General features: G+C 43.5%; 2 long non-coding RNA genes and 1 pseudogene across 3 annotated transcripts; 2 read left to right on the top strand and 1 right to left on the bottom strand.

Annotated features, from left to right (window-relative positions):
• The first annotated feature begins 24,713 nt into the window (after nucleotides 1–24,713).
• Nucleotides 24,714–48,315, top strand: LOC131402502 (tubby-related protein 4-like; annotated as a pseudogene).
• A 14,536-nt stretch (nucleotides 48,316–62,851) lies between these two features.
• LOC131402509 (uncharacterized) lies at nucleotides 62,852–90,222 on the bottom strand. Its single transcript, XR_009218726.1, has 3 exons — nucleotides 90,156–90,222; nucleotides 63,768–63,855; nucleotides 62,852–62,995 (listed from the first exon to the last, which is right to left on the bottom strand). It is a non-coding gene; the product is annotated as an uncharacterized LOC131402509 (long non-coding RNA).
• Nucleotides 90,223–121,401: 31,179 nt separating this feature from the next.
• Nucleotides 121,402–134,748, top strand: LOC131402508 (uncharacterized). Of its 2 annotated transcripts, none has more exons than XR_009218724.1 (3): nucleotides 121,402–121,730; nucleotides 131,520–131,624; nucleotides 134,577–134,748. It is a non-coding gene; the product is annotated as an uncharacterized LOC131402508 (long non-coding RNA). The 2 variants fall into 2 exon arrangements; XR_009218725.1 differs by lacking the exon at nucleotides 121,402–121,730 and adding an exon at nucleotides 131,371–131,399.
• Nucleotides 134,749–144,179: the final 9,431 nt, after the last annotated feature.

Genomic DNA, 144,179 nt, shown 5'->3' with positions numbered 1-144,179 from the left:
TAAAACGGGGATAGTACCCACCTAAAAGTGTTGTTTAGAAGATGAAATAAATAATGTATGAAAACTGCTTAGAAGAGGGCCTGGTACTTAAGACATCCCCCAAAGTATTAGTTTCTTTCCTCCCAAAGGATTTTATTTGGAAATATTAGGAGATATGGATAATATTTGAGCAGGAAGATACATCATTAACTGTTCTATCCTTTAAAGTGTTTAATAAACTAAAGGTAAGTCTGAGACTGAAGTGTTGGAGTTGCAATCCCCTAGTTTTCTGCTGGCGGGTATATTTTATGCCTGGCACAGAATGGGAGTGAGTGCATTTTGAGCTTCATTCTCAAGATATTGTTCTACGGAATGCACAGACCTGCCCATAGATCTACAGGGCTTTGAAGAGTAGAAATAACTTATTGTCATCACATAGCAAAAGCATTTTGGCGTTCTTCTTTCTGTAGCATCTGCCCCAGAGGATGAAGCCCTAAAAGGTAAAGAGGAGAGACCAAGATGCAAATAATCGGTCTTTGTCTCAGCTGTAAAGAGGTGACCATTGCTGTCATAGCCAAAGAAAGGCAAGGCCAAAGGAGCTGAAGTCCCAAAGTCTTAGGACCTAATAGCATGAGCAGTGACGTCAGATATAAGGAGAAGGTAAGGAACAGCATCAGATGAACCTGACTGGAACAAAGGGAGGTGGCCTGGAGATGCTGGTGTTTTGTCTGGATGTAAGGGAGGAGGGAGCAGAGTGGAGGGCACCTCCTGCTTTCCCAGTGGACACAGGCTGAGTAAAGACTTGTCTTCTTCAGTCTCATCATAAATGTGTCAGCCTGTGATTTAGTTATCTGTGGTCTCTTCCAATTAAACAAGATATGTGCAGCCATGACCATCCTGGAGATGCTCATCCAGAAACTGTTGTTGGAGGATAACTGTTCACAAAGCTTATGTAAAAAAAATGAGAGCTCCCTATAGGGAGGCTGAGTGGATTAGTGACAGCTTCCTCTCATCCTTCAGTCTCACACCATGCCAGAATAATCTTCCTAAAGTACCACATTGATCATGGGAAGCCCTACATCGAATGCTTAAGTGGCTCTCATTGCCTATAAAATCAGTCAGACTTCTCACCCTGGCATTCGTGGTCCTCGCTGAGCTGACCTCATTCTGTTGTGAGCCTTCTTTCTGACGACTCAGTAAACCATACTTTCTTCTTTAGCAAAACTAGTTTACTTGAGCTTTTATGACTTTTTAATTCTTTGTGCTTTTATAAATCCTCCTCATTCTTCAGGGGCCAATTCAAATTTATTTTCTGTCTTCCCTGAAGTTTTTTCTTTCCAGTCCAGCTTCCAGTATTTTCCTTCCTGTGAATTTCTGTAGCAAATAATTTGTTCATATTTAATTTGGCAACTAATCTTGTGCCATCTTGTGATGATATTTTATGGTGGACTGTTGTTTACACCTTTTTCTCTTTGCTTACATTTTCATTGTTTTATTTTTTTCTCCAACCAATTCATGAGCTCCTTAAGCCAGAGTCCCTGTTATCAAGTTACTTTTTAAAAGAATGAGGTTACTTTTTATGTCTCACTATATCAAGCTAATGATTTACAAGTAATAGGCCCTTAATGAGAGTTTCTGTGTGTGTGTGATTATATGTGTCTTTTGACAGTAAAAATGAAGATAAATAAAACTATATGCCAGAAAACATCAAGGATATCTTACAAAACCAAAGATTTTCATAAGAAAAGCAGACCTGAATTTTCCTGGAGCCAGACATGATGAGATGTTGCACAGAACTGAGGATGCCACGTCTACTGTGCAGAGACTGGATTGTTGGAGGCAAGTGTGGAAGCAGAGAGATGAGTGAAGAGGCTGTTTCACTCATCCAGGGGAGAGAGAATTGTAGCATATGCCACTGTGTTAGCAGCGGAACTGCAGAGAAGTGGATACACTTGATGTGTAATTTTTGACCATACAATTGATAGAACTTGGTGATAGATTAAATGTTTGGGGAGAGGTAAAATCAAGGAGATGAGAGAAAAATCAGGGATGACTTTTGGAGGTGGTCAACGTTGTAGAAAGAAAAGTAGGAAAGTGTCGGGTCATGAAAGTTGAATATAGCCAGGAAATCAGCTAAGATGAAGAGAAGAGCATCTATTGGATTTAGCAACGTGGAGCCCAGTGGCGATCTTAGCAGAAGATTTTGGGTGTGTTGTAGGAACAGAATACACATCACTGTGTGTTGAATAGTGAATGAAGACTGGGAGGGGAAGAAGTGTAGACATGGTGATGAGAGTCTTTGGAGAAGCTTGTCAGTGAAGGAGAGCAGAGAGAGAGCCATCACTGAAGGAAGCCAGAAGGTCAAGGAAGCAGGAGATAAGACAGGCTTACTAAGCAAGTCGGTATTCTGTGTCAAGGACCCCTTGTGGGCAGTGTCAGCAGAAACATGTGGACTGATGATGAGTAACGATGGTTTCTCCACCTTTGTCCTCCATGCAGATACATACCATGGCTCCACAGAAGCCCCCAGTTGAGGACACGGTCCCAGGGCCAGGGTGGACTCAGCCTCTGAATTGAAGGAGATTATTTCTGACACCTAGAGAATGGGGGATCCTAATGGACTTTAAGGTCCCAAAGAAAAAAGGCAATGGCATGGTTTGCCACCTGAGCGTGTGCACTGAAATTTGAAACCATTACACTTCTGTGGTGTTCCCAGTGGTATTCTTCTGTTATTTCTGCTGCCTGGACTCCTCCCCAACTTACATCGCCCCATCTCCACTTTCTGTCATTCAAGAGTCAGCTCAGTGGCCCCAACTTCTGGGGTGAGAGTACCCCTCCATGCTCCGGTGGCACCTGGGTGCCCACTTCCATCCGACTTACTGTGTTGGGTTGGGATGGCACCCACCTGTCTCCCGGTGTGCATTCTCTTTCTCTCTATGCCCCATCACGAGCCTGAAACCTGGAAGCAGAGCAGCTGAAACACAGTTGACATCTGGCAGTTAGGAAGGAGCCCAAACTCCCGAGTCATATTTGAGCGCCACCATTTCTTGACTGTGTGGCCTCAAGCACATTATTTAACTTCTCTGTGTTTTGTTCTTCATCTGTAAAATGGGGGATACTAAAAGCACTTACCTCATAACACTGTTGTGAGGATTAAATGAAATAATACCTATAAAGCAGTAACAGTACCAGGCATATAGTAAGCGCTCAATAAATGTTGCTATCATTATTAAGGCATGGTAGATATTGATACATTTTTTATTGAAAGAATAAGTGAGTAAAGGGAAGAATAAAATCTGATGTGAAAGGAACCAGAACATGTGTCAGCCTGTTTTTCAATGCCTCTTCTGCCAGGCCAACTTGAGTCTATCTCTGGTGAATTGCATAAGTTCTCTGAGCCAATTTTCAGGCCATGTACAAGGAGGAGTGAGGACAGACAAGCAGTGGTTTCCTGGGGGTGCCTGGAACCTGACAGAGCCGTCTGGCCAGTCTGATCAATGAGGATCAAAGGAAGGCTACCTCTCCATGAGAAGGACAGTATTACTCATGACCTCTCCCTGCTCTCTCACTCCTGGTACCTCCCAAATTAAGTATCTATGTACAAGACCTTGTCTCCAGCTCTGCCTTTATTGGTAAAGCTGAGACACAGATTGATAAAGGAGAAGTATGTAAATATGATTGTGTTAATCAGCGTTCTCCAGAGAAACAGAACCACTAGGAGACATAGGAGTGCCATGATCTTCCGTCTGCAAGCTGGAGACTCAGGAAGGCTGGCGGTGTAGTTCCAGTCTGAGTCCACAGGCCTGAGAATCAGGAACAACAATGGTATAAGTTCCAGTTCAAGGGCGGGAGAAGACTGATGTCCCAGCTCAAACCTTCAGGCAGAGAGAGAGAGAGAGAGAGACAGAGAATTCAACTTTCCTCGGCATTTTTGTTCTATTCAGGCCCTCAGTGGGTTGGATGAGGCCCACACACAACAGGGAGGGCAATCTGCTTTACTCAGCCCACTAGTTCAACTGCTCATCTCTTCCAGAAACACTTTTACAGACACCCTCAGAAATAACGTTTAGCCAGCGATCTGGGCACCTCATGACCTGGTCAAGTTGACCTATTTAACAGCCTAACTAATGATCACAATTATTAATATAGTTATGGGATATTTACGTATTTATGAAATGTGTATACCACTTTCAACTGTTCTTTGATAAGCAGGACTGTCTTCTGATATGAGTTTATGGCCTTTCTGATTTCTTGGTTTTAAATAGCTGTTCTTTTACAAACTGGCAATGATGATAGATAGTAGTCTCTTAAAAAATCTTGACTTGTCAAAATTAAAAAATCCATAACCCTACTTGGGTCTCTTGTATTTCTAAAACATTTAACTTTGAAGGGATATCCAAAAGACAGAACTCTTGGTTTGAGATTTGGGGGCCGAAGGGTATGGTGATGGACCCTGTGATGAGAAGCAGAGCCATGAGGTGGTGATGCTGGCCCGTCAATTTTGTGGCTCTTGTTCGTGGAGAACCAGGCTAAAACAGCTTCAAAGCTGGTTTTGGCCAATGAAGAGGTAGATTTAGAGTGACAACTGGGCTTTTCCGTTTTATTTTCAAGACCTGGTTGGTTTTATATCTTGGCTGTATCCTGGCAAATACTTGCACTTTTGTCCCAAGGTTTGCATGGCAAAGATGGTCCTACAGCAAAATATCAGCTCCCCTAATGTATGAAAAATGTCTGCTCATGTTAGCCAAGCTCAATTGTCCCCCACCTATGCTGACATTTTCCTGTGGACGTTCTGATTTCTTAGTTACTTTGGGGTAGCTGAAATTCTCTAGTAGGAAAGAATGAACTTAATTAGTCTTATGTATTTTAATTTTTCATTATACAAATAATATATGAAGCAGTACCTTTGTAAAACATTAATTAATTAAAAGTTATATATGGATCAAGCTAAAGGCTCCTTTAACCACAGCCCCACATATATCTGTCGCTGTAGAAAAAATATTCTTTTCTTTTTGTTTTGTGTGTTTAAAGAAAATGGTATAATACGCACCTCATTCTGCAGCCTCCTCTTTTCACCCAAAACTGTATGGGAGATACTTCTGTAACAATTTGCTTGGATCTACTCCATTCTTTGTCACTCTGACATGTTACTATGAATAAACTACGTCTTGTTGAACCATTCTTCTTTTGGTGCACGTTTGGGTTGTCCCCATGTTTTGCTATTACAATATTATGAAGAATATTCTTATACATGTTTCTTTTTGCATCTGTGTGAAGGTCTCTCCTGGGCAGATACTAATAAACAGAACTGCTGAGTCATAGAAAATGCTCATTTGAGAAATTCAACAGGTATTTTCAATTTGTTCTCCAAAAGTTGTGCTTCAGTACTGTATGAGTGGATTCATTTTTCCATGTAACCAACACCTGAAACAAACTTTGTAAATGTTTGTCAATCTGATATCTAAGGCATGTCTCTTTGTTGATTTATTTTGTATTTCTGTCATCTCTGGGAAGGTTGAACACTTCTTGGTTACTGGCATTTCATATTTCCTCCACTGAGAATTGTTTGGCTGTTCGTGTCCTTTGCCACACTTCCACTGAATGGTTTGTCTCTCATTAGTTTACAGAAGTTCTTCATATAGTCTGCAGAGAAACCCTTGATTACATGTTGGAGTGTTTTCTTCTGTTTTTTTACTTAATTTACGGTGCCTTTGGTCTTACAAAGTTGTATTTTGCTGTAGTTAGTTTTATGAATCTTGTCGACTAGAGTTCTGCTTTCTGAGTCTCGTTTAGCAAGACTGTCTATTATCCAAGATATAAAGATGTTCTATAATCTTTTTAAAACAATCTAATACTTTTAATATTCATTCAACTTTTATTGTTTATTATATTTAGATTTGGAGTTGATTTTTAAGGAGTGATGTGAGACCAAATAGAATATTTATTAATATTTTGTCAAATGAATATCTGATTGTCCCAAAATAATTTATTGGCTATTACCAGACTTTATTAACATACATAGTGAATAGTTATGTCAAGTGCTGGTAGATCAAGTAAATCACAGACTGACAAATGACTGTAGGATTTAGCAATGTGGTGGTCACTTGTGACCGTGGAAAAAAGAGTTGTAGTGGGGTGTTGGGGGTTCATTGGAATGGGTTCAAGAGAGAATGAGAGAAATCAGAGATGGTGAGTACACACAGCCATTCCTGAGGTCAATCAGTTGTTCTTTTAAACCAATCAGAAGATGTTTTTGACATTTTTAACAAATGGCTCAAAACCATGAAACTCTTCATGTAGATTTTAAAGCAGATGAGAAAGCCTTCCATGTTGAAGTTCTGAAGTATGAGTTTCACACACTCATTGTTTTTGGCAACAGAACAGAGTCAATCCTCCTTATTCAGTAATTTGATATTCGTGAATTCACCTAGTCACTAACATTTACAGGTGAATCCAAACCCAACACACACTGTGTTTTCCCTGGTAATTCCTGGACGGGTGCAGAGTGGCAGAAAGTGGGAGTTGCCTGAGGCGCACGTTCTCAGCTGAGGTAGAACAAGGTGACACTCTTGTTTCAGCTCTCAGGGCAACAAGTGTCCTTTTCCTGGTCTATGAAATGGTACGTTTTTCACCTTTTTTGCTTCTTGCTGCTGTTTTTCCTCTTTGTAATGATCCTCAAACATAGTGCTGAAGTGTTGTGTAGTGTTCCTAAGCACAGGAAGCCTGTGCTGGGCCATATGTAGAAAACACTTGCGTTAGATGAGCTTCCTCCAGGCATGGGTTATGGATAGTGATATTGGCTGGGAGTTCAAATAATGTGTCTACAGTCTATACTAAATAAGGTCTTTTCAAAAGCGACAAACATAAAACAAGGCTATGCGTTGATAGGTTCCCAAACATGTCACGACCAAAGACTGCAGAAACCTAACCTTGTCCTTCCCCTAGGAGCCCTGGTTCAGTCTGCCTCATGCAGTGTTTGCTAAAAATTAATAGAATGTAACTCTTCCAAATAGGGAGGATCAATGGTAACATGATGGAGATATTTTCAAACCTCTCTTTTAAAAATGATGTCTAAAAAGCAGGTAGTTTCTCAACTAATGGTTGACTTGTCATCTTTACTTTGAAAGGACAGAGTTTTTAACAGCATCTGCTCAGAAGCCTATCTTTGATAGACACATAAAAAAATCTCAGCAAATTGGGGACAACTGTTTTTTGCAAGAGAAAATGTGTATAGAATACATATATTAACTTCAAGACAGTAGTTACCTTTGGGGAGGAAAGAGAGAGGAAGGAGAAGGGTGTCTTCCACTGTGTAATATTTCTTAAAAAACGACATCAATAAGGTGTGCTCTGTTAAATCTCAGCAAAGAGTAAATGGTTTCTGTTATCCTATTCTCCTTCTAAGTATATTTAAAATAAATATGTAACTGGAACTGAGATGAAATAACACTAATGTAATAGATGCTATTTGCTGGAGTGCTCCCATCATCTGATGGACAGCTCATGACGGGTTGGTGATGTCACTGACACCATCTAAAGGTCAGGACACGTTGTTTACCAGCTGTGGAGCTAGAGAAGGCTCGGTCACCAGCAGCAGAGCCAGAGTTACCTCAACCTACAAAGTTAGAGCCACATAGAAGCAGATCCTGCTCCAGCTGTGGACTAGTGAGAGCTCTGGCAGCAGCTCCAGAGCTCAGTTGCAGCCAGCTCCAGAACGAGAGCTCCTCCAGCTCCCACACTTGACCAGCTCCAGAGCCGCAGCCATTCCCATCACTAGCTCCCGCACCAAATCTGTCAATAAGGCAGAGCTAGAGTCAGTCTCAGGACCGGAGCCAATTCTAGAAGCAGGTCAGGCACCATCGCCTGAGACAGACCCAGCTCTAGCCCCAGCTCAGGTCCAGCTCCTGAGCCAGTTGCACAGCCAGAGCTGGTGGGATCTCCAGCATCAGCCACAGCAGTGGCTCCAGCACTAGGGCAGCTGCAGCACCACCCACATCGCCAGCAACTAAGGCCCGGCCGGCTCCAGCCCCCACCCAGAGATGTCTTTCCCTTTTCTATGTTTTATGATTTCTTATGTTTTATGTGTTCCAATTTAGATTCAATAAAGTTTAATGTTTTCATCACTTCAAGTTGTACAATTCAGGGCCGGCCATTAACTACATCCTCTATGCTGTGTACCGTCACCGTTATCTAGTTCCAGATCATTGCTTCACCCCACCAGAACCCCTGTACCCATGAAGCAGCCATGCCCCCATATCCACTCCCCCATCCCCTGACAAGCACTGATCTGCTTCCTGTCTCTGTGCATTTCCCTGTCCCTGGTGTGGCTGTCCTGAGCACAGCCAACCCTCCTTTGGCCCCTCCCCCCCATGCTGAAGACCCCTGAGGATGCCAATGTGTTCAGTGCCATGAACCCGATGCCTAGTATGACTTTGACCTGAGGAAGCCCACCGTCACCAAGGGGGTGAGGTCAGGCATGGAGCCAGCTCAACCCTGCTTCACATGAAGAAGAGGGACTCGATATTGCCAAGGGCACCTTCTCCTCAGTCCCTAGTGCTGTTTAGCCACAGGGCCACCCTCCCCAGGGTCTGGCTAGCTGGGGAGATGAGCACGTACAGACTAGAGTGACAAAAACCAGGTGGCCATCTTTTCTGTCCAACCAGCTGGCCCAGGCTACCCAGGAGCAGTTTCACCCTGAACCTCTCGTGCTGCAGGCCTGATGCCTGCCAGTCAGCTGGCTGTCCTGGCCTCCCGTGGACCACTGGGACCCTTAGGTGCCTTCTGCCCTCTAGGGTCCAAAGGACTAGCTGACCTTTGCCAAGGAGTGCTGCCCATGGGCATGAAGCCCTGCCTGCCACTGAGGCACTGCCCTCTGTGCACCTCCCTCACACCTTCCCAGGTGCGGGTCACTTGCATCTGTGACTTCAGGTGTCCCAGAGTCCCCACTCACCCAGGGGGCGTGACCTCTGCAAATGCAGCCCTTCCGTCCAGCCTCCAAGCCAACAGGCCCCAACACAGGCTTCAGGACCAGGCACAGCTCCCACTCCCAGTGCTGGGACACCTCAGGTGGGGCCAGGACCTCAGTGGCAGGGACATTGTCCAATGCTCAGCGAGCACTTGGCTGGTTCCTCCAGCTCCAAGGTAGAGGAGAGCAACATGAGTTTTGACCCAGAGTCCCCTGACGGCAAGGAAAAGAAGGTGGCTGCCCTCCCCATTCTCCCTGACAGCCCACTCCCAGTCCCTTCTTGCCCGGGACCAGTGTTCCCCAGCGACACCTACAAAGGGGCCAAGAAGCCCAGGAGCTGGATGCCGGCCTGGGGTGTCCTGCCGGGTCCAGAGACTCTGCTGATCATGCCACCCCCCAACAGTTATGGAAATCAACCGCCCCCTGGTCCCCGATGGTCTCTGGTTTCATCTTGGCCTCCAGCAGCACTTCCTCCTCCTCAGCCTCCACCACACCCACGGCAGCTTTGGTCACACACAAGCGTCGTGTCTCAGGCTCTTCAACCATAGCTCCTCGCTGGCCCTCTCCATCCACACGGTGGGCGATGCTGCATCATCCCTGTCCACCTGGAGTAAACAACAGCAACGTGGACAGGAGCGTCTTGTTTAGCCCACTGGTGGGACGTGCCCTTGGTCCCGTCACTCAGAGCTCTCTGAGCACAGACCTGTCCTCAATGGCTACTTTGACAAGAAGCCCTCTCTGGGCCCTCCAGGCAGCAGGCCCAGCCCAGGCAGGAGGTAGGCGACCGCCACAGTGCCCACTGTACACGGGAGGAAATGGAGGCAGCCTTCTCATCCTGTTGGTTCTTGGGGATCTGGGCTTGAGTGGAGGTGGATAAGGTGCCCACCGAGCTCCCTCCAAATCTAGGATCTAACCGCCTGAGGCTCTGATGAGACTGCTCGTTCAAGTCCAACCAACCTGTAGTGAAGCCCGACTCTTTGCCTGAGTCACGGCCCTGTGTGATCTGGTCCAGACACCGTCCCCAGAGTGCACCCCTCAGCGCACCCCACCCTCCCTAAAGCCTTCCTCCCCAAGGACCCTGCCAAGCCCCTGCCCCCTTCAGAGCTCCTAGCCTGCAGTGCCCCTCCCCCGAGCCCCCATCCAGGATGGACTCACCTCTGTGCTGGGCTCACAGGCCACCTCCTCAGGCTCCTGTGCTAGCAGAGCCTTTAGGGTCAGATTGACCTGGGGTCAAACCCACAGCTGGGTCACCTCACAGCCCTGTGACAGGCAAGGTCATGTGGTGTCTTCTCGGAGCCTCAGTTTCCTCCATGAAAAATGCGGTCAGTGACTCTGACCTCAGGAGGGTGTGTTGGGATTCAAGCAGGGAGACGAAGCTGCCCAAAGTGCTTGGACTCAGGAGGTCGCCTGGCTGGGGGAGCCCCAACGCAGGGCAAGGCCTCGATGGTCAATGCTGGGCTCAATGCTGGTGAAAATCAAGGATTTCTAGTCCCCTGTTCACGTCTGGACTTGGTCACTTAGAGCAGAGTGACCTTGAATGCTGGGACCACTGGTCATCTGTAAAATGGGGTGCAATCACTCAGCACCCAGTGGGCTCCCTAATAACAGTAACTCCCTCCAATAGTTGCCCAGCTGGGCTCCCTTCAGCTCCTCCTACACCCGCCAGGGCTGCAGGCAGGGACTGGCTGGACCTCATGTGGTAGGGAGGGGGTGTAGAGGAGGAGGGAAAAGGGCAGCTTGGCCTTCTCCCTGCCCAGGGTCTGTGTCCACCACTGTCTTCGTGTCCGCAGGACCAGCCATGCATGGAGCTGGACCCTGGGATGGAGTCTGTGGACCAGGACAGTGAGGTTGGTGTATATTCAGTGACCCTCACGTCCCCAGATGTCCAACCTACCCAACTGTGCACCGTGTGGCCCACCTGGCTTCTGTGGCGTGTTCCTGTGACGTAGGGGATGTGAGGGTCACCGAGCAGTTGGCTGGGGAGGGGACAGACGAAAGCAGCCATGTCAAGGGACCGTTGTGTTACACGTGTGTGCTGCGAGCTGTGTCACCCAGAAGTGCTGTCTGCAGGGCCCCTCTGTGTGCCTGACCATGGACAGGAGGCCTGGTTGCCGCACAGGAGAGAGGCCTGTGAGACCGTGAGGGTATCCCTGCCACACTCATGTGGGCAGAGATCCCGGGCCATGTCCATGCTCATCGGGGCTGATGTTGCTCCGTGTCCAACCCTCACAGGACAGTTGGGAAACTGAGGCCAGGAGAAGCAGGGACAGGCCTTGGGGCCACAAGGTGGGCAGAGTCCAGAGGGGAAGAGAGCATTCCAAGCTCTTAGGCCAGCCTCAGCACTTCCAAGGGGTTTGCTTTGGGAATGAGAGCCCCTAATACCCTGGGGGACCCCTGCCAACGCCCTCCCATGTAGGGCCCTTTGCTATACGCATCCCCACGTGGACACACTCACACACACAAGCATACACACACACTCTGAATGCCCAGCCCGGTCTCAGAAGGGAAGTGCTCACTGGGGAGGTGACAGGAGGAAGGAAGAAAGAGGTTGGAGGCAGCTCTGCCATGGGGCATGGGCATCCGGTCCCCTAACAACATGCCCAGGCCCATAGCATGAAGGGGAGAGATGCCAGACTGGTGGGCAGGGGGTCCCCAAGGTACACAGGGGGATGCAGGGGTTGGGGCCATCCCTAGAGCAGCCTGTAGAGAACCAGGTCTGGCGTCCTGTGGCCACCACTCTGGGCACTGGGAACTAGGATGTGACCCCCTAGGGGGGAGGGGATACAGCAGAGAAGGCTAGATCTTACGCCTCTGTAAATTGGGGTTCATAGATGGGGTGACTCTAAGGGTCCCACAGGCTTGTAGAAGAGTCTATTGACCTTCGTTCTCCATCCATGACCCACTGTTCTCTGAGTCCTTGTAAAATGCATTCCATTCCCTCGAGGTCTTGCTGAGCAGAAGGCAGCCTGAGAGCTTGGGGACTGGGGGCCCGGGCAGTGAAGAACATGGCAGAGCACTGGTCGACTTGTCTGGGGACCAGGGACAAGGCCATCCTTGTCGGAGCCTTGGGGGCCTCCTTTGGAAGTGAGGTGGAGTCATTGCCCTGGCTGGGGCGAGGAGGCCTTGTGAGTCAACGGGACACGCCACGGCCAGTGGAGGGAAAGCAGGGAGCAAGAGAGGCTTCTGAGGTCCCTCACGTTCCTCCTGGAGCCCACAGGTCCTGCTCCTTTGCGTCCTCGGCCCTGGTGGAACCACTGCCTTGAGGACCCCAAACAAAGAAATGTGTGTGTTTTGCTTTCTGCTTTCCTGCCTGGGGCTGCAAGGCTGGGGCTGACCACCAGGGGTGTCCTGTGTCCACTCATGCTCAATGCAGCAAGTGGAGCAGGGAAGGGACGCCCAGGGCTCGTTCTGGGTGTTCCCCTGTCCAAAGCAACAGGCACCTTTGATTACTGGCATCCACGTCCACAATGGGAGCTGCTCAGAGGCGGGAGGGGACCCTGAGATCCTTTCATGATTCTTTCAGCTACTGTGGCCCCAGCACTCACCCTGAGCAGGGCCCATGTTAGTCCTGAGGGCAGTGCTGAAAGCACCCACATGGTCTCTGTCCTCCAGGAGCTCACAGCCTGGAGGTGGAAAGGACAAAATCATGAACAAATCCATGTGAAAAAGAAGAGAAGGTGCTACAGAGCAACGAAGCAGGGTGCTGGAGGAGGGAGGGCCTGGAGCCCCTAGGTGGGGGTAAAGGGCCTCCCTGGGGACATTTGTGCCCTGAGCAGAAGGACAAGAGGAGCCAGCCCTGCATCTGTCTGCAAACAGCGTGCTGGGGGGAAGCTCAAAGGCACAGAGACTTGGAGGCAGAAGAGGATTTGACGAGAGAGGAGGTGAGAAAAGAGCCAGTGTGGCTAGAGTGAGCTGGGGAGGAGAGAAGTGAGGGAGAGAGGATGGCAGGGCCAGACCCAGGCCTGGAAGGAGGGACTAGCTGTCTATGCTGGGTGACAGCATTAGCCTCACTTAGCACTTACGAGACCTATCATTGAGCATCTGACAGTGTCTCTACCAGGGTCCAGGCTCAGGTCAGCTGGGAGGCTCCCCGTCAAGGTCTAGCAGGAGGCTGGGGCTGTGTTCTCAACTGAAGCTCGATAGAGGCAGGAGCCATCTCGGAGATCATTCGCAAGTATCGGGGCAGTGGTAGGATTCAGTTTGGATGGGGGGTTTCAGGCCTTTTCTGTCTGTGGGCCGGGACCCTCTGCCAGTTCTTTGCACTAGGGGGTGTCATAGGGAAGGAAGCTCATAATATCTGATATGGCTTCTCCTGAATAGTGGATCAGAGAGACAGAAAGAGGGAGAGAAAGAGAGACAGTGACACACAGAGATAGAAAGATGGGGAGGAGAGACAAAGAGAGTAGACACAGACAGAGACAGGGAGACAAAGAGAGAGACAGAGAGACAGGGAGAGACCAAGAGAGATACAGACAGCCAGAGACACAGAGACAGAGAGAGACAAAGACAGAGAGAGAGAGACAGAGACAGAGAGATAGAATGAACACAGGAGAGACAGAACCACACAGAAGTCACAGACTTTTCATTAAGCTGACCGTGGAAGTGACATCCCATCACTCAGCCCTATTCTATTGGTTAGAAGCCAGCCGCAAAGTCCATTCTCATAGAGGAGCGGGGATTACATAGGATGTGTGCCTAGGAAGTGGGAACGCTGGGAGCCGTTGTGGGGGCTGCCCACCACATAGGCTGAGATGACCACCACTCAGGCACTTGGACCTGAGTCTAAACATAACAGGAGGCCCTGGAGGGTTGCGAGCCAGAAGGAGATGATGTCTGAACGTCATTTCATTTCAACCCTCCCTAGGAACACTGGGAAACAGGCAAGAGGGGAAGTGCCTCTCCCAGACGCCCAGCAGACCCAAGCCTCTTTGCGTTGTATTCTCTGCCACAGCCAGCCCTTTCTGTAATCCTTGCACTGCCAAGTCTGTGCAGGAGCTACGTGTGGGAGCAGCCCACGGGATTCACAGACTCTGAAGGGATCTCTAGGTCTATACACCTGATGATATCCCTAGGAAGTAGATGCTAGAATGACCCCCACTACAGAGAGGGACATGAACACAGGAGAGACCCTGAGAGGGGAGGCCCTGAGAGGTGCAGGGTTGTCCAGGGTGACATCACTGGCAAGAAGCAGGAGCGGGACTGAATTCAACTCTGTGTCCTCAAAGCTGGGGCCCTGGTTGCGTCCAGACCTCCCCAGAGGCTGTGGGGTGGACTGTGTCGGTGTGACTGTGTCTGGACAGGGTATGGAGATGGAGAGTGAGCAGTCAGCAGCCCGGGGGGCCCTTAGGAAGGTCTTGTGTGAGGAGGAAGCTTAGGTAAGGAGATCCCAGGAAGTGACCTCACAGAGCCCAATAGAACTTGGAACCCTGGTAACTAGGCACCCACATCCTAAACACAGCCCCCAAGCGAGCTCACTTCTCTAGCACTTGTCTAGAAGGAGCAATATGTTCAGTTGCTGCTTCCCAATGACCAGGGGCCGGAGCCCCAGGAAAGCCCCCAAAGACCGATGCAGATGCTGGTGCCCCTCTCACGGCCGACGGCTCTGGTCGTTTACCCGGAGGGACGGAAAGGTAACACCGGGAGGCCCAGGGAAGGCCATTCCAAACCAGGCTACCACTGTGGTCCCATCTGGGCAGCCCCACATCCCCTCCCCATGTGTGCCTGGAAGGGCGGGTTCATGTGGGTAGACCACCATGAGCAGGAGCAGTCGGTGAGGTGTTAGAAGCCTTGGGGGGTCGGTCAGGTTCAAAGCCCAGGTCAAGACCGGCTGGGTGGGAAGTGGAGTGCGGGGTGGTGCCCTTCTGCCTGAGGTTTATCCCAAGCCCCTGAGGTGTAGGTCTTTCCTCAGGGGTGGAATAATGTGCAGGCACAGGTGTGTGCCTGATCTGGGAGAATTAGGACCAGAGGGCAGAAGCAGCAGCAAGGACAGCTGGGCAGGGCTCTGATGCCTCTGGGACGGAGCCAGTCACTGTCTTTGCAGAGCTCCACGAAGAAGATCAGCGTGGAGCTGGCGGAAGGGGATATTCCATCCATCTCCCCGATGGAGGCGCCGGTGTCCCACAGGCCTGGACCAGCAGCTACCGGGAGACGGTCTGCAGTGACAGTGATAAAACCCTCAGAGCCACCAGAAGACCCAGCTTCAATCCCGGGAGAACCATCATACCCACCATGTCCTGCAGCAGCGCAGGAGGCAGCTGAGGCCCCAGCCTCCGTGCAGGGAGCGCCATCCCCTGCACAGTCTCCTGTAGGAGACCAGGAGGCAGAAGAGGCCCAAACCTCTGTGCAGGGAGGGCCATCCCCTGCACAGCCTCCTGCAGGAGACGAGGAGGCAGCTGAGATCCCTGCCTCCGTGCTGGGACAGACATCTCCTGCACAGACTCCCGCAGGACTCCAAGAGGCAGCTGAGGCCTCAGCCTCTGTGCAGGGAGAGCCATCCCCTGCACAGTCTCCTGCAGGAGAACAGGAGGCAGCTGAGGCCCCAGCCTCTGTGCAGGGAGAGCCATCCCCTGCACAGTCTCCTGCAGGAGACAGGGAGGCAGCTGAGGCCCCAGCCTCTGTGCAGGGAGAGCCATCCCCTGCACAGCCTCCAGCAGGAGAACAGGAGGCAGCTGAGGGCCCAGCCTCTGTGCAGGGAGAGCCATCCCCTGCACAGGCTCCTGCAGGAGATCAGGAGGCAGCTGAGGGCCCAGCCTCCGTGCAGGGAGAGCCATCCCCTGCACTCTCTCCAGCAGGAGAACAGGAGGCAGCTGAGGGCCCAGCCTCTGTGCAGGGAGAGCCATCCCCTGCACAGTCTCCTGCAGGAGACAGGGAGGCAGCTGAGGCCCCAGCCTCTGTGCAGGGAGAGCCATCCCCTGCACAGCCTCCAGCAGGAGAACAGGAGGCAGCTGAGGCCCCAGCCTCTGTGCAGGGAGAGCCATCCCCTGCACAGGCTCCTGTAGGAGAACAGGAGGCAGCTGAGGGCCCAGCCTCCGTGCAGGGAGAGCCATCCCCTGCACTGTCTCCGGCAGGAGACCAGGAGGCAGCTGAGGCCCCAGCCTCTGTGCAGGGAGAGCCATCCCCTGCACAGTCTCCTGCAGGAAACAGGGAGGCAGCTGAGGCCCCAGCCTCTGTGCAGGGAGAGCCATCCCCTGCACAGCCTCCAGCAGGAGAACAGGAGGCAGCTGAGGGCCCAGCCTCCGTGCAGGGAGAGCCATCCCCTGCACAGTCTCCTGCAGGAGAACAGGAGGCAGCTGAGGTCCCAGCCTCTGTGCAGGGAGAGCCATCCCCTGCACAGCCTCCAGCAGGAGAACAGGAGGCAGCTGAGGGCCCAGCCTCTGTGCAGGGAGAGCCATCCCCTGCACAGCCTCCAGCAGGAGAACAGGAGGCAGCTGAGGGCCCAGCCTCTGTGCAGGGAGAGCCATCCCCTGCACAGCCTCCTGCAGGAGAACAGGAGGCAGCTGAGGTCCCAGCCTCTGTGCAGGGAGAGCCATCACCTGCACAGTCTCCTGCAGGAGAACAGGAGGCAGCTGAGGGCCCAGCCTCCGTGCAGGGAGAGCCATCCCCTGCACAGTCTCCTGCAGGAGACAGGGAGGCAGCTGAGGTCCCAGCCTCCGTGCAGGGAGAGCCATCCCCTGCACAGCCTCCAGCAGGAGAACAGGAGGCAGCTGAGGGCCCAGCCTCTGTGCAGGGAGAGCCATCCCCTGCACAGCCTCCAGCAGGAGAACAGGAGGCAGCTGAGGGCCCAGCCTCCGTGCAGGGAGAGCCATCCCCTGCACAGTCTCCTGCAGGAGAACAGGAGGCAGCTGAGGGCCCAGCCTCCGTGCAGGGAGAGCCATCCCCTGCACAGTCTCCTGCAGGAGACAGGGAGGCAGCTGAGGTCCCAGCCTCTGTGCAGGGAGAGCCATCCCCTGCACAGCCTCCAGCAGGAGAACAGGAGGCAGCTGAGGGCCCAGCCTCTGTGCAGGGAGAGCCATCCCCTGCACAGCCTCCAGCAGGAGAACAGGAGGCAGCTGAGGGCCCAGCCTCCGTGCAGGGAGAGCCATCCCCTGCACAGTCTCCTGCAGGAGAACAGGAGGCAGCTGAGGGCCCAGCCTCCGTGCAGGGAGAGCCATCCCCTGCACAGTCTCCTGCAGGAGACAGGGAGGCAGCTGAGGTCCCAGCCTCTGTGCAGGGAGAGCCATCCCCTGCACAGCCTCCAGCAGGAGAAAAGGAGGCAGCTGAGGGCCCAGCCTCTGTGCAGGGAGAGCCATCCCCTGCACAGCCTCCAGCAGGAGAACAGGAGGCAGCTGAGGGCCCAGCCTCCGTGCAGGGAGAGCCATCCCCTGCACAGTCTCCTGCAGGAGAACAGGAGGCAGCTGAGGGCCCAGCCTCCGTGCAGGGAGAGCCATCCCCTGCACAGTCTCCTGCAGGAGACAGGGAGGCAGCTGAGGTCCCAGCCTCTGTGCAGGGAGAGCCATCCCCTGCACAGCCTCCAGCAGGAGAACAGGAGGCAGCTGAGGGCCCAGCCTCCGTGCAGGGAGAGCCATCCCCTGCACAGTCTCCTGCAGGAGAACAGGAGGCAGCTGAGGGCCCAGCCTCCGTGCAGGGAGAGCCATCCCCTGCACAGTCTCCTGCAGGAGACAGGGAGGCAGCTGAGGGCCCAGCTTCTGTGCAGGGAGAGCCATCCCCTGCACAGCCTCCAGCAGGAGAACAGGAGGCAGCTGAGGGCCCAGCCTCTGTGCAGGGAGAGCCATCCCCTGCACAGCCTCCAGCAGGAGAACAGGAGGCAGCTGAGGGCCCAGCCTCTGTGCAGGGAGAGCCATCCCCTGCACAGCCTCCAGCAGGAGAACAGGAGGCAGCTGAGGGCCCAGCCTCTGTGCAGGGAGAGCCATCCCCTGCACAGCCTCCAGCAGGAGAACAGGAGGCAGCTGAGGGCCCAGCCTCTGTGCAGGGAGAGCCATCCCTTGCACAGGCGCCTGAAGGAGACAGGGAGGCAGCTGAGGCTAATTTCTGCGGCCTGGGAGAGCTGGCTCAGGACCCTCCCTCATTAGCACCTCCAGTCCCACCTGTTCCACCTACTCCCTTACCACAAATTTCCCTCCCCATCCTCCTAATTGTGTTTCTCTATTTCTTGGTTTCTTTCATTGATTTTTTTTTATTGTTTATATCTTGATTATTTAAAATAAATTTCACTTTCATCTTTTAACAGTTTACTGTTTTTCATTTTAAATTGTACACTTCATGAGCATTAAGTACATGCACAATGCTGTGCAGCCATCACCGCTGTATGTGTTTAGAATATTTCATTCTCCAAAAGAACACCGTGTTCTAAAAGCACTCACTCCCACTTTCTCCCTCAGGCCCTGGCAACCCCTAATCTGTTTTCTGTCACTGTTTCCTTTTTTTTTAAAATCAGTTCAGGATGTTTCCTATAAGTGAAATCATGCCATAGGTGGCCATGTGTTTTCTGCCCATTTCTTTTCGCACGGCCTGATAGGTTTTCCTTTTCTGTTTTTATTTGAAATAGAATTTCTCTAATTTGATAGGAAAATCCCAGATGGAGTCTAGATTTGATGTATCAAAGAAAGCCCTTTCGGTAAATATGTGCATAATCTTGGGGTACAGACTGCTGTTCTAAGTGGGACACCAGAGCCAGAAGCCACACACGAAACGCGTTGCTCTTCCTGCGGCCTAAACAAAAGCAAGAAAGGGTAGAAAGCTGGAAAGACAAACCAAGAGGCAGCTGAGGCCTCAGCCTCCAAGCAGGGAGAGCCATCCCCTGCACTGGCTCCTGCAGGAGACAGGGAGGCAGCTGAGGCTACAGCCTCTGTGCAGGGAGAGCCATCCCCTGCACAGGCTCCTGCAGGAGATCAGGAGGCAGCTGAGGGCCCAGCCTCTGTGCAGGGAGAGTCAAGCCCTGCACAGGCACCTGCATGAGACAGAGAGGCAGCTGAGGCCAAATTCTGAGTCCTGGGAGAGCTGGCTCGGGAACCTCCCTCATTAGCACCTCCAGTCCCACCTGTTCCACCTGCTCCCTTACCACAAATTTCCTTCCCCATCCTCCTAATTGTGTTTCTCTATTTCATGGTTCCTTTCATTGCTTTATTTTATTGTTTATATCTTGATTATTTAAAATAAATTTCACTTTCATCTTTGAACACTTTACTGTTTTACATTTTAAATTGTACAGTTCCTGAGCATTAAGTACATTCACAATGCTGTGCAGCCATCACCGCTGTATGCGTTTACAATATTTCATTCTCCAAAAGAACACCCTGTTATAAAAGCACTCACTCCCACTTTCTCCCTCAGGCCCTGGCAACCCCTAATCTGTTTTCTGTCACTGTTCCTTTTTTTTTTAAAATCTGTTCAGGATGTTTCCTATAAGTGAAATCATGCCATAGGTGGCCATGTGTTTTCTGCCCATTTCTTTTCGCACGGCCTGATAGGTTTTCCTTTTCTGTTTTTATTTGAAATAGAATTTCTCTAATTTGATAGGAAAATCCCAGATGGAGTCTAGATTTGATGTATCAAAGAAAGCCCTTTCGGTAAATATGTGCATAATCTTGGGGTACAGACTGCTGTTCTAAGTGGGACACCAGAGCCAGAAGCCACACACGAAACGCGTTGCTCTTCCTGCGGCCTAAACAAAAACAAGAAAGGGTAGAAAGCTGGAAAGACAAACCAAGAGGCAGCTGAGGCCTCAGCCTCCAAGCAGGGAGAGCCATCCCCTGCACTGGCTCCTGCAGGAGAACAGGAGGCAGCTGAGGCCCCAGCCTCTGTGCAGGGAGAGCCATGCCCTGCACAGGCTCCTGCAGGAGAACGAGAGTCAGCAGAGGGCCCAGCCTCCGTGCAGGGAGAGCCATCCCTTGCACAGTCTCCTGCAGGAGACAGGGAGGCAGCTGAGGGCCCAGCCTCTGTGCAGGGAGAGCCATCCCCTGCACAGCCTCCAGCAGGAGAACAGGAGGCAGCTGAGGGCCCAGCCTCTGTGCAGGGAGAGCCATCCCCTGCACAGGCTCCTGCAGGAGAACAGGAGGCAGCTGAGGGCCCACCCTCTGTGCAGGGAGAGCCATCCCCTGCACAGTCTCCTGCAGGAGACAGGGAGGCAGCTGAGGTCCCAGCATGACCCTTTGAAGGAATGGAAAGAAAGTCAAAAGGGCTAAGGGTCAAAACAGTGTAGACAACACTATTGGTCACCTCTCCAGTAACTATTCCATCTCCTCTTCCTCACTCCTAACAGAATCACACTTGGGTTCCAGCAGCCACCCTCCTCCACACATAGTCATGTGCTTTAGAGGAAGACGACTCCATTCTTGATTTTAGGAAGTGGATACGTTGAGACTTAAGTCAGTCATGGCCACCTCTTTTCTCCCTGCCAGTGATTAGTTAAAGAATGGCATGAGTGAAAGCAGGAAAAGAAGTTATTGCATGCTCTAAACAAGAGATGGTAGTTTGGACCAGGGAGTTGTCAATGGAGATAGAGATTTGCACGGAGAAATAAGGTAGAGCAACGTGTACAGGATGTCTCCTAGGTCTTAGGCAAATAACGACCAATCTTTTCCATATAGTCAAAGCCAGAGAAATATTTTTTAAAAATTAAGAGTCTTATGTTATTCTTAATATATTTCACTTAAATAAATCTAATTAGAACTATTCAAGGATCATACCTAAAACATATCTCATCCTCATGCAGGATACTGGCTTCAGAAGTTCATGCAAACTTATCAAGAATGAATGAGGCTAACTAGATTTTGTCTTACAATACAAATCAATGTTTTCTAAAATTCTAACTTATAATTAACAATCCTGCCTACAAATAACATCAATTTCTGAATATCATTTATTTTGCCTTGCCTGCTTCAAAAAATGATTTAAGCTAGCAAAATGTCCAAATCAATTAAAAGCCAAGCCAAGAATAAAGTAGTCCAAGGATTTCTGACCACTCTTGTGTTATCTAAAAATAATTCCAGAGAAATTACATGGAGGTACCTAATGAATTATGCTCATCAAATTTATCAAATTAGGTCTCATAACAACAGTAAGGAAGGTTCCTATTACACATACCAACAGACCCAGGCAAAAATATAACCTACCTTGACAAGTTGATGAAGTGCCATTTCTTTCAGAAGGTGGTGTACTTGGACTGTTGAAATGACGTGAAGCTCCTCAGTCCTCGCCATCGTTTGTAACACTCTTTGAGCGGCACGTACGACGACGTGACAACGGCACTTCAGCTTTTTCGCTTAAGCTTTCATCCGCTGGCTTCCCTCAAAGTGAAAGAACCTCTATTCATAATATTTCTAATTAAACAAACATTCATCATCCTCTGCAGCTAGAGTGAGCAACCACTCGAATTTGCCCAGGATTGGGAGGTCCCCCAGGCTGTAAGATTTTCAGGGCTAAACCTGGGAAAGTACCTGGCAAATCTGGACAAGTTGGTCACCCTATCTGTAGCATCAAATTAGGACAGGAGAGAAACACTTATGCTGTCAGAGACATTTATAGAGAAATTATCATCAACTTACATAACTTACAAAAAGATAATAGTCAAAGATTAATAATGTAATAAAGGCACAACCACTTGAGTATTCGTTTATATTGAGATTCATTAAAATATCAAGCAGGGAGGATTAAAAGAAAGACCAAAAGTATATTCTTAGTTACTGCTATTTCCTTAAATGAATCATTCTGGATAAAAAGTACTTTATTATATTTTTTTCAAGTCCCAATAATCAAGCTGAATATATCAACCACATACTTACACGAAGAAGAGACTGTCGCCACGCTAAAGCAGCACAAAGTAAGACTAAGCTTTTCCCACTTCCTGTAGGGCTCTCCAACAAACAATGCTGCTTACTTTTTAATCCTCGGACAATCTATTGACACAAAAACAATAAAAACAAAATCAGTAAACAATTTACTTCATTAGGGTCTGTCTGCATCACAAGTACAAACACAACAAGCAGTTGTGTTTTCTCGTTGATGCAAGGCCCAGCATGAAGTAGCACGGCCCTTCCTCACCTCGGAGACAGGCTGTCCCACTGCTGCTTCGTGCTCCTCTACCAGGACTCCTTGGCTACTTTATCCCTGCTTGTGGGCCCACGTGACCTCTGGATCCTTTTCTGCCGTGAGGAATCATTCCGGTCCTTGTCCCTTGGCTGGCTGTTTATGCGGCTTGTTTCTCCTCTTGTCTGTGTGTCTCTTCTACAGACATGTGGTTCGGTTTGTTTCTGGGTAAAATGGCCTTGAGCAAATGAACTAAGAGGAGACCAGAGGGGAGAATTTGGGCTCGTTATTATCTGTGATGGGCAGATAGTTAAGTTTGGTAGTGGGCCATTACGCGTTCTCAGGTGGTTGTATCGCTATACTGACACTTAAGAGAGGCGGCACTGGGCCGGCCCCGTGGCTTAGCGGTTAAGTGCGCGCGCTCCGCTACTGGCGGCCTGGGGTTCGGATCCAGGCGCGCACCAACTCACTGCTTCTCCGGCCATGCTGAGGCCGCGTGCCACATACAGCAACTAGAAGGCTGTGCAACTATGACATACAAGTATCTACTGGGGCTTTGGGGAAGAAAACAAAAAGGAGGAGGATTGGCAATAGATGTTAGCTCAGAGCGGGTCTTCCTCAGCAAAAAGAGGAGGATTAGCATGGATGTTAGCTCAGGGCTGATCGCCCTCACAAAAAAAAAAAACAAAAAGAGTGGTGGCACCTTGTAGTAAGATGAGCATAAGCTGTGGGGTTGAGAGGGAAACGGGTGAGAATTGCAGCTCTCCTGTTTATTGGCTGTAACCAAGTTACTTAGCTTCTCTTAGCTCAGTTTCCTCATATGTTAAATAGGAATAGTGATGCCTACGTGGTAGAGTTAAGATTAAATGAGATAATATATGTGCTTATCAAGATAACTCAATGTGCTATTGGAACGTAGGTAAGTTTTTAAGACATAATTGTTATTTTTGTTATGATGCTTAGTGATTGTACATGTAAATGTAACAGAGAGGATTTTTATCCAGTTTGAAACTCTAAGTGGTTTAAGTTCTTTTGTACAAAGACGTAAGAGATATATAAAACTGTCATTATGATAAGTATGTAAGATCCTCCCCAAAATTGTAATCAACTGTTACATAGAGATAGTTACTATGAAAAACAGAACCAGAAGGAGGGAGGACACAGGAGGATAAAAATATATATATATGTGATTCGTACATCATAACCCTTGGCATGTCAGATAAATGGGCTCAAAAGTAATGGGAAATTGGGAGAAAGCAGTGTCTGAGATTTCTGCAGCCAGTTCCAACCAGTCCGATTGTGCTAAGTGAAAACTGTCCTTCATGACTTGAGCTCTAAGTTGTACATATTATCTTAGGAGGCTCAGGGGTGGCGGGTGGCGTGTATCTTTAAGATTAAGCATGACTTTGGTAGGAATAGAACTTTAGTCCTAACCTGCACGTAAGGGGGTTGATGATACCAAATACATTTGGTGTGTATTTTTAATGTGCTGTCTGCCCTGTCTTCAGCAGAGATTCTGCCTTGCTCTAAATTAACAGGCGTCTCTCTGGGGTCCACCCTCCGCGTGGGATCCTCTTAGAAGGAGGCCCATCTTGGAAGTACGCCGGAAGCCCCCAGACTTGAGTTCTAGGCTCCGTGGTCCTCGTCCACGAGGCTGTGACTGCCTGGCCTCACTGTGATGGAAATGGAAGATGAATTATCTTCAGCCCCGCATTGTGTTTTGAAGTTCAAACCAGGATTAGCCGACCCTGGAGGCGATTTTAAGCAAGCGTCTTCATGTGTTCCTTTTATCTTAATGTTTGTCACTAAAGTGTTGGGAAAACTCTGTTCCTATCTGTCATTCATATAAAAGATCTGATAGCCCCACTTCTGATCATTGAAGCCCCTCAAGACCTCATTAAATTAGAACTCCATCTGTCCAGATCGGAGTGAAGAAATTCCCTCGCTGCTTCTCCATCACTCCCTCCACCTCCCTCTTTCTTCCTTGGCTCATCTTACATAGATGGCACCCCTAAAGCTTTGGATTTTTTTCAGTACAACTAGTTTCTAACTTGCACATTTGGATTTCAGCCTGCCTTTTCAAAGCAAATGATGGCCACAGACCCCTCGAGCAGCTGCCACAGGGGCTGTGTTCCCCTCTCTCCCCTTTCCAGATAGCTTTCTACTTTCTTTCTGCCCCATCAGCTCGAGGATGGCTGAGAATAACAGTGACTTAATATCTATGGGTTATAACTGGTGATAGGTCCCAGAGCACTTGACGTCTTTCATCTCCTTTAGTCCTCACAGCTCCCATTTTGCTCATGAGAAAGTAGGAGACTTCCAAGGGTTACATCATAGTTCCCAGGTCACATAGCTCATGACCCCAAATCCAGTGATGGTTTGACTCTAAAATGCTCCCTGTCGGGACAAAAGGGAAGAGCCGTCTGGTCTGCCTCCTCACCACCTCCCCAAGCCATGGGAATACCTACCACCAGTTACTTGGGGTTCCAGATAGCAGAGCTTCAGTAAGGAATATGCAGTACAGTCCCCCAGGCTGATTGCATCTCCTGGGAGAAACGTCATAAGAGCTAAGTTAGGTTTTATGGCACCAAATTAAATGAGATAATACGTGTAAAAGAACTTTGTAAAACTTTTCCAGTGCTTTGTGCTGTGGCCTGGGGATCTAACTGCTTTTCAATGGAAATACTGAATTTTTGTAATATGGTATGTAACATCCTCTCTTGTGCTTTTTAAAACCAATATCCTCATGAACTATCAGGTCACTTGAATTGGCTTGACACAAGCGTGCATGATCTTTGCTTACAAGAGCGACAGCTTAAGCGTAGTCTCCCTTCACTTCTTGGCAGCGCCCCATCATCTCCATCTGCTGGGGACACCGGGACTCGTGGCTGCTGATGGCATCAGGACCAGCCCTGTACGTGGTCCGTGTGGAGCACCGCGTGTCCGGCCTGCAGCTGCTGTGCCAGCAGGCCATTGCCAGCGCCCTGCGAGAGGACAAGGATGTCAGCAAGCTGACCCCGCCCCCCCGCCTCTGCTCCCACCTCCCCACTGCCTTCATCCCCACCATCAAGGTGAAGCCCTTCCACTCACCTTCTCCTCCTTCCTCACTCGTGCTGGCTGCCTGTTCCCGAAGGCTCGCCAAGAGGAGGGCCGAGACAAGGAACACAGGCGAGAGTCCCAGAGCAGGAGCACAGAAGTCACGTCTGCTCCTCTGCAAGATGAAGGTGTGCGGCTCCGCAAAGTCCCACCTCGGTCTCCCACGCGCGCAGTCTGTCCCTAGCATCACCCTTAGTGTCCACAAGAGAGTCACCTTGTGTGATAGGCATTAGCTTTCTCATGGCAGAGGCAGTATCCCGAGCGTGGCTGCCGTTGTCGTCCTGATGATCAGTCTGCCTTGTTCAGTCCTGACTCCCTGGCAGATGCTGCCGTTATCCCCTCTTGAGAAAGCAGGAAACGCGTTCTTAGAAGTGAGGGACTTGCTCTGTGGCTCGTTAGGGGAACGGTCAGGATGGGACCCTGTCAATCCTGGGGCCTGCTCTCCTCATCACTGTGCGGAGGGGCGGCCCTCACCCAGCCCTCGCTGTCAGCGTCCTCTATGCTGACTGGAGCTTGAGAACTGGTCTGTCGCTATGGTGGTATGTGGACTGGACCTGCCTGTGGCTGTTCCAGTGTGGGTTCCCCGTTCCCTCTGGCCCTCCGCATGTAGGTTGCTTCCTGTGTTCTCTTTTTTGTTTTCTGTCTCTGCTTCTAAGTATCAGATTGACTTCTTGGTTAATTTTTTCCTAAAACATCCGAGTTTTAGAATCTGTTGTGATATTTTCTTCAAGTTGCTTTACACTCTTGGTTCCACACCAGTGATTCTGGACCCTGGCTGCTCGTTAAAATCGCCTGGGGAGTTTTTAGAACATACACGTGCCCAGGCTCACCCCCACAAGATTCCAGTTCCATCGTCTGTGGTGGGATCCGGGCTGAGGTCTCTGAAAGCTGCCAGGAGGTTGTGACGTGCGCCCAGAGTTGGGAGTCATTGTTCCGCACCGCAGAGTTAACCCTCCCCGAGCCGCCAGCCAGTGCTCCGCCAGGGTAATCAGTGATGTGCACGCTCTTTTCTCTCCACGTCCTGCCTCCAGCCCCCGATTCCGGACCCCGACAACACGCGCGACTTTGTCAGCTGCCCCTCGGCCGGCAACGAGCGTCTGCGCCGCACCGTGAAGCGCACAGAGCGCGGCCCGGAGGTGGGCGGCCCGTGCCACACGCTCTGCCTGGAGCACCCGGGCGGGCTCGTGCGCGTCCTCGAGGGGCGGCGCGTCAGCCAGCTGCGCCGGAGCTCGTCATCACGGACCCGCGCTCAGACAGCAACGCAGGGGGGCGCCTCGCCAGGCACTGCAGACCCCTCTCGGGGGGTGCGGACTGGTATTCCTGACTGCCCACGCACAGGTAACGCCTATCTGTGAACGTTTGGCTAGCGTGGAACATCCCTGAAGCTACCCCGCTTCCAAAATCCTACTGAAGTTAGATTCCCTAAGTGGACGGGTTTTTAAGAGCGCTCCTGAGGCTCCGTGTGGCTGGGGCTGTGGGGGGAGGAGACATCGGCTGTCATCAAGGGGAGGCTGGCGCGGGCCTTTTGGGAATGGCAGCCTCCTCTTTCAGTTATTTGTCAGGTATCCACTGAGGGCCTGAATGTGCTGTTGAGACCGTCAAAACAGTAGTGAGATGCCGTCGCTGCCCCCCAGAGCGAGTGACAGGATTAAACGCTTCAGACCTTCAGCCTGCTCCTCAGCCTCCTGCGGGGATCCTGCTTCTGCGCTCGCTAAGCCACCCTTAGCTGCTTTTTAGCTGATGACCAAGGAGACTTTCTTGCTGGCCCGTAAAGATTTCGCATGACAGTCACTCCCTCCTTCTAAAGACTCTCTTATACCAATCTTCATGACTCCGTTGCCGTATTCAGGGGGCTCACTGCGCACCTCTCTCTGGGACCCTAGAGTGTGAGCCTCCAGGGAAGGGACTTTTCTCTTTTTGTTTGTAGTCACTGTGGAAGCTTGTGGCCTCTGTCAGCAGTTACCTGCCGGCTCAAACGTTCCCCCGCCTCCCTGTGAAATCTTGCCCATCACCTAGAGCAGAGTGAGCAGCTGTCCCCTCTGTGCCCATCGCCCGTCAGTCAGTTGAGCTGCTGGTATCCCTCGGGGCACACAGTCCCTGAATCCTGAGGGCCCGGAGGGAGGGAACTGAGTCATCTTTGTACCCCCAGTGCCTGGCAAGCGCCTGACCGTGGGACAACGTGGGTTGAATTAGATTTGTTTTCATCAGTTCATACTTGTTCTCTCCACTTCCCATCTCCTGTTCCCTCTCCCGCCCATTAGACTGGCCTCTCCCCCGGTCCCTGAAGCCGCTGCACCGTGTAGCATCACCAGTTAGCCGAGTGTCACGTGCAATGGGCTTTTTCAACCTTGGCCTCAATTGCCCACCTCAGTATTTTACAGTCGATCCACTTGCTGTCTGCTTTTCTTTATTGGAATGCTCCGCATCTGTAGCAACATTCTGCTGTCAGTGTTACCGTGTAAAATTGAAAGCAGTGAAACTATACTTTAAAAATTGGATATTAGTCAGTTATTTCGTCTTTTGAGTCATGTGATGACCTGGGACCAAGAGCAGGGAGAGCGAGAAGAATTGGAGGCTGGTAGGGAGGCAGGTGGAAAGGAGGGAGAGGGAAGATTCAGAAGGAAGGAAGGCAAAGTGAGAGAAGCCAGAGAGCAGTGCACGTGAACTTAGAAGGAAGTTGCAGTTTCAGGGGAAGAGAGAAGACAGGAGCCATGGCGGTTAGAGATGACTGATGGGGGGACTTGGGAAAGGTCCTGAACCTGAGGGCGCATCGCCGGTTCTCAGCAGGGTCGTTGTCTCTAAGGTTCCTCCCGTGTATGCAGTTTTATAAAACCTATGCTCGGATTCAGTGTTGACGGGAACTTATGTGAAGAGCTTGCTTCTGTTCCCCCGCTCCGGTGCGTCAATTTCCCACTGAAGAACTGGACAGAAGCAGCGGGGGCTGTGCTGTAGGGACAAGGCTGCAGCCTCCTAAGACCTTGCTTGCGTGGACCTGACCTGAACGTCCCAGGGCCTGCTTCTCCGTAGTGGTCACATTTGTCAGCTCCTCCCAACACAGGCTGGCCCGGTTGCTAACAGGCCTGTGGGGAAGGAGGTGTTGTGTTTTTATAATGAAAAAGTTGTAAAGCAAAGCAGATAGGCGGGACGTATTGAGTGCCTGCCTTGTACACGGTCCTCGAGTCTCCTGTGGTTGTGAAGCAGTGCCGGGGCATCTCTGCTTTCAGGGAGTTCATGATCCCTTTTGGGTGAAAGACAACTTAACACTTGAAAAGTTCAATAAAAAAGTCAAGATTTAAATACCTCGAGACGAAAATAGACGATGTGTCACAAGGCAGAACATGACTAATTGCCAACCGAGTGGTAGATGTAACCTGGTTCAGAGAGGAGAGGGTTCCTGACTTTGAGAAGCCAGGACTTGCTCATCGTGAGAAGCTGATGAACTCTCTCAGTCCTCCATGTCGTCGTTTCTCAGATGTGGTCCATGGGCCACCTTCCCGCAGATCTCCTGGGAGACTTACTTGAATCCAGGTTCCTAGGCCTGCCCCTTAGATTGGTTCAGCACGTTGGGGACGATGCCTAGAAATCTGCAACTTAGTGGGGGCCCCAGGGGATTGCTATGCTCTGAAGTTTTTGATCCCCTGTTGTAAATGTCCCCCAAGTAACTTAACAAATGTGTTTCTCAGAATTACCAGTGTGTGTTTTTATAATAGATAGCATGAATCCCAATAATTTTTGTTTAGCAAAAGTTCACAAATTTTCCAAAGGAAATCTTTAGTCAGAGCTTGCTATGGACTGAATTGTGTCCCCCCCAAAATTCACATGTTAAAACGCCAATCCGCAATGTGACTGTATTTGGAGATAGAGCTTTTAAGGAAGGTGGGGTCCCAATTGGATAGGATTGATGGCCTTATAAGAAAAGGAAGAGGGAGAGCTGTCTCTCGACACGCACGCGTACACTGAGGAAAGGCCACGTGAGCACACAGCAAGGTGTGCATCCACAAGCCGAGACCCCAGCCAGGCTGGCACTCTGACCTTGGGGCCTGTCAGCCTCTATTATCGCGTGAGCCAACTCCTTATGATCTCTCTCTCTTTTTCTGTATGTGTGTGTATATGTATTTGCCTCCTATTGGTTCTGTTTCTCTGGAGAACCCTGACTAACACAGATTTTAGTACTAAGAAGTGGGGAACTGCTGTAACAAATACCTATAATGTGGAAGCAGCTTTGAAACTGGGTCATGGGTTGAGGCTGGAAGGGTTGTGAGGTACACATTAGAAATATGGATATTAGGGCCATGTCTGGTGAGGTCTCAGACAGAAATGAGGAACATGTTATTGGAAACTGGAGGAAGGCGATCCTTGTTGTAAAGTGGCACAGAACTTGGCTGAACTGTGTTCTAGTGTTTTGTGGAAGATAAAACTTGCAAGCAAATGAAATTGGATATTTGAGAGATTTCTAAGTAGTTTTGGAGGATTGGCTTGGTTCCTCCTAACTGCTTATAGTAAAATGAGAGAGGAGAGAGACAGACTGAAGAAGGAATTGTTAAGCAAAAAGGAACCAGAACTTGGAGATTTGGAAAGTTCTCAGCCTGTCCATACTGGCCAAGATGAAGGACGGCTGTTGACTTCCTGGATTTGACAGGACGGGATGATGGAGCTGGTCGGCTAGGAACATGCACTATTCTTCAAGAGGGAAAAATGACCCCAAAAGCGATTCAGAGGTCATCAGGGCCACTGCCTCAATTTTAGCAGGCCAGACAGCCTCCACCCGGAGACTTGAGGACAAGACCCCAGCCCCGCAGAGCCGTGGGGACCCTCACCTCGAGCTGTGGGGTGACACTGCCACCCCAGTGGGCCTGGAGGGCAGAGTATTGAACCAAAGAGGGTTATTCTCAAGCCTTAAGGTCTAGAAATTCGCCTTACTAGGCTTTGGACTTGCCTGGGGCCCTTCCTTCTCTCCTGTGTCTCCCTTTGGGATGAGAATGTCACCCTGTGCCTGGCCCGCCGCCGTCTTGTGTGTTTTGAAAGCACGTAACTTGTCTGGTTTCACAGGTTCACGGCTGGAAGGGAGTTTTGCCTCAGTGTGAGTCGTATCTCGGCTCTCACCCATTTCTGATTGAGGTGATATTTAGATGAGACTCTGGATTTTAGACATTAGCGTTAATGCTGGAGTGAGTTAAGACTTTTGGGAGTGTTGGGATGGAATGAATGTATTTTGCGTGGGAGAAGGATATGAATGAGGGGGCAACCAGGGGCGGAATATATGGACTGAATTGTGTCCACCCCACAAGTTCATATGGTGAAGCTCTAACCCCCATGTGACTGTATTTGGAGACAGGGCTTTTAGGGGGTGATTATGGTTAAATGAAGCTATAAGGGTGGGATCCTAATCCAGTAGGATTGGTGACTTTGTAAGAAGAGGAAGAGGGATCTCTCTGCACACACACACACACACACGCTGAGGAAAGCCCACCTGAGGACACAGTGAGAGGGTGGCCGTCTGCAGGCCAGGAAGACAGCCCTCACCAGAATCTGGCATGTCAGCACCCTGATCTCGGACTTCCAGCCTCCCAAACTGTGAGAAATAAATTTCTCTTGTTTAAGCCACCTGGTCTGTGGTATTTGGTTATGGTAGCCCAAGCAGACTAAGACAGAACTTTTATTTGAAAGCTTTGAAACTGTGCTTAAAGATTTTTTTAAAATTCTAAAAAGATACCTGATTTGGGTTGTGTGTTTTGAAAAGGCCTCAACTCAGATGAAATAAGCATATTCTTGCAAACTGACAAAACTGGGATGTGAAGCCCCAAACAGTACAGTTCAGCCTTCTGTTCTCAAAGAGGAATCTCAACTTACATTTTTCTACAACTTGTATGTTTCTTCCAGAATTTTCATGATAAATTAATGACATAGAATCTCTAGAAATAAGAGGTACAGATGTCCATCACCCCCAGGCTCCCTGGGTCTTACTCTGACGTGCTGCACTGAATTTCTAGTTGTTGACGACAGGGAGCAGAGTGATGAGCCTCCAAGTGTGTAACTGTAACACTGAACAAGCAGGACTTGGGGCTTGTCTCAGAAAGCAACTCCCTTCTTCTCACGCCGCCCCCTTTAAGTCCGTTCTGTGGGGAAGTCCTTCTGCTCCTGGGCAAGTGGTTCTCAGCCCTGGCTGCTCATGGGAATCACCGGGGAGCCTTAAAAATCGACAGTGCCCGCGTCCACTCCCAGGATCCTGCTGCAGTTAGTCTGGGGTGCAACCAGGCGGCAGGGAGAGACCTCGTTTTTCTTTCAGGAAGTATTTATCGAGTCTCTGCGTTGTTCTGGTCTCTAGAGTTACAGCAGGAGGTGAGACAGGCAACTCTCCTTCCACTAGTTGGGGAGACAGACAATAAAATAAAAGTGGTTATGAATGCTATGCCCCCCTAAATTCATATGTTGTAATCCTGATGCCCAGTGTGATGGAATTAGGAGGTGGGGCCTTTGGAGGTGATTAGGTTATGAGGACGGAGCCTTTATAATCATGAGATTATTGCCTTATAAAAGTGGCTCCAGAAAGTAGCCCCTTCTGCCATGCGAGGACACAGCAAGAAGTCAGCCGTCTGCAACCCCAAAGAGGGCCGTGACCAGAACCCCACCATGCGGGCACCCTGATCCCGGAATTCCAGCCTCCCCACTGTGAGACGTAAATTTCTATTGTTTATAAGCCATCCAGTCTGTGGTATTTTGGTATAGCAGCCCACACAGACTAAGACGTGAGTAAAGGAAAAAAGCAAAGGGTATGACATCCAGCAATTACAAAACCCCGGCATCAGCAAGTCGATCAGGAGTTGAGTGGACAATACATTACTGAATTTCCTCAGGTCGGTGAACTGGCTCTGTGCTCGTGAACACAGGGGAAGCGTTCTGTGGGCTTAGATGCATTTTGGAATCGTGGCCAAGCTTCCTTTGATCTAGGGCTCCTAAGTTAAATAATGTAAAGCACTGCTTGGGCCGTGTGAATTAAGCCTTTTTATTTGATGGAACTCAGATGCACACCACTCCAGCTTGCTGGATTCACGAGTCGTGCCTTCTGATTCAGGAAGTAGTTGACGAAGAGGCTGATGTAGTAACACCGATCGGGCGTCAGCTAGTCTCCTTCCAAGTAGCACACCAAGTTGTTCTGCTCTGCCTCCAGGGCCCTCAGAGAGGCCCTGTTCACAGATGTCACCTCCACACAGATGTCACCTCCACGTGTTCAGAAACAGAGATTAGTTTGGATTACAAACTCATTCTTTCAAATGTAAACAGCCCTTTTGAATGGTAAAATCGCTCATAGTCTATAAATTATTTCATTGTGATTGAATGATGCAGCTTTTTTATTGCCTGGCAAGGCTCTTGGAGCCTTGAGGGAATGAGGCTTTTGTCAGCAAAACAAAGTGATTTTGAAGAATGAGGTACTTCCAGTGAGGGCAGACCTGGGGTGGGGCAGAGCAGGGTTTGGGTGGTGAAGGGATGTGAGGGGGTGTGAGGCTGTGTGAGGAAGGCAGCAAAGGAGAAGGGGTTTTGAGGAGGATGTTAAACATGGACTTCATCTACTCTGCAGTTTTGTGATGGCCCCGTTGCTGTGTCTGTCATCTTCTGCCTTGGGGCCTCTAATCTTCTACCTAATGGCCAACTGACAAGGTTGTTTTGAGTGGCTTCCACGCAGGCACCCTCAGGAGAACCCAAAGCTCCCACTGAAAGTCCTGCCACACAGGTCTTCTTCCAGCCGTTGCTCGAAGCAGGCAGGCACCTCTAGCAGGTGGGATAGCCACCCCCTGCCCCCCCCACAAGCATCCTTGTGGCGGTTCCAGGAGACGGTTCTGACACGCCAGACATAAACTTCTCGGAGTCCCTGAAATGGAGCCGACTCTGCCAGGTCTTGAGTCCAGAGCAGGCCCAGAACCAACAAGGGCCTTCCCCGGTCCCAGGGCAGAAGCAGGTTCTGGGGGAGTCAGTGAGTCAGCAAGCCCCTTGCCCAGCCTGGGTTCCCAGGCTGCCCGTGTGAACCCAGATGGAGCCTGGTGTGTGGTGAGGCACAATAGTGCGGCCATTTTGTTGCCAGGTTTGGCACAGCAAACAGTGCCAGACTGTTGTACATTCCAGAGGCATTAAAATTCCACGCCCATTTGCTAACCGTAGAAGTAATGGACTACTTTTGCTTAGAAAATATAATGGCATAAAAATGTAAAAGGAAGACAATGCTCTGCTCCTTTCTGTTTCAACCTGTAGACTTCAAACGGTGGCCTAGAGGGTCAGGCTGTCCTTAGTTCCTAGTAATGATCGTCGTGAGGGTCTAACTGATGTCACTTCCCTAAAATCTACTGGTTGGTATCTTACCCGATGAAATCTATGGAAACAGCTTGATTTCTACCATGATCGACAGCTGCAACTGCTCAGACTCCAGTGACATCGAACTGAGTGACGACTGGGCTGCCAAGAAATCTCCCAAAATCTCCCGAGCTAGCAAATCACCCAAACTCCCAAGGTAATCTTGGTCTGTAGGGGCGTCCTCCCTTTTTGAGCCTCTGGAGGTGTGTCTGTGTTGTGTCTGCAGCAGAATCCCATTAACCCACACCAGAGGAGCATAGCAAGAGGCAATCCAAGTCTGTCGTCTGGAAAGATAATTATAGCTTTCCTTTACTCTTCCCTTCAGGACAGCAAAAGATCCCCAGGAAGAAGTTTGCTGAACCCTCAGAACTTCTAGGGGTCAGCACTGGTGGTGGGTGGCAGGGGTGGCCGTAGCTTTCTGGCTTACTTGTTTTTATTTCTGGTCTGAGAACAGTAAGACAGAGGTTTTACAGTGTATGTAGTGTGTTGAAAGGAATACTGAATTAAATGCCTTTGATGCTGTAATTGGAAAAAATAGTATTCTAAAAAAAATGTTTGGGGGGCCAGCCCAGTGGTATAGCGGTTAAGTTCATGTGCTCTGCTTTGGCAGCCCGGGGTTCACAGGTTCGGATCCCGGGCACAGACCAATGTGCCGCTTGTCAAGCCATGCTGTGGTGGCGTCCCATATAAAGTAGAGGAAGATGGGAACAGATGTTAGCCCAGGGTATCTTCCTCAGCAAAAAAATAAAGAAGAGGATTGGCATCAGATGTTAGCTCATGGCTGATCTTCTTCACACACACAAAAAATTTCTATCCTAAGGGTTTGGCCTAAAGAGTGGCAAAAAGCTAAAAGCAGATGGAAGGGCCTGCCGTGTCATAGATAAAAATCCCTGCCTTGCTCGTCCTGACCCTGCCACCGAGGGCTCTGTAACCTCAGAATGTAATGTTGATCCATGACTTGGAGACCAGTTTCCTTGTCTATGAAGTTAAAGGGTGGAGCAGATCTTCACTAAGATCCTTCTAGCTCTAAAATTCTTGATGCTGTGTGAAATGAAGGTCTAATGTACGTGCAGATACGTACCTGCCCAGATTGTAAACACATAATGCATTGTGCAGTTGGTAAACCAGTGTATTCACCACCCAGTTGAAGATAAAGAATATTTCCATCATCCCGGAAAGTTCCCTTGTACTTTTTCCCATTCGACACCCACTCCCTAAAGTAATCACCGTTCTAACTTCTGTCAGCATAGATTAGTTTTGCTTCCTCTTGAGCTTCATATAAATGGTGTCAAACCACATGTCCTATTTTCTTATTTGGCTTTTTTAAATCAACATAATGATTGTGAGACTCATTCATGTTGTTGCATGTATCAACAGTTTTTCTTTTTTGCTCTGTGGAATTCCATTGTAATGAATATACTACAATTTGTTTATTCTGTTTACCAATTGAATGTTTGGTAGTTTCCAGTTTGGGGCTATCATGAATAAAACCATTGTAGACATTCTTCTACAAGACTTTCTATGGACGTATGCACTCGTTTATCTCAGGTATATGCTTAGGAGTGTGTTGTAGGGCCACGGGGTAGACGTATGTTCAACTTTATTGGAAACTGCCAAACAGTATTCCAAGGTGCCTGTTGTACCATTTTAAATTCCCACCAGCAGTATATGAGAGTTCTAGCTGCTTCCATCCTCACCTACAGAGTATTGTCATCTTTTAAAAATAATTTTATCCATTCTGGTAGGTGTATAGTGGTATCTCATGGTAGTTTAATCCTAATATCTTCAATGATTGATGATGCTAAGCAGCTTTTTATGTTTATTGGCCATTTGGATATCTTCTTTTGTGAAGTGTCTGTTCAAGTCTTTTGCTCCTTTTTTTTTTTGTGAGGAAGACCAGCCCTGAGCTAACATCCGATGCCAATCCTCCTCTTTTTGCTGAGGAAGATTGGGCCTGGGCTAACATCCATGCCCATCTTCCTCTACTTCATATGGGACACCGCCACAGCATGGCTTGATAAGCAATGCGTCGGTCCACACCTGGGATCCAAACCTTTGAACCCCGGGCCACCAAAGCGGAGCACGTGAACTTAACCACTACACCACTGGGCCAGCCCCTTGCCCATTTTTTATTGAGTTGTTTTTCTCTTATTTAGAGTTGTAGGAGTTTTCATGTATTCTGGCTATGAATCCTTTAGCAGATATATGGATTGCTGTATAGTCTAACGTGAATTTCTTCTTTTATGATTAGCACTTTTCGTGTGCTGTTTAGGAAATTCTTTTGTCCTGTTTTGTCTACCCTAAGATCATGAGACATTCTTCTGTTCTCTTCTACAAGCTTTATAGTTTTAGCCTTCACACTTAAATCTCGGATTAATTTTACACCTCAGATTAATTTTTGTGTATAGTCTGAGTTAGGGGTAAACGTTCATTTTTTTCCCATATAGATATCCAGATATCCAGCAATCTGTTCGATTTATTTTTTTCATCTTTATTCTAGGCTTGTTAAAATTGCAAATAAAATTATGAACTTTTCTACACTTCTACAGTGTTTTGGCTTTTCTCATTGCTTAAGGAGAAGAGGACATTTAATACATAAGCAACCAAATCTTTCACCTGTAAATGTCCCTGGAAAACTCCCGGATGTTGCGGTCTCTGGAGCTGGTCCTCTTTCCTTCCGTCTTTCTCAGTGTTGAGTGCCCCTACGCAGCAGCCAGGCCAGTTGTCCTCGCTCAGAGCTTTAACCAGCTCGGTCCCCCTGTCCTCCCACACTTTGGGAGCCCTAGGTGTCTTATCAAGCTCTCAAGCAGTATCTGTGAGGCTTAATGCTTTTCTTTCATGGAACGTCATCAACCTTACCATATTCACTTTTATAACACTCTCTTTGGGGTAGACTGCCATTAAACACGTGTGTCACCATGTTATAAACAAAGGAACTGAGGACCAGAGATATAACATAGGATCAAAAGGCAGCAGAAAAACTTAAATCCACTGATTTGATGTCAATATTGCACGGGGGAGATGCTAGGTAAGTCTGTTGAAATCCCAGCACTGTGTTAGGAACTATAACGCCATTGTGGACTTAGGTGAGGAACGCCTCTTCCACCTGCCACTTTCCTCAGGACGAATTTTGCAGACCCCTGGCAGAAGACATGTGGACGATTCCAAACTTACTATTAGTCAGTAGAAAGTTTTCAGTAGAAAGTTAATTCTCTGAGGTTCTTTACAAATGAATCACTCGATTGAACCTCACTATATTGTTGAATATATATTATTCGATATGCAGTTCTGTCCTTCTTTCCTCGTGTTCATAAGGCAGAAGCAGGCGGGCGGGGCCTGGGTAAATTAAGGGACGTGGCCCCTGGGAGTGGCACATCCACGGTGACTGGTGGACAGTGAAGGGAGTGCCAGGAGTGCAGGCGCCGTCCCCACCGGGGCGCCTGACCCTCGGGGCCTTGCCTCCGCAGGATCAACATTGAGGCTGGGAAGTCCCCCAAGCTGTCCCGGGAGGCACAGGAGATCTCCAGGTCTCCACGGTTGCCGATGCGCAAGCCCTCCATTGGCTCGCCCAGCCTGACGCGAAGAGAGTTTCCCTTTGAAGACATCACTCAGGTAGTGTCGGCTTTCGGGTGGTCCCCCGATCCAACGCTCCGCTCCCCTCCTTAGTGTGTGCCTGATGGCCGCTGAACCCTCGGTCCCCCCTCTCCGTGCCTGTCACTGCAGTTGCAGACACGGGCGTAGAGAACCAGAGCCTGTCTGCCCTCCTCCATGCCCCGTCACCTCCACATCCCGAAAGACCTCCTTCCCACCTCGGGCATCCCCCTGTTGCCACAGGAATCTCCTCACAGGTAGCTCTGGTTGAGACACAGCCACACTTCTCACCTCTGCTCCCTCAAGCCACTTCTGACCCTTCAGTGACTCCAGTGTCGGCAGGAGCCAATCCCTGGTCACAGCCCCACTGCCTGGCCTGGCCTGTCTTTCCCTCCTGTCCTCCTCGACGCCCCCTCCTCTCCAGGTGCCAGAGCCACACTGTTGACTCACCTCTTCCCGCCTTTGTGCCTTTGCCCTGCCTGGGTAACCCGCTCCATCTCCTCACCCTCCTTTCTGCGCACGTGCTTCCAGATAGAACTTCCCCTCTGTCGTGAAGGCTTCCTCCCCTGGCTCAGCTACAGTAATCCCAGAGCATCTTGTTTGTAACTCCCTCAGGACATTTCTCAGTCACTTCCTTGTATATAAATAATTACAGGCCTTCTCTCCTCCATTATGTTCTAAGCTCTTTGAGGAGCTGTATTTTATTCATCTTTATTATTGCCCTTCCACACACACACACACACACACACACACACACACACACACACACACACTCATGCATGATTTGGGCATAGTGATAACTTCTTAAATTTTTAAAAATTTGATTGAATAAGAAACAGATAATTGGGTAGTTTTGGGATATACTGGGATCAGTGCAGCTGATGTTTCCAGGAGAAATATCAAGGATGAAAATGGGTTCAGGGGCCGGCCCCGTGGCTTAGTGTTTAAGTGAGTGCGCTCCACTGCTGGCGACCCGGGTTTGGATCCCGGGCTCGCACCGACACGCTGCTTCTCTGGCCATGCTGAGGCCGCATCCCACATACAGCAACTAGAGGGATGTGCAGCTATGACACACAACTATCTACTGGGGCTTTGGGGGGAAAAAATAAATAAATAAAATCTTTAAAAAAAAAAAAAGAAAAAGAAAATGGGTTCAGAGCCAGGTGCTCTCTCTGGTTCAGTGACTGGGAGGAAGGAGAGGTAAAGAAAAAAGTGCCCAAATCACTTTTGTGCCTTTTTAACCTACACACATGTGGACACACCGGGACACACCCGCCCCCACTCCCAACCTGAGAATGACAGCTCACTGAGCCACCACTTGCAAATGGGCGCCTGACATGCTGTAGGCAGCTTCTGGTCTTAAAAACAGTGGAATGACAGAGAGCGAATATTTCTGGCAGTGCCCACGTGTGGCTTTTTAAGCAAAAAGTGTTAACGTCCTTACTTCTTGAGTGATCAATAGAAAATATGGAAATAGATTGTGATTTTTTCCTTTTTTTTCTCACAGCACAACTATCTTGCTCAGGTCACGTCTAATATCTGGGGAACCAAATTTAAGATTGTGGGCTTGGCTGCTTTCCTGCCAACCAACCTCGGTGCAGGTAAAAACTGCGTCCTGTTCTCTGCCCACTGTCCCAGTTGGAACTCAGGCTGAATAAGCAATTTCAACCTTTGATGGCCTAATGTAGAAAATGAGCTCTTATGACACCAAAAGATGAGAATGTATTTTACCTCCAAAGTTTGACTCTAGCCACTCTGATTTCACAAAAATTAGAATTATCACTCAAATTGTTTTTTTGCCAGTGGTGTTTTCGTTTTTTTATACAAGCCCTGACTTACAAAAATGACAAAATAGCCAAAATCTCTATCAAAGCTCTTATAGGCTTCTGGTTACTTTGATTTCTGGCCTTTTACTGTGGGCAGATTTTGGTACCAGTGTCTTTAGGTTCTTGAGTCAGAAGAAACTCCTGAAGAAAGTCAAGAAGAAAGGGTTCAAGACCTTAAGAAGAAGTTGGCTGACTGTTAGTACAGTTCTTAGTGGTAAATCTTCTTGGATTTCATTTCTAAGTACCAGATAAATATCCTCTCCATGAGAAGTTTGAGACATCGAGGAAAATGGAACCCAGGGAGAACCAGGCTGGGCAGAACCCAGAATTTGCCTTCTCTTCTGTATCTGCTTGAATGACTGACGTGTCATATTTACTAGGGGACCGTGAAGGAGTGAAATGACAGAAGGTCCTTTTCAAAGCAGCTTCATCCTAATGGCCACATCCCTGTGTGGGCTAAGGGCCTGTGTTGTCCCCCACCTTGCTACGTTGCCTGATCATCTAACACGCACATGTCTCTCTAGAAGGCCAGCTTAGCCAGTGGGGTTCACCGATGGCTGGTGGCCCCATCTTGAATGTGGTCTATGTAACCTACTAAAAATAGTTTTTGAAAAATTCTGGATCTGCCCATTAGAGTTGTTTCAGACACAGTTAGATCCTTTAAAACAAATAATTCTTGCAAAGCAGATGTTAAGTGTATGCATCTTCAGAGACATTAAATGGTGCTGCATTTGGATTTTTCATTTTGAGGTTTCTCAGCTCAAAGGAAAAAAAGAATAAAAGTAAAACATAAAACTGACTTAGGAAATAACAATAGACAATCCATTCACGTAATGGAAAGAAATCTCTCATGTTTTCAACAGCCGGGAAACCCTCTCATGACCACAAAAGCCTGCCCTTCAGTAATTCAGCAGCACCCTCATGATATGTATGGTGATTCTAATAACCACTGTGTGAGAGGCATGGTTACCCCACACCTGTAATCTGAGAATTTAGCCATCTGCCTACAGCAAATGTTGAAAAAAGGAATGGACGTGCGCATTTGCTCAATGGGTCTTCTCATTCTGCCCTTAGTTCTTGGATGTTGAGTGGATCCATAAAGAAGTCAAGGAGAACATTAAGATGGGAGGGCCTGTATTAGGAATGTCAGTGCCCAAGACAAAAGCTTGGTGTGTGACTGCGGTGAAATCATTGTCCTAATCGCTGACCTTTTTAAAAAGAGCGTTTTCATTTGTCAAGCTAAAAGAATTTTCCACGTGATTCTACTAGAGAGAAGAAATTAACTCTTGGATTCTAGAGGGTTTGTTACATATGGCGCCCTATTAAATAATCTTTGACACTCTGTTAGATTCAAAAAGTGAGTGCTGTTGGATATTTTATATTGAATAATTGTATAATTACATTGAATAATTTGTTTCCTTCAATTAGAATGATCGGGCTCATGAAATTTTTGTGTTTTTAATTTTTTGCATTTCTTAATTTTAAAAATGTGGAATAAATTCACAATTCAAAAGATTTAAAAGAATATACAGTAAAAATCTTTCTTATCCTCACCCCCAACCACCTGGTTTTTTTCCCTGGAGGCAACTGATATTATTTTTTAAATCCCTCCTGAGATTTTTAATTTTACATCCTTTTGTCAATCTGAACGACAAAGAATAGCACTTTAATGCATTAACTCTTAAGCTATATGGAACCATCCAGAATGTTTGAGACAAAATTCAAACTCTCTTTTGTGGGCAAGAGAGAGGAAAACATGAATAAGACCTGTAACGACCCCTGGCGTGGAAAAGGCGTCTCAGCCCACTCAAGCCCAAGGAGCAGCCTTAACGACGGTGCTTCAGAGCAGAAGGCCTGGAGCTGTGGGAATGCTGGCCAGTCAGCCACCAGGCTGTGAGGTGACAGCCTCGCAGGTAGAACTTGGCTCATCTTAATAAAAAATAAGAATAGGAATAATTAAAGAACCTCTACATATCTCACAGCAAAGAGTATTAAACATAAGAGAAAGTTGACGGGACAGTTTCATCCTGATTTTAACCTATTGTGAAACTTAAATTCAGATTCATTATTTTTTAACTTGTTTTGTCTTTTCTAAATATTTTAGTTGCAGTCTAGGCCTTCTCTTAAATGTCCCTGTTAATGAAATTAAATCTTAGCATTTAAAGAAACTGTGTGGAAGTTCTCCACGATTCTCTATCCTGAGCATGAAACTGGAAGTCAGGAAGCCCAGAATCCAGTCCCGAATACAGCCCGAGTGTCATTGCTGCTCCCCGCGTAGCTGCCCTCCAGTAGCTGCTTGACTGCCCCCTGAGCTTGGCTCTCTGGTTATCACAACTGTTTCCACCAAGTTATCCTGGTGATTGCAAATGGGATTTTTAAAAAATACATTTGTCATAACCCAGCTCATTCTAAAAAGAATTTGTCTAAGATAGGTTTTTAATTCTGGGCTAGACTGAGAATTTGTTGTTCCCGAATCCAGTCCGTGGCCGGGGTGGCCAGTTGTGCGCCAGGGGAGGTGGAGGGCTGCTCTCAGAGTCTCCGGCCTTGCCCACGCAGGTCACCCCACATCTCTTCCCGTGACTGTTGATGCCTTGGCTCTCCTCTGGCTTGTCTCTATTAACCGTGCTTTCCTCCTCCCACCAGTAATCTATAAAACCAGCCTCCTGCATCTCCAGCCGTGGCAGATGACCATCTATCTCCCAGAGGTCCGGAAGATTTCCATGGAGTATGTTAATTTACCTGTCTTCAACCCGAATGTTGTCAGTGAAGATGAGGATGATTTACCAGGTGTGTTCACACATCAACTGGTTTGTCACGAGCCCTCTGTTAGTGGGTCGCGACGGGGACAGAGTGGTAAGTAGTCAAGAATGCCAACATGTCAGTCCGTGCCTGCTGCCTCGGTTTGGAAAAGGTACAACTTCCTCAGTAAGGTTGGTGGGTGTGGTGGCGTGTCACTGGAGAAAGGTCACCTACTGTCACTGGTTTGGGGAGGAGGGGAGCTACCAGAGCAAGGACGATGAGGTGGCCGTGATGGCTCATGATCACAGAGCACTTCTACCATCTCACTTTATCCTCTCGGTAGTCCTCTTAGTCATATGCCCAGATAGGGACGTTAACAGGACTCATCAGGACTCGTCAAGTCAGGACTGAAACCCAGTCTCACTGACCCCAGGCTAGCCCTCATCCTCTCAATCCCTGCTTAGAGAATGGCATCTCCCTGTGGTGCCACAGAGCCCAGTTTCTCAAACCTGCCCCACCTCCGGGGCGGAACGTCTCTCTCCTAATGTGCAGAGCGTGTCCCAGTGCATAGAGGCCAGGTCTGAGTTCAAGGTCAAAGCTGGTATAAGTTTTTAAAATCTCAACTTACAAACGTTCAGATCCACAGCATCTTAATTTAAGTCTTTTCTACCGGGGGGATGCTATTTTGATTATTAGAATGATTTCTAAGTAGTCCACCAATTATTTATATGTAACTATTCTCAAAAAAGTCCACCTGCAATTTTATAAATATAGAGGCTCCTCTACTTAGAACCAAGCAAGGTTCTGAAAGCCTCTGGCTTCTGAGTCAGAGGAACCGTACACGGCCACTGACTCCTCCTGTATCTGGTCGTTCTCAAACGAGGGGCTCTGGACCTCACCGTGGGATGGGGAGGGACACGCGTCCCAACTCGGGCTCTGAACTTGGGGGCGTTGTTGACCTTCCCTCAGCCAGATTTCTGTGTGTAAAATTATTCTACTGTACTTTCTGACAGTAGCCGTCTTTGGTTCTCTGATAGGTATACTTTCTCCTCATTGATGGAGCAGATGTTCTGGACTAATGGGCGAGGTTTTGCAACTGCATAAACCTGCAGTTTGGTGAAACCTCACACATGAGCTTTATAGCAGCTCTCCTGCTACTTCAGAACCTTGGATTTAGAAGTGGCTTTCACACTTTCCCCTTAGCGCCCTCCGTTCTCCCGAAATGTGGCTAATCTAGCTCTCTCGTGCTCAGCTGTTGCTGCTGTTGTCATCACTGCCTGTGGTTCCCAGAGAAAGGAGGAATGATTTGTCTCAGGGCTTACACATACTGCTGGTGACGCAACAGAGAGACTCTCCTTCGGCGGGGAAGACGCCTGCCCTCAGTACTCCATACAGAGGAGAGAGCATCTGGAAGAGGGATCTGAACAGGAATCATAGAAAACTTGAGACAGGACCTAGATTCTTGCAGCTAGGGGACAGTCACATCTCAGTGGAGGACCCCAGGGAAGGGGGATGAGTCTGTCACAGGCACGAAGGGTGGGCTTAGCTTTTGATGGACTACTGGCTTCTCTCTGTAGTTTTGGTGAAAGTTTAGCCAGCCTGTGCAATTGCCTGTTAATGCCTGTTTCCTGCGCACGTGCTCATAGTCACGTGGCACTTAGGCCCAGATGAGCAGGCCTCCAGTGCTCTGTGGGCTCTTTAGAAAGGGCAGTACTGAACAGTGGCGCTGAGCCCCCGCGTGTGGTCTGCAGATGATTGCTCAAACGCACACTCCATTAAACTCCTCCTGTGTGCAAATAGGGTGGATTTACAGGGTTTTAATCAGTGTGGCTCTAACTTATATACTGTTTGAAATACTAAAAGGCAGTTAAGTTAGGAAATGATCCTTCCCCTCATATGCAGATCTGCCAAAGGATTCTTATCATTGGTTTCTCTACTGCATTTGACATGGTTCTATTTACAGAAAATTAATTTACGTACAAATTTCAGATACACATCTGCCCCACGACGCTTCCCACACTAACCAATCCAAAACCCTGGATAAACCTACTCAGAAGCCTAGGCATTGAGTCCTCAGTGGAGTTTCATACTGTACCACTGCCCTCCTCTTGCATAAGAATGGGCCGTTTTATGACCATCATGAGTAAAAAGTGTCCTTAAACATTTATTTGCCATGGTACCATTCAGACACGTGGCACCACACTCAGAAGGTTCAGAAGTATTCATTGAAATGCTCTGACAATGCCCTTAGCTCCAGAGCCCACCGATTGCCAGTGTCCTTCCAGAAACTTCAGAGAAGCTTTGTGTAACTTGAAGGAAGGGTCCAGCTTTCCCCACGCAAAGGCATCTGTCTGTAGGAATTACAGTTTATACGTAAAAGGCCTAGATGAGCTGCTTATTCTGACCCAGTTTCATGGCACTGTTTTGTAAGCAGTTGGTTTTTCTAATCTTCCAGTGACGGGAGCATCTGGCGTGCCTGAGAACAACCCACCGTGTACCGTGAACATCCCCATCGCACCCATGCACAGGTCAGCTCAAGCTATGCCCCCCACGCAGAGCATAGGACTGGTGCAGTCCCTGCTGGCCAATCAGAACGTGCAGCTGGACGTCCTGACCAACCAGACCACGGCCGTGGGGGCAGCTGAGCACGCAAGTGACAGTGCCAACCCATACGCAATCTCCGACCGCTACTCCAACCCCGGACAGGTGATCTTCGGAGGCGTGGAGATGGGCTGCATCATTCCGAAGCCCCCTCAGCTGTCCCTGCCGCCGCCAGCACAGGGGGCCATCCAGCTGTCGGTGGTGGACCACGGAGACCAAGACCACGAGCACCTGCAGAAGCCAGCCAAGGCCCTGCGGCCGGTGCCGCAGCTGGCCGCCGAGGGGGACGCCGTGGTGTTCAGTGCCCTCCAGGAGGTCCAGGTGGCGAAGATGAGCCCCCCACCGCCCTACCCAGGAACCATCCCCGCCGCCCCCACCACGGCAGCGCCGCCGCCCCCGCTGCCGCCCCCACAGCCCCCGGTGGACGTGTGCTTGAAGAAGGGCGACTTCTCGCTGTACCCCACGGCGGCGCACCATCAGCCGCCCCTGGGCTACGAGAGGATCACCACCTTCGACAGCAGCGGCAGCGTGGAGGACGTGTGCCGGCCCCGGACGCCGATGCTCTGCGCCCGGAACACCTACACCCTCCCCGGCCCAGGCAGCTCGGCCACCCTGAGGCTCACGCCACCGAGAAGAAGGTCCCCCAGCCCTGCACCAGCGCGACCCTGAACCGCCTGACGGGGCCGCGCTACTCCATTCCACCGGGGGACCCGCCCCCGTATCCCGCCCTCGCCGGGACGCTGGGCCCGGCCCGGCCGTGGCGCAGAGGCCGGACAGCAGCCTCATCCACGCCGCGCTGCGCAGGAACAACCGCGAGGCGGCGCTGCGGGCGGCGCAGCTGGCCGAGCCCCCGCGCGCCCCGCCGCAGCCGCCGGCCAAGCCCAAGGGCGCAGCGCCTTTCCCCGCGCGGCCGCCGCCCGCCCTCTACACCTGCAGCCAGTGCAGCGGGGGCGCGCCGAGCAGGGCGCGGGGGCGGGGGCGCATGCGGCCGGCACGTCCCCGCTGTCCCCGCAGTCCTCCTACAGCCTCCTGAGCCCGCCCGACGGCGCCCGCGAGCGCGCCCACTATGTCAACTCGGCCTTCCCCGAGGACGAGGCGCTGGGCCAGCACTGCCCGATCGAGAAGCCCCTGAGGCACCCCGCGCTGCCCGAGGCTGCGGTGGCTGGGAAGCGGCCGCCCCCTTACCAGTGGGACCCCGTGCTGGGGGAGGACATCTGGGTTCCCCAGGACAGGACAGCACAGACTGCAGTGCCCAACCCGCTGAAACTGTCCCCTCTGATGGCAGGTCAGAGCCAGTACCTGGACGTGTCCCCAGTGCCCTTCGTCTCCCCCAAGTCGCCCGCCAGCCCGACTGCCACTTTCCAGACGGGCTATGGGATGGGAGTGCCCTACCCAGGAAGCTATAACACCCTCCCTTTGCCGGGAGTGCAGGCTCCCTGCTCCCCGAAAGACACCCTGTCCCAGACACAGTTTGCACAACAGGAGCCCGCCCTGATCCTGCAGCCCGCCTACCCGCCCCCCCTCTCCTACTGCCCCCTGCCCCCCATGTATCCAGGAAGCAGCACGTGCTCGAGTTTACAGCCGCCACCTGTCGCCTTGCACCCCTGGAGTTCCTACAGCGCGTGCCCGCCCGTGCAGAACCCCCAAGGCACGCTCCCCCCAAGGCACACTTGGTGGTGGAGAAGCCCCTCGTGTCCCCACCGCCCGCCGACCTCCAGAGCCACCTGGGCACAGAGGTGATGGTAGAGACCGCTGACAACTTCCAGGAAGTCCTCTCCCTGACGGAAAGTCCGGTCCCCCAGCGGCCGGAGACATTCGGGAAGAAGAGCCGGAAGCGCCTGGACAGCCGAGCGAGGAGGGAAACGTTCAGGCCACCACAGAGGGCGAGATGAAGAAGGAGGCTCGGACTCGGAGCGACTTGAATTCCCTGATCTCCAGCCCCCGCCTGGGGAGGGAGAAGAAGAAAGAGAAGAGTCAGAAAGACCAGCTGAAGTGGAAGAAGTTGAACAAGAGGAACGGGTTCCAGGACAGCTCGGAGAGCCAGCCCGGGCTGCGCGTCAGCGGGGACGAGCTGGTGACCCGGAGCCAGGGCGGCCAGACGGGCTGGAAGGGCAAGCGCAGCCTGCGCGCGGCCGGCGAGCCGGAGGAGGCCAAGGGCTGCAGGGCCAGCGAGCGGGAGGACGGCCGGCCGCGCAGCCAGGGCTTCGTGCACGTCGTGGCCAACAAGCAGCGGCTGTGGACGAGGCCACGCAGGGGCGCCAGCTGGACTTCGGGGGCGGGTGACCCAGGAGTCGGCCAAGAACTTCCAGATGGAGCTGGAGGGGCGGCAGGTGAGAGCCTGGCCCGGGGCCACGGCGCGGCTGTCTCATCCTGACGGGCCTCTGGGGGCCTTTAAAGGGGGGGGGGGCAGGATATCAGTGCCTTGGCCTTGGGGGGGCGTTTCTCAAAAGGCCGCAGGGGAAATGTGGAAAACAGCTGGTGTCTCTCGAGGCCAAGTGGAGTTGTGATTTTCAGTGTACCCCTTGCTGTCTTGTCTATTTCTCATCAGAGTAACACATGCACTGATTTTTTAAAGTCAAATGCTTCTACAAGACCCGAGAGGACCCCTAACAGGCCCCTGCGCGCTCCCAAACCTCAGCCTCCCCCAGACGGCGTGCTTCCACCTCTGTTGGCTTTTTTCTGGTATTTGCCACCATATTTGTAAAGAGCAGGGTGTCTACTATTTGGTGATTTTTCAGTTTTCAGCATCGTGTATTGACTTCTTCCTGAGGAACGTGAGGGTTTGTTTTCTTCACCCCCCACCCTCTGACTACACACACGTGAACTTTCCCTACCCCCCTTCCCAGTTGAATCAGTAGTCACTGGTCACGTCCTTATGCCAGTAAGTACCGTTCAGAGCTGAGCCATGTGATATGGTTTAATCACATTTCTTTTTTTGTTGGAGAGTGGTTTTTGTCCCCCAGACATAATAATTACCCAGTTTTTGTTTGCTTGCTTATTTGCTAATTTCTCTGTGTATTTATTATTAAGTCATTCGCGGATTCCCTGGCAGAATGCAAATCCCCTCTTGGTGCAAACACATTGGGTAATTTGTCGGTTCTTCCTGCTCCAACCTGGAACGGTTGCCCCAGCCCTGCTGTGTAGCTACTGTTCTGGAACTACCCTCCTCCACCATCCTGGAATTCCCTTCACTTCTCCTATTTAAATCTCATTTTCATTAATTCACTCAACAAATGTTGATTGAGCACCTGCTGTGTGCCTGGCAATCCTCTGAGCCAGGAGTATGGCCCACAGGCCAGTCCGGCTGCTGCTGCTTTTTATAAATAAAGTTTTATTGGGACACAGCCACGCCCGTCCACTTAAGTATAGTTTACGGTTGCTTTCGCCCTGCAGCAGCAGAGTTAAGCAGTTGTGACAAAGACCGTATGACCTACAAAGGCTAAAATATTATTGGCCCTTTACAGAGAGTTTGCCAGCCCTTACTCTAAGTGCTGAAATTAGATCGATGAGGAAAACAGAAAATCCCTATCCTGATGGAGTTTACAAAAATGGAAGAAAGACAATAAATAAGTGTACATGTTGTATAATAATACAGTGTCACGTGGTCCCCATGAGTACTGAAATGACAAGGGCAAGCAGGCTTGGGAAAGAGGCGGTGGCATTCTGTCCCTCTCTGAGTAGTGACATTGACAGTTGCAGTTGATATTTCTCGTCAGCCCCTTTTAGCCTGTAGATTCTTTTTCCTACTTGTTCTTCCTTTTTCTGTTTCCTGGATGAGGAAGCCCCTTCATTTGACGTGTGGAGCTTTCCATGCCCTGAGGTCTGCTCATTGTCTCCCCACTGCGTTAACATGTTCCTCCGCTCCTTTATTTCCACCAAACTCGTAGTTAGATCGAGAAGCTTGATCAGAGTCACTTTTGTTGGCATCTCGCAGGCCGTGCTATCTGCCTCCAACAGGTGCTGCCCAGACCCGGCTGCCCTGTGTCCCGCCTTGTTTGTGCTTTAATGTCTTTGCTTCCCTCCCTCGCCCCCCAGGTGACGCAGTTTGGAAGGATCGACGGCAATGCGTACATCCTGGACTTCCAGTACCCCTTCTCCGCTGTGCAGGCCTTCGCCGTCACCCTGGCCAACGTGACTCAGTGCCTGAAATGAAGAGACTGCTGTGCGGAGGAGGAGAGGGAGAGGAGCCTTTCCAGAGGGGCCTGATGGAGATGCTCGAGGAGCCCGCCAGGGCCCCAGGGGCTGGGGACCAGAAGACAGGAGCAGAACTGGAAACGTCTGTCGGGCCCGGGGCAGGCGCTGACCTTTAGTTGCTGTCGTTTGTTTGGGCTTTTATTCTCCTTTATTGTCTTTCTTTCTTCTTGCTTTTTAAACAAAAACAAAACACAGGAGAGTGGTATTTGGAAGCAAAGGGTGCGAGGCACCTGGTGTTCTTTCAGGAAACGTGGTTGCTGTGGGAATGTCCTCCTGGTGTGCCTGTGTGAGCTGCGGGACGAGGGGCCCTTCAGCAGAAACATGGACTGCCTTCTGGCCTGCTATTCTTTTAGACTAAGGAGTATGCGTGCTTTTCATTCTCCACAATGTCTAGCTTTTATTACTCCTCCAACATCACCACTAGTGTAAAAACGAAAAACTTTTTTAAAAGACACAAGCGAAAATCCTGAAGGTACAGGTTCTCTTGGGGGAACAACATTTAGTTCACACATATTCTGTTACTCCCCCAGAGGTGACTTGATTAATGAAGGGTGTTTTGGCAAATGCACTGTGTTTGACTAATAAAAGTAGGCTTTGTATGGGGGTGCTATTACCCGGTATAAATAGGCGTCGCTCATGAGGATGTAGGGGAAGGGACGGCAGGTGAGGAGGGAACTCCTGCACATGTACGCACGGGCGGTTCACGCAGCGTGACTTGAAATCGTACAAGGGCTGCGCTCCTCTTCGGAGGATGTTTACATTGAAGACTCCACTAGTTTTATAATATGTCACAATTCCGTAGGCTCAGTGACTCAGTATGATTGACTTCGGGAGAAGGTAGGAGACAGAAGTGGAGAGATCCCGGCGTGCGGTGGGGTAACGATTTTCTCAGCTACCGCGGTGGCTAGTCTCTGGATGCCCACCAGCTGAGAAGCAGCCTTTATTCCCCCACCCCTTTTATTGTTTAATCTGGGAAATGCAGCAGTGGACATTTTCTCTCCCGTGAGATGACACTGTTCTACCCTTTCTAAAAAGGCTGACGATACCAATTGAAAGCCCTCCTTTCCTGTTCTTGGCTACATTGAAATGCAATTGACTAGAAATGGTTTCCACTAGATTAGAAATGTAACAAAAAAATTTTAAGCATTTGCCAAAGTATTAAGAGAGAGAGTTATAGTGAGCTCTTTGACAAAAGTCTCACAATCTTCTCTAGGGAAAAAAAAAGTTGTTTAGTAACTGTACAGACCGTTTACTGAGGAAATAAACCACTGGGAGAACGTGGTTAAATTATGGGACTTTAGGTAGTTGGTTGACTACTCTTTGTTAATTGCGCCAAAAAAAAAGTCCACTGAGATGATCTTCTGCCACCTCCCCCTCCTCGGGGGACGCCTTGGGCGGCATTCAGCTCTGAGAACAAGCCCCAGTTCCTCTTTTTCAGTTATTCACATCTGTAATGTTGTTTAGGTAGGGCAGGAGCACAAGAACAGTCTACTAGCTTAGGGTCCTAAATTTGGATTTTGTTTGGAAACAGACAAGTGGAAGATACTGCAGAAAAGTATTTTCAAAATATTTTTTTTTTAATTCCCTGTTTGGGTTTAAAAGACACTGGCCCGTTCCTTTCCCAGAGCAAGATGGTATCGCTCACCGTTCTCTCCAGACTGCGAAGAAACAGATGAGGTTTTAAATACGGTGAAGACCATCTTCCAGCTAATACCAGAGTTTCCCATTTTATATTTTAAAATATTGAACCTGATTCTTTGGTGGGTAAATTCTGCCAGAAAGAATTTAGCAGTGTATTCAGAATTATATAATGATTTTATGAGTTTCTGTAGCTTGTTACGATGTTTCATTGCTTATTATTAGTTGTGCAATAATGGTAATAGCCTATTTCTAAAATAATTTAAATGCAATTCCCCTGTTTTATTGTCCAAAAGATAATTATTTATCTTGCTTTAATAGTGTTCTTAGGAATTATTTTGTTACTATGTACTGGTGAGTTATGCCCATTTTATTATTTATTTAGAAAAATAGTATGTTTGTAATGACTTATTTGGTAGCAGTATATTTTGCTGCAAGAAATAAAGAGGATATGGTAGAAGGTTTTTTTGCTGGACAATTTATAACTTTTTCTAATTGGGAAAAAAATCCTATTAATCCTTTAAAAGTAACTCTTTTTTTGCATTTTGTGGTATTGATCATATACAAAGGAGAAGACTTCTTTGAGATAACATAGCCTAAAATAATATTTCCCCTTCTCTTGGAAATTTTATTTTTAATTAAAAATAAAAGGTGATATGAAATGAGAGGAGACATTAGGAAGAGAGTAGCAGAGGAAGGAATTATTAGGAATAAGTTTCCGTTTTTAAAGTTCTGCCTGGTCTTTAAGATGTAAAGACCACGAAAGGGTACATTTTAGAACTTTTCTTCATCAGAGCAAATATGGGGGAAATCCTTGGAATAAAAACTACAAATACATGTTTGAAGAGCAAGTGAGTATGTGTAGCAAATAATTAACTAAACTTACTAAATTCTTAGATCGCTCCCCAAAAGGCCTTTTCCCCCGGTAGAGACAGAGACCTCGGGCTGGGATGTTTTGCGTACATGCGCGTCCGCCTGTGGATGAGCAACTGCCCAGCTCCCCTTGCTCCGGCCAAAGGAGCAGAGACTCTCGAAGGCCACGGCAGATGGCCCAGGTGTCTGCAGCAGCTGCTGTGTGGTGTCTTTTAAGTTCATGGTGATTCTTTTCCTTGTTTTAAAAATTGTTTTCATTCCGTCAGTCCCAATTTATTAAATACTACTAAAGTCAGTACTTTAAACAGCAGAATTGTACATCCTTCATGTTTGTTAATAGCAGTTTATGACTGTTAAAATACCTCATTGGATCCCTAAATTTAAAAACATTAGCCCAGTCAATAGTCAACTACATAAAGAATCCATGCCTTTTTGAGGGAAGCGATAAATTAACAAACATAAAAACCAATTTTAAATTAGTTTTAACTCTAACCTCATCAAACCAAAGGCACAGATGTGTGTACGGTGTACCCATTGAATGTATATCCCAAGAAAAATTGGCACCAAGGAGCAGGAAAATGTCAAAGCTCTCATGGCAGCATAAGTCAGGATTTTGTAGGTTAGTGTTTTTCATCCATGGCCACTGCTCCCTTGTCGAGTGTCCCACAAGGACACGCAGGAACGTGCACGTTCCTCTTGTTAGCATAGCAGAACGTCAGGAGACCCCAGGGTCTCTGTGCCGAAAGTTGGAGGGTGACCGTGGGCCTCCATTCGTCCATCTGTAAAATGAAAGGACGACCGGGACCGTGTTCTGAACTCCCCTCCACTCTAACAGCCCAAAGGCGCAAAACATGGCGCCTCATCCTTCCGCTGTACAAACTCGGAAGCTGTGTTCCCAAACATTGCCTTTTTGTAGAGATTTCTCCTGTATTAGTGAGCTATCTACTGAGTGTAAACCAGTGCATTTAAAATACTGTCTCGAGCGGGCTCACCTCTAGAAACAAATGCATTTGGAATTGCGATTGTTTTCAAAAATTACACAGAAACACCAATTCGAGCTGAGACAGAGGAGCCTCCCCATGAGTGTGCCCTGCTTGGTGGACGCCCTTGAGAACAGCCCTAAAAGAAGTCATCGCTTGCCCCAAAGACCAGAGAGTGGGTTGAAAAAAGAGCAAAGGAGTGTATGCCCCGGCTGGCTTGAATTCGAGTGTCCTCTGCAGTGTTGCGCTATCTTCAGGTTCAAAGGTTTCTTGAAAAGGAGCCCATTGTGTCCCTGTGTGGGCCGTCCATCACTTGGCCAAGTCAATGGTTGTGAACCAAGTTAGTTGAGACAAAATGTGTCAAAAAGGTTGTTTAAGATCCTGGGATTTTGTAATAGCACAGAACTCAAAACTCTTCACCATTCTTTTATTTCCTTCTCCCCAGCTGATAAAACTCTGAGGGGTTGTGGCTTATTTTGTTTTCGTTTCTTTGGCTTCGTGCAATTTTCTTGTAACTTTACTTGTACCTATATTTTCTGTTTACAAGTTCTTTTAAAGGGGAGGGATAGGGTTCTAAGATCTCGTTGTTTACTGTAGATCAAAAAATTTCTTTTCATGTTGTAGAAAAGCATGGGTTATGCGTTTGATGAAAAAGGCACTGTATTATTTACCAAAGGGGTATTGTTGTCGCATTTGTTTATAAATGCATTATTTTGGTACTGTAAATTTGGACATAATTTCTGAGTTTATTACTACTGGCATTTTCTTTTCCCTTTTTTTTTTTTAAACTGTAAGTGCGCGATGCAGGTGCACAGGTCCCAGACCAAACCAGACCACCAGCATGTTCTCGTCCAAACTTCAGGGATGGCGCACGCTGCTGTGGGCGCCTCAGTTCCTCCACCGTTGGTTTGTTTGTTTTCAATTCCAGCATCCTGCTTTGTTTTGCTTTCCAAGCAAGATCTGTTGAGATTCCCCGTTGCATTCTAACGAGCTCACCCTTGTTTGCCTCTCTTATGCATTTGGTGTATCAGATTGTGCAGGAGGTATTCTAGAAGGCATCAATGGTTTGCATTCAAAATGGTGTGGTTTGTCCAAATTATTTTGTCTTTATTATTGAGATGGATTAATCTCCTTATGTTTTTTTTTCTTGATGATTTGAAGTTGTAAGAGTTGTCCAGCTATTGCTTAATAAAATTTTGCAAATCAAAAAAAATCAATTACTGGTGTGCAGAATTCAGATGTGGGTCTTGAGTCCTGTGAGAAGAAATGACCTTGCTCTGTTGGCATGGCCCATCCTCCACTTGCCCCTCCAATCCCTGGGTTACTGCCAGCTCCGTGAGTTACTGCTGACGGTTACTGGACACCCTGAGATCCTTATCATCATTGCTCTTTTCGAGAGGTCAGAGGCTGTGCTGTTGTCTTGACAAGTTGGTTTGAGTTTGTGTTTGTTTTTTCGTGTTTTATTAAAGGGGGCCCATTCAGGATGCATCTATCACAGTACCTACAAGACCAGAGGTGCTAAATACACTGACACCTTCTTTGTTACTTTGTAGGAAAGTTAATAAAACCAGGTTTTGAGCAATTCCACTATAAGTGCTAATAGAACTGTTCATTGTTGTTATTACTAGCGAGTCTTAGGGCACCTCCTTGCCCTGCCCTAGAGTTCCCTCTGACCATGGGAGGGGGGCAGGGACAGGGGTCATAGGAGGCTCATCTGTAAACACGGTAGTTACATGCACATGTGCAGAACTGCCCTTTTGGTTTTTTCAGAGATAAAAATAAACGTGATCACTCAGGCTTTAGAGACAGAAGAACCAAAAACCACTGTTGGCTCTACCAAATTCTAATTGTGCATTGTTTTAAAATAATCATAGGACTATAAATCTGTGCTTTAAATAGCAGTAGCCATACAAAGCTAACTGACCTGAATTTTGTATAAGAATCAAAATATGTCTTATTTTGTTATGAAAGTTTGTGAACTTCAAGTTAACATTCATTGTATCTTCATCACTTAAACCAGGTAGCAAGGAGACGTTGTCGAACAAAAATGCCTTCTCTCCCTCCCCCCAAAAATACAAGAGACCCCAACCGGAGCAGCCAGGCCGTACCTGGGTCTGTGCTGCGGAAGAGTGTGTAGGAGTGCCGTCTCCACCAGCCCCACAGTCAGATTCGGGGCCTTTCGGTGTGAGCTGGCGTCTCCAGAAGTGAGTTATTTATTTATTTATTTATTTATTTATTATTTATTTATTATTTTGTGAGGAAGATCAGCCCTGAGCTAACATCTGTGCTAATCTTCCTCTTTTTGCTGAGGAAGACCAGCTGTGAGCTAACATCTATTGCCAATCCTCCTCCTTTTTTCCTTCCCCAAAGCCCCAGTAGATAGTTGTTATGTCATAGTTGCACATCCTTCTTTTTTTTTTTTTTTTAATTTTTTGTTTATTGCAGTAACATTGGTTTATAACATTGTAAAAATTTCAGTGCTGGGTATTTATCCAAAGAACTTGAAAACACCAATTTGTAAAGGTACATGCACCCATGTGTTCATTGCAGCGTTATTCACAATAGCCAAGACTTGGATGCACATCCTTCTAGTTGCTGTATGTGGGACGCGGCCTCAGCATGGCCGGAGAAGCGGTGCGTCGGTGCGCGCCTGAGATCCGAACCTGCGCTGTCAGTACCCGAGCGCACACCCAACCGCTAAGCCATGGGGCCGGCCCAGAAGTGATTTATTTTCAAAGCCCTGCTAAGAAAACTTAGCAAATCCTTTTCCTTCTACAAACTTATTTTGAAAAGGAAGCTTTCTATTTTTATTCTAGCACTGAGTATTCTTTTCCTGGTGGTGGTAAGAGAATCTGGAATCCATTTAGCTCTCATACGTTAGCCCCAAAACTCATTGTAGAAGAGAAATAACTGCCCCATGGAGATTGCATTACCATGCTCCAGGAATGCACAGCTGAACCTCCAAACCTCATTATCAAGTGGATACCTTTTGCCTTTCCTTTCAGAAGAAAATTGAAGCACTGAGAGGTTGAAATGATTTCTGGATTCCACAGCAGACACCGATGCTGAAATAGAACCCAAGATTTCTGGGTCCCATTAATGAATAGACCTCGTTTATCCCCAGCTTCTCACTCTGCTGCTTTGTAATGATTTGCCTGCAATGAGCTCTGAGCTACTTACACTTAGTCATCTCTCGAAAAAAGAGGCATTACAGGAGGGCCACCCTGGCGGGCAGCAGGTGAGCTCATCCGAGACAGCTGAGAGGGAGTGCTCCTTCTCGACTTGTCAGAAGATGGCATATGTGGCTCACAGGCTACATTACTCACCGGGCGTCACAAAGGAGCAAGTGTGGTGTGGACTTGTGTCTCTGCGTATCTTAGAAACAGTTGCTCCATGTGCCAAAGGATGTGAAGCCATCCATCTGAAGAACAGGCTCATTTCTTAAATCTGCTTAAAGTTCTTGTTAGAATGATAGCTCCAGATAACAGAAGGTGCACCAGCATGGACCCCAGTGGGAAGCTGGGTGTCAGGTGTGCAAAATTGTCATACCTCATCCCTTCTGCTCTCCTTTTGCTCTACACGTCACCTCTCTCTACAGGGAATGGGTTCCCCATGCTTCAGATGACGTTAAAGCCACCTCTCTTGACGCTTCTCTCGAACGGGGATGGGAGCCTTCAATGCAGTTTCAAGACTTGATCCTTGAATCCTTGTATTGAGGCAAAGTAAACATTCTTTGGGAAACTATAAAACTATAGGAGTGAAATTATGAGTTTATCTTAAGGAGAAATTGGTCTGAGGGATTTATGACACTTCGGCCACCTCTCAGCACTGTCCAAATACCTTGCAAAGCATTTTCCTCTCTGCCGGTTGAAACGTCTGTCCTCTTCCCAAGTTGGTGTCATCAGAAATCCAGAGCTCCAGTTTGCCATAGAGCGCTTGCCCTCTTCCAGACACTTTCTGAGCCCAGTGATGAGGCAGCATTTGCACTGCATCCACAGTCATGGCTCCCTCACGCCCTCCCCAAAGATGGCGAGCTTGGCGGATAGAGGCTGGCCACGTGGCAGCGTCTCAAACTGCTGATCCAGTTGCCTTCTCAGTCACAGCAGCCGGTCTCCCATCGTCAGCTGCAGGGTCTGGAGAACCCGAGCTTACTCTTCCCACTCTTCAAAGTAGAAAAAATGGCCAGCCCTGACACCGTTCCCCGGGTGTGCAGGAGAAGTCTCTTTTCCATTTGGCCTGCAGCTCATGCAAATAGTCTGTGGTTTCTCCTTTCTCATGAACGAACTCCCCAGGTGTGGCCTTGTGGGCCTTCTCTGAACTACCTATCGAAATCCTGCACTTTCACGCAGTGCTGGGTGCAATCCCTGTTACTAAAGGGAGGAATCCTTGAATCCTTAAATCCCTGTTCTTCTGATGTCTGGTGTCATGGAAACCTGGGCTTTGCCAGTGTTATATTTTCTTTCTCTCCCTGGAAAAAGGCGAGCAACCCAGACCCCACAGTACTTGAGAAGCAAACATGTAGTGGACTCCTACTGTAAGGAGAAGGATCGTCCTCCAGTAATTCCCTTCTTTCTGTGCTTGAGCCCCACGGATCCTCTGCGGCCCGCTTCCTGCTGTCCTCAGTACCTGTGCTAACTGCAGGAGGCCCTTATGTCCTGGGGTTACGGTTTCTCACCAGGGCTCCCGTCTGACTCCTTTGTTTTAAATCCTGAGAAGAGACATTCCTCTGACAGGAAGAGGCTGTCTCGATTCATTCCGTTGGAATACCTGCCCCAGCCGAGGCTTCGTGTCCAGCAGTGGAAGGAAGTCTCTTCAGTACCACACAGTTCATCTGATGACCCTGGATCCCAGGCCAGTTGGAACGGGAAGTTGCTCTAAAAGGCGCAGAGCATTCCATCTACTGAACTCTCAGGATCTCTGTCCTTTCTTGGCCAGGTTGAGTTAGCCTCCCTCTCCAGCCTTTCTGTTCCCATTGGCTACACACCAGTGGGTCTCACCTTCACTTCCAGGGCCTCCCTCCCATGGGGTCAGCTGATCAACATTCTCTTTTCCAGCACCCACACTTCCTGGCAGGTGCTGAACTCCTGGGAGGCTGAGAGAGAGTGGGTGTGACAAACTTTTGAGGGGATCAGCCAGTTTCTCCACAAACAGCTCCCAGAAAGAGCGATGTCCCCAGGAAACCCTCAGACTAGACCATACCAGCCTCTGGAGAACGTCACATTCCAAAGACCTACTCGGTTCCTGGCGTGTAACTCACTGGGTGGGTTCCGCCCACTGGGAGCCAGATGCGGTGAAGGTGGACCTCCTCCTCTGTTCCCGGTGAGATCCCGTGGCAGCTCTGCCCTCCACGCAGATTCTGACAGCGGCACAGGGCGCTGGTTCTGCTAACCCAGCCTGTCTCGCTTCTTAATGTTGTGTTTTCATGACGTGCGTCTCTCGAGATTGTGCTTGAAAAACCTGATTTCTCTTCCTGCAATAAAGAACTGGTACACTTGTATTCGAAAACATAAAATTTTCAAAAACCAGCCAGATCTGAGTGCATCTGTACCAGAGACTCTTATATGGAGACTGGTGCCTTTTTCCCCCTCAGTACACCACAGAGACATAGCTAAAAATAATTTAATTCGCTAAGGTCTTGTCCCCTCTAAATGGCACCACACAACAATGTATGGCTTATGTGTAGTGTTCAAAATAAAGCAAAGGTGGAAATGACACCAACAACCCAGCCCCATAATAACAGCAAGTTCTGCAAACCCCAGTGGGAAGGTATGCCCTCCTGCTGTCATAAATCCCTCTTCACAAACCCTCTGTGGGCAGGATTGGTCCCAGTTTAGAGAAGGGAAAATCTAATGTAGAAAATTTTCAGGGGTTTGCTCAAAGCCAGGAAGTGCTGGAACAAATCTCGGAGCAGCCCAACCACAGCTCCTCTTTGACAAGGGCTCCTGGAAGCTTCCTAAATGACAGAACAAGCAGCGAGTCCCTGGTGAGTGGAAACCTGCCCTGCCCAGACCAGAGCCCAGGGCGAGGCCACAAGCTGTCCTGGACGTTGGCTTTCAGCCTCCTGTGAGGGGTATGCGGCTGCAAAGACACGAGTTCGTCTCATCCAGACCCCTGACCTGGACATCTCAGAAGTGAAAAGAAACTCAGTGAGTCAAGAATTAAGAGAAGAGAGGCCACTCTCCAGGGCAGCTGACTTTTTATCTGAGAGCCTGAGCTGCCCACAAGAAAGACCTGCCTGGACAAGGGGGCCGAGGAGATGGCGCAGGGAGATCAGACAGAGTGGTTGAAAAGGGCTCTGGTCAAAGAGAAGAACTGGAGAGGACAGTATCCCCAGAATTTTCCACACCAGCCACCCTCCTCAGGGAAGGAAAGAGTGGGTCTTCAAACCTCCCACATGCGCAAAGAGCTGCATGAGACAGAAGAGACTGAGGCCTGACCCAAACTTGCCTGCACAGAGCTCTCCTTTACGCTGCGTTATGCTGTGAAATGTTCCAGACTCCCTCCCCTCTTCTCACAGAAGCACTCAAGTGCTCTGCCAGGGGCCTGGGCTCCTAAATGCTTCGGCCTCCATCTGCCGTGTGCCTGGCCGTCCCCACGGGAGGCGCTTGTGCTGTGCATCTTTGGAGCTCCAAGGTCACAGGTAAGGGATGGGGGCAAATCAGCAGGATTTGGGCATTCATACCAGGCGTTTTTCTTGGAAGCAGTGTAGATTTTATAAAAAACCTCTGAAGTATGTGTCTCCTTGAGAAGCATAATGCTATACACACTTAATCTACCTATGTGCACCATTGGAAGACAGAGTTATAATTGAGACCAGACTGAATGGAAAACCATTGGGAGGCTGGGTGGGTCACAGGCATTCTCTTTCCACGAGTAATGACAAAACCAGTAACTGTGTGGAGAGGACTCTAGATCCTCTCCACCTGGTTGGGCAAGTCACTGGCCAGGGGATCATGGAGAGGCAGCCTGGTGCAGTATGAAGAGTGCTACTCTGAAAGCCAGAAGGGCAGGGAGCGTATCCTGGATCTCTCACCAAAACTGTAACTGGTAGGCCACTCCACCCTGGGCTTCATTTTGCTCAACTAAAAAATGAGGAGATTGGCCTAAATCAGTATTTCCCAAGGCATATTCCATGCTTCCTCAGTAATTGTGCACACTGATTAGAGTAAAACAGGCTTCCTTTACTGTAGAATTTTCCAGAAACTTCAATATGCTAATTTGTTGTGCATGGTGACCAGCAAGGGGAAGAAACTCGGTAGAGTGTTACCCAAACTTTTTTGCCCTCAGAATCCTACTTTAAAGGAGCGTCTTGTAGGACCAGTGACCCAAGGCATAAATAGGCTTTGGGAAATAGGACTGGGTGCTCTAATTCTGTGCTTCTCTGCATTTTATTGAAAACCTAAAGCAGGTTTCTTTCCTCTCTCTTCTGCTAGAATAAAAGATCTACTTTGCTTCCGCTCAAACAGGCAAGAGACCTTTGCTGGAGTGAGAAGTAGTTTGCCGAGCTGTGAAGTTGTTTTGCTTCTACAGTGTACTTTCTCACAAAGTCGAGCTGATTGAAGCAGAAATGAGCTCTTGTCCGTTACAACCTACCAAGATGCAAATATTTAGCTTGTTCCATTTGCAATTCTAACTCATGCAAATACTGTCTTTCCTAAGACAACTGAGATCGAGGACGCCAGACTCATTCTGACCTAGGTCATCTTCTGTTCCTAATTAATACTTTGAGACTTCTGCCTCCCACTTAATTGAGGGCCCTGGACATCATCTTTCACTCAGTTTAGAGAAGAGAACCACTTAGGGTCAACCAAGCATTCATCTAGGTCGAAGCCAGTGGATTAAACCGGGTGTCATGCTGAGGTCTGTGCTCTCCAGGGGCTGGGAGTTCATATCCAGAAATGGGGTCATAAATAGAACTCCAGCTGGCTGGGTAGGTGATTTACAAAAGTGAGTGTCTCTTCTGAACGCTTGCAAAAGTCTTCCTGTTATTTCACTTGCCAAAAGTAAAGAGCCAAGGACTGAGAATATTCATCGGACCTGCAAGTCAGCAAATAATGTCCCCTGGGAGCCCCTAAAGGCTGGCAGCCACCTCGGGACTGCCTAAAGGGAAGGGGAACAGCTGGTGTCCACCTGGGGACTGCCTAAAGGGAAGGGGGACGGGGCCTCACGATGTGTTCCCGGGAGGTCCCCAAGCCCCTGGTGACGACCTCCCTGGGAGAGGCCGGGTGCTGAGGGCCCTGAAGGCGCCACTAGAAAGATGCTGAATTGTGCCCATTGGTTCTGGGGAGACAGCCTAGGGTTCAGGGTTGCCTCAAGATGATCTGGAGGGATTTTTTCTTTTACTTTTGTGGAAAAATAAAGACCAACCAAATGAGGATAAGCAAAGGCTGTTTATTCAGAGTTTGCTAAGGGAGTCAGCCACCGTCACTTGTGTTCGGCAGAGACTCAAGGCAGAGAGAAGAGTGGGAAGGCTTCATAGTGGAGAAGAGGGACGGCTTCAGGCGTGTGCTGATGGAGGCTGTGGGCACGGAGATGCGGGAGGCAGCTAACTAGAAGCAGGGCATCCGTGTGATCGCTTAGGGGTGCATGTTTTACTTTCTCTGGTTGGCCCTAAGTTGGAAGCAGGGACAAAAACGAGGGAAGCAGTCAGTCATTAACCAAGTCCTCGCCATTTGGGGCCAACTGTTACAGAGGTCATTATTTGGCTTCCTGGATTGTTGCCAGAGATGGCAGTCTGGCTTCCTGGGATGGTCACTGTAGATTGTAGGTCAGAGTTTTCATATATGGTCTGGCCACTGTCCATTTGTATATGCAATCTCTCAGTTTAAATAAGCAAATTTCCAGTTTTCCTGAATTTTATCATCCTAAGAATGAACCCCAATGAACAATAGATTAATTGACATTAATAAGAATATCTTACAATTGCATAATTATACTCTTAAATACACAAGAAGTTATAAATACCCTCCAGACAACATGCATCTTGCCCCAGTGTCTAATTAGACCTTGCAAAAATAGGAAGGGTGTGCTGAACCGTGGGCCCATGCAGAAACAATTGTAAGGGAAAAACAGTGTAGGAGCCACTAGAAGTAACGTGAGAAAGATAGTTACGAAATACCCTGTAGATCATATTCTAGGTACAATAACATTTTATCACAAACCTCATTTTCATTTTATTGCCTTAGTTTGCCCCCAAGGAACACGGAAACAGTCCCTGCAGTGCTCGTGGTGAGTTCTCAAAAGCTTCAAATTTTCCAGGGCAGAGTTGGAACGATGCTTCTCTTCACTAATAGTGATTAATTCAGGGAAATCTTGCTCACCCTGTCACAGGACTGTGCCGTTAGTTACCAAGTTGCTTGCTTTGGAAATGTTTAAATAAGAATGCAAAGTGAAATAAGTCAGAGGGAGAAGGTCAAATACCGTATGATTTCCTTCATTAAGTAGTAGATAATAACAACAATAAACAAACACATAGGGACAGAGATTGGATTGGTGGTTAGCAGAGGGGAAGGGGGGAGGGAGGAGGGTGAAAGGGATAATTTGGTACATGTGTGTGGTGATGGGTTGTAATTAGTATTTTGGTGGTGAACATGATGTAATCTATGCAGAAATAGAAGTACAATGATGTACACCTGAAATTTTTACAATGTTATAAACCAATGTTACTACAATAAACAAAAAATTAAAAAAAAAAAAAAGTGAATGTTGAAAAAAAAAAAAAAAAGAATTCTCCCACCTCTAAATAGTAATACCATCCTGAAGAGGAAAATGGATTCTGAGTCCCACCGGGGGGGGGCGGGGGAGGTGGTGTAGCAATTTTGACAGAGCTTAGCAGCAAATGAATATTGAAGCCAGCATGTTCTCAGAAATTCACAGAGCATCTAATTCCCTACCGATCCAGTCGCCGTACCTGCAAGTCTCTCAGTAGAAGGCGTGGTAAGTAGGAAATGTAAATGTCTACTTTATCAGAGCTCTGACTTCTCGGTACTCTCATTTCAGTAATTCAGCCTGCCCGTGTCCCGCTGCTGGATAAACATGATCCTCTCCACCTCTGCCCGTGTGTGTTCTCTGTTGTTTGGCATTGTCCCCTTCATGCTACCCTCTTTATAAGAAGAATTCTTGCAGCAAGGGTTGAATGCAGTGGCCTGCTGGTAAATGCTTAACAACCGGCTCTCCAAAAAAAAAAACAAAACCCTGAATGCGTAAATATACATATAAGCATTATAAATTGTAACGATATAAAGGATGTGAAGCACACCATTACAAATAATAAAATATGCAATACTCTTCATTATGAGTCCAGAGAGCCAATTGATTCTCACAGAATGCCTTTGTTGATTTTCGCCAAATGCTTGTGTCCATAGCCAATCTATAGTTGCAACTGACAAACAAATGTAATTCCAACACGAATGTTGATTGATATTTTCATTTACATTTATGAGCGAGACAGTAGCGAAACAACCAAGATGTATGTTCAGTGAAATGTCAGAACTTTACTTGTACATTAATGATATAAGTAATTTCATATATTTTTTTTTCTTTGCTAAATTGGATAATGGTTTTCGAATACTGGAAGAAAATTTCCTCGATTTTTTATGCTATTCACGATATAATGGCTATGGACATGATACACTTTTCTATTTAAATTGCATTATTAACATCGTCTCCAGCACTTTCTTAAGTCTAGAGCCTGGACTCAAAACAATAAACAAAACCAAATCAACCCCTGATTTTTGGCTTTGACTGATTTCCATGGTGTAAATATTCCCAGCAGAGTCAGTTTCAAGCAATCAACATAATGCCACCGAATGAGGAGTTGGAAAGAGATGCGCAGTAAGTAGCAATTTAATGTTTAATAATGACTGTGTTTAACAATCAGCCCTCAAGATTCTTGAAAATTTAACCATCAGCTGTCATGAGGCAGTACCAGCCGACTCCAGGACGTCACAGGCTGTGTGTGCTGTTTTCAGAACGCAGAACAAGCCTGGCCTCAGAGTGGACGGCAGTGCAGGGATTGTTTCATCTACAGAGGCGAAGTGCTTCACCGTTACTTAGCTGGTGGGTTCAGGACACAGATTTTTTGTTGTTCTTCCATTAATTCAGCCAATATTTATGGAGCGCCTGCTACATACTAATCAGTAGGATGCCTGTTGAGACAGTAAACCCATGGTGAATAAAACAGACACAGCCCTGCCTCACGGCGCGTATGTTCCCCACTAGCTCTCTGTCTACCAGACTCTGCAGAATCCCTTCTCTCCCAGGTCGGCTCATGCTCTCTGCTCAGCACCTCACGTTCTGGAGCCCGGTGGAAGGGCTCACAGTTGTGCCAGACAGCCAGGAGCCAGCCTTGACCACTCCCTCGCCTTCCTTTTCCAAGCAATTCACCAATCCTGGCCATTTCCCTTCCTGCCGGAGCTGCCAAGCCCTCCCACTACTCTCCACCTCTGCTGCCACGACCCTGGCACAAGCCCTCATCATCTCTCGCCTTGACTTCTTCAGAAGCCTCCTAACTTCCTGCTCCGTCTTCCCTTAGTCCGCTCTCCACTCAGCAACCAGGAAATTTTTTTAAAAAATAAAAAATCCTGTTTTTCATTTTTTGTTTTTTTGGTGAGGAAGACTGGTCCTGAGCTAACATCTGCTGCCAATCTTCCTCTTTTTTCTTGAGGAAGATTGTTGCTGAGCTAACATTTGTGGTAATCTGCCTCTATTTTTTGTATGTGGAATGCTGCCACGGCATGGCTTGATGTGTAGTGCGTGGGTCCACACCCGAGATCCGACCCCATGAACCCTGGGCCACTGAAGTGGAGCACGCGAACTTAACCACTAAGCCACCGGGCCAGCCCCCAAAACCTGTTTTTGCGTCATTCTTCGGCTTAAAACCCTGTAAAGACAGTCCAGCATGGTGGTGCAAGGCCTCACCTCTGGATCCAGCCCACATGGGTGTGTGGTTCACCAGCTGGGTGACCTGGGGCACAATTATATAGCAGCTCTGTATCTGTTTCCCCACCTGCAGAAGGAGGATGATATAATATCCACTGAACAGTGTAGCTTTGAGGATTAAATGAGTTAGCATATGTGAAGTGCTCAGAACAGTGCATCGTCCTTATCATCGTCATCGTCGTTAGGATAAAGACCAAACCCCTGACCAGAATCTTCCAGTCTCGGCTGTCAACACTCACCCTGCTGCTCTGTGTTCCAGAACCCAGTCCCTCTCTGCAAGGTCCTCACCACACTTGCCCTTGCCCGAGCTCATCTCGCCGTTGCCGTGACTGCCAGCTTTGCCTTTAACTCAACTCATCCCTCAGAGCTCCTTCAAGACCATGTCTGCAGTGAAGCCTTCCCTCACCCCAGTCTAGATCAAGTCTTGTTATGTTCCTTCAGAGCATGTGTCCCATTGAACTCAATTAGAATGCATATATAACAGTCATGTCCCGTCTACACTGTGGGCTCCATGAGCATTCCCAGTGCCATGTACAGTGCCTGTAACATGCTAGGTGCTCCATATATATAAAACCTTTGTAGTAAATAGGGCTTATCTAAGACCCATCTGAGAGAACACTTGTTGTAAGCCATGTCTCATTCAGCAAAATTCCAGTATGAATTAGAAGGTTTGGCTGTATGCATGGATTTGATTAATGGTGGTATTTGACATCAACTCTTCACCCTGTTACTCCCATTTCCCAAAACTTCCAAGGACCCCGCTTAGCCTCTACCAAGTGCTCGGCATGGCAGGAAAAGAACAAGGATAATATCAAGACTTTGGGGCCTTGCCAAAGTATTTGACCCTATAGAGTTGCTAGCTGTGAGCAATCTCCACTTCCCAAGGCCATTCCTAGAGATTCCAGTGAGTAAGTAGTTGTCACAAACACTTATTGAGCACTCACTGGATACAAGACATCATAGCAGCTGTTTCCTACATGCGACTAAACTGGAGAGGGGGTCAGCTTTTCAAAGGAGAGCCTGAAAACCATGGAGGTTGACCTCACTAGGATCGAGCGATTCTTCCCTTGTGGGCACCTGACACAGTGGCTCCAACATATTTTGTTATGTGTTTTAAGTCTTATCTATTAGGGAAACATACTAAAGTATTGGAGTGAAATGTCATATCTGGGATTTGCTTTAAACTATCCCAACAACAAAAATGGTAAGGAGAACAGATGAGACAAGAATGGCAAAATGTTGGTAACTGAAGCTAGGTGAGGGATGATGGATACATGGACAGAGAGTGGGTGAAGAGATTCATTAGACTAGACTCTATTTTTGAGTGTGTGTGAAAATTTCCATAACAAAGTTTTTAAATAGCCTCAAAATAGCAAAATAGCTAAAATTGATAGAACTGTAGGAATTCATTGACAAATCCACCATTGTGGTGGGAACTTACAAAATACTTCTTTCAATTACACGTGGATCTAACAATCAAAAGCTTAATTTCATGGGCACAAAACTTAGCACCCAACAACTAGAGCATACAAAATCTTTAGAAACACACATGGATGGAACATTTATAGAAATTGATCATATACTAAGCCATGAAACAAGTATCAACAAAATTCAAAGAATCTGTACCATATAGACTATGTTCTTGGAACACAATGCAATTATGATATAAATCAATAATAAAAAGACAAATAAAACTGTCTAAATATTTGAAAGTTTGAAATGCATTCTAAGTAACCCATAGGTCCAAGAAGAACTGTCTGATAATGAATCAAAACTTGTGAAATGCCATGAAAACAGTACTTGGAGATATATTTATAGCTTTAGCTTTATTTTATTTATTTATTTTGTGTGTGTGTGTGTGTGAGGAAGATCAGCACTGAGCTAACATCCATGCTAATCCTCCTCTTTTTGCTGAGGAAGACCGGCTCTGAGCTAACATCTATTGCCGATCCTCCTCCTCTTTTTTCCCCCCCAAAGCCCCAGTAGATAGTTGTATGTCATAGCTGCACATCTTTCTAGTTGCTGTATGTGGGACGCGGCCTCAGCATGGCCAGAGAAGCGGTGCGTGGGTGCGTGCCCAGGATCCGAACCCCGGGTCGCCAGTAGCAGAGCGCGCGCACTTAACCGCTAAGCCATGGGGCCGGCCCAATAGCTTTAGCTTTAAATGCTTATTTTTACCTGAAAATTAGTGAGCAAAGTACACATCTTCAGACATTGGAAATATAACAGCAGAAAAACTTTTTAAAAAATGAAGGAAACAGATAAAGAAAAAGAACAGAATTTTATGAACATGAAAACCAAAAATACGTTCAAGAAGATTTATGATGTCAAAATTAATTCTTGGAAAAGGTTGATGAATTTGACAAAATATCTGGCATGATTTATGAAGAAAAAATAGAAAGGACAAATCAACAGTATTAAGAATGAAAATGGGACGTAACTTCAGATAGAGTTTTTTTGTTGTTGTTGAGGAAGACTTGCCCTGAACTAGCATATGTTGTCAATCTTCCTCTACTTTGTATGTGAGCTGCCGTCACAGCATGGCCACTGATAGACAAGCGGTGTGGGCCTGTGCCCAGGAACTGAACCCGAGCTGCCGAAGCAGAGCGCACCGAACTTAACCACTAGGCCACGGGGGCTAGCCCCAGATAGAGGTTTTTAAAAGTTAAGAGAGCAAGAATACTATGAACAATTGTATGACGTTAGATTTGAAAACTTAGAAATGTAATCATTGGTAGAAAATCTTCCTACAAAAAAAATACTCAGCCAATTGTTTGCCGTGGTAAGTGCCATCAACTCTCAAGTAACTTATCCCTCCACTCTTATACAGTTCTAGAAATTTTTTTTAAAAACAAGAGGAAACACTTCTCCCCCACCCCCACCATGATGCTAATACATTGATACCCAAACAAGACAAGGACCAAATCAAAAAGGAAAATTCAGGCCACCTCACTTAAGAAATGCCTGGCACATTTGCATTTCATTTTTCTTTCTCCTTCCCTCTAGAAATTGGTATTTCAATAGACAAATATCATATCAGCCAACATTTAATCACTTAAGTGCAAATTTCCTTTTTTGGGTTAACTCAGAAAAACTTGGGCAGACCAGTCTAATGCTTAGAATTGCTCTCAGGGTCCCATTTATTTCACCTACTTAAAGAAATTATTCTTGGTTCGACATTTTTCACACTGTTCTTAGATTCAAGCAAAAAGAGAAACAAGTTAAATTAACCTAAGTTTTTGTGTGTGTGTGTGTGAGGAAGATCAGCCCTGAGCTAACATCCAATGCCAATCCTCCTCTTTTTTGCTGAGGAAGATCAGCCCTGGGCTAACATCCGTGCCCATCTTCCTCTACTTTATATGAGACACCGCCACAGCATGGTCTGACAAGCGGTGAGTTGGTGCGTGCCTGGGATCCGAACCTGCGAACCCCGGGCCGCCGAAGCTGAGGGCGTGAACTTGACTGCCACGCAAGCGGGCCAGCCCCTAAATTAACCTAAGGTTTTATGGAGTTAGAAACAAGTTACCAATTTTGGTTGTCAATTATCCTCTTCAATCCTGCCTGGGCTGTCAGGATGGGCTAGGGTCACTTCTGGGAGGGGGAGTGGCTTGGAGGGGTCTGGGCTCAATCCAAGTTGAGTGCCTCTGAATTAAGTAAAAAGGACATAGCTGCTTTCAAAGCCCAAATACCAACTCCCAGAACAGTTCCCTACGATTAGGAAGTGCCAGGCCCATAAGTCTCCATAAATATTTGTTGAATAAATGCAATACAAGGCAGATTTATTTCTTATTTATTCTCTCCTCTGGGGAAAATGGAGTCACAGGTAAAGTTTATATTTCTGTAAAATAATTAGATAATATACATTTCTAGGGAAAAATGCTTAGCTACATTATATAATAAGATACCTTGATAAACTCATAACTTAATAAAAGCCAAAAAAGAGAGGGAGAAGGGAAATTTAAACCTGCTAAATGATAATGCTTCTTATTGTTTTCTAGGTACAATCTAGGAATCCATTTTCTATTACATCAGAAACAAAAGCCACAAGATAGTAAGCATTCTTGCTTAAAAGACCAGTGTCCAATAACATCAAATTAAACAGCTATACATTGACTACTCTAAATTAAATGAATGGTCAGTGTTGAGTTGCATAGGTAGAATTTTATATGAATGAAAAAGTATCAAGGAGGTAGGTAAGCCCCCAGTACAAATGCTAGGGATGACATTTATGAACTGACTCTCCATCCATAATATCAAGATAAGTGGGTGGGAATGAGCAGCTAAGATAAAATGTATATCTGGAATTCAATTTTGATGTGTCAATGCCAGCAGAGCGATAACACAAAGTAATCAGTGAGCTAGAATATGTATGACTAGGAGAAAGGAAAAGAACACTTTCTCCTGAGTCTTGTTTCCTGTGATGAAATAATTGGCCCCTCATGAGTGAGTGTGCAGTACAGATTGGGTGTAGAGCTAATCATTGGAAACGAACTCGTTCTATTAGGTTGATGTCAATGAAAGTCATTACTGAGGGTCAAAATGATTGACTATTGGCAATTCTGTCTGGTTCAACATAATACATCCCTGAGCTATTGATCTGAATTTGATCCATGTGGCATTGTGTGTGGCTTATCTGAAAGTGGCATTTAGCTATCTTCATGTCTAGAAGACCATTGAGCTGTGGGCGAGGAGGCAGCAGCAGAAAGCAGCCGAAGAACCAGACAACACAGAGCAGGATGTGACTTAATGACCACAAAGACCTAGTTAGTAATGGCTAGAAAGACCAAATACACTGGTTCAAAAGCCAAGATGTACAAGATAATTAGAAGAGAAAGAAGCGAAAAGAGATAAAGAGAGTAGGGAAAAAGATGATTGTTTTTTTAATGAACGGGAAGGAAGGGCAGATGGAGGCGTGCCATGGAGGATGGAGAGCAGCAGACCCACTACAGGGATGAGAAGAAATAGCTGAGGTGGACGCGAGAGGCCAACTCCAACAGCACTGGGGGCCAGGGCAAGTGGTCGACATATCCCCTTAGGGTCTCATAGGTGCTTATAGGTCTGTGGGGACATTGGGGGAATAGACAAGCTAAGCCTGTCCCTTCAGTGGCCTCTGGGGGCAGGATGTGTTTCACAATGCCCCATTGTAACAACTAGGGGCTAAAATGAGGCTGAGATGACCCAGACCTGGCAGAGGGCAGAGCTCTAGGTGGCCAGGCATAGCTTCCACTCCCACTTCGGGGAAAGCAAAGGGCAGAAGCAGAAGAACGCTGCCAACCCTACAGGAGAAAATGGACCTCTCTCTAGTCCTTGAAAATGATGAGAACAGGAACACATTTCTCAATACATCATCTACTCAATCATATTATGTATCACAAAGAAAAATATCAAGTCGTCTTTAGATTGAGTCTACCAAAGGCATAGATCCCTGCCTCCCCATGACAGCGGATGGGACTAGAGCCTGACAGGGAGTCTCCTAAGGGGATCACAAACACGGTTCTCTCTCTATGGTGCAGCCCTTGGGTGCTGCCCACCTGGGGTGTCCGAAGCCAAATCACCATCATCCCCAACAATCAGCACTGCACCTTCAGTCACCAGAGCCAGATAACTGAATCACTCGAGATATCTCCTCCTCTCCCACCCAGTGCCAGGCTTGTAAATTCCACCTTCTAAATGTTCTCCATACCACTATCCCTTGCGTTCCATCAAGACTTTTTGCCTGGACAACTCTAACAGCCTCCTAACTCACCTCCTTGCCTCTGTTCTGCCCTCCTATTCCCCAGGAACCTTCCTTCTAAAACTCATTTAATCCAGCCACTCTCTGCTCAAAGTCCTTAAATGGCTCCCATTGCATTCAGGACAAAGCCCAAACTCCTTGTCATGGTCCAGGTCCCCCATGGGTCCTCTGCCGACTTGACTACACTCATCCCTTGCCACGCTGAAGCAGACCCCGTGTCCACCCGTGCTGAATTATTACTGATTTCTCAACACACCACTCTCACATGAGCTGTGTTTGTACATACTGTTCTCCCACTTGGAATTTCTCCTCCCCTTATCCACTCAGGGAACTCTTCATTCCTGGTTTCTCAGCACAGGCATCACCTCCTCTATGAAGTCTTTCTAGATTCATGTACCCTGGACTTACCTCCACTATAGACTCAATCACATCACCTGGCTCCGTTTATATGAGTCTCCCCCACAGACTGTGAATCCCTAGTGGGCTGGAACTGATTCTTACTCGATTTTGAATTTCTAGTACCTCATATTGTCTGGGACAAATGGGTATTTAATGTTTATTAAGATTAAAATGAAATTAAAGTGCTCAATTCTGCCCCAATGTTCAATTGAAAAATCAAGATCTATCTATTATCCAGTGTCATTGGCCCAGCCGCCTGTGGATTCTGATGAGTGGCGTGGGCATTTCGGTGTGAGAGATGGCATTTGTGATGATGGTTGGCGAGAAATGATCAGCAAACCGTGAAGCCAGGAAGCTTCATGTATACTGTGTGACTCAGCTCTGAGCCCAGAATCTCACTTGACGAAAGTGGTGAAGTCAGAGTGTCTGGTCCTGCTGACCGACATCTCAGCTGCTGGTGCCCGTAAATCAATCTCTTTTGAGTCTCAGCTTAAAGGACAGGTTGGCTAGACAACACTTAAATTAAACTCCGGTGGAAGGACATTTTATTGCTCTAGATCTTTCACAATTGTTACTTACGAACGACCAGTCAAAGCATAGATAGACAAAGGCTATTTTCTGTCATCTTTGCATGCTGTCAGTGACAGGTCATCTCAGGACTACACACTTCCCTCAGAAGGCTGCCCTTTCCTGCAACAAGGCAACCACAGAGCTGCCCTGAGAGCTGAGCAGGTGATGGCAAGTCCCTCACCACCCCCTTGCCCACCAGCGTCCCTCAGTGATTGCATCCACAAACCAGAGAGCTGGTCCTTCTATCGAACACGATTAGATAAAATTTCCCTGATGCATTTAAGTCATCACAAAGCACCACTGTTAATTTCATTAAAAGACACGTGCTGTCATTTTTGTGTCGCTTGTGGCTGAAACCGTGCTAAAATTAAATGTGATGGAAAGTTTAGGAAAAACTGTGGCTTTGTGTGAGATTTCCAGAAGCGTCTGGTGATGGTGAAGAAGAAAGTGAAGGCTTACAGGGACTAGATATGCCTTGAGCCCTCTTTAGAAAAAGATGGAGTATTAGTAATATGTTAAAGACCCTGCACCAAGGGTCAGGAAGACGGGGTCTAGTCCCTGCTCTGCCACCAACTGTGCTGTATTGTATTAGCCACTTAATCCTGTTGGGCCTCAACTTCCTCATCCTGCACAGTGTTGATCTCATATTCTGTTCGATGGCTTGTAAGCCTTTTCTTCAAATGCTCTAGTGCGGATCCATGAAAGGGGACAATAGCTCTCCCCGTGGCCCCAGTGTTGTCCTGGCTCAGCTAGCACCCTTCCCTCTGAGCCGAAGCTACTCCTGGGGCTGAGAAAGGGGCCAGGATTTTAGTCTCTTAAGTCTTATTTACTCTCTACCATCAAGCAGCAAACCTCATGGGTTCAGAGGTTCATTCTGTGAGCAGGGTGTGCTGAATATTCTCTTTGGTCCCCTTCCCAGATCCACGTGCCTCCCTTCTCCATCTAGTTCTGCGTCTCAGAAGCCTGACATCTATGAATTGCATCACACAGCCCCCTTGATCCCTGGGTTCCCTTCAGGTTTGGTCAATGGGAGGCATTGGCATGAGATTGGCAAGACAGAGGACATGAATACTGCTGTTCATGAATATATATGCATGAATATCACTATCTATTACAACTGTAGCTAGATTCTAGAAGTTTTGGCCTTACTTGTCCTTAGAGATAGGGTGTATCTTCAATGGGTTGTGTGATGCTACATGAAATCAGGGAAATAGAGCTGTTTCTTAATGGAGCTACGATACCTCAATCTCCAAACACCACTGTTCTTTGATGGGGTGCCTCCGTAGAGGCTGTACCCTATGCTGGGTGAAAGTGAATTCTCTGAAGTCAGACACGTCTGGGATAAAATATCACTCCTGTTACTTGCTGTGGAATTATGAGCAGATACTCAACCCCTCTAAGCTTCAATTATATCAAAATGGCAATAAGAATAGTAGCCACCTGTGATGGTTAATTTTATGTGTCAACTTGACTGCCACGGGGTGCCCAGATTAAACATTATTTCTGGGTGACTCTGTGAGGGTGTTTCTGGATGAGATTATTTAAATCGGTGGACTCAGTAAAGTAGATCACCCTCCCCAGTGTGGGTGGGCATCATTTCATCTGTTGAAGGCCCAAAGAAAACAAAAGTTGGAGGAAGAAGGAATTCGCCCCTTTTTTCTGCCTCACTGATTGAGCTGGCACATCTTTTCTTCTCTGGACCTCAGTCTAGAACCTACACGGTTGGCCTTCCTGGTTCTTAACCTTCAGACTCAGAGTGGAACTATGCCACCAGCTTTCTTGGGTCTCCAGTTTGCAGAAGGCAGATCGTGGGACTTCTCAGTCTCCTTAATCGTGTGAGCCAATTCCTCGTAATAAATCTCTTTATATATTTATATATCCTATTGGTTCCTATTAGTTCTGTTTCTCTGGAGAACCTGACTACTACACCACCTCATAAAACTGTTGAGATTACTGAGCAAAACACGACCATGAGGTGCTTATCACAGTGCCTGGCACACAGTATGTGCTCAATAAAATAGGTCTATTATTGTAGTTATTGGTAATAGAACTACCGTTAATAATATATCCAGGGAGTATCTCAGTTAAGAACCAGAAAACTTATTGTGTGATTTCTTTGAAGAGCAGAGAAAGAAGTGCACATTTGGCTGTTTGTAATTCAGCAATAGTAAATTGCACCAACCATATTCATTGCCCTTCCCATCTCATCTTCTAGTTAGATTTCCTCATGACTTTCCTTTATTTTATCCCTCTCAGAGGATGAAAATGATCTGAAGAGTATTTTTGATTTCATGATTCTTTGCAAAATCCCTTATGTTCTCAGAAGGAGCAATGCCCTTTAAAATCTAATCAACAAATAAACAAGCCAGTGACCACAGGGAAGCCTGCACAGAATGGAAATGTGTGTCACTTGGAGGTCTCTTATGATTTCATATTTTAAAAAGACAGAGATGCAAAGGTTTATTTTTAAGGGGTATTTATTTATTTATTTATTTATTGCTACCAACACCTTTTAAAGATGCATCAAAAATATAAAGATTTACAAACTATGCATTCAGTTCATTTTCATTCAGACAATGTATAAAGGTTGTTGGTCTCAAATATTTTTGAAAACCCCGTTAACTTGATCTTGATTTTTAATTGAACATTGAAGTAGAAGTGGGGCACTTGAATTTTATTTTAATCTTTAGAAACTTGAAATATCTGTTATGTCCCAGACAATATTAGATATGGAAAATTCAAAATTGAGTAAGAATCAGTTCCTGCCTTAGGAGTTTATAGTCTAGTGGGAAAGACACATGTGTAAACAGATCCCAAGGATGTGATTAGTTCTGGAAGTCTACCCTATCAGTATACTAGGATATTTTCACCAGGTTTAACCAAATCAGAAAAGGAGTCCACTAACTTCCTAAGAGTGTTCAAGGCAGAATTTATGGTTTTATTGATGGCAGGTTGATGGTATTAGGTTAACTTTTTAGTCTGGGTGAGACCTATTGTTTGAGTTCCCCATCCCAAACATGAGGCTTGAGTGTTGTCCAGGTGGAAAGGAAGCATGGACATACCCTTACATGCCTCTGTGTTCCCTCAGCTTCCTGGAGTGGCCTCGAGCTCACTGTAGTTATCTTAAAAGGTAGATATTAATAAAATGCTTATCCATTTGACTTTATGCCTACAGACTAATTTTCATTGGTGTTTGCGTAATCCCTTTTAGTATCTCTTATTCCTGGCTGGATGTCTGTTTGCAGGTAAAGTTCACAGAGTGTTAATGTTATTCAGTCAATCAACAGTGTTTATTGAAGACCTGTTTTGGGGCCCAAGGAGGAAGAGGCAGCCTTGTTGGTAGAACAAGTGGTTACCTGCTTTGTGTGACCTGAGAGCATTAACAGGATGGTCCCTCTGCCACAAACAAGAGCCTCCTTTCCAACACATATTAAACTAGCAGCTGTTGCCCTAAATTCCACCACTAGAGACTCATTATTTTGATTTAGCAGGCATCCTCCTTTAAATGTCAATTCCAGGTTAAATCTGGTTGATAAGCACATGGGGTTCATTAACTCTCCTCTCTATGTTTGAAATTTTCCACGATAAACTTTTTTTTTTCATGTTTACACTCTTTTTGACCTAGCAATTTCATTTCTGATCCTAAGGGTATAATCTGAAATTCAGAGATTTGTGCATGAAGATATTCGTTGCAGCATTATTCATAGCAAAAGCATCAAAACAACTAAGTGGCCAAGAATAGGGGAATGATTAAGTCAATTATAGTCCACCCCTGAGCTAGAACACTGTGCAACATTAAAAGTTATATTTAAGAAGGGTTTGTGTAATGATGTGTCACTTATATTCATAAGTGAAAAAGCAGGATCCCAAATAGTTGATATGATACAGTTCCAGCTGTGTAAAATGTTAAGGATTGAGGAAAACAGAGTTCCAGGAGACAACAGAAAGCCCTGGGTGTGACATGTGGAAAGTAATATGTATGCTGTTTCTGTGCTCGACTGTAACGAAAGATGTACCAGGACCAGGCACAGAGTGAATGAGGACATTTATACACACACGCTGCCCTAGAGTTTTTTTTTTTGTTTTGTCTTATTCTTTTTTGTGTGTGTGTGAGGGAGACTGTCCCTGAGCTCATATCTGTTGCCAATCTTACTCTTTTTGCTTGAGGAAAACAGTCCCTGAGCTAACATCTGTGCCAATCTTCCTCTGTTTTGTATGTGGGATACCGCCACGGTGTGGCTTGAGGAGCAGTGTGTCGGTCCACGCCTGGGATCTGAACCCGTGAACCCCAGGCCGCTGAAGCAGAGAGTGTGAACTTAACCATTGTGCAGCCAGGCTGCCCCTGTGCTGTCTTATCCCTAAATGGGAAGCTGAATAAGCCGCGTGGCAAGTGCAAGTGGGCCAGCCTGGTGACGGCTGCGTCAATCACAAGGAGACTGGATGGGGTGGGACTAATGAACTATCTGAATGGAAATGACCAATCCTGTGGAGAAATGGTTTCTGCTGTCACATTAGCAGTGAGCGGCTGGGTATTAATGTTGGCAGGGAGAGTGTCTCTGATAAACCAGTGAGTGCGGTTTGAGTTTGTGCCTTTCCAACTATTGTCTAAGATATGGAGAGAACCCAGCCAGTCACTAAAGGGACTTGGGCAGTAATTTAATGTAGTACACATGTGATAAGAAAAATGTTTCTAAATGTTAGCAGTGATTCTCTCTCGGTGATGGATGTATGGATGATTTTCATTCTCTTGCCTAAGCTCTTGTGTGTTATATAAGTTTCTATAATGAGAAAACATGGATATCAGTAATCTTGTGGGGAGGAAATATGTAAATGTCCTGGGGGAGTCAACCCATTAGTGAGCACTTACTATGGACCAGGCATTGTATTAAGTGCTCTACAGAATCCTCTCTACAAACTCATGAGGTAGCCAGCATTATCATTCTCATTTTACACATGAAAGGAGCCAAAATTTAGAGATATTAAGTATTCAGCATTAGCTCACATTTCTAACAAAGCGGTAGAGACAAATCTTTCTGATTAGAACCTGTGCTCTTAGCCACGACTGAACGAACATGCTCTCTTTCTCTTGGTTTTGTAAGAGCATCCCCATAAGATAGTGGTCCTTTCGATGGGTGAAAAAGTACAAAGGGTAATTTGAGGGCGTTCAACCAACGTGTATTAAGTACCATAGGACACGGCCAAAATGAAGGTGGAGGGTTGAACACACATTACTTTTGCTGAAACCCCAGTAAAACCCCAGTAAAGGGAATTTTTTTAAGCACAATAAGGACAGAGAGAATGGGGAAAGAGAAAACAACAACCAATTTTCGCAAATCATAAAGCAAATGAACAAATATGTGAAACTTAGACCCTTAGCCGGCAGCCAGAAAAACCAAAACCAGCCCAATCTGCACCATGGATTTCTCAAACATTTCAGGAAGCAGCAGCACCAGCATCCTCTTCGGAAGCGAGAGTGAAGATGCTGCAAAAATCAGTAGGCTGGACCACTACAGACCACCAGAAAGGCTACAAGTGAGAGACTGATGAAATCAAGGTTAGTAAGCACGTGCAGCAACTGGAATTCTCACGCATTGCCGGGGGGAGTGTAAAATGGTACAACCTAGAATGGGACAACTTTGGAAAAGAGTTTGGCCGTAGTTATTAAAGCCAAATATATGCCTAATGTATAACCCAGCGATTCCTCTACTAAGTATAAACCCAAGTAAAATGAATGCATATGCCCCCCCAAAAAACATGTACAAGATTGTTCATATTCATAATAACCCAAAATTGGCAAGAGTAGAACACACAAACTGTACTATCTCCATACAGTGGCATGCTATATAGCAAAACACCCCAAAAACTACTGCTCCATGAAACAACATAAAAAATTTTACAGACATAATATTCAGCAAACAAAGCCAAACACAGAAAAATGCATACTGTATGATTCTATTTATGTAAGATTCAAAAACAGGCAAAATATATTTACAGTGATAGAAGCCAGAATAGTGGTTACCACTGAGAGGAGGGTGGCTGGGAAAGGACAAGACAGAGCCTTCTGGGGTGTAGGAAATGACCTATATTTTCATGTTGGTGGTGGTTACATGGATGAATATATATATATATATATATAATTTGGATAATCTATACATTTAAAATTGTTCACTTTGTGTATGTTATACCTCAATCTTCAAAAAAAAAAACAAGAGGATTGATTAAAAGTTTGAGAAGCAGTTACATTTCCAAATCTTTTCCCACTTTGCAACCAGGCAATTTCCATTTCCTAACGCTGGCAGGAAACTAGAGGTTGATCCTGTAGAGACTATAAAATAGAGGGAATCTGGACTGGGACATACTGGCCACAATTTTGGGCAGGGAAGCTGTGCTGAAAACAGGGGTATAGAAGACCATCTCTGAAAATAACCCCAAAACAATTGCACTCCTCCCTGTACGGGCATGCTGCTGCTCCCATCAAGAGGTCGACTCATGTTGACTCCATCAAATCTGCACTGGGCCTATCTTCAACCTATAGGATGCAGATAGTGACATCCTGGGACTTCCAAGCACTGGCATTGAGAAGCCCTGTCAGCCTTCACTATCTCCTTCTGAGAACTTATTGCCATGCTCTGAGGAAGCCGAAGTAGCCACATGGAGAGGCCGACATGGAACAGAGTCAGGCCCTTTGCCCAACAGCCCAGCTGAGCTCCCAGCATCCAATCGCCAGCCATGTGAGTGAGCCATCATGGAACTGGATCCTCCAGCTGGGTGGGCCTCCCCAGCTGATGTCATATAGAACAAACACAAGCTGTCTTTCTAAGCCTAGCTCAAACCGCAACATTGTGAGTAAATATATGACTGTTATTTTAAGCCACTAAGTTTTGCAGCACAACAATAGATAGCCAAAACAAAGGGGAAGTGCCTATGAATACTAAATGCATAAGGACCCCTCCCATCCTTCTTCCTCCATTCTGCTTCCAGAATGCTGGCAGCCAGTCTTTCACCTTCTAGTAAGAAACGAAAGAGTCTTTCTTTACACAATTGGACTAGTTGTACCAGTTTTCTAATTGTGGCAAAACAAATCATCTCAGAACTTATTAGCTTAAAACATCAACATATCATGATTCTGTCTGTACGTTGGGCTGAGGTAGGCATTTCTTCCTCCGTATGTTCTTCCTTAGTGTTACTCACGTGGCTGCCTTCAGTTGAGAGCTGGGCTGGGGCTGGAACATTAAGATCCCCTTGCTCACATGTTTGGCAGTTGGTGCTGGCTGTTTACAGGGGGTACCTCAGTTCTTCTCACACAGCCTCTCATCCTCTAGGGCACACCGTCTCTCCAGCAGCAAAGCCCAGACTTCCTTATGCAAAGACTGGCTTTCAAGAGGCTGAAAACAGAAGGTGCAGCTCCTCTTAAGCCTGGACCAGAAGACGTACAGTGTAACTCCAAAACCAGTCTGGATTCAAGTTAAGGAGAAATGGATTGCACTCCTTGATGGCAGCAGTGGCGCAGTCACATAACAGCAGGGTGCCCTTTGGACACCAATCTAAGAGGAAAGAGCTAACGATATTGACATGGGAGTTCCTCAAGAAGTAGCTCAGCCATATGATGGACAACAGAGGCCCCTTCCTCTGGGGCCTGTTGTTCCAAGTGCAGGAAGAAAGGGCAAACCCCAATGTGCAAGCACTTTTCAAATCTCTGTTCACATCCTGTTGGCTGCTGTTTCATTGGCCAAAGCCAGCCACTTGGCCAAATTTAGAGTCAGCATGGAGGACTACATGTGAAAATGGGGGAATTCTTGCATCTGTTTGTGCAAATAATCTGTCACATGCAGAATTAGGCTGTGAGCACATGAAATGCTCAGAATTTCAGGGACTTCTCTTGGAGTTAAGCATTTCAACTTAATACTCAGACCATTTTCACTTTAGCCCAGCTGACAATTATAGGCATAAACCCTCTTTCATTTGTCATTCAAAAGAAACATTTTGAGTATAACATAAAGCAAATATTTTGTGTCTCACATGGAGAAGCTGACTGCCAGCCCACCTAGACAACCAGATCTAGATGATTAGTTGAATATTTTATTGCATTACCTCTAATTTACTTATAAAAATAAATGGGAAAATGAAAAAGGAAGATGTTAATGTTAGGGATAATAAGGCCACATTTCATAAATGTAATAAAACCAAGACAAGGAGTAAATCACTAAGTGTGTATTTTGACTTGTCAAACTAGGGGATATTTGCCATATTTGCGCTGGATCGGAAAACGTTCTTCTAATACAAAGGAGAAGAAAATTTCACGACACCATGGAATTTTGCCAGCCATGTAGATGAGTGTTATTATGTTGGATGACCTTATCTCAAAGACCAAGAATATGGTACATCATTTTCCCAAGGTGGTAAAATGAGAAGTGATACCATGAGAGGGACTGGGTTATACATAGATACAGTGACTCTCTTCCACATCCTGGCCTTCAACTCTCTCACTAAGAAGGTCACCATATTAAAGGAGCCTCCACATAGTTGGATCCATTTTCTTGGTGTAGATGGAAGTTGACACCACTCTTCATTATGGGTTTTCCCCATTGGACACCATCACCCTTTCCAAGTTCGTTTTCTGAGGCACCTTAATAGGGTCCACCCTAGTAATGTACTATTTAAATTACTTGAATGAAAAGAGAACTAACGGACCCTGCATTATGCAAACTCCCCACCCAACACTCCCAGCCCTCTCTGCCACCCACAAGACTCCTTGAAGAACTGGACCTCAAGATGAGAAGCGACATATTTCCTTTTTTTGTTAGCTCTGAGAAGCTGCCAGACTGGATGAGAAGCCAGAACTTTTCACCTTGTGGGTAAGTAAGAAGTGGTTTAGCATCTTGCCACAGAAAATAGATAATGTTTCACTTGTGATCTTGGGTCTAGAAAAATGTTCTGCCTTTGGAAAAATTTTCAAGGAGACCTCATTACATGTCCTGTTGCTTTATTTATTGAAAGTTATTATAGGGGCATCTATCTTACCTTCATTTTCACACCTCTGCTTGGGCAAGGAATGTGTGTTTTAAGTGGTAGTATGGAACTCACTGAAATGCTTTAGCACACTCAAAAGAGATGGTGAATTGTGTATTAAGGGGCTTAAAGTGAATTAAAATAAGAAAGTTTTAAGAAACAGAGTCTGAAGCCAATGTGATGTATAAGCAATTTGTCATTAAAAATGAATAAAACAAAATCTAAAAAGATGAGTGAGTTTACTGAAGTTGCATAGCGAATTAACAACCGTTTTCACAAGCCACACACCTCATCTCCAAAATAAACACATCAGGGCAGTTAAATGCCAGGCTCACAGTGAAAGAATTGTGTGTTTTATTCACAGTCAAAGTATCTACAGGTCGGTATTTTTCAACCAGCGGCTTATGACCCACTGGTGGGGGGGCGGGGTCATGAAACCAACTTAGTAGGTAACAACCAGCATTTTAAAAGAAATGAAAAGGACTATAATTATAAAGTATCAGATGCTGCATGTAGTGAATATTGATTTCTGAAACGGCTCACTTCCCTCTATCTCGCTGATGTAAAATGTATTTTTCACAGTGGGTCACGGCCAGAAGTCCCTCAAATCAGCATTTCTAGACACTTGAAAAAAGCCAGACGCAGAAAGGCAAATACTGTATGATCTCACTTATATGTGGAAGTTACAGTAGTAACTCATAGAAGAAGAAACTCATAGAAGCAGAGAGTAGAATGGTGGCTGCCAGGGGCTGGGAGGAGGGGAAGATGGGAGGTGGTGGTCAAAGATGTTAAAAAACAAAATTCAACTAAGTAAATTTAAAGATCAAATTGGCTTTATTTGATGATTCATGCATCAGGCAGAATCCCATCTAGCAAACAGAAAGGAGCTCCAAAGAGCTTTACAAAAGGAAAGGTTTTTGAAGGCAGAGAGGGAGTGAGACAAGGAAGTCGTGAACAGAAAAAAAAGATTCTTTTGAGCAAGTTCACCTTCTTTTGAAGGACAAAAGGGGTCTATTAGGAGGATTATCTCACAGCGCTGACCAAGAAATTCCAGACTGATCAGTTAAGATTACTTTCCTGGGGGAGGTTGAAACTGCAATTAGATGAGGTATTAAGTCACATTTTGGTGACGTGGGCTTAGCTCAAGTGACTCCATCTTGGGCCTACTGTCTCCTTTTTAACCATGACCCCTTTTTGATCAGACTCTCATGTTAACTGAGAGATGTGATCAAAATTTAAGGCATTAGCACCACTCTCAGCTACTGCTCGCAGCTTTTGGGGATCCTTTGTGTGGTATCCATAGGTCATGACATTTTTTGTTTAATCACTGTGACATTCACAGGTCACATCTTCAGGTTCACAATCTCTAAGTCAGACATTCTCTTTGTTCCTTTTCTGATGTTCCACCCTTAGCGAGATCATTTGCTTGGTGGTTAGCAGCTGGGAACATGCATTTAAAGCTTGTGAGAGAACACAACACACCAGGAAGATTGTTATGATTATCATGAGCAGGATAATTCCCAATGTCTGGGGTGCATCTCAAAGCCAGGGTCCACAAGACCCAAACCAATCAAAATCAAACAAGTCAAAGACAGACCCAATCGAAGGAGTCACCGTTTTAAGCCAAACGTCTTGCTCAGTGATTTTATGTAACTGAGTTTCCACTTCCCCAGAAGTGTTAATCCAGGAGCAGCAGGTGGTGTTGGCCACAGCGCAGACACCTCCCTGCTCAGTTAAAAGATAATCAAGGGCTTTCCTATTATCAAGAATAACTTTGGGAGTGAGGTCAGCATCATGGCGGAGTGAGCTTTCCCGTGAATTCTTCCCCCACAAGATACAATAAAAGCAACAGCCACAGACCAACAACGGAATCCCAGACAGTGAAAAGCTAGAGCAGAGGGATCCACACTGCCGCACATCTGAGAGCGGAACGTGCTGGGCCCCCGGAGGAAGTGGGGAGAGGTAAGGAGAACTCCGCTCCCTCCCCATCAGATCAGCGATCCGGTCCGCGCGGTTCCCAGAGAGGGGGGAGGGGCGGCCCTCGGCGGGAAACTGTAGCTCTTCGGGCTCTCTCAGCCAGTGGGAAACTCCCGCACAGAGGGCTCAGAGGAGCCACAGGGCTACCATCAACATCTGAGCACCCCAGAGAGCGGATAAAGAGGGGCAAACGAGAAGCCTCCCACGTCAGGGACCCAGAGGGCAAAAGAGAGAGCTCCCCCCTCCCCGCAACCCAGAGTCTGCAGCTCGACCAGATCTAGCGATCCGAGGCAGACCTGAACAAACTGGACTGGACCCGTGGATCGCAGTGGGGAAACAAAACAAAACAAAACAAAACAAAACAAAACTGCGGATCGCAGCAGAAAAACTGGGGCAGAGCGCAGGGGGCTTAGACTACACAGCCCTTTACCACCAGACAGTGGCGGCAGGTGGAAATTGCAACCAGAGACTTCCAGGATGAGGAAAATCAAAACCAACACAGGAACCACAATGCAAAAATATATGAAATCACCAGACCAGAAACAAAATGACAAGCACCCAGAAATCAACCCCGAAGACACAGAAATCCATAAACTAAATGACAGAGATTTCAAAATAGCTATCATAAAAACACTCAACGAAATACGAGACAATACAGACAAACAATTAAATGAGATTAGGAGTTTCTTCACAAAAGAGATTGAAATCATAAAGAAAAACCTATCAGTGCTGATGGAGATGAAGAACACAATGGAGGAGATAAAGGAGAATCTGGAATCTTTAAAGAACAGAGCTGACAATACGGAGGAAAGAATTAGTACTTTAGAGGATAGGAATACAGATATACTCCAGATGGAAGAAGAGAGAGAACTAAGAGTAAAAAGAAATGAAGAAAGACTCCGAGAAATATCGGACTCTATTAGAAAATGTAACATAAGAATTATAGGTATTCCTGAGGGAGAGGAGAGGGAAAGAGGAACAGAGAGCCTATTCAAGGAAATAATAGCTGAAAATTTCCCAAATCTGGGGAAGGAGCAGGAAATACCAGTAAGCGAAGCCAACAGGACGCCTATATATATTAACAGACAAAGGTCTTCACCACGACACCTAGTGGTAAGGCTAGCCAGGGTCAACGACAAAGAAACAATATTAAGGGCAGCTAGACAAAAACAAAGAATAACTTTGGCCAGAGAGTCTAAGGATTTTTACTGGGCAGGTTGTTGCTTTAGCAGCAGATTCTACAATCTTTCCAAGAGTTAAGAGGAGGTTTCTAATCAAAGCTTCATTTATATTTACCTCTAACCAAGAAAGTAGGGTTCTGCCAAAGGAAGAGAATCCTGAATCATGAACGCCTCCTAGTAACTCCCGTTTGAATCTGTGGCTCAGGACTGGAAAGGTGACAGCCTTGGAGGCTGGTGAAATTTAAGTGTGTGTAGACCATACAGATGGTTTTATTCTGGTGATTCTTGCCTGTGTCCCTTTCTTTGCATAGATCCTGGATGCAAAGTTCCCTAAGTTTGGGGTTGTTAACCAGAGACAGGGAAATGGACCAGGGGGTCTCTAGCATTATGGACAGATGTGTTTTTTGATGACAAATGAAGCAGTCTGAAAAGTGACCCCCCTTAGCAATGGCCTAGGAGATACAGATGATGGCATTATCTTTCTAGGCCCACGTCAGCATAAAGAAAGAAAGAGAAGAGGAAAGGGTTTCACATTTAGTTAAAGTATGAAGTCTTGATCTGGCCTCTTGGGAGGAAGCAAGTCTTCCTTGATGTTGGCTACTTCTCTTCCTCGTCACTTTGCTTAGGACGTCTTCAGCATCTGTACAGGACCAGGTGTCAGGTGGAGGCTTTTTCATCTGTGAGAAGTGTACCCAAGCCTCAAGGCCCTGGAGTCTGACTGCCAGCTGGGTGGTGAGGAGGAGCTGGTATAGTCCCTTCCAAGGAGATCCAAGGGCAGGCTTTGTTCTGAGTGATTCCGACTCAGAGGGGTAGGAGAAAATTAGAAATGCTAGTTTGGAGATTCATAGCCAGATATTTTAGGAAACTGGAAGAATTCAGGATCCAGTCCAGTTTACAGATATATAGCAAAACCTCAAAGAGATAATGGGATTAGAATCTTATATAGACAAATATGCAAGCATAGTTTTTCTCTCTATGTTTGCTCTTCTTTTATCAAAGATAATCACAGTAAAACTAATTGCTTTGTATTAAACTTATCTTGATTATTTTCATAAGTGCAGGAAGAATAGTGATTGACCATATAAGCTCTTTTTAAGACTGCTTTGCTGGAACTTTGTAAGCAAGATATCAGGCTGATTTCTCCAAGGGGCTTTATTGGCTCCATAAAGCCAACTTTAGTTTATTAAAGGTTTCTGGGCATCTCCAAATCTATGTACATCTCCCCGAAATATGGCATTCTAGTCAAAGCCTTAGTAATATAACCAATGTGTTCAATTGTGTTCTGTTACAAGGATAACAGATTCTTACTGAACTTATGCAAATAACTATATTGCCCTAAAAAGAATACTCATGAGTTTCTGAATTGTGGAGAGATCAAGTAGGGAGAAAAAGTAAATGATTCATCTTTATTTAAAAGGGTGTACTTTACCAAATTGCTGGTATTCATAGACACCTTAGGAGAAAATGTTTCCTTAAATCTGGAAAAATAAAATATCAAGGAACTGGTAATATTTCAAAGAAAAAGTTATTAAAATTTTAATCATCCTCCTCAGTTTAGTCTGTCCCATGTGATTAATTTTTGTTCTGTGAGAATCCAGTTTTCCATTATTTCTGGAAATTCTTATCCAGTTCAGTTTTATGATTTTAAAGTTATTAAAAACTTGAACTTGTCAAAAGCCCTTTCCATGAATCTCCTTGAAGATGAAGTACTTTTGTGGGAACACTTTTGCAAAACATCAGAGTAAAACAATAACTGTCTGTGAAAAGTCTTAAAGATGCTCATTGTTAAAGATCTGATGGGAGTTCATTATAATGGAATTGACAAGGAAATTTGGTTATTTCTGTAACATGTAACATTTTAAGATAATAACTGGAATTATGACTGATAACATTATACCAGGATGTACTAGACATTAGGAATTTCATACAATTTCTGAAACACTTATAACACACCTGTACCTATACGAATACACCATAAAGAAGGCTTTGTACTAATTCTTATTTGACAATGCTTCCCATATGATTTAACATATCAAATAAGCCTAATTAGTTTAACATCTCTCTTTTTATAAGGAGAGAAAACAAATCTTTTGAGATGTTCCAGGAACCCTCTGGAAAATCCCAAAGTTAATTTGAGGTCAAAAAGACTTCATTTTAGAATTGATTTTTGGGAAGTTTGTCAAAAAAATAAGAACGGTTTTTGAACACTTGGTCAAACAGGATCATAGGACACTGTGTAACAATACCTAGTTATCTATTTAACCATAGTGACAACTAAAGACTTCACATGCAAGTATAGAATGTTACCCAATTGTCAAAAACCTTAACTCTTTTAATAAAGAAGATTCAGCAGTAATCAAAGACCTGATAAAGACAGCACAGGAAATTATTTTGACAGGTCACAAATTCTTTGTTTTCTAAGCAGATTACTTAAGAGGTAAAGAAAAACCTTTCGAAATCTCTAATCAGGAGCAGACTAATAGTCTAAGAAAACCTTGTCCTTTTATCAGATGAAAGAAAATTATGTTCTAGTTTTACATAAATACATTGCTGATTTTAAAACTTAATTTTATGTCTCTTATAATAAATTCATTTGATTTTAGCCAACTTTACACAATGCAAGATTCTCTCTCTCCCTTTCTCTCTTCCCAATTTTCTATTTAATTAGTCCTTATTCTCCTCCTTCCCATCCTGAAATAACCAGCCTCACTTTAGGACAAAATTACTTTCTTTTCCCTCAGAAAATGCATCTCCATTCATAACTTCTCCTATCAAAAACAGATACCCTACTTTCCTAGCTTACAGACATGTTTCCCTTATTACTTCTAGTAGTTTAAATCACATGTGTTAGAATTTTTTAACCCTAAAAAACCTTAGTTTTTTAGTGAAAATAAAGAAGTAAACAATTATGAACTGTCTTTTATAATAGCATTCTGTGGCTTGGTAAATTTATAAATACTTTTGATAATTTTTGGAAACGTGCTTTCTTGTAGTAAATTTCTCAGTGTGGCACAACACATGTCTACTAATAGGCCCAAATATCTTTAATTCCTTTGTAAAGCAAAATGTGGATAAACCTATGTTCAGTAATTAATATTTCAGTATTTTATCTTATTTAGAAATGATCTGAATATTCAATGAATTTAACTTAACTCATCATTTAACGTAACTTAGCAAAACTGTAAAATTTCAGGTTACCAAAAAGATTTGGGGAAGCTATTTTAAAAGTTCACATAAAACTTTTTATCCTACTTAGATCTATTTAATTTACTTGTTCTTAACAACTATGTTTAGACTACCTCAAAAACCTTCAGGAGAAGAGTCATAAGACAGAACAACCAAACTGAATTGGCAGTCCAAAACAAATGGGACAAGAAACAAAGGAAATGCAAAAGAACCAGAAAATAAGTGACAAAACAGCAACATTAAGCCCTCATATATCAATAATTACCCTAAATGTAAATGGATTGAACTCTCCAATCAAAAGATACAGAGTGGCAGGATGGATTAAAAAGCAAGACCCAACAATATGCTGCCTTCAGGAAACACATCTTAGCACTAAAGACAAGCACAGGCTCAGAGTGAAAGGATGGAAGACAATACTCCAAGCTAACAGCAAACAAAAGAAAGCAGTTGTTGCCACACTCATATCAGACAAAGTAGACTTCAAGATAAAACAGGTTAAGAAAGACAAAGAAGGGAAATATATAATGATAAAAGGGACACTCCATCAAGAAGACATATCACTTATAAATATATATGCACCCAACATAGGAGCACCAATGTACATAAAGCAACTATTAACAAACCTAAAAGGAGACATCAACAACAACACAATAATAGCAGGGGATCTTAACACCCCACTTACAGCAATGGATAGATCATCCAGACAAAAAGTCAATAAAGAAATAGTAGACTTAAATGACAAACTGGAGAGATGGACCTAGTAGACATATACAGAGCACTCCATCCAAAAACAGCTGACTACACATTCTTCTCAAGCACGCATGGAACATTCTCTAGGATAGACCATATGTTGGGAAACAAAGCAAGCCTCAATAAATTTAAGAAGATTGAAATCATAACAAGCATCTTTTCAGACCATAAGGCTATGAAACTGGAAATGAACCATGAAAAAAAAACTGGGACAGTGACAAAAATGTGGAGATTAAACAAGATGCTACTGAACAACCAATGGATCATTGATGAAATTAAAGGAGAAATCAAAAACTATCTGGAAACAAATGAAAATGATAACATGCCATATCAAACCATATGGGATGCAGCAAAAGCGGTCCTGAGAGGGAAACTCATAGCGATACAAGCCCACCTGAACAAACAGGAAAAAGCCCAAATAGGCAACCTTAAATTACACCTAACAGAACTAGAAAAAGAAGAACAAAGCCCAAAGCCAGCAGAAGGAGAGAAATAATAAAAATCAGAGCAGAAATGAATGAAATTGAGACCAAAAAAACAGTAGAAAGGATTAATGAAACAAAGAGTTGGTTCTTTGAGAAGATAAACAAAATCGACAAACCCTTAGCCAGGCTTACTAAGAAAAAAAGAGAAAAGGCTCAAGTAAATAAAATTAGAAGTGAAAGAGGAGAAATTACAACGGATACCATGGAAATACAGAGGATTATAAGAGAATACTATGAGAAATTATATGCCAACAAATTGGACAATCTAGAAGAAATGGATAAATTCTTAGCCTTATACAACCTCCCAAAATTGAACCAAGAAGAAATGGAGGATCTGAATAGACCAATAACAAGTAAAGAGATTGAAATAGTAATCAAAAACCTCCCAAAAAATAAAAGTCCAGGACCAGATGGCTTCTCCAGTGAATTTTACCAAACATTCAAAGAAGATTTAATACCCATCCTTCTCAAACTATTCCAAAAAAAGAGGAAGATGGAACGCTTCATAAATCATTCTACGAGGCCAACATCACCCTGATACCAAAAGCAGACAAAGACAATACAAAGAAAGAAAATTACAGGCCAATATCGCTGATGAACATTGATGCAAAAATCCTCAACAAAATATTGGCAAACCAAATACAACAATACATTAAAAAGATCATACACCATGATTAAGTGGGATTTATACCAGGGACGCAGGGATGGTTCAACATCCGCAAATCAATCAACGTGATACATCACATCAACAAAACAAAGAATAAAAACCACATGATCATCTCAATAGACGCAGAGAAGGCATTTGACAAGATACAACATCCATTTATGATAAAAACTCTCAATAAAATGGGAATAGAAGGAAAGTACCTCAACATAATAAAGGTCATATATGACAAACCCACAGCCAACATCATACTCAACAGGGAAAGACTGAAAGCCTTCCCTCTGAGAACAGGAACGAGGCAGGGCTGCCCACTCTCACCACTCCTGTTCAACATACTACTGGAGGTTTTGGCCAGAGCAATTAGGCAAGAAAAAGGAATAAAAGGAATCCAAATAGGCAACGAAGAAGTGAAACTCTCACTATTTGCAGATGACATGATTGTATATATAGAAAACCCTAAAGAATCTGTTGGAAAACTATTAGAAACAATCAACAACTACAGCAAAGTTGCAGGGTACAAAATCAATCTACAAAAATCAGTTGCATTTCTATATGCTAATAATGAACTAACAGAAAGAGAGCTCAAAAAGATAATACCATTTACAATTGCATCAAAAAGAATAAAATACCTAGGAATAAATCTTACCAAGGAGGTGAAGGATCTATACAATGAGAACTACAAGACATTATTGAAAGAAATCCATGATGACATAAAGAAATGGAAAGATATCCCATGCATGTGGATTGGAAGAATAAACATAGTTAAAATGTCTATATTACCTAAAGTAATCTACAGATTCAATGCAATCCCAATCAGAATCCCAATGACATTCTTCACAGAAATAGAAAAAAGAATACTAAAATTTATATGGGGCAACAAAAGACCCCGAATAGCTAAAGAAATCCTAAAGAAAAAGAACAAAGCAGGAGGCATCACAATCCCTGACTTCAAAACATACTACAAAGCAATAGTAATCAAAACAGCATGGTACTGGTACAAAAACAGACACACAGATCAATGGAACAGAATTGAAAGCCCAGAAATAAAACCACACGTATACGGACAGCTAATTTTCGACAAAGGTGCTAAGAACATGCAATGGAGAAAGGAAAGTCTCTTCAATAAATGGTGTTGGGAAAACTGGACAACCACATGCAAAAGAATGAAAGTGGACCACGTGCTATCGCCATTCACAAAAATTAACTCAAAATGGATCAAAGACCTGAAGGTGAGACCTGAAACTATAAAACTCATAGAAGAAAATATAGGCAACACACTACTTGACATTGGTTTTAAAGGAATCTTTTCGGATGACATGCCTACCCAGACTAGGGAAACTAAAGAAAAAATAAACAAGTGGGACTTTATCAGATTAAAGAGCTTTTATAAGACAAATGAAACCAGAATCAAGATGAACAGACAACCAACCAGCTGGGAGAGAATATTTGCAAAACATACATCTGACAAGGGGTTGATCTCCATAATATATAAAGAACTCACACAATTGAACAACAAAAAAACAAACAATCCGATCAAAAAAATGGGCAGAGGAAATGAACAGACACTTCTCCAAGGAAGATATACAGATGGCCAATAGGCACATGAAAAGATGCTCAACATCACTAATCATCAGGGAAATGCAAATCAAAACAACACTAAGATATCACCTCATGCCTATTAGAATGGCTATAATCACCAAGACAAAAAACAACAAATGTTGGAGAGGATGTGGAGAAACAGGAACCCTCGTACACAGCTGGTGGGAATGCAAATTGGTGCAGCCTCTTTGGAAAACGGTATGGAGATTCCTCAAAGAATTAAAAATAGAGATGCCCTATGATCCAGCCATCCCACTACTGGGAATCTATCCAACGCATCTGAAATCAACAATCCAAAGAGGCTTATGCACCCCTATGTTCATTGCAGCATTATTCACCATAGCCAAGAAGTGGAAGCAACTTAAGTGTCCCTCAACTGACGACTGGATTAAGAAAATGTGGTATATATATACAATGGAATACTACTCAGCCATAAAAAAAGACAAAATAGCCCCATTTGCAACAACATGGATGGGCCTGCAGCATATTATGTTAAGTGAAATAAGCCAGAAAGAGAAAGACAAATACTGTATGATCTCACTCAGATGTGGAATATAAACCAACACATGGACAGAGAAAACTGGACTGTGGTTACCAGGGGCAGTGGGGGTGGGAGGTGGGAGGTGGGGGGTGGGGGGTGGGCACAAGGGGTGAAGGGAGTCATATATATGGTGATGGACAAACAAAAATGTACAACCCAAAATTTCACAATGTTAGAAAGAATTAAAACATCAATAAAAAAATAAATAAATAAATAAATAAAATTTTACCTTAGGAAAAAAAAAAAAAAAAGGAATAATGTCTAAATTTTACCTTGCCAGGCATATTTCTTCCCATTTAAATCAATAGCAAAATCTTCAGGGTAGAAGTCAATTATGCTAGAATCCTGTATCAGGGAGAAAAGCAAAGATTCAAAACAAAAGTCACATATTTCTGTTACAAAGAATTTGATACAACTTTCATTCAAGTTATCAGGCCTGATAAGAAAATGAAGTTTCATTCCTTTTAAAAAATGTTATTAAGATATCAGGTCACTAATCCCGGGCCTAGCAAAAACAAAATTAACAATTTTATTTTAAAAGATGAAAATAAAAAGGCCTTATTATAAAAGAATTTTAGAACTGACGACTGTGGGCCCAAGACAGTGAAGAGTTTATTAACTCTAATAATTCCTACTTCTCAGCTGGGTGTCACTCTTTCTAGCTAGGACACAAAACACACGCAGCGGTGACTGCAGGTAAACCAGCCTTCATGCTCTGGTACCCACCACACATGGCTGGAACCAATAAAAATAATGACTTACAGGTATGCTGAGAACAAAATGACTGTTAGAAGAATTTCTCCCAAACACATATCAATTTTATTTACTGGGTAGGGTACTGATGGCCAAGGAAAGCAGGAAAAAAAAAAGTAGTAAAAAATATACAGAAGAATCCAAATACTTTTACTTTGTTTCTGGACTTCACTATTGTAACTATAAGATGCAAAAGCAATTGTGACTAGTGCTAGCAAAATGTACGACAAAAATCCAGTTATCAACACACTCAAAAACTAAGACACTCACAGGATCACTCATGAGCTTCCGCCATGATGGAGGTAGGAAGTTACCACTTGCAGCTGGAAAAACTCCCATAAGTTGTTCCAGTGGTTTAAACTGCAAGAAAGAAAAAAATTTTCAGATAAGACACAATTTTTATCTAAGCCAAAATTCTACAAATGTTATGGCTCTAAATACTCAAGCTTACCGGTTTAGTACCCTTCTCAAAATCAGAAGGCATGTCTGCAATACCTTCCAAGTCTGAAGCAAATGGTGCATAATGAAATGGATAATACCACTTCCAGGAAGCACAGCCCTAAAATCAGTAAAAACAAACAAACAACAACAACAAAAACAAATCTATGTTAATGATGGACACGGTAAAGACAAAAAAATTAAACTATCAACCTATAATATTCTACTGATAAAACATATGACTTTTGGTATACATTCCATATATTAAGTTTTTTCCATGAGTCCTAAAAGATGTTTGGATTGAATCTAAACTTTTACTTCGTATCAACGGCTCCTTGATTTAAAAAATACTGCAAAGCATCTTTAATAATCAGTAGTTAATACCAAACTTTATATTAACAAACACAATTTGGTGAAGATTTTTATCCTTAAAATGTGTTTGGTGACATTTCTTTCCAACTCGAGAGCTGCTATCATCACATAAAATGAAGAACAACTGCAGCTGACATTCACTGAGTGTACAGGTGGGTAAGGGACATCACTAGAAGAGTGACTGAGCATAAAAGAGCCCAAAGTTTCATTTTACAATTCCCTATTATATTTTCATGTGACAACTTTCTCTTTACTTTAAAAATATTTAAGTAAACCAAGCAAAAAGAAAAAACAGTAAGTTATACTCAAAGAAAAGAGAAGCCTTCCTGAAATGAGTTTTGACTCTGCGCCTAGTGAATTAAAATCCTGAGGGTCAGAGCCAGCCCAGTGGCACAGCAGTCAAGTTCACACGTTCCACTTCAGCGGCCCAGGGTTCGCCGGTTTGAATCCTGGGCTCGGACCTACTCATCGCTCATCAAGCCATGCTGAGGCGGCGTCCCACACAGAAGAACCAGAAGGATTTACAACTAGGATATACAACTAGGTACTGGGAGCTTTGGGGAGAAAAATGTTGAGGGTCGGAGTAAAACACGAAATGAGAATATTTTACAATTGATACTTAGTGTATTAAATTACTTTCTACTTTCCAAAAAACTTCACCTATTCCCAAGTCACATCAAATTTGCTTCACTCCCCAAGCACGAAACCAGGTATTATCAGTGCTACAATCCCCTATATGTCCGCCTAATCTCTCACCAATCTGACATCTCATTTATCAAAAGCTTTAAGTCAGATACAGATTACTCCAATGAGAATGCACTTCATGTAACATCACTACACTATATGGAGGAAATGGGATCCTTCAAATTCCTTTCAAATTCTTACCAGTTATTTTCCAGGCTTTTGTCCTTTGTTTAGTCATTTAGCGACTGTGTATTAGTTACTCTGTTATTTTTTATTCCAATTAAACAAAACAATAAACTTTACTAATTTTAAAGACCAAGTACTCTCAACCACACTATTTAATGCTGAAATTCTTTAGCATAACAAAAATTAGCTTCGTTTATATATTAACATCTAAGGAGCTTCAAAGGCTTTACAAACAAATCTTATTTAAAGTAATGAACTTCTTTACAGGAAGCTTGAAAATATGAGTCTGGGTTCAATTTCACAATATAGCTCAACAACACACTATTATAGAAATAACTATTTTCTTAAAGTGATTAACTAGAGATTTAGAGGAAAATATTCATTCTGTACCTGGTAATAATATCGAAGAACCCAGCAGAGCCCTTCAACGTAAGACTGTACAACTTTAAGACGGAATTTGTCATCAGCTGCATCAACGTCAAATTTGTTCTTGTAGTACCGCTGCTTCCAACCAGCTTCCCAAAGCCTAAAAATCAGGCAAAGCCAGTTCATGTTGAATTAATACACTTTCAGTAACTAGCTACCAATTTATCATCCAAATCAATTTATACTTAATATCCAGGTAAAATGTAAATGAGTTAAACAGTAATATTAACATAGCTTCATTTAATTATTTCTAAAAAGTCCACTTTCACAGGATTTATTATCAACTTAAAGATAGTTAAACGTTAAAAACTCAAACACTGATTCTAGAAAGATCATTACAAAACTACAGTAAAAAAAAAAGAGAATAATCATTTATTAAAGTAGATACACAACACTTGTTTGCTCAGATTTTCATACTGTTTTACATGTTTTTTTGATTGTAGAACAATTCTAAAACTACATTTTAAGAGGCAAATACTGAAGATATTTTATATAGTTCAAGTTCCTCAGTTTGTTAAAGTATATCTAAATTACACAAAGAAAGTCAACTAAATTACTTTTTTGAAAAAGAATAATCTAGAAGCCAGGCAGAAATTATGTATATACCTACTCTCCCTATCCTTGGGCCTTCTCCCTCATTCAGCAAAGCGTTGTTGGCATAAGTGAAGGACACGGACACACACACACACACACGTTCTGGTAAAACTTAGAAGGAGGTCATCAATTCACTAAATTTTCATTAATCACTGAAAATACAATGTGAAAAACCACATTTTCACTCAAAGTATTTTTTATTTTTTTAAGTACTCATTTCTCAATCTCTGAAAGATTTAAAGATGCCAAAGAATACTAAAAAAAAATCAAGAACGATCAAGAACATCAGGATGATTCTCCATTAAGGGCTCTTTTCTACCATGTGCCAGATCTTACTAATTAATTGCAGTCATGTTTCAGAATACACCATATCAATTTTTTCAATTTACTTTTTTTTTTGAGGACGATCAGCCCTGAGCTAACATCCAATGCCAATCCTCCCCCTTTTTGCTGTGGAAGATTGGCCCTAGGCTAACATCCATGCCCATCTTCCTTTACTTTATAGGGGATGCCGCCACAGCATGGGTTGACAAGCGGTTGAATCTGCGAACCCCAGGCCGCCGAAGCGGAGTGCATACACTTAACTGCTGTGCCACCGTGCCGGCCCCTACACCATACCAATTTTAACTTTGCCCCCACGCAAAAGATTTACAGAACATCAATTAGGAGAAATATCTTCTATCCATAATGTTGAATATCACTATTTTACAGAAACTATTAATGAAATAAATGCTAAGAACTCCAAGCATTTCTTGATAGAAGCAATTCTACTTTGATTATCTTCAGCACCAAAATTAAACAATAAAGTACTAAAAAAATCAAGTTAACTATTAAGCTGATATTGATCATGATGGCTACATGGTAAAACAAAAAAATATACTCCAAGAGTTGCAGAAGCAGAGGATAAAAACTCAGATCAGGTAAATGCTCAATCACAAGTCACCACAGATCTCTGAATCTGACATCAAAAGATGTTGGGAAAATACAGAACCAGACATCACACTTCTGAAGTTTCTAATCATAAATACAAACACATCATCCACATCCTATAAAAGAAGCATGAGCTGTGAACCACTACTGTTTAACTTTGAAATAAATCATTTTGCAAAATTCTAAATGAGTTACAATTATTGAGGTTGTTGGCCCTTTGCACTTGAGCCCAGGGTTCAAATTCAGATTTAATCACACAAGAAGCTGTTAATCTTATTATATAATGATCTCAAACTTCTGTATAAATTAAAGACTCCAATTTTCAGACTATAAATTTTAAGTATATAGCTAATGGGAAACTTCTCTGTCATGAAATATAGTTGTGCATATGCAAGTTCGTGGTTTTTAAAAATACATTTCTCTCTTAACCGAAAGCCTTTTGCATATTTCATTTTAAAGAAGAAACTTTTCAATTGAGATGATTAAAACAAACTATATCAAGTAACCAAATGTAACTGAACTTTCTGGGTTAAGCAGCTTGAAAATTTAATCACATAACAGTAACATTCAGATCACATAGAGCTGAACACCTCATGTCTAGCCAATCTAGTGCCTCGTCTCAGAGGGAAAAGTGGCTTGGAGGACGAAAACCAGCATGCATACTAATCTAGATACTTAGGTTTAACAGCTATAGCTTACACATCTCACTGGAATTTACTGACTACCCTAACTCTCCACATTAATTACTGGTGGATAAAAAGATCACAGGCAAGCATCTGAAGGCACTGCTGCTCTAAGCTAAATAGCATTCATTAGACGGCATCTATTTCAGCAATTTGCTAACAAAGTGCTACCAAAAAATAGCTTCACCTGACGTTATCCTCTGGTTCAGGTTCACTGTCACTGTCTTCTGCTTTTCGCTTAATTCCTCCTATCAGAGACGGGCCATCAGAAGTGAAACTCGTATTAGGAGATACTGAAGGACTCTGTAGACAATTATGACATTACAGAGGAAGGATTTAATTATTCATTTCACATAAGAAGTTACATCCAACTACTGTTACCACCATGCTTCACAGTAATACATTTTTTTAAAGCTATTAAATAGATATGGTAAATATATTTAGAAAGTATAAAGACTGATCTTGGCCTACTCCACCTCTCCAAAAAAGAATAATATAGTACCAAGCCTCCTACGCTTAAACTCAAAAGAATTTGAACATTAGGGTAAAAACTGCTTCAGAAGAAATAAGGAAAACTTAATTTCATAGATTTTTTTTTTTTTAATTATAGGACTTGAACATTTTTTCTCTTTGGTGGTTCCCTCGTGTTATGAATTTGTGATCACTTTCCACCAATTAACTAACAAAGCTGTAAGGGGAAAAATATATATATATGTATATAAATTAATACATAAAATACTCAATGCTGGTGAGAATAAAGTTAGATGTAAGTGGTTCAACCTAGTACAACCATTCTAGAAAGCAACAGTTTAATGAGACTCCGCCAGATATCTGTTAAACTATTTTATACATGTTGTTTTAAAATTCATTGTACAAATAAAATCTATTAGTCATCTTAGAAAAATGCAGCTTTTATTATTATTTCAAAGACTTGGATACCACTTTAAATTTACCATTATCTTCCCTTTGTACCTAACTCAATGAACATAGTAGCACCCTAAAGTATTTTAATATTTAACTAAAAAATTAGGGGCAGCTTGGTGGCATAGTGGTTAAGTTCACACACTCCGCTTCAGCGGCCCGGGGTTCACAGGTTCAGATCCCGGGCGCACACCTCCACATCACTCAGCAAGTCATGCTGTGGTGGCATCCTACATACAAAATAGAGGAGGATGGGCATGGATGTTAGCTTAGGGCCAAACTTCCTGAGCAAAAAGACAAAGATTGACAACAGACGTTAGCTCAGAGCCAATCTTTCTCACACACACACACACACACACACACACACACAAATTAATATGTTCTGCAACTTTAATGTTAAATGACCAAAAACCTAAGTGGCAGAAAATGTTTTCATGGTAAAGTTTTTCTTCTGTTATTCACAGTATATTAGATATTTCAAGTAAATTATTTTTAAATCGAGAACTCAGGAGCCTATTTTAATGATACTGTAACTAAAACCTCAGCATGAAGGTAGTTCACACCAAAGGCCAAGAAAAGTTACAACAAAGCAAAACTATATTTCACATAGAGCTCACAACACTTTCCTTTAATAGATGTATAATATCAATTTTATTCATGATACTGTATGGCTAATACTATCAAAAAAAAGAAAAGAAAAGAAAAAAGAAAACAGGGGCCAGCCCTGTGGCCTAGTGGTTAAGTTTGGGGCCCTCTGCTTCAGCGGCCCGGGTTCAGTTCCCAGGCACAGACCTAAAACATTCGTTGGCAGCCACCTATATACAAAATAGAGGAAGACGGGCACAAATGTTAGCTTAGGGCAAATCTTCCTCAAGCAAAAAGAGGAAGATTGGCCACAGATGATAGCTTAGGGCCAATCTTCCTCACCAAAAAAAAACAACAAAAAAAAAACAAACCACAAAGAATAAAAATAAATCCAGGAAGGCACTGTTGTACTTGGAAAATGAGATGGGTATTTTCAGTCAGACACATCTGAGTCTGAAATACCAAGTCCAATCTTTACCAGCTGTATGGCCTTGGGCAATTTATTTAACCTCTGTCAGCCTCAACTTCAAACAGGGACGATAATGTTCTATCTCTTTACAGGTTATAGCAAGGAGTAAATGAAACAATATATGTAAACCATCAAAGCTGCCTGCCTGGTGCATGGTGGTTAACCATTCAGGAAGTCATCCCTATTAGTTTTTAAACAACACTAATCCATTTGGATTAAATTAGGAGAGTGATATTCCTGTCAATCATCTAAGTACAGAGAAGTTGTAAACAAAGCAATCTTTCCCAAATTCACAAACAAGATATAAATTATCTTTAGACAACAAAAATAATATACCTTCAAGGGAAGAAAAGAAGAAAAGAAGTTGTTTGCTCTTTAATGCTAAAGATCTGCTGCTCTTTTCTGCTCTATCTCTACTAACAAAAGTATTCAGAAATATTCTTTCCTAAACATACCAGAGTCATACCAATTCATTCAAATTTCTTTTTAAAAAGCTGTTTTTGCAATCAAAGTTTATTAAACTGAGAATGGTCGCAAATATAATGAAACTACACTTCAGAATGCACAAGTTAAAAACATATTTATGAGGAAACAGAAGCTATCTAATAAAACACTAACCATGTTGACCATCAGTAGATACCAGTCAAGCACTGGAGCCCAGCACACCCAAACAGCTCAGAAAAAATAACACAGCAAAAATCCATAACTGTAAAGGCTTCCTTTAAATAAACTGGTCATTTGGCTTCATGATTTCCTTAAATTCAACACATTCTAGATGAAAACTCCTCTATGCAAAGATTCCAGTAGAAATAACTGTGTCAAGGAGAATTAAGACAGGATCAAATAAGCAACCTAATCACCAATCTCCCCATTCCTATTCCCATGGCAGACATTATTAATCAATATAGTCTAATCCTGTGGAGCCTGAATATTGGAATCTTTCTCAAAGCAATCATAGCTGGCAAAGTTTAAACCTACCTGCCTCCCTGAGATTAAGAAAAAAGCATTTTATCATCAATGTGGTCTTAGCAATACTAGTCACTCTCAGTTCATTCTGTGAGGACGGTAGTCACTATAATCTTAAATGATGGACATCAGCTTTTTCCATTCTACACAAGCATCTCACTGCAAAACCTTTCACTGACTCTCCATAGCCCACTCTGTTAATGGTGTGAGGAATAAGACAAGAAAGCAAAAACAGAACAAAAACACAACAGAAACCCCAGCCGCTTCTCTCAGAAGATGCAAAATCTCTTTCCAAATTCCTAATCTAAGGTCCTAAAACTTCTAAGTGTGAATTTATGGGAATATAAATTCAACCAGTCTCATGATATGGCAAAAATTTCACATATAGGGTTGCCTTGTGATAAAGGATTTGAGCATCAATAGGATAACTATTAGAATAATGAAATTTAAATATCCCAACTTACGTAATACCCTTGGATATATCATAGCAAAAGTTTACATAGGATACTGTACCTTATATAACATCTTTCCTCCCTCTACCACACTCTCTCTTTCTCTCGTGCCTACTAGCCTGAAACAAGCAACAGCTTTGATTACCTTTTGTCTGTGTACATTAGTTCACGGTCTGTTCCCTTACCCCTGCTGCTGCCCTGCCGGGTGCTCTGAGCTCACGGTCTGCTGCCATTACAGGAAGCTACTGAATAGAGCATAGCCTTGCTGGCTGAGACGATTTGCTTCTGCAGTCTGGATTACAACGTTCAAATAAGGAGGAATACCATGAGGCAAATCCATTCAGTTCCTGAGTTTATAAATAGGGAGCAACCGAGCCAGCCCTGATGGCCTAGTGGTTAAAGGTCGGCGCGCTCAGGGCTGGCCCCATGGCTTAGCGGTTAAGTGCGTGCGCTCCACTACTAGCGGCCCGGGTTCGGATCCCAGGCGTGCACTGACGCACCGCTTGTCCAGGGTGCTGAGGCCGCGTCCCACATATAGCCACTAGAAGGATGTGCAACTATGACATACAACTATCTACTGGGGCTTTGGGGGAAAAAAAGAAGAGGAGGAGGATTGGCAATAGATGTTAGCTCAGAGCCGGTCTTCCTCAGCAAAAAGAGGAGGATTAGCACGGATGTTAGCTCAGGGCTGATCTCCCTCACAAAAAAGTTTGGCGCGCTCCACTTTGGCAGCCCAGGTGCGGTTCCTGGAGGCAGAACCACACCACTTGTCTGACAGTAGCCATGCTGAGGTGGCGGCTCACATAGAACTAGAAGGACTTATAACAAGAATATACAACTAGGTACTAGGGCTTTGAGGAGGGGGAAAAAAAGAGGAAGACTGGCAACAGATGTTAGCTCAGGGCAAATCTTTCCCAGCAACAAAAAAAGAGCTCTAAAAAAAATGTGGATAATGAGAGCTACCTTAAAATATGTATTCAGATATATTCCACGTCTGAGTTGGAGAGTGAGAGTTTAGGCAGTGAGGAGTACCTGTATTTGACAAACTGAGGAATACTATCCTGCAAAATGCCCATAACTGATCCCTGGGAGGAAAGGGGAAATACGGCAGCAAAACCACCCTCTTCTCTTGCTCTAGCTATGAGACATTTGGATGTCCTGTCATGCTTCTAGCACCATCACCACCCAGTACCTTTGGGGAAGCAGGAAGCACTGTGGCCCCACTGCATTAGAGAAACACTGCAGCCACTTAGCTATCCACATTTACATGTATGTTCTTTTCTTTCACATCATTTAGATATTTTCATATTAATAAGGATTTAACAGAGTTCAAAATATCTCAAGGCAAAAGAAATTGAGAAAAACTATAAAACAAAACAACTCCAGGCTAAGTGATAAAATTCACACACAACTGTAAGAGGCATCTGAAAGTCACCACTCTTCAATGCTACATAAAAATAAGTTACTTACAGAATTATTCTGCATCCTCATTTCATAGGCTGCTTGTCTCGGATTACTGGCTACTTGAGAACCTGGTGAATTTCTTGAACCCGAGGCATGAGGGGTTAATATTCCACCAGGAGTGAAAGCTGGTTGATCTCTCTAACACAAATGGAAATGAATGTAGAAATTAAAATTAAATCACAACACAGTTAGATGACAGGAAGAAATGAAGGCAATGGAAAAGAGTCCCTGCTGTAAGCTCTTTAAAGACGAAATGGATTTCCGTTAACATTACAGGGTTGTCTACAGTTTGATTTGATGGTAACTTACCCTGTAAACAATAGTCTGTAATATTTAATAACTCTGCTATAAAAGTACATATAATACACTTTTCTGATACATAGAAGCTATTCAAATCTCATTAGGTTATTCCCTTATGTTCACTTACAATTTCAAAACGCATTCAAGACACAATTTTAGGCAAATAAAGATAACTATTAAGGTAAAAAAATAAGCCAAGAGTTTGATTTATACTTAGGAAATACAACTTCTATTTATCCTTCACCTTGATGGAATTTAACTCTTTGTTTCCAATTAGTTAGAGCTATGATTATAGGTACAGTAGGTGACAGTCACGGCTGACTGATAAAAGATATTTTTTAAACAGACACTGACTGAAAGAAAATAATAATATATGAGGTAGACATCAGACACGCCCTTCCCTATCTAAGTGGTTCTGAACCCACCTGCAACAATAAACAACTCTACTTTTCTCCCTTATAGGTTCCTGAAATTGCTCGATTCTAATAAAATATAATAATAAAAGGTAGTCCCCAAACTCCATTTGTTTAAAATCCAGTAAGGAAGACAAGAAAAACAAAAACTTAAGAAGTTAAGTGACTATAAAGTGTTATGCAATTAACTAAGCAAACAAATATCACAAGCGAGAAGCACTCGAGTTAAAAGGAAGGACTGCTCAACCTGGATTACAAGCGGAAGCAATAGGGAGGCCTCGTGGAAAACGTAAGATGGGAGGGAGCCGTGAAGTCAGAAACCCATTGAGAGGGACCAAACAAAGGCAATGCTCTGAGTCAGGAGGGACTTGCTAGATTTAGAAGACAACTGGGGAAAGCAGGGTGAGAACTTGACCAGATCATAGTATGCTCTGCACGCCAGACTAAGACAGAACTGGATTCTGCGGGAACTAAGGAGTCACTGGTAATTTCTGAGCAGAGAAACAACAAAGTTTCGAGTGTTGTGTTCTAGGAAGAGTAACCTGACAAGGATATACACAGAGTGTAGTAACTTTCAAGAAGATACAAAGAGCTAACTATTTTTATTACAAAAACAATACCCAATTACCAGAAAAAATTCAAATAGCTAAGTGCTACCCGGCCCCTCTGGCCCATCAAGTGTATCCCCTCAGACTCTAGAGCTTAGAAAGGACTTCTTTAAAACTGACACCAGCATTCTTTCTCCAGGTAAGAGGCAGCTGGGTAGACATTATGTCTCTAACAAACTACTGGATAAGGAATAAAAAGCTATCTTCCTCCCAAATTGTAAATGTATGTTATTGCCAATCTGATGAAATTAATTAAAACTCACCTTCATTCTCTTTCTCTTTTCTTTCTGTCGTCTTCTAAAACTGTCCTAAAAGTATAAAATCCACATATTCTGTCAAATAATTACACAAAAATGTAAGAGTTCAACATTACCAGGAATGATTTGGGAGACAAAGTTTTAAAGGAAGACCCCAGAAACGTAACTAATTAAACTAGGCAATGGACTATATGTTCAAAGTGTTGCTTATCAGAACTTTAGATAGACAGAGAGCATTCTAAATTGAGTTTAGATACAATTTAATTATGCCTCTTAATTTTTTTCAGATAGTTTTTGATATCATTTCAGGAAAGAATGCAAGAGTCATAACAAAGACCCTCTGTTTTACCCTGGAGCAAGTAGCCCACCAATACGGACAAGATACAAATAAGCAACTCCCCACTTACTCTGGGCCACTCAAAGGCCTCCTTTAGCCCAGAAAGCATTCCTCCCACGCCCAAGTTTCTGTGAGCATCAAGGCACTGAGACGACAGCTACGGTGGCCAGGGCTGCTGCTGTGGACTGAAACAGGGGCCAGCAGGTCCTGTACTGACTGTCATTCTACCAGCAGCTGCACTTCCATCACTTCCAAGTCAGTACTGCCACCTGCAATATAACACCCTATTGAGATCTGAACTTTGTGCTTTCTGCCAGGAGAGGGGCTGAATGCTGGACACATGGTGACTGACCACCTTAAAACCTCCTCAGACAGCAACACCACCAATTCCTTTAATCAAGCTTTTGCCCCATCTTTAAACTCATCTAGGTCACCAATGACCCACAGACTGTGAAATCCATTACTCAGTTTTCAGTCCGTATCTGACCGTGACTCTTCCTTCTTGATCCGTGCTCTTCACTTGGCTTCCAGGACGCTACACTCACCTGGTTCTCCTCTTTCACTCTTGCTGAATGCCTTCACTCCTCAACTTCCCAACACCTTAACATTGGCGTTCCTCTTCACCCAGTACTTGGACCTCTCACTCTCATGGGAGTGATCATCTAGTCTCACGGCTTTAAACACCATCTACGTGCTGATGACTCCCCAGTCAGGACCTCTCCCCACTCAACATCTCCACTTGGGTGTACAAACTTCACATGCCCCAAATGGCATCCCCACCCCTAGCTCTGTGCCTCCCAGTCTTCTTTATCACAGCAGCTCAGACCATTTTTCAATTGCTCAGACAAAATGCTTTGGAGTCATTCTTAATAGCTTTCCTTCTCTCACCCCTAGCATTTAATTCACCAGCCAAATCCACTAGTTTTACCTTCAAAACATGTTCAGAATCCAATTACCTCTTATCAATCTCCACTGCCACCATGTTGGCTCCCTTGGATTATCGCAAAAGAGCCTAATTGGGCTCACTGTTTCTATCTTTGCCTCCATACAGTTAGCCTCAACAGGGCAGCTAGAGTGATCCTTTTATAATATGTGTCAGATCTTGTCACTTTTATACTCAAAACCCTCCACTGATGCAGAGTGAAAGCTCAAGTTCTTATAACGACCTATAGGGTCCTACCAGATCTGGCCCTCCACCATCTTTCTGACCTCCTCTCCTACCCCTACTACTTTCCCTTTGCTTCCTCTCTGCCTGTCACACTGGCTCCTTGCTGTTCCCTGAACATCCTGGGTAAGCTCCTGCCCTAGAGCCTTTGCACTGGCTGTTCCTTCTGTCTGAAATGCTCTTCCTGCAAACACCTGCATGATTACTCCCTCATATCCTTCAAAGTCATCTGTCAGTGAGGCCTTCTCTAGTCATCTTTTCTAGAACTGCAATGTCCTCATGTCCACCTTCCCAGATATTTCCTCATCTGCTTTTTCTTCACAGCACTTATCACTCTCTAACACATGACACACTTTACTCAGTTTTTGTGTTTATTGTCCATCTCCCACGGAAGAATATCAGCTCCATGAAGTCAGGAATTTTTGTCTGCTTTTTTCCTTTGTTTTTTGTTGTATCAGTAACACTCAGAATACTATTTGGCACATGGTAAACACTTAATAAATATATGCTGAATAAATGAAGAAGATTTGCAAGACAAAAGGCAAACATCAAAGCTCATAAAATAAAAAGCATCATATTTCTGACCTAACTGCTCAATTTTAATAATAAATATTGATGTATTCCTCTTTTACCATGTATTCTGCTGGTCAGTTAAATACCTATTTCTAAGGGTGGTAGTTACACATAAGCAAAATAGGTACACCTGGTGGGACTTTACTGATCTTTAATTTTTGTGTGCTATGAACTCCTTTGGAAGTCTGTCAAAAGCCGGAGACACACTTCCTGGGAAAATACACACACCTAGATACTATTATATTGAATTTCTGAGGGTTCATAAATTTCCCCGATGTCCAACCATGCTGACAAACATCATATCATGTCAGGGATACCAAAAATGATCCAAAGCTTTAAAATGCCCTCTCTGCCAGGCCAGCTGGAAACTTTATTACTCAAATCTGAAGCACTCTGGTATCTATCAAATCCCATACATCCCACTCTAATGGCAAATATCACCAATACTTAATAGTACAGAGTAACCTAAAACCACATAAAAGGACTGTTCTAACGTGAGGCTTTTACACCAAGTACTACACCGTATGTGTAGCTTTTTCTGAAGCATAAATGGCAGCAGGTCAGGTGGAGCCACCATAATTGTTGAAGGCTTAGTTAAAAATGGCTGTCCTGATAGACATTTGATATCCTAGACAAAGTCAGTTATGCTATTTAAATTTTACATGTGAAAAATTCTGGCCATCACAGAAGATTACCAAGTACCAAAGGCTTTAAAAAGAACACTTACAGTCTACCCACACTGGTATATAAAATGGTACCCAAGGTTCTAAAAAAGAGATCACTAGCTATAGCATACAAAGCTGAAGAAAATATAAAATCTTGTCAGATGCAATGACATGTTTTAATCTGTTAGGAGATAATGAAGCAATGTAGCAATATCATTATGTTGCTATTTGCTCAAAATAGCCATATGACTTTTTATAAAATCAGTTTCTAAAAGGATTTCCTTCACTCTCTTTCTAAAAAGCTACTATCTGCTCATTTTACCCACTGCTTGCCTCCCTTGCCTCTCTTGCACAATCACCCTGCAACCTACTCTGCCTCCAGGCTACTGCCCCTCCACCCCACTAACTCTTCAGGACCTCTGAACCCCTGGCCATGGACTAGGGGCCTATCTCACTCTGACGCCTCCGGCAGCACCAGTGGCTTCTCATCTCTTCAGGGATTTCCTCTCACCTCTCTAGAACTGATTCCCCTTTCTCCTTAACATCCATGCTTCTTAAGGTTTCTGTTGGAGGCACTTGAACTCCATACAAAGCTCCAGGGATTTCAACTTCACACTCATGACGTGAAGTATTCTGCTAATGTTCTCAAATCTCCTCCCAAAAGACTTCTGCCCTGAGCTTTACACACATCCATCTAACTGCTTCATGGACTTTTCTCCTCTCAGGTGTCCTGTGACCCCTCCAACTCAGTATCTCCAAAATGAAACTCAATTTCTACCTTGTCCTCACCCCAACCTGCTCTACCCCTACTGCTTGCTGTCTCATGAACGGCCCAACCACACTCCCAACTGCCTAAGCCAGACAGGACTTCTCACCTAAGCACTCACTCCATCATATGTCATCAATTTCCAAATGCTTTATTATTTTATTTCTTTCTTTAATGTTTAATTGCTTATTCAGAGCTGCAACCCTCTGCCTAGACGGATGCTATCTAACCCAGAGGCCCCTACACTCCACTACCAGAGTACAGAGTTTCTAGGTCTTCACCTGACTTCCACAGCATCAACATTTCCTATAAAACATGGCACCCACTAGCTCATTCCCAGCATCCTTCCAGTCTTGGAACCCTCATTTCACATCCTGTTATCAGACACGTGTTTGGATTTTTATCTTAATCAGGATTATGAAGAAAGAAAAGAATTACAGTGCAATTCACACAGTGTGCAATACACAGTTCCACACAGCAAGCATCACAGCCTTTATAAAATAATCAAAGCACTGGCCACTCATGATTACATTGGCGTTTGATACACTATAATAATATGACAACACACTCAAAGAGGTTAAAAGTACAATCACAGCATCATCATAGCCTATTAGAGACAGGAGCAATTTAGCTACTGCAACAGAAACACTTTACCTCATCATCCTTTCTCTTTTTAAAAATGGTATCCTCAACTTCACCAACTGCTAACATGATCATCTGTACTCTTTGCAGATTGACATAACCACTTTCTGTAAGGTAACCCTGTAAGTGATAAAATACATGTAAAATAATCTTCTTATAAAAGCAAATACTTCTGTTTTGAAATCATTCAAGAATGAACTTACCCCAGCTTTGTGAACCACATTTTTGTATATGTTAACCAAACGGTCAATTGCACCTTCCCTGCCACCAGGAAACAAACATTATGTATTAGGACCAGTACGCACTGTAAGCAAGAAGGCTACAACAGTAGTTTAAAAACCCACACAAACACACATACCGAATCTCTAACGACGGCAGGTGAGGAAGGAAGTCATTTCCCACAAAGAAGCACATGAAGACCCAGTCATCAACGCTCCTCTCGACATCAAATGTGAACGGTAGGCTGGCCATGGTGAGCTCTCTTTCCAAATACTACAACCAAAGAGGCATGCTGCCATTAAAGCTATGAAACGGCACTCTGCTTTAGAGGGCTGATTCCAGTGATTATTGTTCCATAACTCACGAAGAACATCAAGACGAAGGAAGATAAACTCCCCTTCTGCACAAGGAAGACTATCTGCAAGTTCATCGTGCTGCAACAAAAGAAGTAAAGATTAAACAAGTCTACTCTAAACCCTATAATTTTTTTCCAGCCAAACGAACATTATAGCTTTTTTTAAAGCAAGATCCATTTTAATATTACAAGTACTAAATAAAAAAAGAACTCACCAAACCATTTTAAAAATAAAAATTACCCATAATCCCAATCATACCTAGACCAGGGATCAGCAAATGTTTTTTGCAAAGGGCCAGATAGTAAATATATATATTTTAGCCTGTGCGGGACACACAGGGTCTCAGTTGCATATTCTTTCATGTTTTATTTCATTTTTACAACCTTTTAAAAATATAAAAACCAGGGCCGGCCCCCTGCATAGTGCCTAAGTTTGGCATGCTCCGCTTTAGCGGCCAGGGTTCGCAGGTTCGGATCCTAGGCGTAGACCTACACCACTAGTCAGCCGTGCTGTGGTGGCAACCCACATACAACATAGAGGAAGACTGGCACAGATGTTAGCTCACGGCTAATCTTCCTCTAAAAATAAAAAAAATAAAAAAAAAGTAAAAACCATTCTTAGCTCATAGGCCAAATCTAGAGGGCTGGAGTTTGCCAATCTCTGACAGATAGCCAACCAGTATTTTGATGTGTATGCCTCTAGACCCTTCTCTGTGAGCATACAGTATATTTCTTACCTGCTCTTTTCACTCACTATGTCTTTTAAAGAGGTACCATATTCTTAAAACAGATAGAAACTTCTTTAGAGACTGGATATAATCAAGTGAACCCAAAATATGCAGAAACTAGGAGTAACTTAAAAGTATCAAGAAGTTTAAAGTATCAACAAGTTTAATATATTTGATTTGTAGTTCCTTTTAAGAATAACCATTTGAAACATTACTTGTACAAACAAATCATGTGCCATGGACATTATTACCTATGAGACTTAAGCCTCGTATACTTACAAGCTATGTTAGAAAAAGTGGAGAGTAGAAAGAATGAGCACATGCATGCTTTTGAATGTGTCTTTAGAGTTTTCAAAGACACATTTCTATGAGAGGGAACAGAGAAAGTAGGTAAAAAATCTAATCAAAAATAGTCTTCTCTTTATTTTAAAAATGAAGCAACCTGAATATATTTAATGCTGTTCAATTATACACTTAAAAATAGTTAAAATGGTATATTTTGTATTATATATATTTTACCACAAAAAATAGTTAAAATGGTATATTTTGTATTATATATATTTTATCACAAAAAAAATAAAATTTTTAAAAAATGAGGCAACTACCATCTCAAATTTCTTACCTTTCCCTTCTTTTCTCTTGGCAAACCTTCACAGTCCTTAACTTCATGTCCAAACTGATTACAAAGAGCACATGGCTTGGGTTTGTTTGGTTTGAATTCTTCTCTAATAATGGTAAAGTTGGGTTCATGTGTAGCAAGGCCGAGCATAATGAGATCAGCTACCAATCAACAATGACAAAACACTGAACCGTGAGCACTTTCAGAAGATCTTTACCATAACCAAAGACATAAGACATTACCATACCACAAGACACCAACACAAAGAAAAGCCCAAAGGAGCACACAAACAGAGGCAGCAAAGCCAAAACGCCTAAAACTTCCTAGTAGTTCTCAGTCAACAAGATGTCCCCCAGATACATGGGCCTAGAGTGTAGACTACCACTCAGGAGTCAACACTCGTCCATTTTAAAGGTATGTGCAGCCATATTAAAAGGTAGAAAAATGTAAAAAAAAAAATTAAAGATAGGTAAACATTAATCACAGATTAAATAGCTCAGTACTAATTTCCTCTCAAACATAAAATCAGCAAGGCACTTTAGAATTTCCAGGCAATCATGAATAATTCATTACTATACACCAACTCATCAACTTGCTACGGTTTAATCCAAGAGACTCAAATTCCAAAGAAGAAACTTACCATCTGCTCCACATAAGCAATGATGAGTGTTTGGGTCATGGTTAGGCTGAGCTAAAGGAGGAGGAAACATATATTTATTATATTTATACCAGAGGAATACCACATTTTACCATTTTCTATATAATGGCTTGTCAATCAGATATTCATAAGTGATTTTTACCTCTTTGTCTTCTACTGTAATCCATAATTTTATGTTCTCCTTCACCAGGAGCACTAGCATCAGATAAAATAACCTATAAAAGACACTTTTTAACACTTTCAGCTCATCTCCAATTTTCTAGGACAAAAATCAACAGAACTGAGTATCTTAAAATAAACTGGGATAATTCTATTAAGATGTTATTAATTGGAAATTTTTCTTAATAAGGTGTGTGTGTATTAAACACCAAAACTATTTACTTACTGCATGGAATAGAAAATCAAATGTCTGGGTTAAACTTAGCCATTAGAAAAACCGACCAGTCACAAGTCTCCACCATTCTCACTGCGACCTAAGGACACAGCACTGAAGTACACAAACCCTGGGAGCAATCAATAAAGACACCCAGCAAACACAATTTCCCACACCTAATAACAGGGAAATAAGCTTATGACCCTAAAATCACACAACAGTCTGTTTAAATTTTACGTAAATACTTAGGAGAACACAGTGATTCTTTCAAGGCAGACCCACGACTTTAACTTTGCTATATTTTGATTTCAAATAGAAATGTTCATTTAAAAATTACTTTCATACATAAATAGATATTTTTAAAATCATGAGTACCGTTTTATGGCTTCATAGTGACGGTAAGAGGACAAAAAATTGGCATGGAGAGAAAATTCGACTGTCTAAAACTGGATCATGCAAGACACTCCATTTCTAATAACCCTGGCAGCTTCTCCTTTCCTCTGACAGTCAACTAGGATTTCACAGGGGGGAAAAAAGAAAAAAATAGCATCAGTCATATCAAAGTATAGACTCAAATATCACCTTCATCTTTTTGAAGTACCAAAATGTGAAACTTACTGTCAAATTTTTCCACCCAGGATCATTGTTTAAACGATCAGCTATGTAATAGCGAAGGCATTCAGCAAGACTGTCCATGAACCTGGTTCCCTAAAATGATAGAAGGAAATAAATTAAGCTATCATTTAAGAGTTAGCAATAGCCAGCAAAGTCTGAGACTACTTACTGGTGTAATACAGTTGCTGTCAAATCTTTCTTTTATTTCTTCTGGAGGAAGAAAGCCACCTAGAGAAAAAGAGGCAATGTTTTGTTATCCCCATAAAAAGTGAGGTAAACTACTCAATATTAAGCCCAAACAACAAACACAGTAAGTTCAAATACAAAAAAAATGAGAAGTATTGTCACTTGAGGAACAATGTTCCCCTTTCTGGGAAGAAAATAAGATTCCTCTCCTCAAATTTAAATAAAGCTTCAACATAAGTGTCAAACAATATATAGTACACAAAAGATACTATACTGTTATATAAAAATATAAAAATTATGATGTTCTTCCTAAGGCCCTCTGCAGCAGAATACACACACGGGTTAGGGGTTCTAATTTGATACCAGTTCTTAAAATAAAGGTGCCTTAGAAAAACAAAATTAGGGCCAGCCTCGTGGCTTAGCGGTTAAGTGCGCACGCTCCGCTACTGGCGGCCCGGGTTCGGATCCCGGGCGCGCACCGAGGCACCGCTTCTCCGGCCATGCTGAGGCTGCGTCCCACGTACAGCAACTAGAAGGATGTGCATCTATGACATACAACTATCTACTGGGGCTTTGGGGGGAAAAATAAATAAATAAAAATTATAAAAAAACAAGAAAAACAAATTAAAATGCTGAATTTATCACAGCTTATGATAAGAAATAAATGATAAAAAATAAAAATATCAGCTAGAGGGATACAAAAATCCTATTTTTCCCTCTGTATCACTGATTAGCTTTTTCTCAAGACACAAACATATTTCATAACATGTTCAAGAAAGAAGACATCTTTAAAATCAAAGACAATCTGTTATAGATACAAACAGGTTTTAGAGTATTAGTATAAACTACAGCTAAAAGTAACTATATACTCGCATACTTCTAGCAAATTAAAATAACATAGAATGTATCATAATTGCAGGCTTGACCTGACTACACTATGGTATCTTTTTTCAACTTCCAAGTGTAATATCCTGAGCCAATAAATTGTGGCTTTCCTGGTCTATCATATTGCCCTATGTAACAAAACACCAAACAAATCACTCTGCTACAACCACACCCCACCTCACACACAGGTGTCTTGGGAAAGAACCAGTCAGAGTGGGCATGAAGACCTCTTGACCTTTCTCTTCTCTGAGCTTTAGCCAACTCCTACCTATGTACCCATCAGGAATTTCAAGGCTTTGAAGAATTGCAAAAATGGCCACGTCCCACCCCTCCCCTCCTCAAAACTGAGAGAACCCTGGGTACCTCACTGCCTCGGTTCCTGCTACATCAATCTAGACTGACAATGTGTGTGACTTGGTGAAAGCCTGGAACATGGATCACATCATCCCAGGCCTCCTCATGTAGACCTCTGAGTTCTAAGAGGAAGCAACAGGCAAGCTACCAAGACTGATTTGAGGAAAATCTTTACAGAATGGTAGCTTTCTAATAGCCCCCATTAGAAAAAAAGAAGTAAGAAGCACTTAAAATATTTCTATTTTACAGATATAGAAAAGTTAGCAGAAGAGCTGCACTTGTCCTGAGAGGGACTGACCATCTGCTCTCCCTACCAGAATTCCCTCCTTGTATTCCCAAGTTTCTCTTTTACTACAGAGTTTGGAAACAAATAGTGAAGAACTCCATTAACAACTTTTCCTCAACAGTGAACATAAATTTTCCTTGCATATTCTGGGATCCTAAGTAAATTAAGACCTTATCTATTTGTAAGAAAAAGTTGCCGCCCCTCCCCCTTCTGCATACATCTTATAAAAAGTCCACCTTCAAGACTCATTTTCTTTACCTTTTGCCAGTATTTCTTCCCTGACTCGCTGCTTCTCTACTGCTGCTTCCATTCCTTCCTTTGATGCTCTGAACCTCCTCGAACGCTGCTGGTTCATTTTAGCACATGGTGCCTGAAAAACATGTATTTCACATTCACATAATATTATTCAAAATATTTGCAACTAAATCTGCACATTATTTTGAATCAGTTGTTGTTATAAAACTAGTACACTAAAATGGAAAAGGTAAGTAATATGTCTAATAATCCTTTCACCACAGACAGGAGATCCTGAGGACTTAAATTTGGACCAAGAACCTAAAAGCTGAGCTCAGTGAGTGACATATCAAATGGACAAATATCCTATGAAGTCACAGCACTTAACAGTGCAGGCCCCACGACCTAATGCCAATTCCACTGGGTTATGGTGCTTCAAAGCACCCAAGAAGAAAGCTCACTTGACTCAAAGACTCAGCCAGCAGACAATGACTACAGAACCAGGTTCAGGAAGAGCTTCCTTCTGCCCTTGCCTAAGAGGAAGGACGGTCTCCAAATGAGATCCACAATGCCCTATAAAAGCAAAAGAAAACTACTTGATCTGTAGGACCCCAAGGCACTTCCATTTTGTACTTCCCACAATAAGCTTCACAATCACCACTCTGTCTCTACAAGCACAGCAGGAGATAGGGAACAAGGTTTTTACCAAAAGTACTTTTAAATCACTCTAACCAAGTGAAATTTAAATCACTGGATAAACCTGAATGAAGTGAACTGGACTGTAAGGTTCTGAAGTTACTGAACTGAGTTTTGGGGTTGGAAGGGACTCTAAAGTATCCTGTCTACAAAAAATAAGTTCTTTTATATTCTCTTTTAAACAGTTCCCTTTTCTGTAAAATGAGACCACCTAATCTAATTCTTTCAAGCACCAAGCTCTATGATCTACATTTATATTTTAACAAAAAAACATGTTACAGACATGAGCACGTACACAACGCACACAAATATGTACATATTTTATACTTGATCTAGCATAAGGGCATACTGCAGTAAAGTTAAAAATTTTCTTCAAGAAACTTAGCTAATGTGAATTGGAATATGCTCCAAATAAGACATATTCCTGTTCCCTTTATTCTTTACTCCACTTTAACTACAACTTAACAAGTTATCAGGTAGCTAAGATTTTTCTTTGAGTAAAGAGAACCTCACAGAAAAGTTAATCTTCTTGGACCCAAAGTTTTCTGGATTTTCAAAATCATTCCATTAGCTACTACAATTGCTAAATCTAAAAGAAAAAGAGAATCTATTTGCATATGGCTAAATAAATTTAGGCTTATTATTTACCTTAATTTTCCTTGAACCCTGGTATATAGTTTGCTAACCAATTATAACCTAAGCTACTTGATGATATTATCATAGGTCAGTAAGTTATTCCCCTCTTAAGGTCCTGTGATGACTAATCACCGCCTATAGGATAAAATCCAAACTCCTGAGTATGACAGGTGAGGCCTTCTTCAAGTCATCACTCTACTTCCCTTTCCAATCTAAAACTCCTACAGTTGCCCAAATATGTCAGTGTGATCACAGGCATGGAGAGTGTGTTTACCTGCCACATTTGAGAAGTCCATAAGGTCCTCCCTCCCCATATCTGTCCCATCCATCCCCTTCCACTGCCCACCAATCTCCAATTATTCTTTATCCTTCAAGAAATGGGACAAAAGTCACCTCCTCTCTATCTTCCAACTCTCTTAGTAGCACTGACACCTTCTTCCCTCAACATGCTGCATGTGTTATCTAGTGCCTATAAAGTCCATAAATAACTAACCTCACTCATTTATCTAAGTCTCTGTCCCTTTACTGGTAAGCCCTTCAAAAGCAAGGGCAGTCACCAACATCCCCAGCATTTCACAGTACTTGGTACAAAGCAGGCATAAAAAGTGTTTGAATGCATGACTGAAGGATGAGGCTTGCTTTCTCAAATTTACCACACTCAATATTTTTCTTTATTTAGCTGACTTTCATTCTAGACACTGGGAACACAGCAAAAACAAAAACGGAGGGCTCTAAGTTAATTATTTTAGCACTTACCACTCCATCTATTGCCATGTAGAGAAGTCGTCTTGGTCTTACTATATTGAAAAGTCTGTCAATGTATTCAAAAATTGCAACCATCATTTCATCTTCGTTTTTTGCTGCTGGTCTATAATGATAAGCAAACAGAGTAATATAATATAGTACTCCTCTGTAACTGGTGATGTCAGTGACAAAAACAGGTTACGTACTTGTCTTCAGGATGAGTACAGGGATGGATGATTCCATTCATATCCAAATACAGATTACCAAACTCCACGCCATTTGGATTAGGTTTACTGGCATCAACAGGAATCTTTACACCATTGCATTCTTTTGGCTATGAGGAAATGATAATTAATAGTAGTTTGATTGTTCAAGTCTGAAACTGATATAACCTAGGCTCAGTAAGTACCTGTGTTTCATTTCTGAATTGGAAATAAAACACTTTAAGCAATCTTTAAATTATAAGTTATCTTATTCCTTAAAGCAAACTGAAGTAGATATTTCATTTGTAGAAAGCAGACAGCTTCCAACACAAGTGAATCTTCTCTATGTGGGGGATAGTTATCAAATTTCCAAATCATTCAGTTGTCCAAGCGAGAGACCAGGGGAGTCACCTTAGAATTCTTTTCCCTTACCACCCATTCCAATAAGTCCTGTCAATTTAACATGAAAAACGCTAACAGCATCAGGGCATCATCTCTCACCTACAAGACTGGAACGGTCTTCGTGTGGACTGCCCACCTCTAGACTCTCCTGTCTCCAGCCTGCCCTCTATGCTGCCAGAGTTTTTTTTTCTAAAATACAAATGTGGCTGCATCTTAATCTTGCCTGATTCTCCCAGTGATTCCCATAGCGGGTGTAAACCAATGAGCCTGGACCCACCCTAGTCTCCTGTCCCACCACGATATTGTTCAGGTCCAGCCCATCTCGTCTAAGTTCCTGGAAAACGCTCTCATCTCTCAATGTCTTTGCGCACTGCTTTCTCTCTCTCAACACCCACTTCCTGAAATCTTAGTAATTTTCCAGGGTCAGACTCAGATCAAATGTCGTTCATTTTATAACGCTTTGTACACATCTCCTAAGAAATTAACTGCTCTTCCTTCTGCATTTCCACAGAATTTTGCTTATTCACTTGTAGCACTTCCATGGTTTTATAATTAATTTGTCATTCTAACCCAGCTACACTGTGCATTCTTCAAAAGGTAAGGACTGTGCCTTACTCACTCCTGGAGGCACTCAATTATACTTTTGTGATAAACATTACCTTTGTCTTTTTCTCCCAAGGCTTCAGCAGATGATAAAAATATGAGACAGGTTTTTACTGTTACTAATAGTAAAAGTCACTTAAAAAATAATAGTTCCCCAACACATGCAAAGCATCATTTGTTTTTTTTTTAATTTTTTGTTTATTGCAGTAACATTGGTTTATAACATTGTAAAAATTTCAGGTGTACATCATTGTACTTCTATTTCTGCATAGATTACATCATGTTCACCACCAAAATACTAATTACAACCCATCACCACACACATGTACCGAATTATCCCTTTCACCCTCCTCCCTCCCCCCTTCCCCTCTGGTAACCACCAATCCAATCTCTGTCCCTATGTGTTTGTTTATTGTTGTTATTATCTACTACTTAATGAAGGAAATCATGCGGTGTTTTTATAGAAGTAATAAACGAATACGGTAAAGTTGCAGGATACAAAATCAACATACAAAAATCAGTTGCATTTCTGTACACTAACAACGAAGTAGCAGAAAGAGAAATTAAGAATACCATCCCATTTACGATTGCAACAAAAAGAATAAAATACCTAGGAATAAACTTAACCAAAGAGGTGAAAGATCTGTACACCGAAAACTATAAAACATTTCTGAAAGAAATTGAAGAAGACACAAAGAAATGGAAAGATATTCCGTGCTCTTGGATTGGAAGAATTAACATAGTTAAGATGTCCATACTTCCTAAAGCCATCTATAGATTCAATGCAATCCCTATCAAAGTTCCAACAACATTTTTCACAGAAATAGAACAAAGAATCCTAAAATTTATATGGAACAACAAAAGACCCCGAATAGCTAAAGGAATCCTGAGAAAAAAGAACAAAGCTGGAGGTATCACACTCTCTGATTTCAAAATATACTACAAAGCTGTAGTAACCAAAACAGCATGGTACTGGCACAAAAACAGACACACAGATCAATGGAATAGAATCGAAAGCCCAGAAATAAACCCACACATCTATGGACAGCTAATCTTTGACAAAGGAGCCAAGAACATACAATGGGGAAAAGAAAGTCTCTTCAACAAATGGTGTTGGGAAAACTGGATAGCCATATGCAAAAAAATGAAAGTAGACCCTTACCTTACACCATACACAAAAATTAACTCAAAATGGATTAAAGACTTGAATGTAAGACCTGAAACTGTGAAACTTCTAGAAGAAAACATAGGCAGTACGCTCTTCGACATCGGTCTTAGCAACATCTTCTCAAACACCACGTCTGACCGGGCAAGAGAAACAATAGAAAAAATAAACAAATGGGACTACATCAAACTAAAAAGCTTCTGCACAGCAAAGGAAACCATCAACAAAACGAAAAGACAACCTAACAATTGGGAGAAGATATTTGCAAACCATACTTCTGATAAGGGCTTAATCTCCAAAATATATAAAGAACTCATGCATCTTACCAACAAAAAAACTACCAACCCCATTAAAAAATGGGCAAAGGACCTGAACAGACATTTCTCCAAAGAAGATATACAGATGGCCAACAGACACATGAAAAGATGTTCAAAATCATTAACTATCAGGGAAATGCAAATCAAAACTACAATGAGATATCACCTGACGCCCGTCAGAATGGCTATAATTAACAAGACAGGAAACAACATGTGTTGGAGAGGATGTGGAGAGAAGGGAACTCTCATACACTGCTGGTGGGAGTGCAAACTGGTGCAGCCACTATGGAAAACAGTATGGAGATTCCTCAAAAAATCAAGGATAGAACTACCATATGATCCAGCCATCCCACTGCTGGGTATTTATCCAAAGAACTTGAAAACACCAATTTGTAAAGGTACATGCACCCATGTGTTCATTGCAGCGTTATTCACAATAGCCAAGACTTGGAAGCAACCTAAGTGCCCATCAAGGGACGAATGGATAAAGAAGCTGTGGTATATATACACAATGGAATACTACTCAGCCATAAGAAACGATGAAATCCAGCCATTTGTGACATCATGGATGGACATTGAGGATATAATGCAAAGTGAAATAAGTCAGAGAGAGAAGGTCAAATACCGCAAAGCATCATTTGTAACAGCAAAAAACTGTGAACAATTTAAAAGCCCACTATGTACATGCTATATCATGGATGAACCTCAAAAACATTCTAAGTGAAAGCCAGTCATGAAAGACCACAAAAGATTCCATTTATATGATCCAGAATAGACAAACGTATAGAGACAGAAATAGATTAGCTTTAATCTGAGGGTAGAGGAAGGGGAAGGGAGACAGGAAGTAACCACAAGTGGGTACAACATTTCTTTTGGGAGTGATGTAAATGTCCTAAAATTAGATAATAGTGATTGTTGTACACTCTGTATATATACTAAAAACCACTGAATTGTACACTTTAAATGGGTGAACTTTATGGTATATAAATTATATCTCAATAAAGCTATTAAAAATAGATAAACGGTCAACTTAATTAGGAAAAAAAAGAGCCCAAAGAATGGATTAATAAACTGTGATATGTCCATATAGTAGAATATCAAATAGAAGTGAGATTCAGAGAACTAGAGCTGGATGGTCACAAATATATTGCTAAGACAAAAAAGCAAGCTGCAGAAGAATACATACAGGACACCACTTATCCAAAGTCATCACACAGACAAAACAACATTAGGTATTGTTCAGGGATGAATACATATGCAATTAAAGCAAAATTAGAAAAGCAAAGGAATGATAAACACCAATTTCAGGACAGTGGTTATCTTTGAGAGAGAGGGAAAGGAATGAGATTGAGCTTCAGTTTGGATTTATAATTGGGAGAAAAGGATATCAAAAGCGATTTAAGGGCAGAATAGGGAAGAAGCTATCAGACAGTGTTCCATACCTCCGTGCTATGAATCAGGAAAGAGGGGTTCAATCAGAAGCAGTGAATGGGATAACTGGTAAGGAAAGCAGGAGGTCAATTTTTGGGGGGTCTATTGAAAAAGATAACCTGATGACCCCCAAACATAACAAAACAAATTCTATGAAGGCAGGAGGCTCTCTGCCTATCCAACTAACCTCTACACTCCAAAGTCCACATTTTCCTCTCTCCTGCACCAAATAGACACCAGACTCAGGAGAATCCACACCCACTTTATTTATGCTCCCCAGGAAGCCAGATAGTTAGTATTTTAGACTTGTTGGCCATATGACCTTAGTTGCAACAACTCATATCTGCCTTTGTAGAGTGAAAGCAACCATAAAGAATACAGACATGAATGGGTATGGCTGTGTTTCAGTAAAACTTTATTTACAAAAACTGTACACTGGCTTGCTAACCTCGGCCCTAGCGCCTAGCACACCACTAGGCATATTGTAGCTCTTCACGGATGTTGCGTATAGCTACATGAGAATTTCTACTTCCACTACCTAGAAAGTATAGCACGGGGAAGGGTGCATGGGGAGGTCCTAACTTTGAGAAAAGAGCTCCAGGCATTCCCAATAAGAAAACTGAATATACTTTCCTCTCAGGAGTTACTGTAGATATAGTCAACACATTAATTACGTAAACTTAGAGTTTCTTTCTTCAAGAGAAGATTTTGATGCTCACCAAAGGAACTCACTCCTCAAGAGCCTTGCCAAACACAAGCCAACGTGTCTCCTGCTGCATTAAAGGGATCCTCAATCAAAGGGCAGCTAAAAGGAGAGCCACTCTGAACCCTAAAAACAATTCATTTCAAAGAACTTTTCACTATCTCTTGGATTTACCAGATGATAAACTGAGCACACACTGCAGCCTTCCCTTTTTACTCCAAGACCACATGAAAGACTAAAAACAAACAAATAATCACAACTGCATAACTGTACTGGAATACCAGAAGAACCCTCTGCGGCTGAGAAACCATGAGGGATGCCTGAAATGTGGAAAACTAGATCTGACAAGATGGAGCACACAGCCTAAAACAGGCAGAGAGGAGTTCGGCAGCCGAGCAGTGGGAGAACACAAGAAGGCTCCAGGCCCAGAGAGGGGGCTCAAGGGATAGTCTCTGGATGATCCATCACCACCAGCAGCAGGGAGAGCCAGGTGGGTCAACCCCTGCACTCTCCTCTCACCCCCTCAGGTCCCACGTGCAGCAGGCAACTGGAGACAGGATTCCCAGAAAACCCGGGCGCTTGAGTAGGAAAAGCAGCACAGTACGCTGGCTCTCTAGCAGTTCCCCAGAGCAACAGGGCGCACATCTGCCCAGAGGGCTGGCCGCCCAGCAGTTCCGCCAAGCAGCAACCCCACTTCTCCTCCACTTCACGGAAAAAGGGAGGGATCTATTTATCCCTAATAGGCAGTTGGGAAATTATCCTATTTGTACACAAAGATGTCAAGGAATCAAGATAAAGAAGATATTTAAGGGCCGGCCCCATGGCTCAGCAGTTAAGTGCGCGCGCTCCACTACCGGCGGCCCGGGTTCGGATCCCGGGCGCGCACCGACGCACCGCTTCTCCGGCCATGCTGAGGCCACGTCCCACATACAGCAACTAGAAGGATGTGCAACTATGACATACAACTATCTACTGGGGCTTTGGGGGAAAAAAAAAAAAGGAGGATTGACAATAGATGTTAGCTCAGAGCCGGTCTTCCTCAGCAAAAAGAGGAGGATTAGCACGGATGTTAGCTCAGGGCTGATCTTCCTCACAAAAAAGTAAGTAAATAAAACTGTTTAAAAACAAAAAAGAAGATATTTAAAGAATTAAAGATGGTACAAACATGCAAATAGTGAGTCTGTATAAAAACACACTCCACAGGTTTTGAAATAAACCCCCAAAATGAGTTTCCACCACCTTACTCTTCCAATCTTATAATAAGGCTTCCGGCTCCTCAAACGTAAAGCTGAAGCCACTCCTGTCAGTGACAGCTAAGCGTATGCATTTTTGTGTGAGCCTGCACAGTATTTAACAGCAGCATTAGAAAACCATGAATCACGCCTGAGGTTCCACTGTAACACTGAGTTCTCACTACTGGAAGTCAGATGCCAAACTACAGCATTGGGTTTTAGATTTCCCTTAAAGCAGCTTGGAACTCAAGAACTGCAAAACATGGGTGATATTTTGGGGAGAAATGGTCAAAAGGCTAAGGAAAATGTCAAATTGCAGCATTCTGGTTAAAAATTCAGGCCATAAATACCGATACAGTTGCCAAATAGAAAATTTTAACATCTTTAGTGATTAGTATTTTTTCAAGTAGTATGTATCTTAGGTCCTCATTTTTATACCGTGTTAGTCAACAAAGACTATTAATTATCACTAACATTTACAAAGCACTTAAAATGTGATAGGCACTGTTCTAAGGGATTCTACTCATGGATTATTCCCCTCTCGCCTCACAAGAACCCTGTGAGGTACAGAGTAGCCCACTTATAAATGAGAACACAAATGCTGAGAGGGATTAAGTGGCTTCTCCAAAGTCACACTACTGCCAAGAGACCCAGCAGTTTGAATCAGAGCTGGGATCTTAACCAGTATGTTAGACTGACTGATTATAATTTCACTAGATTCAACATGAATTTATTGAACATTTATAATGTGCATCAAGGACTACAGCCAGTGCTACAGAGGACACAAAACATGTAAAACGTGTGAAATTGATCCTCGCTCTCTAAGACACAAGATAACACTGGAGAGATCGACTTCCAGCATGACAGCGTGAGTAGCTCTGCTCACCTGCTTCTCGGGGAAACTAGTGAATTTTTTTTTAAAATAACACCATTTACAGCCCTTGGAAACGGTCCTAGGGCAAGACAGCAATCTAGTCACAAAAACCTAAGAAAATTCAGCATTGACAATACAACAGAGCATGGAAAAGTTTCAACCTAAAGACACTCTCAAGAACAGTGCAAGTTGTGGTGAAAAGCAAGTGGGAAGAGAATCCTGGATCTAATGAAGATACAGCCCAGACTATAGGCCAGCTAGTTTGTAGGAGAGAACCAGGGAATGAGACAGCTGGGAAGAGCCCTCTTGGGGTTCGTACAAGTACCAAACATTAACCTCAGAAACTAATCCCCGGCAGGAGCCACAATTTGACTGGATTAGTCTGTAGAGGAATTTATGCCCCAGGGCACTGCTGAAAACAACACAGCAATGGGCCACAATTGTGGAGGTTAACTGCTGGGTGTAATGAGGGCAAGAGTGGGAGAGAGTCCTACCTGTACCTGTCATCCTAGGGTGGCTCTGGGCATGCCCCAAACTGCACCACCCAGAGAAGCAATATCAGAGATCTAACACAGTGAGGAAGAAATACATCTCACTAAAATAATCCAGCTGGTATATAAACAAATAACAGTACCAAGCCCTGAAAGAGTCTGGGGGTGGGGGGCCAATACCCAGAGTTGCTACAATATGTTATCTAAAACGTCCTATTTATAGCAAAAAACTACCAGGCATGTAGAAAAACAGAAAAGTATGACCTATACACTGGGTAAAAGGCAGGCAACAGAAACTGCCTGTGAGAGCATCCAGATGTTAGATTTAACAGAACAGAGTTTAAAGTAGCTATTATAAGTATGTTCATAGAACTAAAGAGATGTACGTTAAAGAAGTAAAAGAAGTTATGATGACGATTTATATCAAATAGAGAATATCAACAAAGATAAAAATTACAAAAAAGAAACAAGTGGAAATTCTGGAGTTGAAAACTACAATAACTGAAATCAAAAATTCAACTAGAGGGGCTTGAAAGTACATTTGAATTGGCGAAAGAATTAGCAAACTTAGATACATTAATAGAATTTATGCAAGGTGAAGAGCAGAGAGAAATAAGAATGAAGAAAAATAAACAGAGTCTGATAGAAATACGGGACCAATTAAATGCACGAACATACACAGAACTGGAGTACTGAAAAGAGAGGAGAGAAAGGAGCAGAAAAAATATTCAAGGAAATAATAACCCCACACTTACCAAATTTATTAAAAAACAATAACTTATACATGCAGGAAGCTCTAAGAACTCCAAGTAAGATAAACACAAAGAGACCCACAAACAGACACATCAGAGTAAAAAATGCTGGAGGTAAAAGACAAGGAGAAAAATGTTTAAAAGAATCAAGAGGAAAAATGATGAGTCACTTACAAGGAAACCCAATAAGACTGACAGCTGGCTTCCAGGAGAAACAAAGGAGGCCAGAAGGCAGTGGGATAGCACATAGAAAGTGCTGAAGGAAAAAACTGTTAACTAAGAATTCTATATTCAGGAAAGGTACTGTTCAAAAATGAAGAAAAAATAAAGACTTTGCCAGATAAACAAAAATTGAGAGAATTCATTGCTAGTAGACCTGATTTACAAGAAATACTAAAGAAAGTTCTTCAGGCTGAAAACAAGTGACCCCAGTAAAGGTAATTATACATATTTTTTATCCTTTCTATTCTTAACTGATTTAAAAACCAATTGTATAAAATAATATCACACAACGTATCATGGCTTCAAACGCACAATTTAATATAAGTGTAATATATGTCCTATAACAGCCCAAAAGGAGGTGGATGGAAGCAAAGTTGCAATGAGCTAAGGAAATGACTGCAGATGGTAAAATGATAATTATAACAATGCAATGTTGAGTTTGTAACATTAACAGATATAATACATATAACAACAATACCAAAAAAAAAGGGAAAGTGGGAATCAAGCTGCATAGCAGTAAAGGTTCTGCATATTACCCACATTCAGCTAGTACAAATCTAAAGCTGATGAGACGTGTATAGTAAACCCCAGAGCAATGACTTAAAAAAATTCCAAAAAAAAAAAACTAAAAAACAGATCACTAATGAAATTAAAATGCTACATTAGAAAATACATATAGAAAACAAAAACTAAAATGGCAGATGTGAATCCAACTATATCAGTAACGTTAAATGTGAATAGATTGAACAATCAAAAGGGAAAGATTGTTAGATGGGATTTAAAAAAAACACGATCCAACTATATGTTGTCTACAGGAGACACACGAGAGTCACAGAGACAAAAACACTGAAAGTAAATGGATGGGGAAAATATCATGCAAACAGCAACCACAAGAAAGCTGGAGTGGCTGCACTAACATCAGACAACACAGACTGTAAAACAAGAATACTAGAGACAGTGACATTTTATAATGATGAAATGGTCAATAGTTCAAGACATAACAATTAAAAACATATATGCATCTATTAACAGAGCATTGAAATACATGAACCTTTTAATAGAAATGAAAACAGACAATTCAACAATAGTTGGAGACTTCAATACCCCACTTTCAATAATGTATAGAACAATTAGACAGAAGATCAACACGGAAATAGACGACTTGAACAACACTACAAACCAACCAGATCTAACAGACTTCTACAGAGCACTCCATCCAACAACAGAATATACATTCTCAAGTACATAGGGAACATTCTCCAGAACAGATCAAATGTTGGGCTATAGAACAAACCCCAATAAATTTAAAAGCATAAAAATAATACAAAGTATGTTCTCCAACCATAATAAAATAAAATTAGAAATCAATAGCAGGAATAAATTTGGCAAATTCATAAATATGTGGGAATTAAACAACACATTCATGAATAACCAACGAGTCGAAGAAGAAATCTAAAGGGAAATCAGAAAACGCTGGTTCTTTGAAGAGATCAACACAATTGACAAACCTCTGTCCAGTCTGACCAAGAAAAAGAGAGAAGATTCAAATTACTTGAATCAAAAACAAAAGAGAGAAAACAACACTAAGATATCACCTCACGCCCGTTAGGATGGCTATAATCACCAAGCCAAAAAACAACAAACACTGGAGAGGATGTGGAGAAACAGGAACCCTCATACACAGCTGGTGGGAATGCAAACTGGTGCAGCCTCTATGGAAAACGGTATGGAGATTCCTCAAAGAATTAAAAATAGAGATGCCCTATGATCCAGCTATCCCACTACTGGGAATCTATCCAACGAACCTGAAATCAACAATCCAAAGGGCCTTATGCACCCCTATGTTCATTGCAGCATTATTCACCATAGCCAAGAAGTGGAAGCAACCTAAGTGTCCATCGACTGATGACTGGATCAAGAATATGTGGTATATATATACAATCGAATACTACTCAGCCATAAAAAAAGACAAAATCGTCCCATTTGCAACAACATGGATGGGCCTGGAGGGTATTATGTTAAATGAAGGAAGCCAGAAAGAGAAAGACAAACACTGTATGATCTCACTCATATGTGGAATATAAAGCAACACATGGACAGAGAAAACTGTATTGTGGTTACCAGGGGTAATGGGGGTGGGGGGTTGGCACAAGGGGTGAAGGGAGACATATATATGGTGATGGACAAACAAAAACGTACAACCCAAAATTTCACAATGTTAAAAACTATTAAAACATCAATAAAAAAAAAGACAAAACTGGAGGAAAAAAAAGAAAAAGAGAGGACAAGATTACCAACCTTACAGAAACAAAAAGGATTATAAACAAATACTATGAATAACAGTACACAAATTAGATAACTTAGATGAAATACACAAATTACTAGAAAAACACAAACTACAAAAATGACTCAAGATAATCTGAATAAACCTATAATAAGTGAAGAGATTGAATCAGTAATCCACAAACTATGCACAAAGAAAAGCCCAGGCCTAAATGGTTTCACCGCTGAAATCTACCAAACACTCAAGGAAGAATTAACACCAATTCTTCCAAAAAAAAAAAAAAAAAGAGGAAGAAACACTTTCCACTACATTTTATGGGGCTAATATTACCCCGATACCAAAATCAGACAAAGATGTCACAAGAAAGCAAAACTACAGGGGCCAGACTGGTGGCGTAGAGATTAAGTTTGCACGCTCCACTGTGGCGGCCCAGGGTTCACAGGTTTGGATCCCGGGTATGGACTGATGTACCGCTTGTCAAGCCATGCTATGGCGGTGTCCCATATGAAAAAAATAAATAGAGGAAGATGGGCACGGATGTTACCCCAGGGCCAATCTTCCTCCGCAAGGAGAGGAAGATTGGCAACGGATGTTAGCTCAGGGCTAATCTTCCTCACCAAAAAAAAAAAAAAAGAAGAAAGAAAACAAAACTACAGACTAATATCTCTTACGAACATGGATGTAAAAGTCCTCAACAAAATACTAGCAAACTGAATCTAGCAATATATAAAAAGAATTATACACCATGACCAAATGGGATTTATCCTAGGGATGCAAAGTTGGTTTAACATCCAAAAATAATTAATGTAATACATCATACAAATAGAATGAAAAACAAAAAATCACAAGACCATCTCAGCAGATGTAGGAAAAAGCATTTGACAAAATCCAACACGCTTTCACGATTTAAAAAAAAACTCAATAATCTAGGAACAGAAGGGAAGTTCCTCAATATAAAGGGCATCTACAAAAAATCTCCAGTTAACATCATACTTAATGGTGACATACTGGATGGTTTCCCTTTAAGATTAGGAACAAGACAAAGATTTCCACTCTTGCCATTTCTATTCTAAATTGTAGCGGAGGTTCTAACCAGGGCAATTAGGCAAGAAAAAGAAATAAAAGGCATCTATATCGGAAAGGAGGAGGTAAAACTATCTCTATTTGCATGAAGTGATCCTGTATATAGAAAATCCTAAGGAGTCTACCAAAAAACTATTAGAAGTAATAAATGAGTTCAGCAAGGTTGCAGGATACAAGATCAATATACAAAATCCAATTGAATTTCTATACATTTGCATTGAAAAACCCAAAAGTAAAATTAAGAAAACAATTCCATTCACAATAGTATCCAAAACCAGGAATAAATTAACCAAAGAAATGCAAAACTTATACTCTGAAGTTGATTCTAAATTCATACGGAATTCTAAGGCAACAAGCTACAACTAACAAAACAATTCTGAAAAAGAAGAATAAATAGTGTCAGACTCATACTTCCCAATTGCAAAAGTTACTACAAAGCAACAGTTGTCAAGACAGTGTGGTACTGGTACGAGGACAAACATACAGATCAATGGAACAGAACTGAAAGACCAGAAATAAACCTATACACCTATGGTCAACTGATTTTTCACAAGGGTGCCAATGGTGCTGTGACAATTGAATAGCTATATGCAAAAGAATGAAGTTAGACCCTAACCTTATCCCATAAGCAAAAGTTTACTCAAAATGGATCATACACTTAAATTGAAGAGCTAAAACTATAAAACACTTAGAAGAACACACAGGCATAAATCTTCATGACCTTGTATTTGGCAATGGACTCTTAGATCTGACACCAAAAACAGAAGCAACTAAATAAATGAATAAATAAGTTAAACTTCATCATCAAAATTAAGAACTTTTATGCTTCAAAAGACACTATCAAGAAGGTGGAAAGACAATCTAGAATGGGAAAAAATATCTGCAAATCATATATCTACTAAGGACCTTGTATTCGGAACATATATGAAAAAGCTCTTGGGGCCAGCCCGGTGGTGTAGTGGCTAAGTTCGCGCGCTCCACTTTGGCGGCCCAGGGTTCATGGGTTCTGATCCCAGGCACAGACCAAAGTACCGCTTATCAAGTCATGCTGTGGCTGCATCCATATAAAGTAGAGGAAGACGGGCACGGATGTTAGCCCAGGGCCAATCTTCCTCAGCAAGAAGAGAAAGATTGGCAACAGAAGTTAGCTCAGGGCTGATCTTCCCCACCTCCTCCCCCAAAAAAACTTCTTACAATTCAGTAATAAAAAGACAACCCAATTTAAAAATAGGCAAAGAATCTGAACAGATATTTCTCCAAAGAAGATATACAAATGGCCAATAAGCACATGAAAAGATGCTCAGTATCATTAGTCATAAGGGAAACGCAAATCAAAACCACAATAAGATACCACTTCATACCCACTACAATGGCTAAAATTAACAAGTTAGATAACAAGTGTTAGTGAGAATGTGGAGAAACTGGAACCCTCAAACACTGCTACAGGAATGTAAAATGTTGCAGCCACTTTGGAAAATAGTCTGGCAGTTTCTCAAATAATTAAACATAGAGCTACCATGTAACCCAGCAATTCTACTCCTAGGTATATATCCAACAAATGGAAACGTGTCCACACAGAAACTTGTACATGAATGTAACAGCATCACTCATAATAGTCAAAAGGTGGAAACAACCCAAATGTCCATTGACACACAAACAGATAAACAACATGTGGTATATCCACACAATGAAACATTATTTGGTCATAAAGAAGAATGAGATACTGACATATGCTACAACATAAATATACCTTGAAAATATAATGCTAAGTGAAAGAAGCCAGCCAAAAAAAAACCATATACTATATGATTCTATTCATAGGAAAGTCAGAATAGGGAAATCTATAGAGACAAAAAAGTAGCTTAGTGGTTGCTTAGGGATGGGGTAAACAGGGTCAGGGGATAAAGGGATGGTAGCTGAAGGGTTCAGGCTTCTTTTTGAGGTGATTAAAATATTCTAAAATTTACTGTGGTGATGGTTACACACATCTGTGAATATATTAAAAAAAACCACTGAATTATAAACTTTAAATGGGTGAATTGTATGGTATGTGAATCATATCTCAATAAAGCTGCCTAAAAAATCTAGCAGCCAGCTCCAAAGAAAACCATCATAGTGAAGAAAGCAGAATGTAGGGTCAGGGAGCAACATCACTTTTGTTCATCATTAATCCTTCCTGCCCTTAAAGCCATGCCTGCATGTTTGCAAAAAAAAAAAAAAGGACTAAATGAAGTAGACGAGTGACAGGAAAAAAGCAGGGTAGGAAACCTGGATTTCACCACATGAAAAGAGCACAATTCTACACTATGCAATGTCACCAAAAATTAGACATAAAAATATCCTCACTTATACCTGGACATACAAACTACTAAAAACTAACTTACCAAATAAATTTCTGAAACATCAAATGAGTCTGTGTTAAGGCTTTGTTTGAAGAACTTAACTTGTATTAATTGATTTAACCCACACAACCACCCTATGTGGTACATATATAGCTGATCTTCATTATTTACAAGTTCCATATTTGTGAATTCACCTACTCACTAAAATTTTTTTGGAATCCCAAATCAGTATTTGCAGCATTCTCATGGTCATTCGCAAACATGAGCAGAGCAGTGAAAAATTTCAGTCTATCAACACACACGTTCCAGTTGAGGTCAAACAAGGTGACACTCTGCCTTATTTCAGCTCTCATACAGAAATGACCAGAGGATAGAGATGGTAGGGAGCAGTGTGGTGTAATGCAAGAAGCTCCAGTTCTTTCAAGTTTAGGAGAGTTTAAGTCATTTTCCCAAGATCAGAAAGCTAACGAATGGAGGACTGCATGAGCCAAGGACACAAAGTGAAGAAATTGATGGTTGAATGAATTAATAGTTAAAAGTCTAAAAAAAGAGATAAAACGAGATCATAAAAAATACTTAAACCAAAAGAAGAAGAAATGGAGAATGGAAACAAAAAACAGATGAGACAGAATACAAACAGTAAGATGACAGATTTAAATCTAACCATATCAATAATCACATTCAACGTAAATGTTCTAAATGCCCCAATTACAAGGCAGAGATTGTGAAAACAGTGTGGCAGTTCCTCAAAAAGGTAAACATGGAATTACCATATGATGTAGCAATTCCACTCATAGGTATATACCCAAAGAAATGAAAGCAGGAATCACTCACAGGTATACACCCAAAGCATTGATGTGGCATACAGATACTGGTCCACCAATGATCACAGCAGCATTATTCACAATAGTCAAAAGGTAAAAATAACCCAAGTGTCCAAACAAAATGTGATAAACACATACAATGGGATATTAGTCAACCTTAAAGAGGAATGAAATTCTGATATATGCTAAACATGGATGAAACTAGAAAACATGCTAAATGAAATAAGCCAGACACAAAATGCCAAATACTATATGATTCCACTCATCTTAGGTACCTAGAATAGGCAAATTCATAAGACAGAAGGTAGGGGAGAAGGGAGAACGGGGAATTATTGTGTAATGGGTATAGAGTTTCTGTTTAGGATGATGAAAAAGTTACAGAAATGAAGAGTCACAATGGTTTCACAATATTGTAAATGTACTTAATGTCACTGAATTCTAAACCTTATAATGGTTAAAATGGCAATTTTTATGTTGCGTATCTTTTGCCACAATAAAAAAAAAAAGGGCAGAGATCATCAAACTATAAAAAAGCAAGACCCAAGTGTATGTTGCCTACGAAAACAAACACTTTAAATGTAAAGACACAAACAGGCTAAAAGTAAAAGGATGGAAATAGAGCATGCTAGCACTAGTCAAGATCTGGCTACATTAATATGGGACAAAGTAGACTTCAGAGCAAAGAATATTACCAGGGATAAAGAGGACCACTTTATATGATAAAGGAGTACATTCATCAAGAAGACATAACAATCCTAAGCATTTATGTACCTAATAAAAGAGCTTCAAAATGCAAGGAGCAAAAAACAATGGAACTAAAAGAAGAAACAGACAAGTCCAAAAAATTATAATAGGAGATTTCCACACCCCTACCAATAACTGACAGAACAAGGAGACAGAAAATCAGTAAATGTTGTTCAAGTCTTTCATATCCTATCAACAAACGTGATAACATTTATAGAACACTCCACTCAATACCAGCAGCACATATATATTTTTAAAGTCAAAATGAAACATTTACCAAGACCATATCCTGGGACATACAACAAATCAGATAAGCTTTTAAAAGATTCAAATTATGCAAAGCATGTTCTCTGACAGGGGAACTAAATTAGAAATCAATAACAGAAAAAAAGTCTGGAAAATCCCCCAAATATTTGAAAATTAAATAATACTCTTCTAATAACACGTCATAAAATTTTTCTTGTTTGATTAGAAATTTGTCAACTATCCTTTTTTTCTATAACTGTTCAGCGTAAGGAGCCAGCACAGTTTACTTAAATCATCCCTCATTTATGGACATTTAAGTTATTTCTGACTTGTTTTTTTTTGCTAATATAAACAGTATTGTCTTGAACATCCTTGTAGGTAAATTTTCTTCCACATCTGTGGTTATTTAATCATAACACTAGGCATGAAATTGCCTGACTCAAAGGGTAGGTTGGATTGTAACACTTTTAGTGTATATTGCAAATCGTTTTCCAGAAAAGTTATTTCCATTCAAGAGTGCTTGTTTACCTCCAGCTTTGCCAGCATTAGGGTTTATCATTTTTGTTGTTTTGCTGATTTAATAGATGAAATACACTATCTCGTTATTTTACCTTCATATATATTATTCTATCATACAGAGGTGGGACTTTTTCGTATTCTTATAGAGCATCTGTGTTTCTTAATTTCACCATTCAACTAATGTTCATTTTAAGAACCCACCCAAACCAGACATTGTCTAGGTTTTATTGTCGGTAACCTAATGATGGTCCCTTGTTTGTTTTCCCGTCAGAGTCCAATCCTTCATCCATCTTAAATATTTTTTTCTAAAAATTACTTTTTAAAAATTAGTGCAAAAAGTTAGAATAAAGTTAATGTATGCCATGGCAAGAATAATTAAGCATTAAAAAAGGAAACACCTGAAAACTAATTCCTTCTCTCTTCCCTGACTCCTCAGGTCCCCAGATCTCTCCCACCTCAAGCAACCATTATCACCTGAATTGAGCTTCCTTCCAGAATATTCTATACTTACACATCCATCTTCTATTACATAAATGACAGGATACTGTACATATTATTCTGTGCTTGGTTTTTTCCACATAATAGGTAGCTTATTTCATATCAGTACTTAAGGTTAAAAACAACTAACAAAAATGTTTATTTTGTGCCAGACATTGTTCTAAGCACCTTTAGGTCTAATGCTATCTCATTAATTGGTAGAACAAGCTTATAGGGTAGGCATTGTGTTGTCATCCTTATCTCAAAGTGAGGAAACTGAGGCACAGTGATGTTAAGTAACCTACTAAGGCCGCAAAGTTAGTGAATGGATCAGAATTTAAACACAGGCAGTCTGACCCAGAGCCTTACCCACTATAGTATATTGTCACTCTCATCTCATTTTAAAAAACAGTTGTATAATCTGATTTCTGTCTCTATGGATTTGCTCATTCTGGACATTTCATATAAATGGAATCATATGCTATGTGGACTTTTGTGACTGGCTTCTCTCACTGAGCATCATGTTTTCAAGGTTCATCCATGTTGTAGCGTGTGTCAGTGCTTCACTCCTTTTCATGGCTGAGTAATATTCTGCTATATGGATGGACCACGTTTTGTTTATCCAGTCATCTGTTGATGGACATTTGAGTTGTTTCTAATTGGGGGAGAAGGAAATGGGGGATGACTGCTTAATAGGTACGGGGTTTCTTTTTGGGGTGATAAATGTGTCTGGGAACTGGATAGTGGTGATGTTTGTACAACACTGTGAATATGCTAAATACCACCGAATCGTACTTTAAATGGTTAAAATGGTGAACTTTATGTTATGTGAGTTTTACCTCAGTAAAAAAAAGAAGGCTTCATGGTATTTCATTGTATGGCTTCATTGTTCATTTAACGTGTTCTAAAATCTTGGACACATGGGTCCTTCTAGCCTTTCATTACTAATGAAAATATTGCATTAAATACATGTGTCCACACATCTTTGTGCCGATGTGTATCTGTAGGCCAATAGCCTTTTAAATGCCTATAGGATTCGCTTTCCCTACACCTAGGCTTGGAGGCTCCAGCCCACGTTTATTTCCATCTAGGTGGTGGGTCACATGGTGGCAGCCTCAGACCATTCCTGGGAGTGTGTCCCATGAGGACAACAGCCACCTCCCAGAACCTTATCCTCTGCAAACCTTCTCCTCCAGGTTATTGACATTCAAGGCATTTGCCCAGCTCTTCATCTTGGGGAGCTCCCGGGTGTTGGGCATTTTCCAGATTGGACCCTTGGCTGGTATCATGGCCTACCTGTTCACCATCATCAACAGCCTGCCGGGGGCCTTCATGTTCCTCATTCACTGTCTGCTCAACCGCCGGGTATGTAGCTGCTGCCCTCGCTGTCCCTGATGCCCCTCCTTCCAGGGGACATGCCTGTGCCAGCATACTTCCCTGCATCTGGGAGTGATTCATCTCCCCGTGATGTGTCTCCATCTCCAGGTACGGGAAGATTACAGAAGATGGATTACCAGGAAGACCACACCCGGATCCCAGTCCCAGACATCAGGGGTCATACTGACATCCTTTGCCTTCACTTCCAAAACGGTGAGAGACTGTGTGTTTTATGAAGGTTCTGGTCAAACAGAATACTTGCTTCTTAGCAATCCTGACACCACCATGTGTTGAGTGTCTACTGTGAGTTAAGTGTGTCCATGTACATTAGCTCATTTGATGGAGGGTGGGGTTTAAGAGTGGAGGTTCAGGAGCCAGGCTGCCTAGGGTTAAATCCCAGCTCTGCCTCTTAGGAGCTGTGTGATCTAAAAAAGATAAACTCATGGGGGCTGGCCCCATGGCCTAGTGGTTAAGTTTGGTGTGCTCCGCTTTGGTGGCCCAGGGTCGGCTCCCAGGTGCAGACCCACACCACTCGTCAGTGACCATGCTGTTGCAGTGCCCCACATACAAAATAGAGGAAGATTGGCAACAGATGTTAGCTCAGGGTGAATTTTCCTCAAGCAAGAAAAAAAAGATAAAATCGTGACTCATACAGATATAAAATGAGCATACATTAAGGATTTTATTCCACTCATCAATCAGTGAAAGAACCAGGCAGATGTTATAACTGGCTCAAAAGAGAACACAAAGAACAGACATATATGTATATAATATATAATATATACAATGTATACAACGTATACATAATACATCATACACATAATGTATACAACGTATACATAATACATAAAACACATATAATGTATACAACGTATACATAATACATAATATACATATAATATGCATACAGTGTATACATGATATATATTATATATTGCATAATATATATGCAATTTATCCAATGTATATCATGTATACATAATACATAATACACATATAATATATACAATGTATACATAATACATAATATATATTACATAATACATGTATATGTCTGTTCTTTGCTGTTCTCTTTTGACCCAGTTATAACATCTGCCTGGCTCCCTCATTGATAATTATATATACATAATATATATAATATAATGTTTAATTATATATTATATAATTATACGTATAATTATTAATATTATAAAATACATATAAAATTTCATATACCTATATGTTATATATGTATTACATATATATGCATTATAATACCTATGAATTATAATACATACATATAATTTCAGGAATATTGAAATGAATGTGCAAATGGACGCAAAACTGTTTTTTCCATGGAATTATTTTGCATCTCTGTCAGTTATTTAAAATTTACAGAATTGTAAAATATCTCCCACATAGATCAGAATTGGACAACCTGGAGATGTGTGCTCTGACAATACATCATTTTCCATGGAAGTACTCATTTTTCTCTACACCATAGATCTCATCCAGTCTCACAGCCATAAACACCATTTATTAGCAATGACCCCAAAATATTAAACAATGTGCAGTCCAGCTCCTTCTCCTGAATTCTACACTCATATAACCAACCACCTACCAAGTGCCCCCACTGAGATGTCTAACAGATGTCACAAATGTAACATGTTCCAATCTGAGCTTCTGATCCCCCACCTCTCATATCCATGGAGGGTTCCCTATCCTTCTATTGCTCAGCACAAGGCCATGGAGTTATCCTTGACTCTGCCTTTCTTCTTACCCTCCATCTCTGATCCATCAGCAAATCCTGTTGACCCTTCCTCAGAATGTATCCAGAATCTGATCGCCTGTCTGTTCCTTTGTTGCTTCTATTCTGTTCCAAGTCCTATTGTCTGTAGCCAGGATTATGGAAATAGCCTCATAAAGGGTCTTTCTGCTTCCCTTCTTGCCTTTTCCCTGCCCCACCTTTGGTCTGTTCTCCTTGCAGCAGCCAGAGGGCGCCTGTGAACTCCTGAGTCAGGTCACATCCCTTCTCTGCCTACAACCCTCTATGGCTCCCACCTTACTCAGTAAAAGCCAAAGTCCTCCTGATGGCCCACAAGGCCCTGTACGATCTGACCCTCTTTTCCTCCTTGACCTCATCTTCTGTTAATCTCACTTCCCTCTGCTCCACCCATGCTGGCCTGCTCAGGATTCTTCAGACACGCCAAGCTCACTTGCTCTTTAGGAATCTTGACCTGGATGCTCACTCTGCCTTGAATGTTCTTGTCCTGATACCCACATGGCCAACTCCCTCACCTCCTTCAAATCTTTGTTCCAATCATTTGTTATCAATAGTATTTCCTCTGGCAACTCTATTTCGTACTGCCTCCTTTTCTCCTACCCTGACATTCATGCTTCTCCTGCCCCTAATCCTGATTTTCTTTTCATAGCGCTTGCCACTTCCTAACATGCTATAACTTCCTTATTTATTTATGGTCTTCCATCTCACACTAGAATGTCTTATTTTTTCACTGACATATTCCAAGCTCAAGTAACTAAGATCCAGTGGCTTAATTAAATAGGGAATTATTTTTTTTGCAAGAATAGAAGCCCAGAGTTAGGTGTTGCTGGTATTGGTTCTATTGCTCAGTGGTATTATAAAGGATTTAGGATCTTCCCAGTTTTCCAATCCACTAGCAGCATGTTGGCTTTTCATCAAAATGTTTTTTATGGTTGCAAGGTGGGTACCATAGCTCCAGACATCACGACCATGTTCAAGGCAGGAAGAAGAGGGATGGGGCAGAAGCAGCAGCCTCTCCTTTCATGCCTCTCCCTTTAACAGGAAACAGAAGCTTTTCCCAGAAACCCCTCAGCAGATTTCCCTTTCATCTAATTGGTCAGAACTGCATCACATGACCACTCCTAGTTACAAAAGAATTTGACAAAACAAGTATTTGGCTTTCTAGCTTCTAGAACGAGAGCTATCAGTGGTGAAGAGGTTAAGAATGGCTTTTGAGTTTGCCTGCAGTGCCTTCCACGCTAGAGATAATCACTGTTAACATTTTAAGGTTTATCCTTCTAGTCTGTGTTGCTATATTTCTCTCTCTCTGTATTTATAAGACCCATGCCCCTATAGATATGACCCCTGGGATCATGTTTGTACTAATCTTGGTACTGATTCCAGTTCTGATTTCTCTCTCACAGGGTTAAAGCTCTTTCTTGCTTTCAAATACGCTATGAAGCAACATTTGAGGACAGCAGGTGCCGGCAGGAGCTGACGCTGAAATCTTCTCTTCATGGCTTAATGTGGAATTGCAGATCTCACCAGCCCCAGGACTCTCTGGGTGATTCAGAGCACTGATGGGTGGGGCGTTCTTCCCACGGTCCATGCGCTGGTGAGAAACAAGACTTTCTGTTCCAGATTAAGATTTTATCTTCTATGTTCTGCAGCCCTTTGAATTTCCAGAGTTTTGAGGAAATAATAGATCCTAGTGCAATGGCATGACCAAGAACATCTGGCTACCGTTTTGTTTTCTCCTAAGTTCTTTGGCGTGTGGCTGCAAGCCTGCCTCTCCAGCGCCTGTCACAGAGTATGGAAACGGCTTCAGGAAATGGCTTGTCTTCTGACCGACTGGCTTACCCTTTAACAAAGACTCCTCCTGCCTGTAAAGAAATGGCCAGTAAGACTGTAACGAGAGCCCCAGGGGATAAACAAAGCTCACTGACATGGACGCCACTTTGGCACAAACACTTAAAAGAGTTATGTTGGTAAGCAGGAGCGGTCGATGGAGCAGAATTCCAGCGTTTCACAGAGAGTTGAAGGACTTGATGACAAAGCCTTGGGAAATATTTTGGTTTCCTGGAAACTTTCCGGGAACCAACGTCTCCTTTCCTTCCAGCAACTGTTTTGTGACTTGGCTAGGATTCGCACTGCTCACAAAGTTATCACCATCCTGCCTTGCTCTTCGTCCCCCATAAAGTGTTGAGTGCCAAGGAGAGAAGAAGGAAAATTTAAAATGTACATATCCTCCCTTCCATGGCCACTCTCCAGCCTGCCTCCTCAAAGTGTGGTCCGTGGACCAGAAGCATCAGCATCCCTTTGTTGGATAAACAGGATCTCAGGCCCCAGCCCAGATCTGCTGAACCAGAACCTGTGGTTTAATGAGATCCCCGGGGGGGTTTTGTTGTGCGTGAGTGAATGCTCTAGAATATTCTTCTGTTTTCCATGCTGATAGCAGAGCTTGTTTTTAAAACTAGAAAGGAAAACATATTCTTGGCTTTAGGACTTTGCATCTGCCACTCTCTCTTCCTAGGACACCTTTCCTCAAGATTGGACTAATTTCTACCCTCTCTTTGAGTCTCAGCTTAGTCGTCACTTCCACCAGGAAGCACTCTTTAGATCTCTTCAAGTAGGATTAGATGTCACCTCTGCGTGTCCTCTAAGGCTTCATGCTTTCTAGCTCTGTATTATAATTTCTTTTCTTCTTGAGTGTCTCCAATTAGATTCTGAGCTCCATAAGTGCAGGGAAGTATAGTCAGTGGATTCTTCATAAATATTTTGAATGAAAGCGTGACTGAATGGTTACTCTCCATTTTGAAGATGAGGAAACTGAGGCTCAGAGAGGTTAAGTAACTTTCCCATCATTACACAGCTGTAGCGGGCTGAGCTGGGCTTTGAACTCTTGACCAGAGAGCTCCTCTTCCAGGCCACTAGTCCTTCTCCTTCTCTTTCTTTGACCCTAGGAATTCTTAGTTTGGGGATACAGAGAAAAGACTATTTACTTTGAGTCAACTTATCATTTAGGATTCAGTTCGCTCGGTAATGATCCTGTGTTGAACAATTTGATCACAACATTAAACTTGATTGATGGAGGCTCAGTCTTTGTTATTTGTGGCAGCCACAATTTGGGAGGGGGGCTGACACATGTTTACAAACAAGAGTTCATTTATGATAGGTTGGTCTTCAATGCCTGGCTTGTCCAGAGGGTTCAATATAGAGGTGACAATTCTAAGGGATATTGAAGCAAGAGAAGGCATGATTTTTACTCATTGCCAATTGTGGCAGGTTAATTGCATCAATGCCTTCAAGAATGGTTTCCATGCCTCCACACCCCTTCCCTGTAACTTTGTAACCCTTCCTTCTCTGACTCTGGCTTGGCCTTGAGAGTTTATTTGGCCAACGGAATGTTAGCAAGCATGACTCAGAGGTTTCAAAATTGGGTGTGCATCCCTTCTTGCCCTTTGCATGATTTGTCTTGCTCGCTCTTGCACCCCTGCCTCCGCCATAAGAACGTGCCCAGTCTAACCTGCTGGAGGGATGTGAGAAACATATGGAGGAGAGTTAAGTCATCCCGTTACACCAGCTGAGGCTGTCCTTAATCAGCCACCTAACCAACTTGTAGCTGACTGCAGTCGCATCAGTGAGCCAAGTCAAGATCAGCAGACCTGCCCACCCAACCCATCAACTCAGGAGCAACAATCAGGTATCATTATTTTAGGGCACTGAGTTTCAGGAGTGGTTTGTTATGAAGTGTTATTTGTGGCAATTGCTAACTGATACAGCAGCCAATGGATTGTCAACATTTTGCATTTGATTGCAACAATTTGGAATATACAAAGAGGAGGATTTGCATCTATATTTCCTCTTAGCTATCAAGGTCTATAAATCTATAATGCTTGAATAAAGTTCTTTCTGACAGAAGACTTGCACAAGGCATTGTCTATCTCTATTACAGTGTTACATGTTGGTTTAAAATGCAATCGTGTTAAGGAACTCTATGTTTCTAAGGTAAGTGAAAGCTGTAACCTCCACAATAAGGATCTTTCTTACTATAAACATCAAGCTATGCTTGGTACGTTCCTTTACCCCCATGGCCTCATATGCCTCCCTTAGAGACAGAAAAGACACTTAGAATAAAAACTGCATGGTTCTCAAATCCCATAAATATAAAGTGAAATAACTCTGTCCTCTTATAATCCAAATAATTTATGGTGTCCAAAAAAAGACAGAATCCATTCATTCAAGAAATGAATGTACTTTTCCTTCCTAAACCATTAAACATCATTGAAAAAAAATTAAAAAATTGAAAAGCAAGGATATTAGAACATAAAATATTATTTTAAATTTAAATATTTTATTTTTCCCCAAACCAGAATTTATTAAAATTTGACTTTCGTGATTTTAATGGAAGAAAACTCATCAATAATTTTTCAAAATCAATTTCTAAAAAATTAACCATTAAAAGTACATTGAAAAAGTATATGTAGGGGCTCACATTTTTCCTTTTGTATCAGGTTCCATTATGACCCCAGCATAGCACTGTCAGATCTTGGATTTGGATATTTTGCTTATCATGGATTTTTCTTGCATTGATTTTGATATTTTTAAAAATTGCATTTACATGGTATTTATCTTGATTACTTAGTTTTTTTGATGCACACTTAAATTTTGTGCCTGAGACGAGTGCTTCCCTCCCCTCACCCCAGTGCTGGCCCTGATCGTGATCTTTTGTTTTACTGAGGAAGATTCTCCCTGAGCTAGCAACTGCTGCCAATCTTCCTTGTTTTGTATGTGAGCTGCCACCACAGCATGACCACTGACAGACGAGTGGTGTAGGTCTGTACCCAGGAACCGAACCAAGGCCACCGAAACAGAGCATGCGGAACTTAACCACTAGGCCACTGGGGCGGGCCCTGGTCAGGATTTTTGGGGGGCAGATTCATACTGGTTTTTCAGGAAGTGGGACAACATCCTTGGCACCCCTTGCTTAAAAACACTTGAGTATTAATAATGCTGTATTAGTCACACCTGTCTACATGGAAAGAGAAAACCATAACATAGTGCCAGATGTCTCATGGCTACACAGAAAGTTATCTTCAGGGTGACATAGAACAAGTATGCCCATGTTATTTTAAAACCTTTATTTTTCCCACTTGTCGTATTGTGAACATCTTTTCAACTCATTGAACCTCTTAGAACTTCATTTTTTTCCTCGAGAGCTGCATGGTATACATGCGTCATAATGTATTTAGCCTGTGTTTGCATCATTTCCAACTTTTTAGTACTATAAACTATACTGTAATAAACATCTTTGAGCTAAATTTTGAGCACTCTTCTAGTTAAATGCTTTTAAAATTAGTAGTAGGTTATCAGTGAGAGGAAGCTTATGTCTTCCTTAATGTCTGGTTGAAGAAAAACATTAGTAACTGCACACATCTATCAAACTTTCACAAACTGTCCAAAAGTAAATCATTAGAAATATAGTAATTTGAAGTTTACTTAAGCTCTACTCATAGAAAATCTTTCCATCCTCAGTTCTAAGTCATCTGGTTGCCTCCCTGCCTTAACATTTCTGTTCTGTTGTGCCTAAAGTTATCAATCTTTTATTTGTGATACTCAGCATGTTGGATTATAATCAGATGCTCATGTGTTTTTGTGCCCCTCTATCCTATGAGTTCCTTGTCATTTATCTCTGCACGCTTATGACCCAACAGAAGATTAGGTTCACGGATTGGATCAATAATGTTTGTTTAATGAATGCATCAAGGAAAGAGTGTGTCAATCTACCACACAGCAACAGGACACTGTTCTCTATTCTGCCTCCTGAAGGACACCCGATTTTACAGATAATGTCATGCTCTTGCAGAGTCACCCAAAGACCCTTTTTTTTAATATGCCTTAATTTTATCTATTTATTTATTTTTCCCCCACAGCCCCAGTAGATAGTTGTATGTCATAGCTGCACATCCTTCTAGTTGCTGTATGTGGGGCGTGGCCTCAGCATGGCCGGAGAAGCGGTGCACGCCCGGGGTCCGAACCCGGGCCGCCAGCAGCGGAGCACGAGCACTTAACCACTAAGCCACAGGGCCGGCCCAAGACCCTTTTGTTTAAGTTTCCAATAACAATATGTCTGTGCTAATTCCATTATGAACACTGCTATTTCTAAAACGACAATAAGCAACTTAGGTCAGCTTCCCTAAAAGCAGAGCCTGAGACAGGGATTTTGGTGCCCATGATCTTTGAGGGAGTGCTCTGAGAAGAGAGAAAGTACGGGAAGAAGAAGGAGCGGAGCAAGGCTGTGGTCTCAGCTGGAACCTACTTGCAGCCTGACCTCACTGTGAGCCCTGGGGCATGAATTGTACCTCAGCGTTGGTCCCATTTTGAGGCACAGGGACCAGCCTGTTTTGTCCCTGTGTCAGTTAATTATTGGCTGCGTGCTGCCCCCATGGTGGTGGGAAGATGTATAACAGCTCCCCTTTGGCTGAGGCCAATTTTCTGGAGAAGGGGACAGCTGGCCCAAAAAGGGGACTAGGGAGAGCCACCAACAATATTGACTATTTCGCCCCATCCTCGTGACCACCAAATATGAAAAAGTCAGTTGTATCAATAATTCAGATACTTGCTTGAAGCTCATTGTAATGAGATTTCGAACTGCATTAAAACAACTTGTTTCAAGTGATGCTGCAAACTTCTTAGGCCTTCCAGTAAAACCTTCCTCTTACTAAAGATCTTAAAGATTATTTACTGTTACCATTTGGCTTTATTGAGTCTAGAATGCAATGGTTTTTATATTTCCAAATATACCTCTAATAAAGTACTTCCATCTTTAAAAAATATGAAAAGTGTCAGAAAGAGACATTTCTAATTCTTATCTTGGGAGGGGGCATACTTTCTATTTGAAATCCTATAATGTACAACACCCAATAGTACTTGCCATTACTCCCTGAACATTATATCGCTTTATTATCGATATTTAATCTTTGTCATGTCCCACTTCTGTGACCCTACTTCATGGGTAATTCCCAGCTTTAATAAAAGTATCCACTGTATGTGCAATTTGAAACTCTCAAGCTGCGTCTGCCAGTGCTACAGATATCGGCTGGCTCAATTTGCTTGTCTAGCTTTTGACCATGGGATCTCAGACTGTCTTCCTTCCTCTTCCCTATTTCTCATAAAAATCCCTCTTTGGGAGTTTGTGGGTTTTGCTGAAGTAGCATCTGGTCTCTGCTCCCCATCTTCCTCTACTCTGACCTCCTTGTCAAAGTCCCTCATATGCCTTCCCCAAGTTTCTGCCCAGCTCAGCACAGCGATATTTGCTTGTGGCCAGGTCAAGCCCACAGAGTGCCGAGAGTCATCCTGACCTGTGCCGGAAGAAGCAGGTTCTCTCCCCAGCTTGGGGCTGCCATTGTCTCCCGAGCTTGAAAGCAGCTGCCCTTGGGCATGGAATCACTTTTGACTCATAAACACCATGGCACCATCTCTCATTCTATCCCTTCACTTGAGGGGCCACCAAATAACCACTTAGGTCTGCTGGACACATGGACATTCTCCACCCTTCTGTCTTCTCTCTCTTTTCCTTCCAGTGGAATCTTCTCAAAACCTCCATGCATATCGACTCATGCAGGCAGGTGTTTTGGAGGCGTTATAAGGGTGTATCTCAATCACTTCCAGAAGCATCTAAATTCTACCTCTGGTCCAGCCCAAACACCCTGTGACAGACAGCTGAGAAAACCCAGGAGGCTTGGAGATGTTAAGGAATTGTCACGATGTCATTTATTCATCCTCTGAATATTTATGAAGTATCTATTGTCTAGAAACTGGGGCTATGATACTAAACAAGACATACATTGTCTTTCCTTTCATGGAACTTACATTCTAATGGTGGGGGGAGACTCAATAAACAAGTAAATAGATATTAAAGTGAGCTGGATGTCTTCCATTGACCCCTCCAAATCCATCCAGTTGTCTGCCTGGAATGCTAACATCTTTGGAGTATGACAATGGACTTTCTTGACCTCTGCCTTTCAGTTGGTTTTGGCCAGTGGGAAACACCAATAGGATATCAGAAAAATGGAGGAGAGAGAGGTCAGAGTATTTATTCTCTTAGCTCCTTCCCTGTGAGTCACCATGAGCTGTCTGTCCCTTGAATGAAGACCACAGCTCCAAGATGTGGTGCACCAAATCTTATCAATTACAATTTCTTATCCTTGTCCATTCTGATATTGTCTTAATAGCATTACATGCAGTTCCTAAACATCTTCAGCCTATCCTGTGATTTTATTTCCACATAGAATAAAAAGAAAGCTTAGAAAGCTTCAGTTAGGACATTTGCAGAATTAACATCCATACTTTTTGTATGAATTACATCATGTTGTGCCCTCCCCACCAGCATTTTGCATGATCGCCACAGAGATAAAAAAAAAAAGCCAATGTTGTCTGGATTTTATGAAAAATAATGTTCATCAAAATCCCTGGGTAACGGATATGATTTTGCCAAAACCCAAACTGATCAACTAGGTTCCCTGTTTAAACCCGTATGGGACCAGTAATTTATTTGTTATTTTTTAATAAAAGTCACATAACATAAAATTCACCATTTTAGCCATTTTAAATTAATATCCAGTGGCTTTTAGAACACACAAAATGTTGTGCAACCATCACCCTGTGGGGCCATGTTTTAAAGCATCTCAGGTACCAAGCACACTTGGCATGAGAGGTTTCTTTGAAACAAAAGTGACAGTATATTCTAAGGGCAAGATTCAGTTGATTTCCAGTGAGCCAGGTGAGAAAGAACGTTTGTATGAGCCACTAACCAGGACCACGTTGGCATCAAGTCTAGGCTGCCGTTCTGATGGGGCAGAAATACTGGGCTCTACTTGATACTTGTGTCCTGTTCTTTGCAGGGCAGAACACCTTCACCTTATTTCCAGCCAATCCTCCTAACCAAATATCACTGCTTCAAGGCGTGGGAAGTTTGCTGAGAAACAATTGTGTTCAAACGATAGGCAAAGGAGGAAGTGGCTTTTGTGTTTTGTGCTTCAAACTCATATATTGGCAAAGGGTGACGTTTCCTTCTTTTCTTGAAATGTGGCTTCCTCTTCTGTGACAGTGAATAAGAAAGATTTGGCTTCTGGTTAGAATGAGTAGAGCCCTTATAGTGCCAGGGTGTACGTTAGCTGGCAACTTGTCGAGAAGCGCCTGCCCAGCCAAACGGATTAAATGAAGAGGGTTTAAAGAAGATACAATTTATATAAGTGTGCGCAGGTAGAATAGGTTCTGAATCCAATGCCACAGCATGAGGTGGGGGGGTTTCCCCACACATTCAAGCAATTCTCTGACACCATCTGTGTGTTCTACAATGCATCTCAATTGTGACACTATCTACCCAGAGATAGCGTCAGATCCCATAGGTTAATGGCTCAGTCCCACAAGACTGCCTCCCCTCCTACTTCAGAAGCCAGTCGAAAGCCTAGATTGTCACTTGTGCTTCTGACTGACCTGCTATAGATTGGAGGTTCCCATGACCCCCTCCTCAAGTCCCATTAATTTGCTAGGGTGGCTCATGGAACTCAGAGAAACATTTTACTTACTAGATTACTGGTTTATTATGAAAGGATGTAACTCAGGAATAGCCAGATGGAAGAGATGCATAGGGCAAGGTATGGAGACGGGGCTTGGAGCTTCCATGCCCTCTCCAGGTGTGCCACTTCCCAAATTTCCATGTCTTCACCAACCTGGAAGCTCTCCGAACCCACCTTTTTGTATTTTTCTAGAGGCTTCCTTGCATAAGCATTGATTGATTGGATTGATTAAATTATTTGCCATTGGTGATTGAACTCAATCTCCATCCCCTCTCCCCTCCCTGGATATCAGGGGGTGGGACTGAAAATTCCAAATCTCTAATCTCTTGGCTGGCTCCACTGGCAACCAGCCCCCCTTAGGTGCTCTCCAAAAGTCACCTCATTAGCATAAACCCACTTATGCTGGAATGGGGCTTGTTATGAATAACAGGTCACCCATTTCACCTTTATGGCTCAGGAACTGAGGAGGAGAGACCAAATACAACAAAAGATGCTCCCATGGCTCCTATTGCTCAGGAAATTCCAAGGGTCTTAGGATCTTTGTGCCAGAAACAGGATGAAGACCAAATACATATTTTTTATTATAAATCACAACATCACAGCAGGGCTAAGAGAAACCAACAGAGGATGGTGGGACACCCTGGGAGTAGCAATATGAGGGATCGCTTATCATTCCTTGGATTAAAGGAGATACCCTTTGATCCAAGGGGATGGAGCAGTTACAGGAACCTGGAAAGGGGCTTAGCCTGTGACAGAAGAATTGAACCACTGCCCAAATGTGCAGTCTCTGCAGGGAAGGGGGAGTTTCTTCATCTCTCTCTTCTCTAGCCCTCTTCTCTCCTTCCACGGCTACCATTTTCAAACTCATTTGGAAGAAAGAGCACAAGAGTGGGCTGATAATACAATCCATACAGGACAACCTACCAGTGCACAGAGCAGAGTAGAGAGGGATGGAGAGCAGATTCTTTCCCAGTTGCCCAAAGTGAATTGTTATAAACTTGTTAAAATTTGAGAGGCAGCCACACCCCATTGAATTTTTTTCCTCCTCCTTCCTCCCATTGAGATAAAATGAGTACATGAGGAAGGGCTGTCTGCTTTGGCTGAAGCAGAGGCAACTCCTTCTGGTTATACCAGGAACACGACTGTCTCTTCCAGGCCGAATTTTTCCCACCACGAGTCCATTGTTTAAGGAAACCAACATTCCCTCTCTTTCATGGGTCTGGTTTCCCCAAGAACACAGTGAACCATCCCCTCTCCCTGTGCTGCATCACCATAAACCCACAGCCAGAAGATAAGCACCAGGTTAAAACACCACCAGATCCTGAATTCAGTCACTGCTGAGACACTCCCATCAATGTTGTCATTCAATGGTGACTCCTGAGGACACCTTTCCCCTGAGACCCACTCCCAGCCTGTCCTCAGCTTCTTACAGTAACACTGAGATTT

Source organism: Diceros bicornis, unplaced genomic scaffold (assembly GCF_020826845.1).
Source record: "Diceros bicornis minor isolate mBicDic1 unplaced genomic scaffold, mDicBic1.mat.cur scaffold_117_ctg1, whole genome shotgun sequence".
Lineage (NCBI taxonomy): Eukaryota > Metazoa > Chordata > Mammalia > Perissodactyla > Rhinocerotidae > Diceros > Diceros bicornis.
Note: the sequence above shows the minus strand (reverse complement) of the source record. Positions and strands in the feature narration are given on the sequence as shown.